Raw genomic sequence first — 144,179 nt, forward strand, 5'->3', positions numbered from 1 at the left:
CTATCATCAGAACAAGTGCCAAGCCTCCCAGCCTGACCATTCCAAAGTGACTGCACTGAGGTGGAGGCACAATCTAGCACGTGTAATTATGGAATCTCTTCTCATGACTTCATCGCTACTCCATGAAGAGTCCCAGGGACAGGCATCAACTTATTTCAGAGCTGATCCTTTTCTACCTTCTCTTTTCATCAAGCCCACTTGGGCCTAACGTGATTCTAAGACCAAGACCTAAGGGGAGGGCAAGTCATGGAGTAGCAATGAAAAGAGCCCTCCGACTGAAGTCAGAAAGAACTGGGTCTAAGGCAGTGATGGCGAACCTTTTGAGCTCAGCGTGTCAGCATTTTGAAAAACCCTAACTTAACTCTGGTGCCGTGTCACATATAGAAATTTTTTGATATTTGCAACCATAGTAAAACAAAGACTTATATTTTTGATATTTATTTTATATATTTAAATGCCATTTAACAAAGAAAAATCAACCCAAAAAATGAGTTCGCGTGTCACCTCTGACACGTGTGTTATAGGTTCGCCATCACTGGATTAAGGTCTTTACCTTTTACCAGCTGTGCATTAGACCTCATTTGTAGAGCATTCTACTTCATGGGATTGTTATGAGAAATGGAGAACACATATAACCACCCCCCCCCCCCCCCACACACACACACCACAGGCATACAAAATAGCTAACATGTGTTGAGCACTTACTCTGTGCCAAATACTCTGCTTTATATGCACATGGCACAACCCATCAGGTGGCCGGCCACCCAGAAGCCATTTCTCATCAAAGCTCCCTTGCGGGGTGGGTGACTATGTAGCTCAGTATAAGCCAATGAGATTTAGAATTCTACTCCCTGTAGAATTCTGCTGGGAGTTATTGGAAGAGCTTTTACTTTCCTGATGAAACAGAACTGCTGAGTCTGAACTGTCCTCCCATCTCTACCTCTTCCCACCTTGAACTTGAAGGTGATGACTGGGTATCATAGCCATCTTTTAATCCAGACGGAAAGGCCAGCCCTGGCCAGTTTTGTTCAGTGGTAAGAGCATCAGCCCCCAGACCAAAGGGTCTCGGGTTCAATTCCCAGTTAAGAGCACATACCTGGGTTGCAGGTTCTATCCTGGCCCTGGTCCAGGCTTAAGCAGGAGGCAACCAAGCAATGTATCTCTCTCTTTCTCTCTCTCCTCCTCTCCACTCCCTTCCACTCTCTCTAAATATCAATAGAAAAAATATCCTCACTCCTTGGGTGAGGATCTAAAAAAAAAAAAAGATGGAAAGGCCAAAGGAGCACCTCTGGAATTCTTGGTATGTCAGAAAATAGCTACCTGTTTGCTTGTCACAGTTAGTTATCATTACTTGCAGCTAAAAAATTCCAATACACATGCACACAGTGTCCACACATAATAGATGCTCAACAAAGGGTTTCTATTTACACTCATATTCATATACAATTCCTCCCTCTAAAGAACTAATGATATTAATAATGGTTGTCTCATATTTATGAAGCACTTGGAATTTTTCAAGAGATTTTCACATCTATTTTGATATTTGATCCTCACAACTCTGCAAAGAAGTCAACTTTTTACCCTAAGACTCTTCTTAATTGCAAAAGGATATATAAAAAGAATTTTAGAATGCTTACATGTTACATATAGACTTGCCTTCCATTCTCTTTTTCCACCCTTCCTCCTTCCCTCCCTCCCTCCCTCCCTCCATCTCTCCCTCACTCACTCCCTTCCTCCCTTCCTTCCTTCCTTCTTTTCTTCCATGCCAGTCCTGGGCCTATTTTTCTCAGACCATCCCCTAGCTCTCTCCAGTTCCCTGTAACACAGGGAGGTTGATCCATTCAGCCTTCGAATTCAGGCTCCAAGATATCTGACTTCAGCTGAGTTTGGCCAAGGAGAGGTACTAGCAGACGACTGTGGATAGGTGGATGGGGGAGGAAGAGGCCATGGTGCTTTTTCTCCTCCCCATCTGCCTTGGTGGCATCTCTGGCTACACATTCTCCATGACTCCTACTCCCACTGACAGGCCTGACATGGTTCAAACTTCTGATCACCTAGTTCTTGGGTCCTGGTGACATACCCTCCCCCCTCAGCCTCTCTGCCTTATGGGTGGCAGTGTTTTCCTGTTCTTGCTAAGCTGTGGGATGCCTCTCTGTACTGTATCCTGTCTCTTATGTAACCAGTCTACCACTTACGTAAATACTTAAAGTGTCTTCTTTTCCCTCAGTCAGACCTGAACTGATCCCCATCGATCCACCACACCTTCGCAGGGCACCCACTCAGGGCCAGCCTCTGTGCAAGATGCACTGGGCAAGAGGTGCCCCTAGGCTAAGGAGTGAGTGAAAGCCTCAGAACATGCCAGTTCCTACTGAGACATCTCTAAACCCCACAGAATTTATAGGCAGATCCTGCCATAGCGTGGGCTTCCTCCTGCTTCCAGAGGCCAAAAACAATGTGCAGGACCCTTGCTATGTCTGTTAAGATATCTACATACCTGGCATGGGGTTTTGTAGACAAACAGACTGAGTACAAAACCTTTTTTCCCCATCTGAAGTCTTAAGGCTTTGGCAATTTAGACAACCATTCTGAGCTTAAAAATAGAGACAATAATTGTCTTTCTAGTCTGGCAACTTCCAGAAACATGATCAATTATTCTAGTGTAGATGGGCCTCCCATCCCACCCCCTGCTACAGACACATAGAGATGCTGAATGCACTATACCAGAAGTGTTATATTTGTATCGCCAATTTTGAAAACTATAAAAAGAAGTCACCAGATGTCAGAAAGGAAAAACAGGGTACAGGTGATGTGCCTTAGCAGCACATATGGAATTCCCACTCAGCTACAAATCCTGAGATCTGAAGGCCAGGTTCCACTGGACACTAAGGAGTAGGACCCGGGGCTTAAGTCCCAGTCAGGTGAGGCAGCTTGAGCCCAGCCCCCTCCATAAAGCCCTGACATTGGAAGCTCTGCCCCCTTCCATGAAAAGGAGACTAGAAAAGCTATACTCCAGGGTTGGGAAAGTTGCAAGGAAGCTTGATGTCTGAAGGCCTTAGGTGGGGGAAATGGCACTCATGAGAAATAGAAACCCCAATCTCTGCCAAGTGCATATTGGGGTTTAAATGTTCTCTACCTGTATGTGTAAGCACCTACTGAGATAACTTAACATAAAAATTGGTCCAGACCATGAAAATTCTTAGGTTAGGGCTGAAGTAAGCCTACTAAAATTCTTAGGTTATGGTTGAAACAAATCTGAAGTAGCTCTGTAGGGGTGCCTAGCAATCCAGGCCTTGCAGAATCCACTAAAGAAGCATTCCCTGATAAAGATGCTCACAAAAAGTAACAAACTACATGAGGAAAGAAATGACCAAGATGGAGAGTCAATAAACACAACCAACTAGAGAGAAGAGTAAAAATAGAACTATCCAAGAGATGCAAATTTAAGATGACTAAAATAGAGAGATAAGCCCTAACCGGTTTGGCTCAGACCCAAAAAATCACAGAAAAAGACCCAAAATCACAGAAACAGCAAGCATACTCAGTGTTCATACCTTGGTTTCTAAATATCATTTTCCAGTAAAAGGAACCATGGCTCTTTAGAGAAATGGTTGGTTGCAGATAAGGAGCAGGGAAAGTACAAGATGATCCTGGAGTATGTTGTAGTGCCAGAAAGTAAGCAAATGCTCAAAAACACCCACAAAAGGATGGGAGGAAGTATGTCAAAGAGACACAGAAGTCAACCACAAAGAGCATTCAATGGTCAAAACAACGAAATAAATAACATAGTGTTGGATTATAACCCAAAATGTAAAATAAATAAATAAATAAATAAATAAATAAATATCCAAATTGATATTAAATGATTGAATAAATAAATAAGGGAGAAAAAATAACTCTTCCATACAGAAGAATTCCAAATAACATATGTAAATACTCTCCCCTCTCCAGGTGGTAGAATTTAATCACTTCCCTCCCCCTGATTATGGGCTAAACTTAAAGACTTGCTTCCAATGAAGAGTATGGAAAGGGAAAAATAGTAGCTTCACAGTAGGAAAATCTAGCAAAACTACCTTAGCCAAGTGATTAAAGTTTATATCACCAATGATGTCCTGTGGATATCATGTGCCCTTTGATTTAACAAGGACATTTCACCTCTATGCTATTCCTTTTTAAAACCAATAAATCCAGTCTAATAATCATGACAAGAACATCAAGCAAACTCAAAATTAAGGGGTATTCAATAAAATACATGACCAATACTCATCAAAACGTTAAAGGTAATGAAAAACAAGAAAAAGACTGAGAAACTGTCATGGGTCAAAAAGGACTACAGAGACATAACAACTAAATGAAATTTGATTACCTTGATTGGTCCTAGAATAGGAAAAAAAAAAGACATTAATGGAAAAATTCTTTTTTTTTTAGATTTTGGTGAAGAAAAAATTTTAATACCACCACAATAATACAATGTTAACAAAAATTGGCCAGGTACTGAGGTTATTTTAGTGAGCTACCATCATTTAAACATAAGAAAAGTAATTTCTCAGTTCAAATTAGTGAAACCTTAAATAAGATTGTCTCTAGAGAACATTATTTGAGAATAATGCTTTTTCTGACACATTATGACACTCAAATTTACTTTATAACAACAATTATAAACTTTTGATTCTTTCCCTAACCGGTTTGGCTCAATGGATAGAGCGTCGGCCTGCAGACTCAAGGGTCCCAGGTTTGATTCCAGTCAAGGGCATGTACCTTGGTTGCGGGCACATACACAGTCGGGAGTGTGCAGGAGGCAGCTGATCGATGTTTCTCTCTCATCGATGTTTCTAACTCTCTATCCCTCTCCCTTCCTCTCTGTAAAAAAATCAATAAAATACATTTTTTAAAAAACCCAAAAACTTTTGATTCTTTCTTAAAAAGCTGTCAGATTTTCATTTCTTCGGGAGACATTCTCCCCAGTGTGCTGTTCAATCCCACAGGTTAAACTTTTTTCATTATTATTAAGAACTTCATACATACATATTAATGAGATTGCCATTCATTGCTTTTTCATCTTTTCGAAAAGACACGGGAAGGCTTGCTAGACTAAAGCTGACCTCTTTAAAGCCGTGCAACAAGAATATCCCCACAATTATTGTGCAGAAGCCACTTGAGGTACCAACAATGTCGTCCACAGGCATGTCCTGCCACTCCTTAAAGAGAATAGCTGAGCAGGTCAGCACGGAGGTCGTGAAGAACACGTAGTCAATGGGGGTGATGAGGGAGGTGTTGAATATGTCCAGGGCCCTGTTCAGGTCATTGATCTGCGTGCTCACACAGACGATGAGACTCAGCAGCAGGGCCCAAGCCAGGGGGTGCTGCAGCACAGGCTTGCCAGCAAACAGCTCCTTGATAGCTATGCCCAGGCCCTTTACACAGGAGATAGAAAAACACTCCAATCACAGAGCAGATTGTGATGTACATGAGAATGTTCATCTGTCCACAGCGGGGTCCCAACACAAAGATTAGTATCAAGGACACAATGACCACAAGTGTTGCAAAGACCACAAAACCTGGATCCCCGAGCTTGTGTGATATCTCGTTTAAGGTCTCGATCTCCTCTTCCTTAGGTGCATGAATGGCCATAACTGTGGAGCCCAGAATGCTCATCAAACACCCAATCTTCCCATGAAGATTCATACTTCATTGAGGAAGTATGAAGAAAGAATGACACTATCAACCAACTTTGGGAATAGTAACCAGAGCCCAGACTTCCATGTGGGCTCAGGTTACTGACTGCCTCAATAATGGTGGCCTCTCACGAGGCTGCTGAGTCTTGCGGCACTAACTCTGGAAAAATTATTGAAATCTGAAAAAAGTGTGGGTTTTGGCTAATAGCAATGTACCAATTTTGGTATCTTAGTTCTTATAACTACACCATGGCAGTGTAAGGTAATAAAATTAAGACTGAAACCAAATGAAGTGCAGATGAGAATGCTCTGTACTATCTTTGCAAGTTTTCTGTAAATCTAAAATTATCTATACTAGTAAAAGCCTAGGTGGTCCACACATGCAACGTCATCACAAGCTGGCTGCCACAAGATGGCCGCACTCACAGTGGAGGCTGGTCCTGGCGTCTCCGCAGCCTCATACGGATGAGGCCGATTGCGCCAGCAGGGGAGGGCAGTTGGGGGCGATCGGGCCAGCAGGGAAGCAGTTAGGCATCAATCGGGCTGGCAGGAGAGTGGTTAGGGGGCGATTAGGCAGGCAGGCAGAAGCAGTTAGGGACAATCAGGCAGGCAGGCAGGTAAGCAGTTAGCAGCCAGCAGGATCGGGCCTAAACCAGCAGTCAGACATCCCCCAAGGGGTACCAGATTAGAGAGGGTGCAGGCCGGACTGAGGGACACCCCCCATGCACAAATTTTGTGCACCAGACCTCTAGTCTATATATATAAAAGCCTAAGTGATCAACCGGTCAACCAGTTGCTATGATGCGTACTGACCACCAAGGGGCAAATGCAAAACACAGGAGCTGCCCCCTGGTAGTCAGTGCACTCCCACAGCCAACCTCCCACAGTCCCTCCTCCCGGCCAGCCAACCTCCCGCAGTCCCTCCTCCAGCCAGCCAACCTCCCGCGATCCCTTCGCCTGGCCAGCTGGCCCTCCACTCAATTGGCCCTGTTCACCAGCCAAGCTGAGGGACCCCACCCATGCACAAATTTGTGCATCAGGCCACTAGTTCCAAAATAAAAAACCTATTAAAAACTCCAAATTGAACTTCTAGAGATGGGAATTACAATATTGGAAACAAAAAAATATACAAAATTGGATTAAAAATAGATTAGACATTTCAAAAGTAAGGATTAGAGAATTTAGAGACACAGCAATGGAAATTATACAAAAAGACACAGAGAAAAAAGAGGAAAAAATGGACAGAGCATAATGAGCTGAGGACAACTTCAAGTGGCCCAATATACAAGTAATTGGAGTCCTAAAGGAAGAAGGGGTCAAAAAATACTTGAAGATGAAAACTTTAGGCCCACAAATCCAAGAAGGTCAATTAACTCCAAGCACAAGAAATATGAAGAAAACTATACCAGGGCATTTCTTAATAAAATTGCTAAAGTCAGTGATAAAAAGTCTTAAGAGCACCAAGAGAGGAAACAGCACATACAGAGGAACAAAGATAAGAATTACAGCAGCCCTATAAAGTTTGGCTCAATGGCTAGAGCATCGACCTACAGAATGAAGGGTCCCGGGTTTGATTCTGGCGAAGGGTACATGCCCAGGTTATGGGCTTGAGCCCCAGTAGGGGACCTGCAGGAGGCAGGCAACCAATGATTCTCTCTCATCATTGATGTTTCAATCTCTCTTTCCCTCTCCCTTCTTTTCTCTGAAATCAATAAAAATATTTTTTAAAAAGAATTATAGCAGACTTTTAATCAGAAACAATGTAAGACAGAAGATAGTGGGGCAAAATATTTAAGGTACAGAAATAAAAGAATTGCCATCCTGGTGTGACTTAGTGGTTGGAGCATCATCCTGTTCACCAAAAGGTGATGGGCTCTATTCCCAGTCAGGGCACATGCCCAAGTTGCCGACTAGATCTCCAGTGTGGGCATGCAGGAGATAGTTGATCCATTATTCTCTCTCATCGTTAATGTTTCTATCTCTCTTTCCTTCTCCTTTATTCTCTGTAATCAATAAAAATATATTTAAAAAAATGTGCCCATCATCATTAGTCAATAGGGAAATGCAAATCAAAACCACAATAACATATCACTTAACACTCACAAGGATGGATATACTTTTTAAAAGGGAAAATAAGTGTTGGTGAAAATGTGGAGAAGTTGGAACCCTCACTTCATACATTGCTGGAGAGAATGTAAAATTGTGCAATCACTATGGAAAACAGTTTGGTGGTTCCTCAATAAGTTAAATAGAATTACAATAGGCTCCAGCAATTCCACTCATAGGTATATACATGAGAGAATTAAAAGTATGTGTTCAAATAAAACTTGTACATACATGTTCATAGCAGTACTATTCACAGTAGTCAAAATGAGGAAGCACAAATATTCACCTATGGAGGAATGAGTAAACAAAATTTAGTATATCAATATAAGGGAATATTGTTTGGCCTTAAAAAGAAATGAAGTACTGACACCCACTACACTATAGATGAATCTTTTTTTAAATTTTATTTTACATTCTTATTGATTTCAGAGAGGAAGGGAGAGGGAGAAAAAGAAACATCAATGATGAGAGAGAATCATTGATCGGCTGCCTCTTGCACAACCCCTATTGGGGATTGAGCCCGCAACCCAGGCATGTGCCCTGACTTGGAATTGAACCATGACTTCCTGGTTCATAGTTTGATGCTCAACCATTGAGCCACGCTAGCTGGGCAAAATTCTGTTATTTCATTCATCTATCAAACATGTATTGAGCAGTTCCTGGCAAGTTTATTCGGGATGCAGGGCATACACAGAATTATCAGATATGGTCTTGGCTTTTGAGGAATTCATGGGTTGGGAAGGGAGGAAAAGTTCTGCAAATAAGTTCAATTAAGTGTTAGTTTCCTTGAATGTGCATTGAACTTGGGTGGTTGCTTTACGGAGGGTTGGGGGATGGAGAACAGCAATGGTAAGGCTGAGTCATGAGTGATGAGTAGGCATTTGCCTTCTACATGGCAGCAGGAAGATTTCAGGCAGAAGGTGTGACCTGAACCAGCTCAAAAGGCTGATGTCAAAAAGCTTCTGGCTTTCAGCAAACCCCAAACCAAATAGCATATGTGCAGTGGTGTAGAAGATGGACTTCAGGACAATGAGGTGACAAGTGGATGACCACCCACCCCTGTCTGGTGGTAGTAGGTGACACTAAGAAATGATAGGGGAATGGCATGGACCTGACTGAATGTGAGGCTCAGAGAAAGTGTGACTCCAATATTGGGTCACTTGGTGGGTGGTGTGTATTGCTGGTTCCTAAGGTGGGCCTGCAGGACATGCTATTCTCAGGGAACATCAAACTACAATGAACACCTGCCCTTCTTATGTAGTCTACTATTTTTAATATATACTTTTTTTTTATTTTTGCATTTGAAACCTACTTCCCTTTTCCTTGGGCTTCCTCTGTTTTCCTGTTTAAAGTATATGTTACTATGGAAATGTCATGGCACAGTAAAGTGGCATTTATAAGTGAGGTGTAAAGAATTTTCAGAACATCCAGAAACACAAGTCTAGGGTTTAGAAATATAAGCCCTAACGATGTGATAGTGTTCATGCCTTCAGACACTGTGTTATAAATATAAACACACCCGGAAACTTTAGACAGCATAGAGGAGATAGTTGAGAACTTTATTAGGATTTATGTGGCCAGATTTTTTAAATGTATATGAGAAATATTAAAAACACAAAACATAACACACTACTTGGGAAGAACATCTGGAAAAAATGAAGGAGAGAATGCCAACATTTACTTATGAGTACACACCTCTGGAAGGACCAGGGGGGATAGACACCCCACGGAAACTTGGAAAAACCTTTGTAGCACCTTGTGTGCTATAAATATTTTCCATAAAAATTGCATGTAAATCAACCGTTGGTAAATCATATTTATCAAATGTAAGGGTGACCGCTATTTTACAGATATCTTAAGAACGTAAGAATGTACACTTTAGTAGAGGAAATTATTACCAATGGAGTTAACGGAAAAAACTCACTGGACTGAGTGAAATTCAAGGTCCTTCATTATTATCCTGGCTCTGCCACCAACTAGATGTGTGATTCAAGAAAAGTCACTTAACTTCTGTGGGCCAATTTCCTCATCTAATCTGGGTTGTAATTCTGAATTTTCACTTATTAGTTTCTTAAAGCAAGGTACAGGGATATTGGCTCACAGCTTAATGTCTGGTTTCTTCTGGGAGGTAAAACGCACACCGATCCTTGTAGATAGAGCTCAAGGTCCTTTTACATTAGAGGAGCTCAGGTTGGTACAGCCAACAGGTCAGCTACCATTGTTCCTTTTAAAAAAAATTAAATTTATTGGGGGTGACCAGTTACCATTGTTCTGTGTGTTTTGCATCTTCATTACCCACTTTGTTCTGTGTGTTTTGCATCATCATTACCCACTTTCTCTTTCCCAAAATCACTGTAAGTGCTATCATTCCAATTTTTTGTTCCAAGTTCTTTACAAAAGCTTGCTCTTAAGAGCTTGTCCTCTGGGGAAAATTGACAGTCCAAAGTAGGAGCCTATTCTCGTGGTCTTTCCACCGCTGGTCCTGTTCCTATCCCACAAGACTGGACATTGCCAAGGGCAAGGGCAAGGGCTGTACCCTCTGTGCCTAATACAGGCCCAGGCCCAGGCCCAGGCCCAAAGCAGGAATTCAGTAAGTGAATGCTTCTGAAGGAGGAAGCTAAGGCAGAGAGATGGGTCTGGTGAAATAACTGAACTTGAGGGGTGAACTTTTGGCAGCTGCTTTAAACATTTCTGAACTTTCCAAATTTTCTACAATGGGCAGAAATATAAACATACCACAAGCATTAAACTCTCCTTTTCCTGGCTTTTTGTCAATGCCCTGATCTCTCATAAATAATGCAAACTTTGCCCAGTTCTCCACTGTTTGGAACAGGACGTAGGGCACACATCTTTTCTTTAAGAGAAACAGCAATTACAGTCTTCTATTCTGTTTTTGCTTAAACAGCAATGACCCTATGCATTTGTCTTTGTGGACCTTACACCTGCTATCTAGCCTCAGGCAAGGACCCTGCCAACAGGCTTTGGAAAAGGCCATTTACCAAGTATTTAGGCGCACCTTGATTAATCTGCCATATAGGAAGTACAAAACACAGTGTAAGAATTCTTTTGTCTTCTTAAGCAAAAACAGGTTTAGGCCTTATTAACTGGCAAGAGATAGAAGGCAATGGGTCAGGTTTTTTGCCAATTTACTACCGTCTTGTAGAATAATTCAGCTGTTAGGAAGACTAAAGAAGAAATTACTATCTATTGAGAACTTACTACATGCCAGGTCTTGTGCTGGGCCTCTCCTACACGTTATTTAATGTAAGACTCACATCTAATAATAACTAATATACTATATTTTTACTCATTTATCTTATTTTTTGTCAGTCTCCCCGACTTACATGTATGCTCATGAGGAGGAATTATGTGGCCAGATTTTTTAAATGTATATTTTTTAAATGTATATTTATCTTATTACTACATCCTCAGTGTCAGATACATATAATCACTCAATAAATATTTGCTGAATGAACAAACTGAATAACTCCATGAGACAGGTGTTATTATTCTCCTTTTAGGGATGAGTAGGCAAAAGTGTTCCAAGAGTGCAAATGAACTGCCCACAAAGTCATATGCCTTGTTAAGGAGCAGAACTAAAACCCAAGTCTCACTCTTTTGTTCTTTTTATGACCAAAAGACTTAATTAGACTTAGACTAGATCTTGAACTCTTTCAGCTGGACAAATCTGTAATCTATATGCCTGTAAAACCTTGTGTATTCATTTGAAAGTTTGAAATTTCATCAAGAAGATATATTTGGCATTTTTTTTCAATATATTTTATTGATTTTTTTACAGGGAGGAAGGAAGAGGGATAGAGAGTTAGAAACATCCATGAGAGAGAAACATCAATCAGCTGCCTCCTGCACAGCCCCTACTGGAGATGTGCCCGCAACCAAGGTACATGCCCTTGATCAGAATCGAACCTGAGACTCTTCAGTCCACAGGCCGACGCTCCCCCTGAGCCAAACTGGTCAGGGCGTATTTGGCATTTTAATGATAAATTTTGCTCAAGCAACAATGAAGGACACATTTTCCCAGCATAACAACAATGTCATCTATGGATAGACATTATCTGTATTACTTATCACTTTAAGATCCCATAAAATGATTACTCTTCAGACATAAATAAAAGCACAGTAATTCTGGATACCAACAAAGTAACATTTGCAAACCTTAGTGTTTTGTATGTTACAACATGATATGTGCGTGGTATGGAATAGCTAACATCCCAGTGTACATACATGTTGCTTGAGTGTCCTAGCATGGGAGAGGTAGACTTGGCACATTGAAAGCCATGCCTGTCCTAAAGAAATTATATGGAAGGCTCAAGGATTCTTCAGTGAGTCAGTTGTAGCAAAATCCATCTTGAGAATATTCACTTTTATGAGAGAATGTAAGAACGAAACCCAAACAAGGTTAATTTCACCCAAGAGTATTTCATATCCTTCTACACTTGTCAGAATATGCTTGGTTGCTACATGCACCTTTACCTACCTAGAACTACATAACAGGACCATGCCACTGTGGTGTCTTCATACCACTCTGTTTTCTGTAGGGATTCTGGTCACATCCCCTTCTCCTCTAGGGCAGGCTCTTTCCCGTCTGGACCACTCCTGCTACCAACACAGTATCATACAGCCTGTGTCTCAACTCACCCAGTTAATTGATTGTTCATGGATCAAGCTAGTGGTTTGGCTTCACTCTTTCCATTATCAACTTTTGGTGCCATTGTTTTATTCTGATAATGAAAGTAATAGTACTTTGGAAATATTTTTGAAAAGAAACAGGAAAATTTAGAAAACACTCATCCTCCAACATCCCTAGTAATTTAAAAAACATTTTTGGATTTAAATATACAATTTTGTGTACCATTTTTTCCATTTAACATTATAAGCATTTTGCCATGCAGTGTTAACTCTTCATAAACATTAATTGTAATGACTGCATAATAGTCTATTGTAGAGTCACACCATAATTTATTCAACCAATTTTCTACTCTTGACCTTCTGGATTAAGCATAAATTCCACCCACATTTTAGACTATTTCTTTGGGACAGATTCCCAGAATTGGAATTAGAGGATCAGAAGATATAAACATTTTTAAAACTCCTGAATGATACTGCCAAATTGCTTTTCAGAAAGCTGTTGCCAATTTACACTTCCAACATCGCCAGTGTGTTTTTCTACCAACATAGATCTATCTAAAGGATAATAAAATTTAAGTGGAACATATAGAGGTCTGTGGCAAAGGTCATACCTATTTCCAGGTATGCAATTAACAATGAGTTAGTGTGAACTCATGGGATAAGCTTCATAGAAGTGGAGCAATATAATTAGATTTCAGACAGATCTAAGGACTGTATCCCTTTTGTACATTGCTCCACCCCTGCACACAGGACAGCACCTGGCACATACAGCTGCTCAATAAAAATTTGTTGAGTTAACACAGAATCTTCTTTCAGATGCGGTTTTTCAGCGGCTGTGGGATTTAGTTACTCTTTGATTCAAGGGAAACATGACTAGCTGGATTACCCTTGTAAAGGTCCATTCAATCCTGAGATTCTAGTTCAACTTTGGAAAATCAGTTTAAATCAAGGTGACACAATACAGCTCTTTTTAGGGGAAAAACAAGTAAACGCATCTAAAAGGACACCAGTTATATCTTGGCACCAGTTACAAATATATGTAATTTTTTACAAGCATGCAAAAAATATAATTCCGTGAGTTTGTCACCTCCATAATAGTCACTTTCATAGGTGACAAACTTATTCAAATGCTGCCAGAGGTTAAGGATATTTTCGAACCACCTTCAGTTCATTCTGTTATCACTGGTTGCAATGTGGTATCATTTGTAATACTGACAAAATTGTTTTTGAGATATTGCAAGGGCATATATAGGTAGTAGTTTGTGTAATATCATTTTTTGTTAACTTTTTAAAACATATTTTTTGTTTTTTTTAAGAAAAACAATTTTAAATATAATAATGTTACATGCAATAAACATTATCATTTTCTTTTTTAAAAAATATTTTTTATTGATTTTTTACAGAGAGGAAGGGAGAGGGATAGAGAGTTAGAAACATCCATGAGAGAGAAACATTGATCAGCTGCCTCCTGCACACTCCCTACTGGGGATGTGCCCACAACCAAGGTATATGCCCTTAACCGGAGTCGAACCTAGGACCCTTGAGTCCGCAGGCTGACGCTTTATCCACTGAGCCAAACCGGTTAGGGCAACATTATCATTTTCTTTTTTCAAAAAGAGAACAAACTCATTTTGTGAACCAGAATAAGGTCAAGGTAAAATAGTCAATCATTCAGCTCTAGTTCATGCTCCTGGCATCATGAAGATTCCCTTCAATATTCCACAATTTGTGTACAGTAAATTGTCTGATAACATCAGATGAATTTGGTAGTAGCAAGCATATTGATGGAAAAGAATTGATTATCTGTCATTTTATATATACACTTTATATACACTAGACCAAGAGTCGGCAAACTATGGTCCGTGGGCCAAATCCAGCCCACCATCTGTTTTTCTATAGTATGCAAGCTAAGGAGTGTAAAAATGATTTTTTTTTTTTACCTTTTTAAATGTTTGAAAAAATCAAAATATTTTGTGACATGTGAAAATTATATGAAATTAAAATTCCAGTATCCATAAATAAAGTTTGTTTGTTTTTTAGGACAGAGCCATGCTCATCTGCTTCCTTATTAGCTGTCTGCTTTTGCAATAAAATGTTGAGTAGTTACATCAGAGACTGCATAGCCCACAAATCCTAAGACATTTCCTTTATGACCCCTTCACTAGACCTCAGTGGGTCCTTGGAGGGATTAAAGTTTCCCACTACAGATTTTTTGTTTTGTTTTGTTTCTAAATATCTATACCAGGAGAAAGGTGATGCAGCTGGGAGACAGTATTTGCAAGGTTCTAATAAGCCAGAGAGTAGAGAAGATAAATACTTGAGGATTTGCCCCAGAGGATAGGATGCAAAGCCTGTAAAATCTGAGAGGTCTGACCCAACTAAGAAGCAGTAGAACATAGGGTTTCATATATAGATCCAGCAGCAAAGGAAGCTCTTACTAACTGAGCCACATGGGACTCTGGTGAGATGCAATCCCAAGACTAGTAAGAATTGTTGGCAATGATGTCTGCAAATAGTTGATACAGTGAGATTGTTCCCCAAAAGTACCACACTTCTTTACTAGATGTCCTCAAATCATTTAACATCCAGATTTATCTGGGCACATCAAGTGACAAATGTGAATTCTGACGAAGAAATGGATCTGAAAGGAGGGCTGTGGAAAGCAGGTCCCAGGTACACATTCTTCCCAAACAATCACATTTCAATGAGGATTCAAAGCCGGGGCAGAATTCGGAAGAATGCAGAATTACCCATGTTTTTCAAAATCAAAGATCAGTGAACATTTTATTCTTTCTGTTTTTGATTATTACCAGTGGGACAGATGGAGTAAGGTAGGGTGGGGTAATGGGTGGAAAAGTTGATAAAATCAATGATGGGATGATCTGCCCTGGAAAGTGTTTATTCTACCAACAAAGGATTGTTCCAGAACAGGATCTAAGATAATAAATTAAGTCCTTTTCATTATAGCTACTTGAAACAATTTGAGTTCACAATTTTGTTCTAGTTCCCCTGGACTTCCAGCTGTGGCATATAACATTCCATGTGGATTCTGAATCAGAATGGGGATGGGAAGGGAGATCAGCGTGAAAGCCAAAGAGATTCATTAATTCAGTGGTTCTCAACCTGTGGGTCGCGACCCCTTTGGCGGTCAAACGACCCTTTCACAGGGTTCGCCTAAGACCATCCTGCATATCAGATATTTACATTACGATTCATAACAGTAGCAAAATTACTGTTATGAAGTAGCAATGAAAATAATTTTATGGTTGGGGGTCACAACATGAGAAGCTGTTTTAAAGGGCCAGAAGGTTGAGAACCACTGCATTAATTGATCATTTTAAGCTGGAAAATTATGGTCAAGACTTGCAGATGGCCAGCTCTCCTCCTGACATCCTACAGAGAGCTAGGCTTCACCTCCTATAGTTAGGTGGAGCTCCTCCTGTCAGGGAAAAGACAGTTGCTGAGAGAATGGGACTTGGCTGTTATATCTCTAAAACCTTTCATGACTCTTGAGTACCAGAGGTAATCAAATTGCATTTGTACGCATCTATAGACGCAAGCAGTGGACCTTTTTTTAATTAAATTCAAAATATCGTGGCAGTTAACAGGTTAAGAAACTGGTAACACTGGTTACTGCTGGGGAGTGGAACCCCCAGGGGGCTAAGGGTGAGGAAAGGAGCATTTTTTTCTCTCTGTATGCCCCTTATCAAAAACAAAAACAAAAGAACACATTCCCCCCATGTTGCCCATCCCACTTTCTATGGATAGGAAAGCAACCTGGTGCTAGGGCTGGAACAATTTCCTTACTGAGGACTGAAGTAAGAACTGGAAGAGGGATCCAAAAACCAGAAGAGAGTGGAGTTAGTTGCAAGTTGAATGAAAACCCATGACCAAAAGGGCAATTCAAGATCAGCACACCAAAGTGACCAAAGTAGCTACTGGAGGGAGGTGTGGTCTAGAACCAGAAAACAAAGAACCAGGGAAACAGAGGAGAAAGAGCAAACTGGTGAAGAATAAATTGAGAGATGTTTGAGAAAACCCAAGGACAAGAGCCTGGGGCATGATGATGGGTGGATCCCTGAGACTACAGAATCAGGAGCTCAAGAGCCCTGGGCAACAAGGTGCAGGCCAGGGCAAAATTCAGATGGCATCTGGGGATACTCCTAGATCATGCTCTAGCCTAGGGTTTAGTGATTCCATCCAGTCATGTATGGTGTGCTCTGGATGAGTGTTTGGGCAGTAATTTTGCTTCCGCAAAATCTGAGGTAAACAGGGTTATCATCTCATTGGGTACTTTCTGGGAAACTTTGCAAATGAGTATTGGATTCAAGTAGTCATTTGACTTGACTTCTACTCAGGACAGGATCTGAGATAATAAATTAAGTCCTTTTCATTTTAGCTACTTGAAACAATTGGAGTTAACAGTCCTGATTACCTGCTTCCGGTTGCTGTGTCCAAACCCTGTATGGGCCAACATTGCTCCTGGTACCCTATACTCCAGCATGGTCTTGGTCCAGCACCTTTGGAAAGGTCACTCCAGCCCTGTGCACAGGATGGGAATAAGTCCAGAAATAAGTTCTCTCAGGACCTCTGTATTATAATAGGTTGGAGATAATGTCTGTAGGTACTGTTATGGGATCCTGGCTCTTGCCCAGAAGTACACAATTCTGCAACAATTATCAAGGATTAACATGAGGTTCATTAACCAACATCACCTCAATAAATTCAATGAATTTTTTTTTTTAAATATGAAGTTCAGTCACACAGTTGCACTAGACATCCACAGGGCCTTTGTTCCAGAATGTAGTGTAGAGTGTTTGTGGGGAACCCCGGGTCTCATCTGATGTAGTAAGATGCAATGGTCCAGAAATAGAAGATCTAGAAATCTCTAAGTAGGTAGAAGTCTATAAGCTGTTGCTCGGTTTGAGTTTTCTTGCATGTTATCTTTTATTTGTGGGATAAAGTCTAGGTTTTAGAGTGCCTCAAAACTGAGAGATATTAGTGGCAAACTTGTAATGTTTTGAAGATACAGTGAAAGAATAGAACTAAAAATAACTGTTGAATAACAGTAACCTCTATCAACTAATATTGCTTATTAACTTACTAGTTGAATAATAGGAGGTGTTATATGTAAAAATCCTTGGGTAAAACATAGGCATTGGCCAATCCTGTGAAATGCTATTAATAACCAACCATCCTGCACCTCCACCAGACATTCTGAGAGGTTTCATCTATGTGGCATTACTTGGAACCCACTTGAGGAAAGTTCCATTCCATATATCCTGGCAGAGAGGCAGGAAAATATAAGGGGTTTGAACTTATATAGATTGCTTTGGGGGAGAAGGGGTTGATAATAATCAAATAAGTAGGTTATTATAAACCTATCCACTATTTATAAATTGGCATGGAGTTGGGGGCAGAGGAGAGGAAGCAAATGATTCCAAATTGTTGATCTTCTGCAATACCATTCTCTTCCTCTTTGGACTTTGCTATTTCAGCCAAAAGTACCATCATTTTCTTACTAATGCAGCTTCAAAGCCTCATGCTGTTCCACCTGCCTGGGAAGCTCTCCCTAATTTCCTAGCCCCGTGTCCCATCTTTCCTTATAGATCCAGCTCAAGAACCACCTCATCCATGAAGTGCACCCAGCCCTTGGTGATTTTGTTTCATAACGTCACACTATCAGTGCCCAGCAATGTTCTAAAAACACAGCTGCTCAAAAAGCACTTGAAAATGTTGGTGATAGTTGCTAAAATCAGGCTGCTGTGTGGGTATCAGCACCAGCATGTAGACAGCAGACTCCCTTAATGCAGGATCTAGAGCAGTGATGGCGAACCTATGACACGCGTGTCAGAGGTGACACGCGAACTCATTTTTTTGGTTGACTTTTCTTTGTTAAATGGCATTTAAATATATACAATAAATGTCAAAAATATAAATCTTTGTTTTACTATGGTTGAAAATATCAAAAAATTTCTATATGTGACACGGCACCAGAGTTAAGTTAGGGTTTTTCAAAATGCTGACACACCGAGCTCAAAAGGTTCGCCATCACTGATCTAGAGTGTCGCTTGGTCTCCCTCCCCACACAGCACAGCCTGGGTCTGAGTCCCCTGGTTTATATTTTCAGGGATCAGATCCTCATCTTCCAGCAGAGAAGATACCCAAATGAGTGGGGGTGGGGGTGAGGGGCCAAAAGCACAGCACTAAAAGGAAACAAACCCAGCTCTTTTGTGAGGGGTAGATCTGTGAGCTCAATATAAATATGGGTTGGCCAATCAATTCAGGGGGGTGGGGGGGTGGGGTCACAATGAATCATTTGGGCTGCACTGACTCTTAGTATTGCTCACTATGTCAGCATGACACTCCCTTCTGGACCATACCTCTGGCCCTGACGGTGAAGCAGACTAGAACTGGAGGCCTTCTCTTGGAGTCCTCCCAGAAGAGTATGCCTCCCTGGGCAGATGTAGACTCCAGGAGATCCTGTTCCCACCTCTCACTGGTCTGATCCCCAGAATGTTAAGAACATAGCAACAGGACAGCCACATGATCTAAGGCCTGGGCAGTGAAGAGACCCAAACTTGCTAAGTGAAAGAAATCAAGAACAAGCAAAAACTAGAAGTTAACAGCCAAAGGTTCTTCAAAGTTGTGGAGAAGATCAGCAAGGAAGATGGCCAGCCCAACAGTCCAGCAGAATAACTAGGAGAGCCATGGCATGCAGGGTGGTAGACAGGATTGAATACAGACGAGCAGTAAATGAAGGTGCCTAACAGTGACGCAGCTTTCCAGCTCAGGTTCAGCCGTCTCAGTCCTTTCACCAGGGTGTGAACCAATCTTGAGCTGCCCTGGCGGGAAGGCTTGCTGGAGACCAGGCCTGCAGAAGCTGGCAGGCAGGATAGGGGATTCTGGGATGAGACACAGGCAGGTGCATTTCCCCACCAGCTTCACGAGGGAGATGACTCCATGTTTCAGAACCTGTGACCTCTTTCTTTACACACGAGCTGCTTTTCCTCGTTTCTTTGGAAAGATCCGAAAGAAAGCCAAGTTTCCGAGGTTTAGGATCACCCTTCAAAATACCGCATATAACTTTGGCAGACACTTTCCTCATGTTCAAGTTTTCTTTCAGAATGAGTCTAACAGTCTCTTTATCTAAATTTAACTGTTCAGCCATCATCCTCACTGTTAACTGCCTGTTTGAACAAACCAAGTCCTTGACCTTTTGGATATTGTCATCTGTCCGGTGGGTAACTGGACGGCCACTTCGGGCATCATCGCGAACATCTTCCCGTCCTTCTCTAAACCTTTTGTGCCAGTCATAAACTCTGGCCCTCGACATGACTTCATGCCCATAAGCTTCTTTTAAAAGACAGTGGGTCTCACTTGCAGACTTGTTCAGTTTCACGCAAAATTTTATACTAATCCTTTGCTCTAGATAGCGGTCACTCATTCTGGCAACACAGGAACGTTAACATGTCACGACTGTGAGGGGAAGACAAAGGGCCCGATCTCTATCCAAAGGGACCGATCTCTATCCGGCTGCAAGTGGACTCGGGGTGCTCGCTATTCTTGATCCTCTGGAAGCCTCACCGGAAAGAGTACCTGCTTTTCTGAGCTTTCAGTCGAGGCCGGGGAAGCCCGTTCTGAGAAGCTAATGGAGCCAAAGAGTAGCTGCAAAACTGGGGAAAATGAAACCTGCTACCACCCCACGTCTGCATCTAACTCGTGCACGCAGATCTGCCAGGAATGTCCAGGTCAGTCCCCAAGATCGTCCCGATTCCGCGGCCCTTAAAAGTCTGGCGATTTCTGCAACAGAGGCCTAAGTGGTGGCATCTTGAGCAGGCAGAGAAGCACCAGCGATGTAACGTGCCAGCTCGCCCTAGATGTGCAGAATCCCGCGCACTACAGGCCCGCCGGGGAGGCCTAGTGCTCACCCGCTCTGGAGTCCCGGGAGACGCGCCCGCATGCGCAATTCCCTCCTTCGCAGGGTCGGCCTGCGCAGGCGCGTGGCTCCGGGCCCTGCCTCCGCCTCGCCACACCCGCTTCCTCGCGCGCGCCCGCCTCGGGAGAAGTCAGCGGAGAGGAAGGGGCGGGGGAGGAAGACGAAGGGAAGAGAGGGCACCCCCGGGCGCCAGGGTGCATTGTGGGAAGGAGGCGGCAGCGTCCCGGGCGGGCGGGAGGTGCACCAGCGGCGGTGGCGGCGGTAAATCCTCCCGGCCGCTCACAGCACTGTGGAGCCGCGTCCCCAGCTCGGCCTCGGACCGCGGCGCCCCTCCTGCCCCTCGCGGCTTTCCGCCCGCCCGCCCCTCCCCCCGGCGCGCCGGCCTCGCCGAGCCGGCCGGCCGGCCAGGCTCCCCTCCCCGGCCCCGACGGGCGGGCGGGCTGCCCTGAGGAGGCGGGGAGGGGAGCGCCGGGCCGGCCCGCGGGCGGGCGACGATGCCGAACTTCTGCGCGGCCCCCAATTGCACGCGGAAGAGCACGCAGTCGGATCTGGCCTTCTTCAGGTTCCCGAGGGATCCGGCCAGGTAAGCGGCCGGCGCCGGGCTGGCAGCCGGGCCCCCCTCCGAGGCGCGCGCTGCCGACCGCGGGTCCCGAGCGGCGAGGGGCGTGTGGGAGGCGCGGAGAGAGGCACCGGCGTCGACCCCAGCCTCGGACCCCGGTGGAGAACGGGCCGCGAGCAGCGGGCGGGCGGGCGGGCCACCGGGGACCTCGGAGCACGTGCGCCGGGCGAGGGTTCGGCGCCGAGGGCACCACCCGAAGTGAGAGGCCCCCGGGGCGGCGCGCGGGCCGGTTCAACTGGGTTCCCGGCCCGGTTCGCGTGCTGTGTGATTTCTGACCAGGCGCTTTCTCCTCTGGGCTTCCGTTTCCCCAGCTGTCAAAAGAGGGTGGTCACCCGGCTCTTTCCTCTTCTGGGCACCACCCCCGGGACGGGGGTTCTTGTCGGGGTCCGGCCCCCTTCTTTGATCTTAGGCTGAGGCTCAGTTGCTTCCTCCTGGATCCTGATCGTGGGAATTCTAGCTCCGGCCGTTCGCTCGATCTCTCGTTCGGTTATTGCGGGGATAACGGTGTGGGGGGTGAGGGTGACGGGAGTGACGCGAAGGAGAGGCACTGGTATGGACGCCTTCCTGAGTCCCTTACGCACCCTCCCTTAGAGGGTGACAGCGTAGAGGCTGCTCAAAAGGCGGAGGATTACCCCTTGGCCTGTTGTTGATTTAGTCCAGCGGTTCTCAACCTGTGGGTCGCGACCCCTTTGGCGGTCGAACGACCCTTTCACAGGGGTCGCCTAAGACCATCCTGCATATCAGATGTTGACATTACGATTCACAACAGTAGCAACATTACAGTTATGAAGTTGCAACGAACATAACTTTATGGTTGGGGGTCACCACAACATGAGGAACTGTATTAAAGGGTCGTGGCATTAGGAAGGTTGAGAACCACGGATTTAGTCATTTCAAATGAACACACCCGCTGTGTGTTGGGTGCTGGAAATTCACAAGGGAATGAGGGTTGCCTGCAGAAAGCGCACAGTTCATTAAAGAGGCAAGTATAGCCGAGACCGGTTTGGCTCAGTGGATAGAGCGTCGGCCTGCGGACTGAAGGGTCCCAGGTTCGATTCCGGTCAAGGGCATGTACCTGGGTTGCGGGCACATCCCCAGTGGGAGATGTGCAGGAGGCAGCTGATCGGTGTTTCTCTCTCATCGATGTTTCTGACTATCTCTCTCCCTTCCAATATATTTAAAAAAAGAGAGAGAGAGAGAGAGAGAGAGAGACAAGTATAAGCAGACGATTGTAATATCGATTGTAAATATGACATGCTTTGTATTTGTTAGTTCCACAAATGTTTATGGAAGGCCTACTGTGTGCTTGCCGGGCATTGTTCTGAGCACTGGGAGTGTACAAATGAACAGTTCATGGAGTTTACATTCTGATGGGGGGCAACAGACACATACGTAATGTGTCAGGTGTGATAAATACAGTACGATGGAGAAAGCACACATGTTGTGGGGTGGGGGAGTAAGGAGGAGCAGGGGAGGCACACTTGCTATTGTAAATAAGGCAATCAGAGAAGGCCTCACTAAGAAGTTGAATTGGAGCAAAGACCAGTGGTAGGTAAGGGGGCTAGCCATGAAGAGTTCTACGGGAAGAGCATCCCAGTCTGTGGAAACAGTAAATGCAAAGGGGGGGCATGGCTCCACTGTTAGAGGTACAGCCAGAAGTCCATGGACTGCTAGAGCTGGTTTAAGGAAGGAGAGAGAGGGAAAAGATGAGACCAGAAAAGTGTGTGTGGGGGGGGGGGGGGGGACACGACAAATTGGTTAGGACATTGTAGGCCATGGGAAGCACTTTGGGCATTTATTCTGAATGAGATAGGAAGTCATCAAAGGGTTTAGAGCAGAGACTTACGCTTCAAACAGGATCACTGGCTGCTTGCTGAAGGGAAGCAAAGGTGAGAATAGAAGACCAGTTAATGGCAATTGCAATAAATTAGGTTAGTAGAGGAGGAGGTGGCGGTAAGTTGTTGCATTTGGGTTATGTTTTGAAGATGAAGCCAACAGAATTTGTTAAATGGTTTAGATGGGGAATATTAAAGGCTTGGTTTGAGACGTGAAGCTTAAGATACCTGATAGACATTCAGGAATAGATATCTTTCTTCATAGCCATATCTAGAAATAAACTCAAAGTGACCCATATTTAGATTAATGACCTAAATATTTAAGAGCTAAAACCATAAAAAGATATACACGTCTGGGATTTAGAGACTTCCAGACTGGAGATTATAAATATGGATGTTCTCAGTTTATAGAGGGTATTTAAAGCCAGAGTGTCAGTTAAATAAAGCAGAGTTAAGTCGGAGGGTTGCGCCCTGGAGCGTTCCTAATGTTTAAAAGTTCAGGGAGATGAGGAGGAACTAGCTCAGGAGAATGAGGTACAGGCAGTCCTCAGGTTAAGTTGGAGATCAGCTCCTATGGCGCAACTCGATTTTCACCGTAAGTCGGAACCCACCCACATAAGCACCTACGTCACTCTCATGGAGCACATGCACAGCAGTAATGAAGTGAAACAGTAAAAAGAATTTAAAAGAAAGATAATTCCTGACCTTTACTTGTGGTAAATAAATAATAATGAACATAAAGCACATATGTACATACATCGAAATGATGGAACTTTTTTTATATGTATACTGTAAATGGGAGATGGCGACGTAACCACGAAACGACGTAAATCGAGTCCAAGGTAACCCGAGGACTGCCTGTATAATTTTGGGGTTCTATGGGAGCAGAGAAGAGGAGAATCTTATCTGACTCAACCTTACCCCAAGAAGCATTATCTTCATTTTACATAAATTTTAGCCCAAGGACATTTTTGGGAATATCTTTCTCTTTTCATTATACTTCTTAGCCAGGAGTATGGGCTGTAGGGTTTACAGCCTTAGATTTGGGAGGAATTTTTAGATCTAGTGCAATATCCCTTGAATTGCTGGAATTTCCCCAATTGAAATGGTGTTTTAACCGTTTTTTTTTGGGGGGGGGGCACTGTCCCCTTTTGAGAATCAACATAAGGACTCTTGAGGAAAAAACATGGACACACACTTTTGCATTCTACTCAAGTTATTTGTGAACCTTTCTTAGGGGTCGGCCTGTGCATTCCTGACAGGTGGGCCTTTGTTTAAAAAACCACCAGTGATGGTTCTCTGCTTTGCCTGGGGACATTTGAGGATTCTGGACAGCTTTAGCTATTGTTTCTTCTTTGTTTTGAGTGGAAATCTATACCTTCCTATAATTTACGTTTTGGAAATCCTAGTTTTGTTCCCAGGGTCATACTGAGCAAGTCTGTGCCCTTTTCATGTACCTAGTCCTTTGAGTATTTCAGGACCAAATTAAGAACTTTTATTTCTTTTTTAAAAATATATATTTTATTGATTTTTTTTTTACAGAGAGGTAGGGAGAGGTATAGAGAGTTAGAAACATCGATGAGAGAGAAACATCAATCAGCTACCTGTTGCATACTCCTTACTGGTTATGTGCCTGAAACCAAGGTACATGCCCTTGACCGGAATCAAACCTGGAACCCTTGAGTCCACAGGCTGAGACTCTATCCACTAAGCCAAACTGGTTAGGGCAAGAACTTTTCTTTAAAAAAAAAACAAAAAAACCCCACATTTTTTATTGAGATATGATTCACTTACCAAACAGTTCACCCATTAAAAGTGTACAATTCAGTCTTGGCCCATGTTGCTCAGTGGTTAGAGTGCCACCCCCGCACACCTAAGGGTGGCACGTTCGATTTCAGTAAGGGTATGTACCTGGTTGCAGGTTTGATCCCCCGACCTGGTCCTGGTGTGTGTAGATGTATCCATCACATTGGTGTCTGTCATTCCTTCTCTCTCCCTCTTCCCTTCCACTCCCTCCCTCCCCGGCCCTTTCCCTCCCTCCCTCCCTTCCTCCCTCCCTTTCACTCTCTCTAAAAATCAACGGAAAAATATCCTCGGGTAAAGATTAACACCAACAAAAAAGTACAATTCAGTGATTTTCAGAATATTATTACATTATTTTTAAAATTTTTGATAAAATATACATAACAAAATTTGCCATTTTAATTATTTTAGTGTATAAGTCAGTGGCATTAATTACATTCACTATGTTGTGCAAACCATCACCACTATATATTTCCAAAGATTTTTCATTACCCAAAGCAAAAACTGTAACTATTAAGCAACACCCCCCTCCCCCCAGCATCCCATCCTTTCTGACCTACCTTTAGTCTCCATGAATTTGTTCTATGTATTTCATGTAAGTGGAATGATACAATTATTGTCCTTTTATGTCTGGTTTATTTTACTTAACATAATATATTCAAGGCCTTTTTATACAAACCAGATCTCATAGTGTAGGATTTCAAATTACACTATATTTGACAGTTTCTTTTTTACCATGACCAGAATTAATTATAATAAAGAAGTAGTTTCCAGAGGTGTTTATTGAATTAACTAGAGGCCTGGTGCATGAATTCGTGCATAGGTGTGGTCCCTCTGGATGGCCTGCAGGGATTGGGCCAAAACCTGCAGTCCAACGCTGCCTGCCGCTCCTTCCTGCTGCTCCTTCCTGCCGCTCCCGCTCATCCTGGCCCTACTGTGCCTGCCTCGGGCTTGCACCCAGTCAGTCCTGATCGGAAGAGGCTCGCACCAGTCATGAGCCCTGCAACTGGCGCCCTCCCAAGGGGAGTGGCCTGCGGGATCGGGCTGAAACCAGCTCTCCAACATCCCCTGAGGGGTCCCGGATTGTGAGAGGGCACAGGCCAAGCTGAGGGACCCCACTGGTGCAGGGAGGGACCGTGGGAGGGCTCCAGGGCATGTCCAGCCTATTTTGCTTAGCCCCAATTGGCCAGATGCCAGCAGCAAGCTAACCTACTGATCGGAGCATCTGCCCCCTCGTGGTCAGTGCACATTGTAGTGACTGATCGACCAGTTGACTGTCTGTCCTCTGGTGGTCAGTGCACCTCATAGTGAGCGGTTGAGCAGCCTTAGAATATCATTAGCATATTACACTTTGGTTCAGGGGTCCTCAAACTACGGCCCGCAGGCCACATGCAGCCCGCTGAAAACATTTGTTTTTTACTTCAAAATAAGATATGTGCAGTGTGCATAGGAATTTGTTCATAGTTTTTTTTTAAAACTATAGTCCGGCCCTCTAACGGTCTGAGGGACAGTGAACTGGCCCCCTGTTTAAAAAGTTTGAGGACCCCTGCTTTGGTTGGTTGGTTGGTTGTTCTGCCGCTCAGTCTATTTGCATATTACCCTTTTATTATATAGGATTATTATATAGGATAACAGTATTTTTAGGGTTCTTAGTTATAAGTAGTTTTTTTCTATAAATGAGTTGTAGGGAAGGTTGAGAAAAGGTGACATTGCTAACCTATCTATTCTTCAAAAGTTAACTAACATTTTTAACTAACAATGAAGGTAAGTATATTTATGCTATTAAGTAGCACATTTCCCATTCATCATACTTATAAATTTTATGCACACTTAGAAACAGCTATTTAGAAGTAATTTAAATTCAAGAATATAATTAATAGAGGACATAATGTGGAATTTTATACCATAATAGCTTTTATCAGTTTAGAAAAAGTGGCATTAATGTGCCCTTTCTTTTAATACAAAATAATAGAATCAAATCACTTAGGGTAGTAGCAGGGAAGTCATAGATTACCTAAAATTAAAGTTAAAAAACAAACAAACAACGGGCCAAAATTTGATTGCTCCAGAATGGCTTGACTAATGACAACGCTTAACGGGAACCTGGGAATCATTCACGGTGGCTCATTCCCAGACCAAGTGAGAAGGTACAAGTAGACCTAACTGAATTGCTCCTATTAAGAGTGAGTTGGGCAATTGAAGAAGACCTCTTCTCCTCCTCATCCCTAAAGTGGTGAGGTCTTCCAAGATTTTTTTTTTTATAGCAATTTAAAGGTAATTGAGGGTTGTAAAATGTTAAAGTGGCTTTCCAGACACTCATGAAGAGTCCCCAAAACCCTTTCAAAGAATCTGAAGGTAAAAACTATTTTTATAGTAGCACTGTCATTATTTGCCTTTTCATGCTCATTCTCTCAAAAGCATATAGTGCAGTATTTCAGGGGGTATATACCATATAATAACATCATTGCTCTAATAATTACATAATGTTTTTCTAAAATTTTCTAAGTATGATTATTCAAATGCAGGTGTTTAGTAGACATTTTCTCAGAAATTAATGTAATAAGCCTGTCACTCCAAAGAAAACAACTAACGTATGCACTCAAGCAAAAATAGAAATTTGGAGAAAACATATGCACCACCTTGAACTTGACAGCTCTCTAATACTTACAGGACTATTCTGATGAGATCAATGGTGATATTGATAGTTATGACTTTTAAAATATATTGTATAATGAAATGTGTTACCATTTAGATGGTCTGCATAACTCAATATTTTCCAAATTGACCATTTCATGATTTTACAAAGACTTGCATGGAAAAAGCTATATTCAAAGTACAAGATAAACCAATGGACTTTATTGTAACCACTAGAGTGTGAAAAGGTCATTGGTCTGGTTTCAGATTCTACATTGCAACTAATCTTTAAGAAAGATTTTTGGTGGAGTTTTAGTGTGGTATCTAATAAGAACATTCACAATTTTGTGGAAAAGGAGGAATCCTATTTAATAAAAGGCTAATATGCAAATCAACTGAATGGCGGAACAGTCAGTTGCTATGATGTGCACTGACCACTAGGGAGTAGACACTCAATGCAGGAACTGCCTCCTGGTGGTCAGTGCACTCCCATAGGGGGAGCGTTGCTCAGCCAGAAGTTGGGCTCATAGCTGGTGAGCGCAGCTGTGGTGGCAGGAACCTCTCCTGCTAAGGACCCCTCGGGTGATGTCCGTCTGCTGGCTTAGGTCTGCTTCCCGGTCCCAGATGCGAGAGGGCAAGAGGGTGCAGGCCGGGCTGAGGGATCCCTTTTCCCCCTGCTCCCCCCCCCGCCCCCCCGTGCATGAATGTCATGCACCAGGCCTCTAGTATTTTAATAACCTTTTTACTTATTTATTTTTGTTAATCCTCACCCAAGCATATTTTTTTCTATTGACAGTCGGGGTGGGGGGGAGAGAAAGAGAGAAAGAAACATTGGTGTGAGAGAAACACATTGATTGGTTTCCTCCTGTACACGTCCCTACTGCAGCTGGGGAGTGAACCTGAAATCCTTTGGTTTGCAGGCAGGGCTCTAACCAGTGAGCAACATCGGCCAGGGCTAGTAACCTTTTAAACTGCATGTCAGTGTGATGCCAGATTTTCTCTATATAGTCAACCAGAACAATATATGGCAGCAGATTAAGTATAAAAGCAGATGTGGGAATCTAGCTATCTTCTATTAAGCTCGACATTAGAGTTTTGGAGAGATGGAAATCAATGCAATTATTTTGACTAAACTAACTGAACATTTTCAGTAAATGTTTTTTGTTTGTTTTGGAAAATATGGTTATTTTTCATTAGAATGTTATCTATGTTAACATGTAATGGGATGAATAAATATTAAGTTTTTCTCAGTTTTAATTTCTACAATTACAAATATTGATAGATAAAACCCACATAAATAAAAAAAGCTCTTTAGATCCTCAATAATTTAAGAATGTAAAAGGGTCCTGAAACTGAAGTTTGAGAAATGTTTCTATAAAGTATCTTTTAAAAAAAAAATCTTTATTATAGATTTCAGAGAGGAAGGGAGAGGAAGAGAGAGATAGAAACATCAATAATGAGCAAGATTCTCTCTCATGGATGAGGTTTCTATCTCTCTCCCATCCTCTCTGAAATCAATAAAAATATATTTTACAAAAAAGAAGTATGTGTCGGAAAAACCAAGATGGAGGCATAGGTAAACACCGGAGTTAGCTGCCTCGAACAACCACTTCACAAATACAACTAAAAGACGGAACGGACATCGCCCAGAACCACAGGAAGACTGGCTGAGGGGAAATTCTTCAACTAGAAGGAAAGAGAACAGCATACGAGACTCAGAGGAGGCACAGTGCGGAAAATACAAAGGTGCAGAGGTGCGCGTGGAGTGGGCTGGTGTCTGAGGGCATGGTTGTCGTTTTCAATCGGGAGGGAGTCTCAGATTCTGAGCTCCAGTTCTGGGCGAGTCTCTAGGGACCCAGACTCAAACCGGAGAAGCGGGACTGTCTGGCTTCGGTCGGAACGCGAGGGCAGCTTTCTCTCCGAGGTTTGCAGTGGTTGCTGGGACTCTGAGAGGCAGAGCCTCTGGGGACGGGACTGAGAGCAGCCATAACTGCTCCCTCCACCCGCTCTGTTGATCCCGTGCGACCAGCCCCACCCAAGCCCTGCGCAGAGCCATTTGCCAGATAGCCTCAGGCAAAGGCTAGATTAGCACCTCCCTAGAGGACAGAAGTTTTCCCACTGCAGACACAGCTGATTCTCACAGCCAGTTGGCCTGGAGGTCAAATCCCCCTAGTATTAACTACAACAATCAAGGCTTAACTACAACAAGACTGTGAACAAAGACCACTAGGGGGTGCACCAAGAAAGCATAAAAATGCGGAGACAAAGAAACAGGACAAAACTGTCAATGGAGGATATTGAGTTCAGAACCACACTTTTAAGGTCTCTCAAGAACTGTCTAGAAGCCTCCGATAAAGTTATTGAGATCCTCAAGAAATCTAATGAGACCCTCGATGTTGTGATAAAGAACCAACTAGAAATTAAGCATACACGGACTGAAATAACGAATATTATACAGACTCCCAACAGCAGACCAGAGGAGCGCAAGAATCAAGGCAAAGATTTGAAATGCGAAGAAGCAAAAAACACCCAACCAGAAAAGCAAAATGAAAAAAGAATCCGAAAATACGAAGATAGTGTAAGGAGCCTCTGGGACAGCTTCAAGCGTACCAACATCAGAATTATAGGGGTGCCAGAAGATGAGAGAGACCAAGATATTGAAAACCTATTTGAAGAAATAATGACAGAAAACTTCCCCTACCTGGTGAAAAAAATAGACTTATAAGTCCAGGAAGCGCAGAGAACCCCAAACAAAAGGAATCCAAAGAGGACCACACCAAGACACATCATAATTAAAATGCCAAGAGCAAAAGACAAAGAGAGAATGTTAAAAGCAGCAAGAGAAAGAAACTCAGTTACCTACAAGGGAATACCCATACGACTGTCAGCTGATTTCTCAACAGAAACTTTGCAGGCCAGAAGGGAGTGGCAAGAAATATTCAAAGTGATGAATGCCAAGAACCTACAACCAAGATTACTTTATCCAGCAAAGCTATCATTCAGAATTGAAGGTCAGATAAAGAGCTTCACAGATAAGGAAAAGCTAAAGGAGTTCATCACCACCAAACCTTTATATGAAATGCTGAAAGGTATCCTTTAAGAAGAGGAAGAAGAAGAAAAAGGTAAAGATACTAATTATGAACAACAAATATGCATCTATCAACAAGTGAATCTAGGAATCAAGTGAATAAATAATCTGATGAACAGAATGAACTGGTGATTATAATAGAATCAGGGACATAGAAAGGGAATGGACTCACTATTCTTGGTGGGGAAAGGGGTGTGGGAGATGCGGGAAGAGACTGGACAAAAATTGTGCACCTAGGGATGAGGACAGTGGGGGCGGTAAGGGCAGAGGGTGGGGTGGGAACTGGGTGGAGGGGAGCTATGGGGGGGAAAAAAGAGGAACAAATGTAATAATCTGAACAATAAAAATTTACTAAAAAAAAAAAAAAGAAAGAAAAACATCAATAATGAGAGAGAATCATCGAATGGCTGCCTCCTGCACGCTTCCCCCCACCCCCCCTTTTCCAGGGATCGAGCCCACAACCTGGGCATGTGCCCTTGACCAGAATCAAACCCGGGACCCTTCAGTCCGCAAGCCAGAGCTCTATCCACTAAGCCAAACCAGCTAGGTCTAAAATATGATCTTAAAGTACTTTCATATCATCTCATTTAATCCTTCAAACAATGTTGTAAGTTGCAATAATAACATTTCTTATAGAACAGTTTATATTCTATGTGTTTTATGTACATTGTTTCAAAATTGACTTGCAGTCAATTTTGAGATAGTTCTTGCTTCAGATAACCAAAGCAGGCACAGAGAGGTTAGCTAATTTGTTCACAGTCCCACAGGAATATCTAAAACCCCAAAGGTAGGATAAATATGTACTATTACTCAAAATTATTTGGCCATTAAACCTTTTTTAAAAAAATGGTTTTTGGAATATGTTTTTAGAAATGTGACATATTAGTAGGAGATCATTTAAGGGAAAAAATTAAGATAGAAAGTGACCATTGGATTTGGCAGGATGGAAATCATCAATAATCTTGAGCAGTTTTAGTGGAAAAGGGATGAAGCAGAAGCCTTTGGTCAAGAATGTGAGATAAGAAAGTGGATACAATGAAAATGGACTCTAATTAGTTTTGCTATGTAGAGGATAAGGGTTAAGGAAGTTTTTAAGATGGGAGATATTAGGACATGTTTATACTGATGGTAATAAACTGGTAGGATACATTTAGGATGTTGAGAGACCATATACAGAGAAGTGAGGAGGGGGAGGCTTACTTACCTGTGTGTGTGTATATACTTACTCATCTACACACACACATGGATGTACAGATGCACATCTGAATCAGGAAAAGTTTCCATCAAGAAATGACATTTAAGCTAAGATCTGAGGACTAATCTTTGCATAGGCTTTCCTATGTAAAAGAAGTGAAAAAGTAATAAAGAGGATACTAGGCTGAATAAACAGCATGGGGAACAGCCCTAAAATAGAAATGACCACAGTGCATTCATGAAACTGAAGGCCTGTGAGGCAGGCAGAGAGAGTGGAAGGATGGTATGATATGAGGCTGGGATGGTGGACAAGGTACAAATTGTGCAGGGTCTTGTAAGACATGTGAGGGGTTGGTTTTTATATTAAGAATAATGAGAAGCCACAAAGGATTATAAGCAGGGAAAGACATTCCTGTATAGGCTTTTAAAAACATTTACTCTGCAGCAAGGAGAAGGGGTTAGAGAAGAGCAAAAGATCAATTTGGAAGTAGATGAATTTGGGGAGTCATTCCATTCTGTTAAGGGAAAATATGACAGAGTCTGGAATACAGGGCATGGGACAGAGAGAGCTAGGAAAGGAGCAACATTGAAAAAAAAACACACAAAAAACAGCAATTGAGAGATGATGATGTAAGTATCCTATCTAATAAAAGACAAATAGGGTAATTAACTGTACCTCCAATATGCTTCCCATTGGCTAATCAGTGATATGCAAATTAACTGCCAACTAAGATGGTGGCCAGCAGCCACGCAGCTGAAGCGAACATGAGGCTTGGTTGCCTCGGCGAAGGTTCCCCGCCTGCCGTGGCCCGGCTCTGAGCCTGAAAGCAACAGCTCCGAAAGCAACTATGTTTTAATTATAGAAGCTAAATAAATCCCAGATACCTGCTTTCAGCCAGCCAAGGTCTCAGAGCTGGAGCTGCAACAGTGTTTCAATTATATAAGCCAAACAAACCCCAGATACCTGCTTTCAGCAGGCGAGGCCTCAGAGCTGGAGCCAGCTCTCAGCTCCAGTGACAGCCATAGAAGGTAAATAAATCCCAGAATAAAAAAGAAAAAAAGGAGAGGTTGGGAGCTTCAGTCGCCCACCAGCCTGAAAACGGCCCTCAGCCCCTCACCCAGACTGGCCAGGCCACCCCAGTGGGGACCCCCACCCTGAAGGGGGTGCGACCAGATGCAAACAGCCATCAGCCCCTCATCCAGGCTGGCCAGGCACCCAAGCAGGACCCCCACCCTGATCCGGGACACCCCTCAGGGCAAACCAGCCGGGCCCCACCCGTGCACCAGGCCTCTATCCTATATAGTAAAAGGGTAATATGCAAACTGACCCTAACAGCAGAAAGACTGGGAATGACTGGTCACTATGACACACATTGACCACCAGGAGGCTGATGCTTAATGCAGGAGCTGCCCTCTGGTGGTCAGGGCACTCTCACATGGGGAGCTCTGCTCAGCCACAAGCCAGGCTGATGGCTGCCAGTACAGCGGTGGTGGTGGGAGCCTTTCCTGCCTCCTCAGCAGTGCTAAAGATGTCCAACTGCAGTTTAGGCCTTCTCCCCGCTGGCAAGTGGACATCCCCCGAGGGCTGCCGGGCTGCCAGAGGGATGTCTGATTGCCATCTTAGACCCAATCCCCCGGGGAGCAGGCCCAAGCCAGCAGGTGGTCATCCCCCGAGGGGTCCCAGACTGCGAGAGGGCACAGGTCGGGCTGAGGGACCCCCCACCCCGAGTGCACAAATTTTTGTGCACTGGGCCTTTAGTGTATATATAAGCACATATAAATATACTAGAGGTCTGGTGCACAAATTTGTGCACACTGAAAGGAAATTAATTAGAAGAAATATTTTAATATTACTATTTGCCTTTTCTCTATAATAGAAGTGTCAACCAAATTCACAATCGACAATGACAGATGGAAACACACATGCAATTGGCAACAGTGAGAGCTTTATATATACAGTAAGTCCTTGGGTTATGGCGGAGATCTGTTCCTCCAGCGCGATGTAATGCGATTTTCACCGTAAGTCGGAACCCACCTACATAAGCACCTACGTCACTCACATGGAGCACATACACAGCAGTAATGAAGTGAAACAGTAAAAAAAATTTAAAAGAAAGATAACAATTCCTGACCTTTACTTGTGGTAAATAAATAAAAAACACAAAGCACATATGTATCTATATTGAAATGACGAAACTTTTTTTTTTTTTTAATAAATAAATGGGAGATGGTGTTGTAACCACAAAATGATGTACATCGAGTCCGATGTAACCTGAGGACTGTCTGTATAGATATAGATAAACTTGCTTAATTAGACCTGCTTTCTGATTTAGTTAAACTTTTTCCAGCCCAGTGAAGCACCCCAACTTCTCTTTCAGGTAATTATCAGCAACACAGCAGTAAATATCAACACAAGGCAGATTATTATTGTAGATCATGTAGGGAGAACAAAGGGTGAAATATTTAACTATAGCAGTGTTTGACTATATTCTGTGCAGTGAGAAAACCTGAAGTCATTTTCAAGTTTCATCATTCCTTACTTCTTTTCAGTCAGGTCAAGTTTCTAAATGTTCGAAATCTATTTTCTGGCTAAAGAAAAGAAAATAGGATTCTACCCAGTCTCCTGTCTACCTACTCCGGGAATTCTGTGAGGATCAAATGAGATGAGGCATGTGAAAACACTTCACAGACATTTGGTTAAAGTGTAAAATGTTTGCACCTGGCTATAAAGCAAGTCGTGTTCATGGGCTGAAGAAACTTCAAGGAGGCTAGTTACTAGGGAGAAGAAGCTGGGCGTTGCTACATGATGTCATTACCCGGCACCTACAGCCACAGTTTCTGGGCTGGGCTGGGCTGTGGGCCACATTTTGCACCATGGGGTCTCGGCAACATTGGCTGCGATTTGGTAGGCTGTCACTCCAGGGTGGTGGCAGGGCCTGTGTCCCACTTGGGGGAAGCTGAGTGTTGCTTTGTCAGTGCCAGGTCCGCATTGCCATGTCTCATAAATGGCCAGTGCATGTCACGGCAGCTCCTGCATTGAGCGTCTGCCCGTTGGTGGTCAGTGTGTATAATAGCAACCAGTTGGACGGTCAAGGGACACTTAGCATATTAGCCTTTTATATATATAGATGTACAGGTATGTAAGTATTATATGTATGTATGTAAAAAAGATTTATTGTGATTTTATTACTATTAATATAAAACATATACACAGAAGATCACAAATTATAAATGTATGGCTGTTAGATTTTCAGAGTGACATGTCCATGAAATTTTTCCTGGATTAAAAAATAAATAGAATATTATTAACATCTCAAACAGTTCTCCAGTGGTCTGACTTCACTTCATGCTTCACACACATTAGATTAGTTGGTTACTGAAGAGAAGAGGAAGCTGTTTTATTGATATGACATACTTAGAGAAAAGTGCAAAAATGATAGTCTAGAACTTGATGAATTTTTACTGAACGAACATACCTAATGTTCTAGATATGGAACATTACCAGCACCTCAGAAAGCCTCCTTTTTGTCCATTCCTAATTGTTACCCCTTCCTAAATGTATCCACTATTCTATCATCACTGTGTTGGGTGTTTCCAAAGCCACCCCCATATTCAGAGATTGACTAGAAGGACTTGTGTGACTCAGTATATAGCTGTACTACTCACAGATAAGACTTATTACAGCAGTGTAGTAAGAACATACATCAGATCATAAGGGGAAAAAGACAGTGGAATATGGAGGCTGCTTTATGTTCTCTCCCTCCCTTGGTGGGGGAAGGGGAGTCACACAGAGCCCACTTCTCTCAGCAGTAAAAATGCAGCAACATGTGTACCATGTTTCTGCCCATTAGAGACCCAGTGCCTGAAGATTTTATTGGAGTCTGGTCACATAGACACTCTGCCTAGCATATACTGAAATTCCAGACTCCCAGAAGGCAGGTTTTTTATATAAATCATATTGCTTGTACAAACAGTGTAGGCACAGTGAGCCACCTTATTAGTTAGGGCAATTTTTTAAAAATTGATTTTAGAGAGAGAGAGATGAAGTGGGGGGGGGGAGAGAAACGTTGATTTATTGTTCCACTTATTTATGCATTCATAAATAATGAGAAGTTGGGCCTTTTTAATAGTTTTAGCAACTATTTTTTTAAAAAAAATTCTTTATTAGTTAAGGTATTACAAATATGTCCTTATCCCCCCATTAATCCCCCCCCCCCCCACACACACACACTCATGTTCTCATACCCCTGTTGTCCATGTCCATTGGTTTGGCTTATATGCATGCATACAAGTCCTTTGGTTGATCTCTTCCCCTTACCCCCTCCCTCCCTTACTTTCCCTCTGGGTAGTGATAGTCTGATCGCTGTTTCTCTGTCTTTGGATCTGTCCATGTTGTTCTCTATAATCCACAAATGAGTGAGATCATGTGGTATTTATCTTTCTCTGACTGGCTTATTTCACTTAGCATAATGCTCTCCAGTTCCATCCATGCTGTTGCAGAAGGCAAGAGTTCCTTCTTTTTTACTGCAGCATAGTATTCCATTGTGTAGATGTACCACAGTTTTCTAATCCACTCATCTGCTGATGGGCACTTAGGCTGTTTCCAAATTTTAGCTATGGTGAATTGTGCTGCTATGAACATAGGGGTGCATATATCCTTTCTGATTGGCGTTTCTGGTTTCTTGGGATATATTCCTAGAAGTGGGATCACTGGGTCAAATGGGAGTTCCATTTTTAGTTTTTTGAGGAAACTCTATACTGTTCTCCACAGTGGCTGCACCAGTCTGCATTCCCACCAGCAGTGCAGAAGGGTTCCTTTTTTTCCACATCCTCTCCAACACTTGTTGTTTGTTGATTTGTTGATGATAGCCATTCTGACAGGTGTGAGATGATACCACATTGTTGTTTTGATTTGCATCTCTCGTATTATTAGTGATTTTGAGCATGTTTTTATATGTCTTTCAACCTTCTGTATGTCCTCTTTTGAAAAGTGTCTATCTAGGTCCCTTGCCCATTTTTTGATTGGATTGTTTATCTTCCTGTTGTTAAGTTTCATGAGTTCCCTGTAAATGTTGGAGATTAAACCCTTATCGGTGATATCATTAGCAAATATGTTCTCCCATGTAGTGGGTCTTCTTGTTGTTTTGTTGATGGTTTCCTTTGCTGTGCAAAAGCTTTTTATTTTGATGTAATCCCATTTGTTTATTTTCTCTTTAGTTTCCATTGCCCTAGGAGCATTATCAGAGAAGAAATTCCTTCGGCATATGTTTGCGATTTTGCTGCCTGTGGATCCCTCTAGTATTTTTATGGTTTCCCTTCTTTTTTTTTTTTAAATATATTTTATTGATTTTTTACAGAGAGGAAGGGAGAGAAATAGAGAGTTAGAAACATCGATGAGAGAGAAACATCGATCACCTGCCTCCCGCACATCCCCCACTGGGGAAGTGCCTGCAACCGAGGTACATGCCCCTGACCAGAATCGAACCCGGGACCCTTCAGTCCACAGGCTGACGCTCTATCCGCTGAGCCAAACCGGCTTTGGCTATGGTTTCCCTTCTTACGTTTAAGTCTTTTATCCATTTTGAGTTTATTTTTGTGCATGGTGTGAGTTGGTGGTCTAGTTTCATCTTTTTGCATGTATCTGTCCAATTTTACCAACACCATTTATTGAAGAGACTGTCTTGACTCCATTGTATGCTCTTGCCTCCTTTGTCGAATATTAATTGAGCATAGTGGTTTGGGTCGATTTCTGGGTTCTCTGTTCTATTCTATTGATCTATATGTCTGTTCTTGTGCCAGTACCAAGCTGTTTTAAGAACAGTGGCTTTGTAATACAGTTTGATATCTGGTATTGAGATCCCACCAACTTTAGTTTTAGCAACTATTAAACCTTGCTCTCCTGGGAAACAGCTTAGAGAGGGCGCAGCTCTTGGCAACGCATTCCTTGTATGTGCCCTGACCAGAAATTGAACCCGCAGCTTTGGCATATCAGGATGGCACTCTAACCAACTGAGCAACCTGGCCAGGGCCCAGTTAGGGCAAGTTTTATGTCATTGTAGGAAACTGTTTAGCAGCCAAGTTCCCAGACACTAGTCAAAAGGCCAACCTTATAAGCAAGCCTTTCTAAGGATAGCAATCTCAGGCCTGCTCTATTAACTCTTTCCTGAACAATCACCATTTTTAAGTTTTACCTATTCTTGAATCTATTTATATAAAAACCCTGGGTGTAATGTCACGACCGAGGCTCGACAAACCAGAAGGAAGTCAGTCCTGCAGGGGTCGTCTTGGAAACGGCTGTACCTTCCCTGAGCTGTTTCCCGCGAGGGCCATGAGGTTTGAGGCAGGAACCTGCCCTCAGAGCGTGGCCGCACTGAGTCCTGGGTCCTCTTAGCAACAGTTGTGCCCACCCTGAGCTGTTTCCAGTAAGGCCGAGGTTTGAGGCAGGAACCGGCTTTCGGAGTGTGGATGCAATGAGTCCTGGGTCGCGTTGCCAAGGGCTGCACCTTCCTGGAGCTGTTTCCCAGGAGAGCAAGGTTTGAGACAGGAACCAGCCCTCGGAGCGTGTAGGCATATCTTCATAAAGTTTTAATACGTTATATTAGAGGTCGTGGTAGTACTGTTTTATCCACAGTGTCTATAGGACTTGCTGCAAATTTACTTCTCGGTGGAAGCACCTTTCATTCCCAATATAAATTACCCATTCCACTAAATGAAATTTCAACTTCTTGACTCGATATAAACAGTGAAGTTGCTAAAACTATTAAAAAGGCCCAACTTCTCATTGATGAGTGCACTGTGGCATCCAATCATGCTATAAACGCCATAGACAGATTACTAAGAGAAATTTGAATGTAGTATTTGGTGGGAAAGTTCTCCTCCTTGGAGGCGATTTTCGACAGTGTCTCAGTATTGTAACTCATGCTATGCGATCGGCCATAGTACAAACGAGTTTAAAGTACTGCAATGTTTGGGGATGTTTCAGAAAGTTGTCTCTTTCAACAATGAGATCAGAGGATTCTGCGTATAGTGAATGGTTAGTAAAATTTGGAGATGGCAAACTTGATAGCAGTTTTCATTTAGGAATGGATATTATTGAAATCCCCTGTGAAATGATTTGTAATGGATCTATTGAAGCTACCTTTGGCAATACTATATCTATAGATATATTAAAAATATATCTAAATGTGCAATTCTTTGTCCATGTTCAAAAAGTAAATGAAGAAATTTTGGATATACTCAATGGAGATTTTCACACATATTTGAGTGATGATGCCATTCATTCCACAGATGATGCTGAAAAGGAAAATTTTCCCATCGAATTTCTTAATAGTATTACTCCTTTGGGAATGTCATGTCATAAATTAAAATTGAAAGTGGGTGCAATCATCATGCTATTGAGAAATATTAATAGTAAATGGGGTCTTTGTAATGTTAACAGATTTATTATCAAAAGATTACAACCTCATGTCATTGAAGCTGAAGTATTAACAGGATCTGCAGAGGGAGAGGTTGTTCTGATTCCAAGAATTGATTTGTCCCCATCTGACACTGGCCTCCCATTTAAATTGATTCAATTTCAGTTTCCCGTGATGCCAGCATTTGTGATGACTATTAATAAACCACAAAGACAAACTCTAGACAGAGTAGTCATATTCATACCTGAACCCATTTTTGCACATGGTCAGTTATATGTTGCTTTCTCTCGAGTTTGAAGAGCATGTGATGTTAAAGTTAAAGTTCTAAATACTTCAGCACAAGGGAAGTTAGTCAAGCACTCTGAAAATGTTTTCACTCTTAATGTGATGTACAGGGAGATATTAGAATAAGTTTAATCAGTTTATCAGTCATTGTTTGCATCACTGTTGTTTTTATATCATGTTTTTGTTGTTTTCATATTATGTTTTTGTCATTTTTATATCATGCCTCTGTTGTTATATCCTTTTGTTACTGTTTATTAATAAATTTATATATTATTTTCATATACCTTTTACTAATTTCCTTTCATTTCTCATACTTCTATTATAGAGAAAGGGCAAATAGCAATATTAAAATATTTCCACTAATTAATTCCCTTTTAATGTGCACGAATTTCACGCACCAGGCTACTAGTCTATACTAATAAGAGCCTAGGTGGCATCATGCCCTCACGTCGTCACAAGATGGCCGTCACAAGATGGCTGCGTGCACAGTAGAGGCGGGGCCTGGTGGCCACTTGGTGCAGTGAGGCCTGGGGGTCCCATGGCTCTGCGTGGCACGGAGGAGGCTGTTGTGGCAGGGGAGGGCAGTCGTTGGCGGTCAGGCCAACAGGGGAGGGCAGTTGGGCGCAATCAGGCCAGCAAGGGAGGGCAGTCGGCCATCAGGCTGGCAGGGGAGCAGTTAGGCATCAATCAGGCCAGCAGGGGAGCAGTTAGGGGGCGATCAGGCTGGCAGGCAGAAGCTGTTAGGGGCAATCAGGCAGGCAGGCAGGTGAACGGTTAGGAGCCAGTGGTCACAGATTGTGAGAGGGATGTCCGACTGCCAGTTTAGGCCTGATTCCTGTGCACCAGGCCTCTGGTTTAATATAAAAGGAAGCACGTAGTATGCATGCCTGGTTTGTTTTATTCAACGTTAGGTTTGTGAGATCTAGCTAAGCTCATTCATTCCCATTGCCAAATATTATTCCTTTCTACTGTTGGCAGGCAGAGTTGTCCCACCTCTCATCAACATTTGGTATTATCTCTTTTACATTGTAGTCATTCTTCTGGGTATATAGTAACATTTTGTTGCAATTTTAATTAGTATTTCCCTAAGGACTAATGAGATTGAGCTTTGTTTTTTCTTTAGTTTTTTTTTTTTTCATGAGCATTTCTTTCATGTGTATTGGCCATCTGAATAATTGCAAATTGCCTGTTCAAGTCTCTTGTCCATTTTTACCTTGGGTTTTCTGGTTTATTTGTAGGAGTTCTTCATGTATATTTTGGATATGAGTTTATTGTTGGGTATATGTATTGCAGATACCTTCTTCCATTTTGTGGATTGCCATTTCACTCTTGAATGATTTCTTTTAATGAACAGTTATTAACTTTAAAGTAGCTTAATTCATCTTTTCTTTTTGAGTGTGCTCTATTGCCTTTAAGAGCTCTTTGTCTATTACAAGGTAAAGAAGATAGTCTCCTGTGTTGTCTTTTAGAAGCTTTATTGTTTTACCTTTCATATTTATGTCTATAATTCATTTGGAATATAATTTTGTATATATGGTGTAAAAATAGGGGTCAAGGTTCTTTTTTTTACATGGATATCCAACTGACTCAATACTATTAAGAAGTTGTCTTTATTGCTGTGCATAGATACCTTTGTCTTAAGTATCCATAACTCTCCATTTTCTGTTTTATCCTATGCCGTTAACACACTGTCTTAATAAGCTTTATAATGAATTTTAATATCTGGTAGTGGATTTTTTTTTTAGCTTTCTTTTTTCATGGTTGTTTTGACTATTCGTGGTCCTTTGAATTTCTGTGTAAAAAGCTTTAGCGTCATCTTGTCATTTATCTCTCAAAAACACACACAAATGCACAAAAGAACTTGTTGGGATTGTGATTGTAATTAAATCAGTAAACCAGTTTGGGGAGAATTGATATCTTTAGAATTCAGTGAACTTGTATATCCCATTTATTTATTTAAAAATTTGTTTTCTATTAGTGGTCTTTCACTAGATTTACCTCTAGGTATTTGATATGGAAGACATAAGTGTACTGAATTTAAGTGCTCTTGGTATCAGAAAGATGTCTCAACTTAGTTCAGAAATAATACGTACAGTAGGGTTCTATGTGGAAGGTCTTCAGAGATATAAGAATTTAAAAACAAACTTAACTGTGTGCGTATGGCAACTTATAGTGAAACAGTTTTTATTCCAAATACTGTTGCAACGTGAAATGCTTGTAATCATATTGCACAATTATGTAGATATATGATTAAAATACAGACATCTTAGGCATCATTACTGTAAGTAATGATGCTTCTTGGCTGAATGAAATGCTGTACAATTTAGATATGTATGGTTTTAGTTTAGGTTAGATAACCAACATTTCACCATGGTTTTAATGTTATATATCGAGAAAGAGGGAATTAGTGTTAGAAAGTGTGTGTGGAGGGGTAAATTGTGATGTTGAGACATAAGAAAATATACTGTGATATGATTATAAATATGTTTCCAAATTTGTGGCACTATTCATGGCAGAATTTTATGCCTAGAAATTTGAGGAATGAGAGAAAGATCTAGTTGTTACCTTTAGCCAATTAACATTTCTGTGCCTTCATTTCTTCTTCTGCACAAAAGGGATAATAATAATTTGGAAAGGGCTTAGAACAGTGTCTGGCTCATAATTAGTGTTTATTATTTCTTTTTCTGCAGATATGTAAGCACCAAGAAGGAATGGACCTTGTCTTGTTCACTATATTTAACACCTTCTGTGTACTAGATTGTCTAGACACAATCCCTGCATTCATGGAGCTTAAAATCTAGTCTGCGCATATCATTGTAAATAGTAAATCATGTTAGTAGTAAGACTGTCATGCTTCCATAAGAAACTGTAGTTATTTATAAAACATTTACTTACTAATTTTCTACAATGGCAGTGTTGCTTTTATATGCTTATTTAAATTGAAATTCTGAGGGGACTATTAAGCTGTTCATCTCATGGTGTGCAACTTTTTATTTGTAGTGCTGGTGTGATTGAGTCCTCTGATGCTTGGAGTCCTGGGATTTGAAAGACTCCGGTTTAAGTTCATTTTTGCTGCTGATTTTGTACATGACTCTGAGCAAGTTACTTCTTAATCATGTCTGTAATTAAATGCACTAAATGATATCTAAGGTTTCTTCCAGCTCTCATTTTGTTATTAATCAACTTCACTAAATTATGTTATGTTCTGTGGGTAGAAGGGAGCAGGAATCCATGGTTCATAATATTATTTGCCTTGAAACTAAATGCTGAAATTTAAATGTTGAGCTCATATTCCATAATTGTATTTTGGTTTTATTTATAGATGCCAGAAGTGGGTGGAAAATTGTAGGAGAGCAGACTTAGAAGATAAAACACCTGATCAACTAAATAAACATTATCGATTATGTGCCAAACACTTTGAGACCTCTATGATCTGTAGAACTGTAAGTAATAGAAGGGCTTGGTTTTTGTTTTCTATCTCGCTCACTCAGTATCTGGTTGGAAGTATAAATCTTTCTCTATTAATGTTGGAGGGTATCTTTACACCCCTCCACTATTTCTTTTTTTTAAGATGAAGACAGGTTTGGAGCTGACTAGCCACTTGTAAACTTCCTGTGTAGGCTTCAGAAAAATTTTAAGCTATTATGAAAGTTTATATTTATTTAAGGTAAAGTTGGTGTTTTTATTTGGAGCAGCTTCTCTAGAGCTTTTTTATGAGTAAAATTTTCCAGGAATGGAGCTCTTTGTTTTCATGTATTTGTTTTTGTAAGTACTGTTAGAACCAACAGGAAGCAGATCATACAATTAATGTAAAAACAAACAAAACAAAAACCCATTTCCATCAATAATTTGCAATTTTATATTAAGACCTGGGTCTCTCTTACTACTAACAATCTTACTACTGTTAATTTTTATTTTGACCAAGTCACTCCCTCTTGGGCCCCAATTTCTGATGAGATTAGACATGATAATTCCTGAGGTCTAAGATTTTTAACTCTCCTTATTTTTATTGCTAGGATTCATAAAAGGCACGCATAGGGCAGATTTGATTGAAATGGAGTAGACTTGAAACACTAAAAACTAGTTAGGAAGACAGTTTTATTTAATAATACATATATTCTTATTTAGGTATAGCTAATGTATCATCCCAGATATTGGGATAGACATAAACTTGATATTTAAGGTACACTATATATTGTTATGCAGAATTTATTTTGATATTTTTTTCAGATACATTTTGCAGAGGCACCAGAAAACTAAAGAATGATTGGGTTATTTATTTCTCAAAATTATTTGAAGCAGATACTTGTGAAGTCATTGGGAGGTGAGCCAATTCCGGTTCAACAGTTTAATCACAAATATTTGAGGAATAATTTTGCCTTGCTTTGTTAAGAGGGTAATAATAATTATGACCAACCAAAATAAGAGATTTACTATGTTAAAAGACTAACTACTTTTATGTTTTTGACAATAAGTAAAACAGTCCCAAATTATTATTTTAAATACACCAGCCTTATGCATTTTTATATTTTTATTTCAGTAATAAATATAGTCTCTTAATTAGATAATTCCAACAAGACTAATATGAGAAATTTAACATACAGTTTATTCTCATATTCTTGTTTAGTCAGTGAATAAACTTGCTTTTTAAACTTCCACATGAATATTCAATCTTGAATAAATTCAAATGTGAGAATTTTTTTTAAACTTATTTAGAAGGTATTGCTATTAAAAGCTGGATTGCCTAAGATCTGTATTCAAATGTTAAGAGTATTAACTTCATTAATTTGGCATTTAAAGTCTCATTAGTAAACATTCATGGCTAGTTCAATCAAAGCCAAGTGTTAACTTTAATGCTAGAGTAAGATCATTGCTTTATGCTCAAACCTTAATTCAGCAGTTAAAGATTAAATCTTGATACTGCATTAAAATGATCAGACACATGAATTGAATATAGCCCTTTTAGGCATACATGCTTATAGATAAATATGTATTAAAAGTTGCATGTTTTCCACATATTGTTTTCTGGTCTTTAATATTTTTTATAGCAAATGAATTTGAATTTGAAGCATGTATTAGAATGTTTTATCCCTCCTCTCCTTATGTAATAATTGGGTGATACCAAGAGTTGACTATGTATGCGTGTATGCTTGCTTTTTGAGATGATTGCTAAGTGGGAAAGATGAGACGCTTTGGGTATTGTATAGCTTTTGCTCCCTTCAATGACTGTGTCCCTAATCAATCCCGGATTCAGACTTCATAGTAGAGTCGGGATAATTGGCACAGCATTAGAAGCTGGGTATCATTAAGAAATAGATTTTGAGGTGCTCCCCCTCTCAGGGGCTCGCCTGCCTTTCCCCTCTCCCCCCAGGTGTGCTGTCTTTGCCTTTCTCCCTTCGAAGCTCCAAGGGCCCTTCTTTTGCTTCTGTAACTTGTTTCCTGAGGCTATGCAGCCCAGCCAACTTCTGTAACTTTCTAAATAAACTTTTTAAAAAAGAAAAATAGGTTTGCTTTTGTGTGTGTGTGTGTGTGTGTGTGTGTGTGTGTTTTTATGAGGCATGGGATTGAACTAGAAAATACTGAATCTGAATAGAAATTCTTCCCAGATAAAGTGTTTAACAGCTCTTTGGATGAAACCTAGGTAGTGTATTTTCTTTAGTTATATAGAGTTAACCTTTAAATAACACAGAGGTTTGGGGGGTGCTGACACCCCACACAGTAGAAAGTCTGTGTATAATTTTGATTCTCTGAAAACTTATAGCCTACTTTTGACCGGGAATCCTTTCTGATACCATAAATAAAAAATTATCACATATTTTGTGTGTTATATTTATTATATACTGTATTCTTACAATAAAGTAAGCTTAAGAAAATACATTTGCAATACTTATTGAAAAAAATCCACATGTAAGTGTACCTGTGCAGTTTAATTCTGTGTTTTTTAAGAGTAAAATGTACTTTCCTTTATATCTTTCTAACCTTCCTTCCCTGGGTAAAAATATAGAAGTTGTTATTTTTGTTTGGCATATATTTTGACCAGGCTTTAATAGTTAGCTTTGGCACAATCACTGCTCTGGAGAAAGCTTTTTAAAATGAAGTGTCTTTATCAGTGCAAATTTGTGAAGAAATTAATGATACTGCTTCTCTGGACAAGCTGGGAGGGAATGTAGTAGCAGTTATTAATAAACTTCTTGTCCCTTCTGACTTCCTCTGGGCTGGCTGTGAAAACTGTCACCATCTAAGTATGCATCTAGCTTTTAACCAGGCTGGATTGCAATAACAGGAATTAGGATAGAGCAGTGGTCGGCAAACCGTGGCTCACGAGCCACATGCGGCTCTTTGGCCCCTTGAGTGTGGCTCTTCCACAAAATACCATGTGCGGGCGTGCACGTACAGTGTGATTAAAACTTCGTGGCCCATGCGCAGAAGTCGGTTTTCGGCCTGGGCTAGTCTATTTTGAAGAAGTGGCATTAGAAGAAGTAGGGATACGTTCACTGAGGACCCCTCAGATTGAGGACGTTTTTTAGCAAAGGCCAGCTTAGGAGTACCCTAATTAAGTTAACCCTTTGCGGTCCAGTTTTATTTTTGGAACTCAAACAGTCTGGTCCAAATTAATTGACGGAATTGAATGTTGAAGTTACCTGTCTCACTAGACCTCAGCTCGACATTGGACCTGCTCCTAGCGCCTGGTCTGTCTAGTCAGCCTCCACGTTGGACCGAAAAGGGTTAATAACAATGTACCTACCTATATAGTTTAAGTTTAAAAAATTTGGCTCTCAAAAGAAATTTCAATCATTGTACTGTTTATATTTGGCTCTGTTGACTAATGAGTTTGCTGACCACTGGGATAGAGCATAGTCATTCTTCAATAAGAACATCTGAATTATAAGGGGATTTAGAAGTACCTATTTCAGTGTTTGCAAAGTGTGAGATATACACACACACATACACACATATATCACTGGGGTATGAGTGATTTCAGGTAGCACATGCATCACTTTATTTTAGAAGTTTTTTAATGAGTTAAAAATATAACCAGCCCATCAAACCATTATTTTGTAATTTTTATTGCTTATTACAATGTTAACTAAAAAGTGAGTAGATTGTGTAAAAGTACAGATGGCATAACTGAAATGGCAAGCATTTTGTTTATTAGTATTTGAACATTTTCATTTTTTGGAAATATGGATCTAATTCAATACCTGAATTTTATTCAGAAGAGGAACTGAGGTCCACAATGGGAAAGTATTATATGTATTATATACTATATATGGTGAGTCACTGTTAGAGTTTGGACTAGTTTCTAAGTCTCATGTGTCCCAGTCCAATATTATTTCATTGTGCCTTGATGCTTCTCAGAAATAGTAGCAAAAGTGGACTGAACAACAGGTAAAGGAGGGAAAACTTATTATAGAACATACACTAGATTTTCTTAGAAACTTTTGTGCCTACTATAGATTGGGTGGGCTAATGGAAGAACAGAATAGATAAAATAGCTGGGATTCTGAGTTAGGGGGAATATATATATATACATACATATATATATATATATATATGTATGTATATATATATATTCGAGGATTAGAGGCCTGGTGTATGAAATTCGAGCACTCGGGGTGGGGGGGTTTCCCTCAGCCCAGCCTGCGCCCTCTCGCAGTCCAGGAGCCCTCTGAGGATCCTTAGCACTGCCATGGAGGCGGGAGAGGCTCCCACCACCGCTGTGCTCACCAGGCCAGCCATAAGCCCGGCTTCTGGCTGAGCGGCGCTCCCCCTGTGGGAGCACACTGACCACCAGGGGGCAGCTCCTGCATTAAGCGTCTACCCCATGGTGGTCAGTGCACATCATAGTGACCAGTCGTTCTGCCATTGATCAATTTGCATATTAGCCTTTTATTATATAGGATATGCAAAATGCAAATACATCTTATTTTTACGCCTATCATTATTTCAGTTCCCTAATTTATAATAGTATGATTACCAAAAGGGCAAATATGAAAAGGGCTAGAAATAATAAGCTGACTTGGATTGACATCATTAATTCTTCAGGTTTCTCTATACTTTAGAGCTGGAGTTGAAGGAGTACTGGAGAAATCATTAGTGTAGAATTTTATTTATATGTAATACATTCTTAAGGCCTAGCTCTGAATTAACACATTTTTCTTTTTCAGAGTCCTTATAGGACAGTTCTTCGAGATAATGCAATACCAACAATATTTGATCTTACCAGTCATTTGAACAATCCACATAGTAGACACAGAAAACGAATAAAAGAATTGGTATGTCAATATGCTTTCAGCTTTCCCAATCCCCGGTATACTATGAAATCAAATAGATATATTCATGTTAAAATTGAACTAAGTTACTCTCTATTTCAAAGGTACCTGTACAGGAAATGAATGCTATGGTTATTATTGAAGTAGCCAGGATGTAAAACGATAACTTTGTCACAGTATTTAAATGGAAAATGTCTCTCAAATTTAGCCAATTGTTACTCATTGACTTGGGCCAAAGTGTGCTGTTGATTACAGGCTACTATCTCCTTTCCTTATTATGAAGAAAAACAAAACACTACCTTTTCTTTTATAGTAAGAAAAGTGGAACTGAGGTATATTTCCAGAATTTAGCACATATGGATACAGAAAGGGAAAGTTTAAAAGTTAAGACATGGATAGTTTTACCTAGAGATAGGATTCTATTGCTATTAAGTACTGACAAGGTTTAGAAAAAGCTTTTCAGTCTCTGTATATGGCATCATTTATGTGTGTTTTTATATTCCTTTGATATCCTTTAGATCAGGGGTCCTCAAACTTTTTAAACTGGGGGCCAGTTCACTGTCCCTCAGACCGTTGGAGGGCCGGACTATAGTTTAAAAAAAAACTATGAACAAATTCCTATGCACGCTGCACATATCTTATTTTGAAGTAAAAAAACAAAACGGGAACAAATACAATATTTGTATTTGCATGTGGCCTGCGGGCTGTAGTTTGAGGACCCCTGCTTTAGATGATTGAAACCTACCTGCTCTTTGTTAACCTTAGGCCAACAAAATGAAATTACTCAGACTCCTCAGTCCATGGCTTTCTCTTATCATTACCACTAATAAGACACTTATTTTGCTTATTTTTCCTTCTTCCTCTATTACCCCATTCTTACCCTCCCTGTTGGTATCTATGCTAGTGTCTTTAATATATCTCATTTCACTCTACCAATTATGTGCTTTCTTTAAGACAACATTTATATATAATTTCCCTCATGTTTACCTTTCATATTTAGATTTTTAATCCATTTGGAGTTGTATGTATTGTGTGCAGTAAAAATCTAATTTTATTTTTCTTCTTATAGAGAAGACCAGTTTTCCCAGCATACTCTATTAATCCATCCTTTCTTCTATTGGTATAACCTGCCACCTCTGTCATATACAAATTCACATATATGCAGGGCTGTTTCTGGAGCTCCATTCTGTCCTGTTGGAATTTTTTGTTGTTGTTCATCCTCACCCGAGAATATTTTTTTCATTGATTTTTTTAAAGAGAGTGGAAGGGATGGGGGAGATGGAGAAACAGAGAGGGAAACATCAATGTGAGAGAGATACATCGATAGGTTTCATCCAGCATGCACCCCGACCGGGACCAGGAATCAAGCCTGAAACCGAGGTACATGCCCTTGACTGGAATAAAACTCAAGATCTTCAGTCTGCAGGCCCTGCTCTAACCACTAAGCAACCAGCTAAGGCATTGTTGCAGTTTCAGAAAAGAAAACATGTACATTCTTCTTTAGATTACTTTCTAAATACATTATGGTTTTTGGTATTGTTTATGTATTCTGGAAGAGATTGTTTCCAGCAGTTTTGAAGGCTCTTTAATATTAATCCTGTAACACCTATGGGCACTTTCTGCTGGAAAAGAAGCCCCTTGCTGGTCTGGCCTTTGGGAAGGGTTCCCCCCTCAGGCGGGAATCAGAAAGTAAGACATTGCCCAGCTGGCATGGCTCTGATTGAACATCGACCTATGAACCAGGAGGTCATGGTTCGATTCCTGGTCAGGGCCCATGCCTGGGTTGCAGGCTTAATCCCCAGTAGTGGGTATATAGGAGGCAGCCAATCCATGATTCTCTCTGATCATTGATGTTTCTGTCTTATCTCTCCCTCTCCCTATCCTCCCTGAAATCAATAAAATATATATATATATATATATATATATATATATATATATATATATATGTGTGTGTGTGTGTATATACACACATATGTATATGTGTATATATATATATTTAAATGTTATCAAGAATCTGTGAGATTTGTAAAAAAAAGAAAAAAAGTTAATCCTATTAGTATGCCGGGTTTTCTATGTAGTTGATTATATTAGCTACAAATAAGGACAATCTACAAATAAGGACAAATTTGCCTTTTCTTCCAATTCTTTTTCACCATCCTACTGTTTGTGTCCATAGGTCATGCATATATGCGTATGTTCTTTGATTAATCTCTCTCCCACCCACACCCCACTTCCCTCTGAGATTTGAGCGTCTGTTCCATGTTTCCATGCCTCTGGTTCTATTTTATTCATCGGTTTATTTTGTTCATTAGATTCCTTGTTTGTTTATTTTTAGAATCAACTGATAATTATGTTTTTATTGCCATTTTATTGTTTATATTTTTAATCTTTTTTTCCTTCTTAAAGAATACCCTTCAACATTTCATATAATACTGGTTTGGTGGTGATAAACTCCTTTAGCTTTTTCTTGTGTATGAAGCTCTTTATCTGACCTTCAGTTCTAAATGATAGCTTTGCTGGGAAGAGTAATCTTGGTTATAGGTCCTTGCTATTCATCACTTTGAATATTGCTTGCCACTCCCTTATGGCCTGCATAGTTTCTATTGAGAAACCAGCTGACAGCCGAAACCGGTTTGGCTCAGTGGATAGAGCGTCGGCCTGCGGACTGAGGGGTCCCGGGTTCGATTCCGGCCAAGGGCATGTACATGGGATGCGGGCACATCCCCAGTGGGGGGTGTGCAGGAGGCAGCTGATCGATGTTTCTCTCTCATCGATGTTTCTGACTCTCTATCTCTCTCCCTTCCTCTTTGTGAAAAATCAATGGAATATATTAAAAAAAAAAAAAAAGAGAAACCAGCTGACAGTTATATGAGAGCTCCCTTGTAGGTAGGTAACTGCTTTTCTATCATTGCTTTTAAGATCCTCTCTTTGTTTTTCATTCCTGGCATTTTAATTATGTGATGTCTTGGTGTGGACCTCTTTGGGTTCATCTTGTTTGGAACTCTTTATGCTTCCTCGACTTGTAAGTTTATTTCTCCACCAGGTAGGGGGAGTTTGCTGTCATTATTTCTTCAAATAGGTTTTCAATATCTTGCTCTCTTTCTTCTCCTTCTGGCACCCCCATGATGTGAATGTTGGTATGCTTAAAGTTGTCCCAGAGGTTCCTTATACTATCTTCATATTTTTGGATTCTTCCCCCCCCCCCCCTTTTAATTGGGTGTTTTTTGCTTCCTCATTTTCCAAATCGTTGATTTGATTCTCGGAATCCTCTACTGTTGAATCCCTGTAAATTATTCTTTATTTCAGTTACTGTATGCTTAATTTCTGACTGGCCCTTTTTATGTCTTTGAAATTCTCACTGAGATCCTTGAAATTCTCATTAAGTCCCATGAAGCTCTCATTAAGATCTTTGGGCACCTTTATAACCATTGTTTTGAACTCTGTACCTAGTAGTTTGCTTGCTTCCATTTTATTTAGTTCTTTTTTTTCTGGAGATTATTTCTTTTCTTTCATTTGTGACATATTTCTTTGTCTCCACATTTTGGCTGCTTCTCTGTGTTTGTTTCTATATATTAGGTAGAGCTGCTATGTCTCCTGGAATTGGTAGAGTGGCCTTGTGTAGTAGGTGTTCTGTAGGGCCCAGTGGCTCAGCCTCCCCAGTCACCAAAGCTGGACACTCTAGGTACACCCCTGTGTGGGCTGTGTACTCTGTCTTGTAGTTGAGCCTTGATTGCTGTTGGTGTCACTGGGAGGAATTGACCCCCAGGCCAATTGGCTATGAGGACCAGCTGTGACTACAGTGGAAGAGCTGCTGTGCAGGAGACATCTCTATGGAGTAGGATTTGCTTTAGTGTGGCTTTGGTGCTCACTGAGTCTGCTCTTTGAGTGTGTTGCTCGTGGATGTGTAGAGTTGTAATCTGGTATGGTCTGAAGCTGTCCACCTGGTGCACTGGCTCTGGGCCCCCCTGGAGGTGCAAAGTTAGCCACTGCCTGAGCCCTGCCTTTGGCTACCTGTCAGGAGCTATAGAGCAATCTGCAGATGGCTGCTACTTATCTTGAGCTTAGACGTGCCCAGGAAAGGCCAAGCTGTGAAACAAGGCAAGCTGCTGCTAGTGCCAGGCCTGGCACCTCTTACTGAGAGGATTGGGGGACTCTAATGCCAGCAGCTGCTTGTTTGAGAGATTTTAGGAAAGTTTGAAGCCTGAGCTAGGACAGGCCATTCATATGGAAAAGCTGAAAAGCCCCTGCAAATAGCTTGAGTGGGGCTGCAAATTGGGTGGGGCAGGATCTCAGGGAATCACCACAGCAAAGAGAACGGTGTGAGCCAGGCTGATGAAAACTCAGATATGGCACTTGCCAGTCAACTCTGTGATGGGGGAGGTCTCAGCATAGGAACAGTGACCTCTGCCAGCACTTTTGTCGAGAATGTTGCCCCCCAAGTTCTTGCTCCAATGCCAGACAATCCAGTATGTACCTGGATTCCCCCCAAGCCACTGCCCCAGTGCTGGAGCTCAGAGAGAGCTAGTCCAGGTAAGTCTGTGCACTGCCCCTTTAAAAGGAACTACTGTGACTCCAGCAGCCTGTGCTAAAAGGTCTGGTGTGGGGCTGGGATCACTGGCTTCTCCCAGGAAGCCTCCGCATCCCAGATGTCCCTTCTGATTAAAAAAGGTCACACATGGTTGTCGGACCAGTCCCTTTCGTACTGCTACCCCTCCTACCAGTCTCAATGTGCTTTTTTCTTTTAATTGTCTAGTTTTAGGACTTCCATTCAGCTAGATTTCAGGCAGTGCTGAATGATGGTTGTTCTGTATTTTCGTTGTAATTTTGATATGGTTGTGGGAGGCAGTGAGTACCGGTGTTTACCTATGCCCCCATGTTGATTCTCCTGTTCCAATTCTTATTTTAATTTTTTCTGTTCTCTGTTGTATTGTTTAATCAAGATCTGTACTACTGTGTTGAACAGTCCCAATGACATCATAGCTGGTATACTTGCCTCATTCCATTAAGTCTGATGTTTGCTGTTGTTTTTGTCAAGCTAGGAAAATTCCCTTCATTACCTTCTAATACTCATAGTCAGAGTTCCTGTTATAATTTGTTGAATTTATTAAAAGCTTTCATTGCATCTGTTGAATAGAAAAGTTCACAATATTTTTTTCCACTCTTTAATGTGGTGAATAACTGATGGGTTTTCTGATGTTGAACCATCTTTACATTCCTGTGATGAACCCTAATTGATTGCAATAGATCCCTGTTTTTATACAGTATTGGAATCAGTTGGTCAATATTTTATTTAGGATTTTGCATTTAACAGTGTTGGCCTATAATTTCTTTTTATGCACTTTTATCCAGTTATGGTATCAGTGTTCTCTTAGCCTCATAAAATGACTTGGATAGCTTTCCTTTTTTCACTCTGTATTTTTCTAGAAAAATTGTATAAAGTAAATATTATATGCTCTTGAAAGTTAGATTGAACGTGGTAGAACCATCAGAGCGCTATGGTGAGTAGGGAAATATTTTGATTGCCATTTCAATTTATTTATTGGTTTTCTCTTCTGTATGTTTTATATGTTTCTAAAAGTTTATGAACTTCATCTAGGATTTGGAATGTTTCCCTTTCTCTGCCCTTAAAACTACTTCAATAGTCTTTTTGAAGAAATAGTGATTACTTTTATCAATGATTGAAGTACTTGTGAGCTATTTTATTGGTTTCTTCTTGATTGAGGGATTTGGGTGTTGGCTCTTTCTAGCTTCTTGAATGTTTAGCTCATATTTATGTATATTTAGTTATAAATGTCTCTGTAAGTATGTTTTTGCTGTATCTCACAGTTTTAGACATGTAGTGCTTTCATTGGTCAGCAATGAGTATTTTTTGATTTCTTTAACATGGGATACTTCTTGTTTCTAGTTTCCAGACATGGGTTAATTTTTTTAAAAATAATTTTTTATTGTTGAAAGTATTACATATGTCCCCTTTTTCCCCCCATTGACCCCTTTCAGCCCACCCCCGCCCTCCCCCACCCCAGGCCTTCAGCACCCTATTGTCTGAGTCCATGGGACATGCATATATGCATACAAGGTCTTTGGTTCATTACCTCCCACCCACCCATCCTCCCCTGCCTTCCCTATGAGATTCTGCACTCTATTCCATGCCTCCATGTTTCTGGATCCACTCCATTGATCAGTTTATTTTGTTACTTAGATTCCACATATGAGTGCGATCACAGACATGGGTTTATTTTTAAAAACCATTTTGTATTTCAAATGTTTAGTGATATAGAGGAAACACATAGTCTATGTGATGTTGATCCTGATTTTTTTTGCATTTATTATTGCATTGAAGTCTGTTGTCAGCCTGATTCTTGATTGTTTTTAGGTGACCTGCCTTTTTAAAAAATATTTGACATTTTCAGTTTTGCGAAACTACATCTAGATGTGAGGTTTTTTCCTTACCCAGACTTAAATATTTTTTTTAAGTTCTGAGAAATCCTGTTTTTATTTTTTCATGCATTTCTTTACCTCTGTTATATTTATTTGTTTTTCTGGAAAATACTGACACTACACAACAGTCCTCTAAATCAGCTTTCTTCTTAGTAATGTGTACCAGGGGTGAGGAGCTCAACACTTCCATCCTGTAGCTATTATTTCCCTATACTCTGTCTTTCCCCACCCCCACCCCCCAACCCCCCATCTCAGGGAACCTCAGACACCTTGCAGCAGGCACACTGTTCCAGATCTGTCATCCATGCAACTCTGGCAGCCCACAGGATGAAGAGGGATAGCTAGCCTGCTGACATTTCTTCATATCAGTATCATGTCCCATGCTGCCTAGCAGATACCCGCTGTCTCCAGCTGTCACTGGTACTGCTGATTTCCTGCCCTGGAATAGTAACCATTGCAGTGGGTTGGAGAGAGAGAAAAGAACACAATTGGGAAGTTCTTCCTTAATCTAACCCTTTATGTGCCACTTGCCTATCTCTGCTATATGCATTCATTTTTTTCCATACTGGCACTGTGTCACCTTCTGCTTCCCAGGGATTTCTCATAGCTTTTATGTTAGGTTCTGGAATCCAGCAATTCCCTCTTACATATCATCCCCCTGGGTTAGAGTAGCAGGAGGTAGGGCACATGATTTTGTGTCCCCTCGGATTTTATCTCATGCTGTGGTATACATTCATGCCTTTTATTAGCCAATTAAACACTTATAATCCAATGATTTAGATATAAAGTAAATTAAATGTTGTGTTCTTTCTCCTCTAGTATTTTATTATAAGCTTGGAGTCATGAGCAAATTAATTGTTCTAGTTTTCCCATCATCTATCTGTTTGAAGAATGTATTTCTTTTAAAGAATGTATGCTCTTGAGAGAATTAAATTTGACTCCAAATATGCTTTTTACTTGTGAGTCTATGTGATATGCTAGAGTTGACTTTTCATAAAGATGGTTTTTTTCTTGTCATTTAGAGTGAAGATGAAATCAGGACACTAAAACAGAAAAAAAGTAAGTGCTAGTGTTAATGACTCAACTTCTGAATGCTTTTTAAAAAGGCCTTGACCTGGTAAGGACAAATAAATATGTTTTATGTTCAAAACCTGTGAGAATGTTTTGGAATTGTCTGTGCAACTAAAACCTTCGTTCAGTTTGTCTTTATTGAGTGCCAATACACCATTCACTTTGCCCACTCGGTGCTCTCAGTGTGGTAGTGGGTGGCAGGCACACAGAGTGTTCCAGTACAGGGAAGGGAAGGTAGCAATAAGGACAGAAGTAGAATCTGTCCATCCAATGTATAGTGCATAATAGATTCTCGGTAATTAAGGAGTAAATGCTGTGGAGATACTTAGTCTTATAGAGGGTAGGAGTCCAAAAGCCTTTCTTCAGATACTGATGCCTATATCAATTAATTTAATTCTTACAATAGCCCCGAAGTAAGAACTGTTATTTTCCCCCTTTACAGATGAGGAGACATGGATTCAGGCAAAGAAAAAGGGAAGGGTATTCTTTGCAGAGGTAGAGTGGCTTGAAACAGGGTGCCAGATTTGAGGAACTACATTCATTTTGTTGTTGGAGCTTCTAAAACCCATGATGATTAGAAATGAACTCAGGGGGACCACAGGGGTCAGGACTTGCAGGGTGTGTATATGACTGTAGGCAGGACACTTCACTGCAGGGCCATCCAAGTATGAAGAAATTAAGCTAATTTGGAAAAACTATCCCAGTTGTACTGTGTTGGGTTGGCATTGTACAGAAATTAACAGCCGTATTGGTCTAGAAACGTTCAACATAATTGTTTCCATTTGTACAGGGGTAATGCACTGTATTAAATATGTAAGGTCTTAATCTACATGGGTTTGATTATAGAAACTAAGAAAGTATTCTCTAAATAATGAGAGAGAAAAAGAAATTAGGCTAAGATTTCTAATAGTCTAGTATTAGCCCTGGAAATTATATGAACATACTTTACATTACATTAGTTTTTATAGGTGTCTCATCTCCCATATAAAAGTATAGCAATAAAAACAGTATCAGCATGAACCTTGGAGCCAGACAAGCTTGGATTTCAATTTCACCTCTTTTTTTAAAAAATCCTTACCTGAGGATGTTTTTACTGATTTTGGGGGAGCAGGAAGGAGGGAGAAGAGAGAAACATCAATGTGAGAGAGAGACATCAATTGGTTGCCTCTTGTGTGTACCCGACGGGGGATCAAACCCACAACCTTTTGGTGTGTGGAACAATGCTCCAACCAACTGAGCCAACCAGCTAGGGCTCATCTCCATCTTTCTAACTGCATCTATGGCCTTGAGTGGTTATTTACTATCATTTGTCAAATGGGGTTGATACCATCTGCCTATAGAGGGAGTAATGGGAAACATAGAATGTCAGCACAGTATGTCATAAATATTCTCTTCCTCTTCCTTTTTCTGAGGGCACATATTGTCTTATTACTCAATATGTGATGTACCTTAAGTTTTTAACATATATCTCTGTTCACAGTGTTTGTCTTCCCCACTAGAGTGTAATCTCTGTCCTAGTCTGTGGTCCAGTAGGTGTTCTGTGAATGTTGAATAAATGAGTTGGTGGATTTTAAGTATTTAAAAAATCAAGAATGCATTTTTTGTTTGTATGGTTCCTCATAAGCCTGTTTTTAAAATTCTTTGTTTTCCAGTTGACGAAACTTCTGAACAGGAACAAAAACATAAAGAGATCAACAACACCAATGCTCAGAACTCCAATACAGAAGGGGGTGAAGAACAGGATGAAGACATTTTACCTTTAACCCTTGAGGAGAAGGAAAACAAAGAATACTTAAAATCTTTATTTGAAATTTTGATTCTTATGGGAAAACAAAACATACCTCTAGATGGACATGAAGCTGATGAAATCCCAGAAGGTCTCTTTACTCCTGATAACTTTCAGGCACTGTTGGAGTGCCGGATAAATTCTGGTGAAGAGGTTCTGAGAAAGCGCTTTGAGACAACAGCAGTCAACACACTGTTCTGTTCAAAAGCACAGCAGAAACAGATGCTGGAGATCTGTGAGAGCTGCATTCGGGAAGAAACGCTCAGGGAAGTGAGAGACTCTCACTTCTTTTCGATTATCACTGATGACGTAGTGGACATAGCAGGGGAAGAGCACCTGCCCGTGTTGGTGAGGTTTGTTGACGAAGCTCATAACCTGCGAGAGGAATTTGTGGGTTTTCTGCCTTATGAAGCTGATGCCGAAATTTTGGCTATGAAATTTCACACTACGATAACTGAGAAGTGGGGATTAAACATGGAATAGCGTCGTGGCCAGGCTTACATTGTGTCCAGTGGATTTCCTTCCAAAACTAAAGCTGTTGCTTCGAGACTTTTGTAGAAACATCCCTCCCCAAGCTGTCTACACACTCTGCTCTTCCCTGTGCCTCAAGTACGCGGTCGGCAAAATCGGTGCCTGTCCCCGGAGCGTCTGTTGCGTTTGGAACAACGGAGGGAGTTTGATCTTTTTTCCACCCGTCACCACAACCGCTTTTAGAGCTTGACAGTGTCATTTCTGTCCTCTTTCAGAACAATGAAGAAAGCGGTCAAGAACTGAAGGAAATTTGCTATTCTCGGTGGACAGGCAGGCGCGCACGATGCTTTTGAAACTGCAGTGGAGCTCCTGCAAGCACTTGTTTTATGTTTAGATGGTATAAATAATGATACAAATATTAGATGGAATAACTGTATAGCGGGCCGAGCATTTGTACTCTGTAGTGCAGTAACAGATTTTGATTTCGTTGTTACCGTTGTCGTTCTTAAAAATGTTCTATCTTTTACAAGAGCCTTTGGGAAAAATCTCCAGGGTCAGACCTCTGATGTCTTTTTTGCAGCCAGTAGCTTGACTGCGGTGCTGCATTCACTAAATGAAGTGATGGAAAATATTGAAGTTTATCATGAATTTTGGTTTGAGGAAGCCACCAATTTGGCAACCAAACTTGATATTCAGATGAAGCTCCCTGGGAAATTCCGCAGAGCTCAGCAAGGGAACCTGGAATCTCAGCTGACCTCTGAGAGTTACTATAAAGAAGCTCTAAGTGTTCCAACAGTGGAACACATTATTCAGGAACTGAAAGATATATTCTCAGAACAGCACCTCAAAGCTCTTAAATGCTTATCTCTGGTCCCCTCTGTCATGGGACAGCTCAAATTCAATACATCGGAGGAGCATCATGCTGACATGTACAGAAGCGACTTACCCAATCCTGATACACTCTCAGCTGAGCTGCATTGTTGGAGAATCAAGTGGAAACACAGAGGAAAAGATATAGAGCTTCCATCCACCATTTATGAAGCCCTCCACCTGCCAGACATCAAATTTTTTCCTAATGTTTATGCATTGTTGAAGGTCCTATGTATTCTTCCTGTGATGAAGGTTGAGAATGAACGCTATGAAAATGGGCGAAAGCGTCTCAAAGCATACCTGAGGAACACTTTGACAGACCAAAGGTCAAGTAACTTAGCTTTGCTTAACATAAATTTTGATATAAAACATGATTTGGATTTAATGGTGGACACATATATCAAACTCTATACAACTAAGTCAGAGCTTCCTACAGATAATTCTGAAACTATCGAAAATACCTGAGAGACTTTTAAAATGGGTTTTCTCTTATATTTGATATTGAAAAAAATCTAAGAAATTTTGAAAATATAGAAAAGCTATAAGATATATGTAGGCCACTTAATCACTGAATATCTTGAGTACATTAGCCATTGATAATCTGACTGTTTAAATGGCCCGTTTGAACTCTCATGCTTTGGAGAACTAACTGTTCTTCCAGAGGGTAGCATTGAAAGTGCCACGCTGCACTTCTGCGTGGTCTCTGCTAATGGCACTTTGGAATTGTTTTAGTTAAGTCAAGTTAGACATAACATTTATTATCACTGTGGATCCTGTTGTTGGGTATTGAGTTACCAGTTCTTTGAAGAAATAAATTTTGAGAAGGTGTGAGAGGAATATGTTTCATAAAATTTTACAATGAAGTTCATGACTAACTTTTCAATAGCAGGAGTTTTAAGTTTACTATTAAAAATCTTTAATGAACAGTTAAATTACCAGATAGTGAAAGAAACGTGAGCTTGCCAAACAAGGATTTCAGTGTAGATTTTGTCTTTATTCGATAATCTTAAACAAGTTGCTGTTAAACATTGAAGGAAGAACCTGCCATTGTTCCACATCTGGGTGTTGCTGTTTACATTCCTTTGTTGAGCCTATATCTTCATAAGCTTTTTAGCAAGTATATGTCAAACACTTCTATTTCATGGTCAAGACAGGATCAGAGGCTATGGATACTGACAACAGATTGGTCTGTTTTATTCTGTCTTTTTCCATGATAATATCTACTGCCTTGTCTTGATTTATAAGCAAAACCTAGACAACCTACAAAAATGTGTTTTGTAGTTTATCTAGGAATAATACAGAAAATATTGCTGTTATTTTTGGTGAAGAAAGTCAATTTTGTACAGTTTATTTCGACGTAAATAAAATGTGAATTTGTTTAAAGTTCAGGTACCTTATTTTGGTGGGGACAAAATAGATTCTTCTGGTAAATTCCCTTTTCAAAAATATTTGTCACCTTCACAATTGAAGAGAAGTTTTTTTTTAATTTATTTTTTGGTTTATGGTTTACTACTTGGGATATATAAAGGCATTTTAATTAAGAAATTATTAAATATAAGGTTTATCTAACTGATTTTTATTTTTAATCCTCTCCTGAGGATTTTTTTTTATTGCTTTTCAGAGAGAGTAGAAGGGAGAGAGGGAGGGGGCAGAGAGAGAGAAAACATGATAAACATGTGAGAGAGATACATGGACTGGTTGCTCCTGTATGCACCCTGAAGCGGGGGGAAGAGAGGGGAGGGCATTGAACCTGTGACCCTTCTGTGCCTAGCCTGACACTCTAGCAACACTGGCCAGGGCAATGCAGCTGATTTTTAAAATATAATATGGCCCCCGATATCAATTGTCAGGGTTTGTGTAATTGTTGCTGGCTAAAATGTAAGTGAATGAATATAATTGCAGAGATATCACTGAATTATTTTATGTTGGGATAAGTTAGTGTTCTTTGAGTATCAGAAAACAGAATGGGGCATATTTAAGGGCTGCTGGGTCTTGATGATAGCAGGCAGTACATTTCCCTGTCATTGACAACCCTGGCAGAGATGTCAAATTGGGACATGTTACCCATGCAAGTTATAAAGAAGATGTCAAGAGTTTATCTCATAGCCAGAGTTCTAGAGGTTCCTCTGTCATTGGCAGAAAGAACTGTTCAGGTTAATGATGGCAGGATGACATTGAAGGAGTCAGCTGGCCTTTTAATACCTGCATCCAGGTCTTAGGACACTTAAAAGCAATGTGACTGGCAGATTATTTAACCTGGATACGTTTCTTAAACTATAAAACCACACTTAATGGTTGTGCTATGAGGGTTAGATAATTTATCATCAGTTACCTATTACTGCTTAACAGCATCCCAAAACTTAGTGGCTTTATAAAAAACAACAACAGCTTATCATTTCCCACAGTCTCATTGCTTGTTTTAGTGGTTCTTTTGCAAATCTCATCTGGGCTCTTTGCATTCAGCCAGCAGATTGGCTGTGGGCTGGGTGGGACAGCTGGGCTTCTCCCTATGGTTTTTTATCTTGGGCTTATGGCAGGGGTGGGCAAACTTTTTGACTCGGCCACAATGGGTTCTTAAACTGGACCAGAGGGCCGGAACAAAAGCATGGATGGAGTGTTTGTGTGAAAAATATAAATTCAAAGTAAACATCATTACATAAAAGGGTACAGTCTTTTTTTTTTTTTTTTTTTAGTTTTATTCATTTCAAACGGGCCGGATCCGGCCCGCGGGCCGTAGTTTGCCCACAGCTGGCTTATGGCATGGTGGTCTCAGAGTACCAAGAAGGCAAAGGTAGAAGCCTGGGCTCAAGAACTGACAGAACATTCCTTATCACCATATTATATTGGTCAGAGCAAATCACAAGGCTGGCCTAGATTTGAAGCATGAGGAACTGGGCTCCTAATCTTGATGGGAAGAGCTGTAAAATATGGCCCCATTTTAAGTCTACCATAATAATGTGTTCAGAACATTCATACAACAAGCATTAGTTAACAAGCACCTTCTAAGTTGCCCATCATTTGTTTTTATAATCCTGTATATTCTCTAAATTCATTTGGGAATTTAGTGAAAGCTTAAAAACCTTCATTGGTTCAGAGGCATTTTCACAAACTCTGATCTTTGAGGGTAGATTGTGTCAATGATAGTTTCCCCATAGATGAAACAGAGATTGTCTTGTTTGCAAAATTAGATAGTTAGAACGTGGTAGGTGTAGTGACTTATTTATCCCACAAATAGTAGTTGAATGCTTACTGTGTGCCAGGCTTTTTGGTTAAGTGCTAGCAGTAGCATGCACTTTATTACAGAGCTTACAGCCTGGTGTTGACCCACGGGAGTACAGTTGTTTATAAGTGCACACACACATCTATACTAATAAAAGGGTAGTGTGCTAATTAGACCAGATAGACCGGATGTCCTTCAAGACAAAGCCATGGTGGCAGGAGCCAAGGTAGAGGCAGTTAGGGGCGATCAGGCCGGCAGGGGAGAGCGGTAAGGGACAATCAGGCCGGCGGGGGAGAGCGGTTAGGGGTGATCAGGTGCCGGGGTCCAACCCCAGCAGGTCCAGGGGTTCTCAAAGGTGTAGACGGAGTCGGCGAAGAAGGAATGACACGGAGACAACGTTCAGTTGATCAGCAGCCTAGCCAGGATCTCTAGCCAGGATCTCCAGCCAAGTTCTGGTCTGGATCTCCAGCGAAGTTCTGCTGTTTATTGTCTTGTTACATCCGTATTTATCCCAGTTGATTTTAATCCTGTCAATTTCTATTACAAAGGTTAGGGCGTTTCTTATCTCCATTCCAGGGAGTATAGATTATGTAGCTTAAGCATGATTGTTTGTAGTGATTAACTACCCGCCTGGCACTTAGTTAAGGAGTTTCATCCCCTCCCTGACTTCAGGGAAAAATTCCTACCTGGGGAAACAACCTTTCTTGGAGAGGTGACCTTGGTTAAAACACACAGCGCTAAGGGGAGCAAACATATTAAGAACAGTATGCTATATACGCCAGGTCCCTTGAAACATATGCTGTGCAGATGTTTCTTTCCTGCAGCGACTGTGTCAAGCAGCAAGGATGGACCGGCTTCCAGCAAATTCCCCCTTTTTTATTTTTTAAATGATAGCGCATGCAAATCAGTGGCCATCTCTCAGATTGGGCCATTTAAGTCTCGGAAGAAGAGTGGCAAGCAATGATAGTGAGCATAGCTATAAACATAGTGGATGGAGCGCAGAAGGAGCCCCATTCCTGTAGAAGGTTGCCAGCCTCTTCAGTCAAGGGATTTCAGCTGTCCTCAAGTTGTTGGTTTGATTGTCTTTGTTGGTCTGGCTAGCGGGCGGCGTCACTGGCGACAGGCTTCCCGAAGCGTCAGCAAGTTGAAGGGCTGCATCAAAGGGTCCATCAGGGCCGTGGTTCATGGTGGTGTCGATGTCCGAGGAGGAGTAAGCTGTGCCCTCTGGATCCAGCTGATATGGAAAATGGAGGGTAGTAGAAAAAGAAGAGAAAGCAAAAGAACTACAAGGCATGGAAGTGTTTAGAAAAAAGAGGGAGAAGAAAGGGAAGAATGCAGCATCCTGACACAGCCCTTTCCTTCAGCTGCCCCTTTCCCTGTGGTCCAAGGTAGAAATGGGAAACAAGTCCTGCTGCAGTGAGAGGGCAGCTGCTGTCAGCCAGTCTCTGTCTTTACCTGGGTCCCGATCTGAGCTGGGCATGGGAAGCAGGAAGCAGCCATGGGGACAGGAGACCTTCCTCAGAAGGGCCGAGTGTTCAAGCCCCTGCACCATTGGGGAGGGGGGTCTGTGCCCCACCTTTGTTGCACCCCAAGTTTTCTCCTACTGGCCCCCGACTGTGCCTGTCTTAGGTTGCCCCACCCTGTGGAGTCTTACCCGTCATTGACTACCAGCCATCTCTGGGCCAAGTAGGGTGATGTGAGGTTCAGTTTTGTCTCCTTGATAGCCTATGTCCCTCTGGCCTCCATGCCCAGCAACTGCCTTGGGATCCCCTTGCCTGCTGGCAGGGCTCTGGCATTGATCATAGGGAACTCAGGTTTCTTCTCTAGAGAGGGCCCAGCTTACGCCATTGGGCCAGAGACAGATCCATGGTACCAGCCACCATGCGGCTTCAACCTTAGCATGAACAGAGAGCTCAGGCAACAGCTATGGGCAATTGGATTGTAAGAAGAGGGTCCCTCTTGACACAAGGGTAAGAGGGGCCAATACAGGACAAAGGAGAGTCCTGGAACAGGGCTTTCTCAGCCCAGGATGTCAGGCTCTTGGCCCAAGACAACTCCATGTATGGGGCATATACCAAACACCCCTAGTCACGGCATAAAAGGGAGATGCCCTTCCTGGAACAGTAGGGTAGGGAGATTCTAGAAAAGGCTGTGTTCAGGAAAGAAGGAGAAAGGCCAAAGAACCAGCAAACAAGTAGTTAGATTTTAAAAAAAGGAAAAAGGAAAGGAGATGTGGGGCAAAGCTGGGACATGTGGAAAGACAAAACGGAGGCACATGTGATCCTCCCAATGGACAGATTGTTCCAGCTCAGGTCTGCACATCTGCTGCAGACGGGCACTGGTCAGGTGTGCTATGATGAGGCAGAGATGGCGGGAGGTGAGACATAAGGTCGGACTAGACGGTCTGGAATCCACACAGGTGAGTCTGCGTCCTGTGGAAATATACAAGCATATCCTCTCCCCTGGGTTAAAAGTACATCAGGTCCCTTCCAGGCTCCTGTAAGCAAGTCTCTCCATTTGACGAGGGCTTTAGGTTTAGTTAAATCAGGGTTCCAATGCCTGTACATCGGGGAATTTCCCTCAGAATCTACATTTAGTATATTAATTACAAATAGAGTATGTTGTAGGACATGATGAAGAGAGGAATATTTAAACTCATTTTCTTGTAATATTTTGTAACAGGAGTAAATCAAACACCGCTGGGGCTATATAATAGAACTCCCATTTGAGATAAGATATCTCTTCCCCATAATGTAAAGGGGATAGTCGTAATTACATAGGGACAGAATGTTCCTGAATGTTGATCTTCATCAGCCCAAGTTAGAATCTGAGAACTCTTTTTTACATTAGATGCCTTGCCTAGTCCTACTAGGGAAGTGGAGGTGGTGTGCGTGGGCCATGAAGAGGGCCAATCCTTCCCTGCTATGCAGGAAACATCTGCTCCTGTATCCAATAGACCTTCAATTGGTTTTCCCTGAATTTGTAAAATTTTTGTAGGTCTAGTAGCATGGATTTCTTGTATCCAAAATGCTGCATCACTAGATCCAAAGCCTCCGGCCCCTCTAGCTTCCTGGGTAACAGCTGTCCCTATTTTATGTATTGGTAACAGGATTAATTGGGCAATTCTCTGGTTGGGCTGAATCTGTATAGTTGTGGTGGGTGGGGAAAGTAAAATCTGTATTTCTCCTGTGTAGTCTGCATCAACAACTCCTGGGATGACTAAGATCCCCTGTAACGAGGTGGAGCTCCGTCCTAATATTAAACCTACAGTTCCCTCAGGCAGTGGCCCAGACACTCCTGTAGGAATGGCTGCTACTGGCGAGTCTGGGGTTAGTACTGCATGGGTGGTTGAGTGGAGGTCCAATCCTGCACTGCCTGGGGTTGCCCTGAAGAGGTCACTGACTGATCGAAATTTGCAAAGGGGTTGAAGGTTGATGCCCCTATTATTGCAGGGGCCTGGGGCTGGCCCCTTCTCAAGTTTCCCGATTGAGGTGATGGGATATAACCTCCTTGGGAGCTATTTGTAGAGTTTAAAGGCCGACCATTTTTATGGTATCTTGATCTACATTCCTTTGCCCAATGGAATCCTTTCTGACATCGGGGACAAACGGTTTTTGGAGGATTAATATTATTCCCTAATGTATTTTCAGGCTGTCGAGGAGCTTGCCATCTGGCCTGAGTATTATTATTATTTTTATTTGGGCATTCTCTGCTAAAGTGCCCAGATAAGCCACAAGAGTAGCAGTTCATATTTCTTTTATTACCTGTATTATTGCTGGCTTGTCCTATAGCCTGTACATATTGAGGGTATGTCTCCCCTTTGAGAGCTGCAGCTATAGCTACACCCTGTATAAATGCTGGACTTACATCAGCACACTGTTTTATAAAATCATTTATAGTTCCTGTTCTGCGAATCGGCCTTAATAAAGCCTGACAGGTATTATTAGCATTTTCAAAAGCCAGTTGTTTGATTAGGATATCGGCTGCCTCTTTGTTATTGATTACTCTCTTGACTGCCTGTATGAGGCGAGAAAGGAAATCCTGATATGGTTCCTCGACCTTCTGTTTAACCTCTGTAAGGGTGGTTGTTTCTCCTGCTGTATAAGGTAGGGATTTCCAGGCACTTACTGCACAACTGGTTACTTTGGTAAGTGCCTCTGTGGGCATATTCATTTGCTCCTCAGCCGTGTTAAAATCACCTTCTCCTAATATCATGTCTAGGGTTATTCCTTTTCTGGTTTTTTCGCTAGTGGCTACAGCTTTCTTAGCAAGATCTTCATATTCAGTTTTCCATAATAAGTAATCGCCTCCTGAGAGACAGGATTTACAAACCTGTGACCAATCATAAGGAGTCATCCATTTACTGGCTAGGGTTTCTACCAAGGTTTGTGTATAAGGAGCTAGAGGTCCATATTCAGAGCAGGCCAATTTTAATTCTTTAAGTACTTTGTAAGGTATAGGCTCCAAGGTGGGGTTTCTATTCCCACCAGACTCATTCTCATATGTAACTGGGAAGCAGAGTGAGAATTCAAGATCTCCATTAGCTTCAGCTTCTCTTATGGCCCTTTGAAATTTAGACATGGAGCTCATAGGAGCCACAGGACCTGGTTTAGGCTTCCTTTCTAATTTGGGGAGCCTGTTTTGAATGGGAGGGCCATTCTCCTCTCTACTGACTGGAAAGGAACAATGGTCATGTTTATGATATTTATTCTCCTCCCGATCACTAGGCATAGCTAAATTGCTTTTAGATTGAGCTGAAGACAATAATGATGTATCTTCTCTGGGTGGAGCCGAGGGACTATTTAAATTTTGAGAAAGTTCAACCGTTTTTGCCTCTGGTGCCAAGGTTTCACAAATTGAATTCCAGAGAGAAAAGGTAACTGCCGGGACCTTCTCAGATCCATGGTAGCTGTAATAGTTCTTTAATTGCTCTCCTACTTTAGTCCAAGTTTCTAAATTAACAGTTCCATCCTCAGGAAGCCATTCACATACGTCTTCTATAAAACTTTCTGTCTGACTGGGAGTAACCTTAACTCCTCTGCTAGCAAGCATATGCGTTAAAAGATTAATACAGAGTCTTTTTTCTTTAGACTCAGTATGACCCATCTTGTCAATCTAAGTTCTGTACTAACTACCCGCTTACCCTACTTATCCTCTATAGGGGGGGTCTGAAGCACCCTACGGTGCAGTCCTATCCGTCCCAAATACGGGGGGACTTACCTAAGGGAACCCTGTTCGGGCGCCAGATGCCGGGGTCCAACCCCAGCAGGTCCAGGGGTTCTCAAAGGTGTAGACGGAGTCGGCGAAGAAGGAATGACACGGAGACAACGTTCAGTTGATCAGCAGCCTAGCCAGGATCTCTAGCCAGGATCTCCAGCCAAGTTCTGGTCTGGATCTCCAGCGAAGTTCTGCTGTTTATTGTCTTGTTACATCCGTATTTATCCCAGTTGATTTTAATCCTGTCAATTTCTATTACAAAGGTTAGGGCGTTTCTTATCTCCATTCCAGGGAGTATAGATTATGTAGCTTAAGCATGATTGTTTGTAGTGATTAACTACCCGCCTGGCACTTAGTTAAGGAGTTTCATCCCCTCCCTGACTTCAGGGAAAAATTCCTACCTGGGGAAACAACCTTTCTAGGAGAGGCATCCCCTCCCTGACTTCAGGGAAAAATTCCTACCTGGGGAAACAACCTTTCTTGGAGAGGTGACCTTGGTTAAAACACACAGCGCTAAGGGGAGCAAACATATTAAGAACAGTATGCTATATACGCCAGGTCCCTTGAAACATATGCTGTGCAGATGTTTCTTTCCTGCAGCGACTGTGTCAAGCAGCAAGGATGGACCGGCTTCCAGCAATCAGGCCGGCAGGGGAGAGAGCGATTAGGGGTGGTCAGGCAGAGGCTGTTAGGGTGATCTGGCAGGCTGGCAGAGGTGGTTAGGGGTGATCAGGTAGGCAGGCAGAGTGGTTGGGGGCGATCAGGCAGGCAGGCAGAATGGTTAGGGGTGATCAGGCAGGAGGCAGAGTGGTTAGGGGTGATCAGGCAGGCAGGCAGGTGAGCAGTTAGGAGCCAGTGGTCCCAGATTGCGAGAGGGATGTCCCAGATTGGAGAGGGTGCAGGCCGGGCTGAGGGACCCCCTCCCTACCCAACCCCCGTGCATGAATTTTGTACACTAGGCCTCTAGTACTTTGTAACGTTGAATCCAATTATTGAACTTAAAGGAAAAGAAAACAGCATATCAGTATTCATAAAAACCTTGTGCAGTTTTTTTTTTTTTTAATTCTGTTATCTAAACAGTTTGCAGAATATACTAGGAAATAATATACAAGATTTAGCATGCCTAATTGGAAGAATTTTTGCTTTTGACATATCCACCTTCATTTTTGGGAAAAGAAAGCTACACAGTTGAAGCCTAACATAGAATTTATTACTTGTAAAATAAGAGAACAAATGGTTTATTAATTCTATGTAATTTTTATTTAATTCTTAACAATTATCCTGTAAGGTGAATAGTAGTGGATTGATTTGAAAGAGACCCCTCTTGAGACAGTTCTCAGTTCCTCTACAGTAACATTTGGATCTGGTTTTTGTGTCAGACTACAGACAGACACTTTTTAAGTGCTACTTAAAGTGAGAAATCCATAAAACAGGAAAAGTGTACTTGCAGTGTTTATTAATAGTTATGCTTGAGAGTTTACAGAGCACTTTGAATATATATTCAAGTTCTCAGAGAAACTCGGACAAGTATTGTCCCCATTTTCCAGTTGAGAAATCAAACTTACAGAGGTTTTCCCCAAATTATATTGCTCATAAGTGCCAGAGCCAGGTACTTCAATCCTTCAGTCTTAAAACTGATGGTGAAAGCCACTTCATTCTTAAGGTTGTTAAAGAAATATTTGCATTAGGAATAGACTCCTTTTATGTGCTAGCTTTAGCCCTTGCCAGCTTTCAGACAGTATCTCTAAATTGTGCTCATTATAGTCCATGTGAGTTCCTTGGGAGGAAAAAAATTGAAGCCTGGAACTTCTGAGACCTTACAAACTGGGTGTAGAAATGCTGCCACCTTTGTTTCGCTGCCAAGACACCACCACAAAGGACCGTACATCCAGGTCCATTTATTTCACGAGAGTGGGTGCAGCTGCCTTATTGCTGTAATCAAATGCTCCTCTGTATCCAGCTTTTTGTGGCCAGAAAAAGCAAAGTAATTTTTAGTACAGATTAGCATAAAAATCTCTACTAGATCAGTTTCAGGAAACAATTACTAACTTAGAAACAACAATAAGTGTGATCTGCAGGTTGGCCAAAATGGCAGTTAATTTCTAGACCTTTATAAGTGCCCCCATTTCTCACCATGAATACTATATAAATAGAATACACTACCTGCCACTGTATTTGGTTTCATAAATTATTTAGACAGGGTGAACAACAGACTTCAAAACTAAGTAGGGGTAGTAAATCTGCCCTGTTTAATGAGTTTGAATTTTCAGTAGTAGTTTAAACATCTGGAAGTTTACAGTCTTAATTCATTCCAAATGTTGAACAAGGATATACTGCAAAGAGGATATTGTAATTGGGGGATCAAGAAAACTACCACTGACTCAACCTGAAGCCTTTCTAATTTTCTCTATTTACATTAATAAGACTTTAAAAGAAGGCATAGTTATAACAAGGATGAGGTTTAAATGCTATTAACACATTTGGATGCTGCCAGATAGTGCTATTGTGTTCTGTGCTTTTTTACTTATGGATACAAAGTAGGTTTTTAAAATTATTATTGAAACTGGACTTAGAGGAGTTAAATCTTGACTTCTAAACTGTAATTTTGATTAATGCATCTGTAATCCAAGAATCTGGTCTGTAGCCAGCATCTGGCATGAGACCAGGCACTCATGTAATGTGCACTTATTGAGTCCCTACTGGATACTTGTTAAGTGTTTGTTTAATTTTCTTTCAGCAAAGTAGGGTTGCGGCAGCAGGAACAGTGGTCACTGCGGAGCAGTTGCCGCTAACAGAGTGCTCAGTATATGCCAGGTACTAATAAAGCACTTTACCTGGATTATCTAATTGCAACTTCTCCACCCTAAGAAAAAGGTACTATTTATCCCAATGTTTTGTTTTTTTCAGGTAAAAAATATCTCAGAATTAGAAGGTCACACAGCTAGTGAAATATGTAGCCATGATTCTAACATGGTGTAACAAGTCTAATTTCTTGTTTCATATTTGCTTTTCATTCTGATATATTGTATTGAACACCTCTAGTGTTCAATCAGAATTTAGCTTCAGGCACAAGGCAAGGTGTCATAGATACAAAGAAGAATGAGATGGAGCCCATGCCATGGGTGCAGAAGTAAGATTGAGCCCCGACCATTAGTGCACTGAGTCATAGGGGGGAGCCAGACAAGGAGCTGGGATCTACTGGGAGCAGGGCTAAAGATCTGGGAATCACATAATTGATTGTCTCAACTGGAGCACTTTTGAGAGTATAAGGAGGCACTGTGAATGCACAGTGAAGGGAGCATGAAGGAGAGGGCCAACTGACTAGAGGAGGTGATGCCCTAGCTACACCTAGAGTGGTAAAGTGAGACATATTCTTGATCCCAGTCATCCCACTTATACCCTTGCTGTTCACCCTTAGACCTCAGCTTAGATGTCACATTCTCTGGGGCTTCCCTGTCCCTGAAATCTGAGTCAAGTAGTCTTACATGTGCTCCAAGTTTGCCTGGCTCTTCCACCCGATGTAAGCCCGGTGACAACTTCTGTGGTTCTGACATGTCTCCCAGTTTGTAGCTGAAACGGTCAGTATTGAATATAGGAAGTCAAAGAGTAGGCAACAGCCTTTACAGAAACCTATAAAACAGCAATATTTGCGTTCACATATATTACCACATTTAACTAATGAATGATAGTGGTATATAAAACTAAGACAAATTCACCACCAACATTGCCAATAAGAAGCCTAATGGGATAGTTTTTTTTCTTTATTGATTAAAGTATTACATACGTGTCCTTATCCCCCCATCGCTCCCCCACCACCCCCACTCATGCCCTCACCCCCCTGGTATTTGTGTCCATTGGTTAGGCTTATATGCATGCATACAAGTCCTTTGGTTGATCTCTCCCCCTCCCCCCACCCTCCCCTACCTTCCCACTGAGGTTTGACAGTCTGATCGATGCTTCTCTGTCTCTGGATCTGTTTTTGTTCATCAGTTTAGGTTGCTCATTATATCGCATATATGAGTGAGATCATGTGATATTTATCTTTCTCTGACTGGCTTATTTTGCTTAGCATAATGTTCCATTCATGCTGTTGCAAATGGTAAAAGTTCCTTTTTTTTTTTTATATAGTGGTGTAGTATTCCATTGTGTAGATGTACCAGTTTTTTAATCCACTCATCTGCTGATGGGCACTTAGGCTGTTTCCAAATCTTAGCTATGGTAAATTGTGCTGCTATGAACATAGGGGTGCATATATCCTTTCTGATTGGTGTTTCTATTTTCTTGGGATATATTCCTAGAAGTGAGATCACTGGGTCAAATGTGAGTTCCATTTTTAGTTTTTTGAGGAAATTCCATACAATTCTCCACAGTGGCTGCACCAATCTGCATTCCCACCAGCAGTGCATGAGGGTTCCTTTTCCTCCGCATTCTCACCAGCACTTGTTGTTTGCTGATTTGTTGATGATGGCCATTCTGACAGGTATGAGATGGTACCACATTGACGTTTTGGTTTGCACCTTTTGAAGCTGCTGAGAAACTGACACCTTTGAAAATGGTTTGTACTGTGGTATTTTGTGATCCCATATGTTTTTACGTTAGTCTCCCACTTCCTTTTCAAGGAAATGTGGCTTATCTTAGTATTAGAACTATATCCATATAATGTGATTCATTTCCCCCCAAAAAAACACCTGTTGATACATTACAACATTCAGTGTATTAAGGTTTTCAAGACACCTTCAGATGTAATACTTCTTTCTCAAACCAGTATTACATATATGAGCCTGTAAAATTTGCATGGTTACAGGTTTAGAGCAATGAAGTTATACCTTAAGCCCTCATTGAAGAGGACTAGACGGGACAGCTTGCTCAGGGTTGCACCACTCAGTGGTGCCAGGGGCCAAGGGAGAACAGAAGTGTCCCACCAGTGCTCTGTCATACTTCACAGATGCAACCGAAGATGGAAAGCCCGAAAGAATTTCTTGGCAAGTGAGCTGTGTTCACCCTTAAAACTTATTAATGTAAGCGGTAATCCCATAAGTATGTCAGCTTTATAGGAGAGAGATTTATTAAACAGGCCAGGGTCTGGGGTTAGTTCTTGGCGCATTTCTGTTTTGAGTTACTATAACATTTTGGTTTTAAAAATACTTGATATTGCTTGCATCTTATTTGGTGAATGCCTACTCTTGGTATGATTATTTTTCTTTGGAAGAGTACATGTGGTTAGATTGTGGATTTGCAAAGCCATTTTCCTAAAAAATGAGATGTTGAAAGCTACCCATATAATTGCAGCTTGTGGGATTTAGACGTCCATTTATTAATAGCAGATACTATATATTGAGCACTTACTATGTACCAAGCATCATATTAGGTACTTTGTATGAACCATTTTATTTAGGCTCACAGTAAGCTGACGCAGTAGGTGTGGCTATCCTCATTTTATAAATCTGAAAGGGGTTTGTCTGAGGCCGTTCAGTGATGGAGTGTGATCAAACCCTGACCAACTGATTCTGGGAGACCAGGCTGCTCCTCAGAGTGGAAATACCCACCTTTTAAACAATGTATATGAAGAGACTGGGAGACACTTTATACTGATGTTTGTCTCTAGGTGGTGGGAGTGTGAGAGGTTACAAATTCTCCTTTAACATTTCTGTTCTCCAAAATTTCTATAATGTATATTCTTATTTTGGAAAGGGTTAAATAACATCCTGAGATAGAAAATACAAGATTAGTTACATGAAAACATTTTTCTTACAGAATTTTTGTTACCTCTTTTCAGTTTCATTTAATACACTATGCCAGGCATTATTCCATGTGTTTTGGCTACACTGACCCTGGTAGCAAGTTCTTAGGCTGCTAATTCTTTAAGCCCAGTTGAAGTGTCTATCATCAGTACTCCCCCATCTCTTGCCCCAGTTACCACCTCTGCTGTTACCGCCCTGGTTCCAACCACTATCCTATCTCACTTTATCTTTCCCTCCAAGTTATTTTCCACCTAACAGGTGGGGTGAGCTCTTCTCAGACCCTTCCAGCAGCCTTAGATCAGAATCCAAGTTCCAACCATGATTCTAATAAGATCCTACATGATCTGGTCCATGCCAGCCTCTGGCCTCATCTGCTAACTGGAGTCTTGCTCACTCTGACCAGTTATTATGGTCTTTTAGTTTCTTCCACTCACCAGGCTCATCCAGAGAACCCTGTTCAAGACCTTTACACCTGCTGTGCCTTGCAAGCTGTTAATCCAGGTAGCCCCTAGCTCATTTTTTGTATCATTGAGATATTTGCTTAATTATTATATCCACAGAGAAGCTAGCCTTTCAAACTAGCCTTTTACTACCTTTACTAGAGGTGACTTGTCTTTCCACACTAGTCTACAAGTTCAGTAAGGACTGGACCTGGTCCTATTCACTGAAATTGTATCCCACTGCCTTGAGCAGTGCCTGGCATGTAACAGGTACTTTGTTGAACGAATGGACAAATGATGTGTTGTTCTAGGGTAATGGGAAATTCAGAGCGACTGGACGATTGAGGATAGGGAGAAGCAACTGGAAATGAGGATAGAAAGGTATGTAGGGGCCAACCCATGAACACCCTCAGAATTCCTGCTCAGGAGTTGGCATTCCCTCTGGCTGGGGGATACTCCGGGAGGTGCTGAGCCTCGACCTCCTGCCTGTGTGAACTGCCAGAGGAGCAGCACTCTTCACAGGGGAGATGTGTGAGGCAAAGTCCAGCTGAAGTTTCTGGGCATATTTACAAAATGAGAACATGGTTGAGCTAAGCAGCAAAACCCACATTGGTCACTGTTAATTATAATTAATAACACCTATGATTTGTGTGGTCTTTCTTCCAATGTGTTCCAAGTCTTGAGGCATGATCTCTTTGGTCCCCCCCGCCCCCCGGTCCTGCTGCAGTAACAACCTTGGCATGTGACTCACCACCCTCCCCTGCCATATAATACCCTTCTTTTTATCACCATCTTACCTCTTCCTCTCCACGTCAAGTAATTTCTGCCTTGCTTTCCTTTCTTCCTTCCTTTCTCAAACCACAACCCATATAATTTTCATTACCCTCTTTAGAACCTGCCTGTGTCTCAGCTCCAACCTTTTTATAGAGAAGGGAGCAGACCTGACATGTGGAGGCAGGGATGTGCAATTCCGTTTTCAGCTTTGCAGTCTCCCTGGAAAAGGGATGACAAAACAGAACACAAAGGTGGCTGCTGGTGCTAGTGATCTCAGTGCTCATTTGAGGTTAAAGTCCCTACCCATAGCATGAGATTTATCAGTGCGCTTACATAATTAAATCAAATAATAATGCTTATACTTGGGAAGGAATTTAATATTTATTGAGTGCCTCCTGTGTGCCAGCCACTGTGTGAGATGCTTATGTGTATAATCTCACTTAAGACTCATGTTTTAATGAGGTTGATGTATTATTTCTGTGAAAGAACTGAGTTTCTGAGAAGGTATTTGCCAGAGCCCATGTCTGTGCACTACACTGCACAGCCCGTCTCACCCTCACCACAGCACCAAAGGTCTCCACAGACGTTACGTCATTTCTTCATAACAAGCTGTGAGCTTGGTGGTGTTTGTCCTCCCGCTGACTTGCCAAAATGTAGCACCACTGGAATGCACCTCATTCCTCCAGGGCGTGGCGCTGTGATTCGGAGTCCAGTGCTCCGAGCGGGGTCCTGTGCGTTTCTCCGCCAGATGAAGGATTTGAGTCCAGCTTTAGAAGAGTTAGAGCATTGGAGGGCTACCCTGGAGGGGCCAGACCACACCTGTGGCATCAGTCAGAGCAGGGACATGGGTGCTCTCCCTCGGAGAGGCCTGGAAGAGGCTGCCATCTCTTTCCTGCTGATGAGAATGGGGGCAGGCCTGGCAGGACCTGGAAGCATCCAAGAGAAGAGGCGGGTTGGGCAGACCGGCAGTAGGAGCAGGGAAAGAGCAGAGGCTAGGTGTGAGGAGGCCCCATCTGAGCGCTGCCGGTGGGAGCCGTGGGGCCTCCGGTGAACCACTTCACCTCTGAGCACCGATGTCAGTGTTCATTGTGCAACCGTGGGCAGCCCACAGCGTAGAATACCACTTTCTCCAAGGTTATGGTTATATCCCAGAACAAGCATGAAGTCCTGACGTGAAGCACCCTGAGACTCACTTCTCTTTCCTGTCCTTGACCAAAAGGTTGGGGAAGTTGTTGCCTCTCTCTGGGCCTCAGGCTTCTCATCTGTACAGCAAGGAGGCTAACATCTCCCACCATTAAGGAGAGAATGTTTAGTTGACTATAAACTCTGTCATGCCAATGAGATGCTCTGGTAGGAAAAAGCTTCCAGATGAAATTAGGAAAGGATGAGCTTCATGCCAAAGGACCTGGAAAGGATTCTTGGAGGAATGGTAGGAGCTGGGTCAGGAAGGCTGGATAGGGGTCAGGAGGCAGAGTGTGGGTGGGCTGCTGGGCATCCTCCCAGAACAGGGAGGGCTTCTGCTCTTCCCTTCCCATTGACTCCATCAGCATCTCCCACATTCAGAGCTCCAGCCCTCACTTCGCAATTCTAAGAGGCTGTTATGAGACACACTTTAATTAAATAGCAGCTTTCAGGGGAATATAAAAAATATTTACACGATCAGCATGCAATGGTTTGGAGTTGCAGCTCAACTTTAAAAACATTCCATTGCAGAGAGAAAATGTATCTTATAGTTTAGAAAATACAGAATATGTCACTTCAGAATGAATACTACCAAAAGAAAGTTCATAATGGGGATCTTGAGACCCATGTTCCTGTTCCTGTTCTGCCACGTAGAGCTTTGTTATTCTGGGCAAGTTACTTGATTTCCCTAAGCATCAATTTACTTTTTAAATGGCCTATAAATTGCCTGAACATAGGAGGTGAGCAGTTAAGGTTGTTTGAATCTGAATATTGATTCATTTTGGAAAGAGGTCTCAGAATATATCTTGTCAAAATTAGGCATTGCCATGTTTTTGTTTTTGTTTTTGTTTTAAACTCTGTGCTGTCATTTTAGGATCATATAACACAGAGCAGTGGTTCTCTACCAGGGGCAACTTTAACCACCACATGACATTTGGCAGTGTTTGGAGGCCTTTTTGGTTGTTACGACTGTTTGGGGGCGGGGAGCTACTGGCATTTAGTGTGCAGGGGCTAGGGATTCTGCTAAACCTCCTGCGATGCACGGGACAGCCACCCAGAGCAAAGGACTTTCTGGCCCCAAAATGTCCATAGCTCGAGGTTAAGAAACCCTGACATAGAAATTAAGAGCATCGATTGTAGAGCCTAGCTGTCTGGATTGGAACCCTAGGCAAGCATCCTTGGATCGATTACTTGACCTCTGTCACCTGGACAGGAATAATAAGGTTTCTGCCACATGGGGTGGTTGTGAGGATTACTAGAACTTAATGTAGGCAGAGCATTTCAGACGGAGACTGGCTTTCGGGAGGCACCCAGGAAGTGTCAGATTTTAAGTAATTGAATAAGCACTAGACTTCGTGAAAATACCTGGTGACCAGTACCAGGAACTCAGATAAATTACTTAACTCCTCGTGCCTCAGTTTCTCCATCTGTTAAAAAAATGTTGAGATCCAATAAAAGCCAGGATATGAGAGCACAATGGAAACAGTGGAAAATCTTACCAACACACTTGTATCATTATTATTGCCTCAAACTCTAGTAAGAGAATGTTCTGGGGTGAAGCAATAAACTCTCCCGGGCCAGGCTGTAACTCAGCAGCAGGGACAGCCAGAGAGAGGTGGTGCTCCGAGCAGCTCGGTGCAGGCCCAGAGTGGATTGCGCCTTAAGTACATCCTCAGCTGTGAGTCCAGGAAGTTGCCTTTATTGCACTGCTATGTGCAAACTGTGCCCCAGCCTCACATACCACTTTCCCCAGAGGAGCGTTTGGCGAGGCAGGCTCTAAACTCAGGGAAGAACCACAACTTAGATGGAAAGAGTGCCCTGCTCTACCCCTGTCCTCTCTGGCCAGAGCTCTCAGATGAAAAAACTGAATTGCTGGCCTAGCCTCCAAGGCCTGCTGGAACCCTAGCTTTAACCACACAGGACTGAGTGATGATGATGATTATCTTTAGCAATTATATTGGGGAAAGTTATCAAGCAATTGACATAAATAAGCCCATGTAATTCTCAGAACCTTGTGAAACGCTGAGTATCGTGTCCATATTGCCAATGAGATCACCGAAGCTCGGAGATGTTAAGTAACTTGCCCAAGAATGCACAGAGCCAGATCCACATCACTTGACCAGCACCCTGCAGTACTGCAAGCCAGAACGTGCCGGGCCTGGCAAACACGAGGCAGTTAATGTTTGTTCATTGGGTTTAATGAGTGAGTGCAAAGTAGCCTGTCCCTCCTCCAGCTCTTTCTACCACTGCCTCTCACCACTTCATCCCTTCTCCCTGCCTAGGCTCCCAGGGCCTGCTCGCTCTTGCCAAAGACTCAGCACTCTCTTAGCAGCAGGTCAAACTGTTCTTGAAGAGATCTTCATCTGGTGAGCCTGTTCGCCAAGCCCTGAGGGGGGTTTGGGGACACAGAGCTGAGTCATCCCCAGCACCTGATCTAGGGCGGTTCCACAACTGTGGGGAGAGGCGGGTGGGAGGGGAAACTGATTAGAAAACCAGCTAGTTACACATAGTAACAAAAAGCAACCTTTGGCCCTGACGGGTTTGGCTCAGTGGATAGAGCGTCGGCCTGCGGACTCAAGGGTCCCAGGTTCGATTCTGGTCAAGGGCATGTACCTTGGTTGCAGGCACATCCCCAGTAGGGGGTGTGCAGGAGGCAGCTGATCGATGTTTCTCTCTCATCGGTGTTTCTAACTCTATCCTTCTCCCTCACTCTCTGTAAAAAAAAAAGAAAACAACCAATAAAATATATTAAAAAAAAAACAACAACAACCTTTGAAGGGCATAGGCTCAGGGAAGCCAGCCCTGGGGGTGAGGCTGCTTTTGAAATTTGCATACTGTGTTTGGGATAGACTGGGCCACAGCTTCTTTTTCCAATCCATCCTAATTTACCCTTCATTCAACAGAAAACTAAGGAATAGTTTCTCTCTAACAGCTCAGAATCAGCCCTGGGGGAAATGGATTGAGAAACTGCAGCTAAGTACCTACTGTGTGCTGGGTACTTTCATCTACTTTATTTCACTTAATACTACTAAGTAGCCATAAGGGTTCATACCCATTGTAAAGTTAGGGAAAATGCCATTTAAAGAGGTTAGGCAATTTGCTGAAGGTTCCAGAGGAAATTGCTTATAAGGATAAACAGGTCAATTGGCCGCTTTCCATTTTGGATCCCTGTGCAGGTCCACCGTCGTACAGCCCCTGAGAGGAAGGGCAGGTTTGCTGAAGAGTCCAGTTGGGGAGTGAGGATAGTCCAGTTTCTGTAGACCCCCACAGGTTTTTTCATTAAAACAATTCAGGGGGTGCCCACTTCCCCTGGAGTGCTCATGGGGGCAGTCTAAAGGGCAAAGATGCATAATGTAGCAAGAAACCCCCAGATCAAACTCAGAAGTGGACATGTTTAGGGGGATGGGGCTTCAAACAGGGATGAGAGCCCAAAGGAGAGGCTTAGACAGAAGGACCTCCCCCCGTGTCCCTGGACTGACCTAGAGTGGGCCAACAAGCTCCTCTGGGGCCTGCAGTCAGACCTACAGAGCTGAAGTTCTGCCGGCATCACCCACGATGACCAGAACAGTGGGCACAGCCATACAAGCTCCTGCATCGCGCACCCTCACTAACCCAATCACAACCACCCCCATTCATCAGGTCCTCTACCCAACCATCCCTCTGTCCCTTCCTGCTCCCGCCCTCAGTCATTTCTCTATTGCACTCTGGAATTTCTCCTTTCTTTCAACAGTGTCTGGGGACACTTAGGCATCTCTAGAATGTTGCCAGGATCTTAGAAGCCTTCATTGTGGTGCAGAAAGCATGGGACCCAAGCCTTGACAGATGCTAGGACCTGGCCAGACAGAACTGGGTTAAAACCAAGACCAGTCCAGATGGAAGGAATGGTGTGAGCAAAGGCAGAGGAGCTGTAAAATCTGGGAGAAGTGTGAGCAATACCAGTAATTTGTCATCCACTTTGGCAGAACAGTGTCTCCCAACAGTATTTGACCACGGAGCATCTCACAAAGTCAGTGACCTGAGGAATGCACCTCAGGAAGTGCCGCAGTGTTGTGTGTATGTGTGTATGTGCGCACGTGTGTGCATGTGTGTGTACGTGTGTGCGTGCATGTGTGTGCATGTGTGTGCATGTGTGTGGGTGTGTGTAAAAACTAGTGAGGGTGAAGGCATTTGCACTTAGAGGTGGCGATTCCAGAAAACGAGCCCCCAGAGGTTCTCTGTTGGCGCAGGGTCCCCCAATGAGCGTGGGAAGCTCCATGTACAGTCTTCCTCGGGATTCACGAGGCACAGCAGCATATTAAAGTCCCCAGATCCTGCAGCAAAGGCACTTTAACTTGGCTTAACCCTGCACGGACCAAACTTATTTTACACAAATCCTTTTGTTTCAGGGAACATCTTTATTTGGGGAGCAGGGGATTAATTTATAAGTTAGCATGCGCTTATGGCATGCATACATTTCAAACAGGGCAATGGGTATGCTTAGAGAAGTTTTCCTCCCGCCCTGGGCTCCCTCCCCCAGGATGCCTGTGTACACTTTCTTTTCAAAATGCAGATGGAAGCAGCTGATAAGCACATCTCCTATGCAGGTGTGTATTCATCCTATGTATTTAGCCATCCCCCTAGTGATGGGCATAGCGGTGGTTTCTTGTCTTTTGTTCATCTACACCAGAGACCGGTACACTGTGGCCTGCTGGCTAAATCCAGCCCACTAGCTGTTTTCATAGCAATGAGGCTGTATGGTCCTCAGGCTTAAAATCATTACTATCTGGACCTTGATAGCCCTAAACAATGCTTGCTACAATGAATATCCTTAACCATTATTGCAAGGAGACCTCTCGTAAATATCCTATTTGATCTAAGCCAATCTGAGGGGCATAGTTCAAAAAGTGTGTTTCACTGTTATTTTAGTTGACCTTTCTTTCGTTTTGAGTTAGGTTAACATTTTTCACAGGTATAAAAATGTTTATTTTCTCCTTTTTGTAAATTTTTTTCAATTGGATAAAGAATATGAACAAAGGCACTTTTATTGCTTTATGAAAGTATTAAGAGAATTAGCATCTTGTCTGCCTTGTGTGTAAGTGTTCCCTCTACCTGCCATTTGTCTGATTTTGTTTGCTGTTTTCTTTTCATGCAGAAATGGTCACTTCTCAGTGAAGTGAAGGTGGGTTCAGGTGTTGACAGAACAGAGGGTCAGGGGACCCAGGGCAGTTCTTGTTTTTGGAGCCCCTACCTTGTTCTGGGCCCTGGGCAGGCACTGGGAATCCAGTGGCGAATGAGATAGGCAGGGACTTTGCCATGGTACCAGTGATGGGCCCGTGGAGCAGTGCTCAGTGAGAATGTCAGGGGGCCACCTCCCCCTAGCTGGACTTGAGGAATGGGAGGGACTACCCAGGGATCCAGGCTGCAGGGGAGAGTCCTGAGCAGGGACTCATACTAGGCTAGACCTCGGGGAGATAGAGGTTTCAGAGTTCAGATTCCTGGAGCCCAAGCTATCCTGAGTGGTGATGAGGCACCTGGCACAGGCACGGCTGCGTGTGGCGGGGCAAGAACACAGAACAAGGAGTCTCTTTAGTCCCTGAGTAGACACAAAGCTGCTCTCCCTGGGCCTTCCCAAGGCAGGGTTCCCATTCATCTGGTTAAATGACTCTCAGGGGTGAAGCCATCAGGTCGGCAGAGACCTGAGGTCTGAGTGATTAGGGCTGGCAGGTGGCAGGGAAGTGCGGCTCCAGCTGCAGGTGAGGATGGAAAGACAACGCTGACCCCTCCTAGAGCAAAGGCCTCTCCCTGCTCTTCACACCTGACCCTCTTCACACCTCCCCAGAGAATCAAAGGGACAGAGAATTAAAGATGGGGTGGCAGCTGGGAGGGAAGGGGGTGCTGGGGCAAGAAGTGACTGGAAAGGGGCTGAGACCAGACCCTTGAAGGGCAGGCTAAGGTGGCCAGAGATTGCTGGAGGTGATGGGGCCAGGGAGCCCAGTAGCTGCTTCCCAGAAGGAGGCCCCACCCCAGAGCTCCTTGCAGGCGATGGCCAGGATGAGAGGGGAGCGGTGCTGGTGCTGAGAGCCAAGAGCCCACAAGGTTTTGCTGTACTTGGCCAAGCCTCCACCGGGTCTGCTTGTTTGCTTGAGGGAAGGATCTGATTTAGAAAGGTGGCTGCCTGGGGCTCAGGGCCAGGCCTGCTGACTGCCAGCCCAGCCCAGCACCCCACTCCAAACTTCCCATCCCAGGGCCTCCTCATTCCTCAGTTCGACCCAAGTAAGATCCCACAGCCCTGAACTGAAGACTTACTAAGCACCAGGGGCCAGTGCTCACCTGAGGACCAGCAGCAACCACAGGACGGGCCCAGTGGACACTTCATGGAGAAAGGAATGTATGGAGGCCGCCCTTCACTGAGCCTCTCCCTCTGCCGTGCACTGAGCATTTATAGGCTTCACATTTGGTCCTCCCAGCACGGTGGGCATTATCAGCTCCATTTTACAGATGAGAAAAGGGAGTCCTAAAAGGCAAAGGGACTTGCCCAGAGTCAGAGAGGGAGTCAGTGGTCGGGCCAGAATTCTAACTGAGGTCAGCCCTGCCTGCGAATCTGATTTCTACTTAACTCCTACACTGCTTTTGTGCAGGAGATGACCTGTGTCTTACATGTGTCTGGCAGAGTGAGGGTTCCCTTAAGTGTTGACCTTATCGTGCACTTTATGTGCTAGAGCTTGTGACCCTCCAAGCAACCCTTGAGGGTCAGTAATGTTCCTCTCACTTTAATAATGCAAGCCCAGAGCAGCAGAACAGCTTGCCCAAGGTCACACAGCTTACAGCAGGGTAGGATAGGTCAGGGGAAATTCAAAAGAAGGGGGTGAGGTGGAGGGAGCTAGCCCAAGGAATGACAGAAATTTTCAAGAAGTGTGGGGTGCCGGACTGAAGATTGGGAATAGCCCTGGAATCTGCAGACTTAAGGGCTGAGTAGGTGGTTACGGAGTATTCAGCCCCGACCTTCCAATGGCCCCTCACCCATCAGAAGAGCAGCTCTCAAAGTCTGAGCTCAGGCCTGCCTGGCCAGGTGTGTTCCTTGTGTGACCTTCAGCAAGAAAAGCCTTTGCTGGGCCTATTTCCTCTATTAGACGAGGGCAGCTGGACTAGGTCTTTGATTTTCTTTTCTAAGCAGGGGCACCTTTGTTTGAAATAATTTCAAGTGGAACTTGCACCCATTCAACAAATACTGATCGAGACCTTCCAGGTGTCTGCAACATATGGTTGACTAGATTTTCTCCCTGCTTCGAGGCACTCTGACATGTGGTAGAGACATTAAAGGTCCCTAAGCCTCTGCTCAGGGAGGAATTGGCCACCTGGGCCACCAAGGGTCTGCTTCCTCATCTGGAGCCCTCACTCTACCCCATTCCCACCACACAGCCCGCCCGAGAGGCTCCGCATCTGCACTGAGCCTTAGAGATACTCACTACCAGCCATCTCACAGATTAGGTGACAAAGTCCTAAAGAGTAGACCAGGCCACGGTTCCCGGAGCAGCCTCTTGTGGAGTCATTAATCAAAGAGGCTTTGTGGGCTCCGTGGAGACTGGCCTATGTCTATGAGGAGAGAGAAGCAGGGAGGAGGGTGGTGTGAGCACAGCCCTCATACAGAGGCCAATCCCCACCCCTTTCCACTCCTGCCTGGCAGAGCCTTCCAAACAACCTCCCTCCTCTCCCCGCCCCAGCATCCTCTGCCCAGAGCCAGGGTGTCAGCCTGGGTTTGGTGACAGCAGCCCTGAAGGAGGTGTTAGGTGGCTGAAGCCCTCCATTGTAGAAGCTCTGGCATCTTCCATGAGCCCAGCCTGGCCAAGTTGTCCTCCTGCCAAGCTGTAGAGTGGCTGGCTCCTGAGGCGGACCCTCTCCAGGCAGGTAACCTGATCCTCTGCAGCCCAACACCAGCCCAGCTCTGGCCACTGGAGCTGGGGCCCTAAAGGGTTTATGATAACATGGCAGGACCTGTGAGCAGCATTCAGGGTCAGAAGGGGCAGCCACCCGGAGCCCAGAGTCAGGGTGGGTGGGGAGACTCCATGGCTGACAGGCCAGACACCCAGGTTGTAGCCCCAACTCTTCACTAACTTGCTTTGTGACTTTGGGTCAGTCTCCGCCTCTCTTTGGTCCTCCGTTTCACATAAAGGAGTCTGGCAGAGGGCTGGTTCCCAAACGCTTGCGGACGGACGGACTGACTGACCAGGGTCTCTGACAAGTCTCCTGGGTCTGAAGCATCCCTTTCAGGTAAAGATCTGACTACTTGGTGCTGGGTGACCAGGGTGCCAGGCTCTGGGTCCCACCGCCTGGCTCCTGCCCTTCAAGAGCAGGGGCTGGTGTCTGCCGTCTTCGTCCTCAGCCTCTCTGAGTCCTCACGGAACATTCCACACTCAGTGAATCTGCCTGGTGTGTGGCTTCCATTTTCCTCGAGATAACCAAGTGAAATGGGTTTTTCCTCAACAGCTGTGATCAGGCCAGATATACAATTCCATTTCACATCTGAATCCCTAAATTGACAAAACCGATGTGTGAGTAATTGTAAAATAAAGTTTTGATTTCTCCCCTGGAATTTTTTAATTTTTTTTTTTTTTACTATCAGATATGTAAAATATGCTGTTGTAAATTCACCACGGCCCTTTTTTAGAAGGACTGGCTGTCCTTCATTGAGATGATGCCTTTCTCATTTGATAGCATTAAAATGTCTTTTATAAAGATGAAATGGTGGTGCACAGCCAGTGTGGCTCAGTAGTTGAGCGTCAACCCATGAGCCAGGAGGTCACGGTTTCATTCCCCGTCAGGGCACATGGCTGGGTTGAGGGCTCGATCTGCAGTAGGGGGCTTGCAAGAGGCAGCTGATCGATGATTCTCTCTCATCATCTCACTCTCACTCTCGTTCCTCTCTGAAATCAATAAAACATATTTGAAAGAAAAAGAAAGATGAAATGGTGGTATACACGGTAGTCCTCAGAGTAAGCGTTGTACGAAGTGTAGCACACACACAGGATAGTCAAGCTGACGCGTGTCCAGCTTGATGCGTTCCGCCGAGTAGACACACTGTATAACCACCACCCAGGTCCAGGAACAGGACCTTGTGACGGTCGTTTTTTAATGTTCTTTCCTGAGCAAAGTAAAAAGTTGGCAACTTTTTGTCCGTCTGCTCCTCTTTATTTAAAATTTATCCTGTAAAACCTAAAGAGTGCGGCCTTCAGACCACATGACCTAACGTCCATGGAAGTGTGAGCACGCTGCGATCCGCGGAGCCCCTGGAACCGGTGTCTTCGGTGATACACCAACCAGAAGGAAGCAGGCCTGTCCACCCGCCTAATCCCACGGGATTGGGAGAATCTGGCCAAATGTCCTTCCAGGTGCTGGACTCAGCCCAGCACCACTGGCCACTGGAAGCCAGGGCCAAGGGAAAGTGAAGAGGAGTGGCTTTGGGAAAGAGGTGGGGGGGGTAATGGATCATTTCTCACACCCAGCCCCCTCTCCAGCTGCTCTTCCTTAGCCATTACTCCTCCCTCCCCCCTCCCACCCTTCGGGTCACCTAAGAATCCTTGGGTGCTCTTTTGTGTACCAACATCCCCCCCACCTCACTCAATTTCCAGGTCGTGTCTCCCAGACCAGGGGATCATTCTCTACGTTTCTTCTCTTTATTGATAGATGAGGGAGTCCTGGAACCTTTCTGAAGGGTTAAGAAATTTGTTCAAAATCACTCAGTAGGCTGGGAGTCCAGGGGCCACATCCACTCCACCAAGGCAATGCACATTTATCAAGGACTTGCTTTCTACCAAAAACATCGGTGAGGGTGATTCTAAGGAGGAAGGGCCTTTCTGTCCATGTGCCCAGCCCTCACTAGGTAGGGACCATGAATGCATTCAGCAAATACGGATTGAGAAGGTTTTCTGTGCCACTTGGTTAAAGTCACCATCCTTGGGGGGCGCACAGCCTGGTGGGAGAGATGAGGGTAGAGATCTGCAGTTGGAGTTAGACAGTGATCACAGTCGTGAAGAGTGGGATGAAGGGGAGGGGGAAGGAGGCATCACACGAGGTTGCAAAAATCACGGGAGCTTCTGGAAGGCTTGGCATTTGAATTTGCCCTCAAAAGATGAATTGCATCCCATTTATTCAACTTAGCTCCCCGGACTCCCCCAGAATGTTCCTCTCCTGCAGGCATTTTAGAGTTGGTCAGAGTTAGGCTAAGCCTTTTGCTAACAATGACTGCCCTCCTGCCACCAGTGGCCTTGGCTCAGAAGCTCATTGTTACTTTATTTTTAAAAAAACATCCCACAACTTTAGTTGAACACGCACAGTTTTAAAAGTCTCTGAGGCTTGTAATGGAAAGCAGCAGACCCCACCCCTCCACACACACACACACACACACACACACACACACACACACACACACACAACTGTTGGCAGTGAAACAGCACCAGGTGTTAGACCAGTGGAGTCAGACCGAACCTTGGCTCAGCAACCTTGGTACTCGAGTTCTGGCTAAGAAAGAATTCAGAGCCTAGACTCAAACTACAAGAGAAAGTTTATTTAGAAACTCGCAGAGGTAGAAGAAGTGAGCCGTAAAAGAAATGGGCTCAGGAGACAAGTTACAGAGGCAAAGGAAGGGCCCTTGGAGCTTGGGAGAAAGAGAGAGGCTAGGAAAAGGCGCCTGGGGGAAGTGGGTGGGGAAAGACAGAAAGCTGGTCTGTCTCCACCACCAGCCCCTCTGACATTATCTCTGACTCCGAGGAGGGCTAAAGCAGGAGCTCACATTCTGGTGAGTACAATTGTACCTGTACTGCTAGGTCAGCCCCCGGCACAGGGGAGGAGCGCCCAACAGGGGGAAAGGAGTTGAGTGGTGCAGGGTCCGGAGGAAGGAGGGCTTCATCCCACGTGACTGGATCAGGGCAGGCCTTCCAGAGGAGGTGGCACCTGAGCTCATCACCTCAGGCCGGCTCCTCTCCTTGCCCAGAGGATTGGCAGCAGGTAATGATGGTGGTTTAGTTTGCAAAAGACCGTTACACAGATCTCTTTGACATTACAGAACCCTGTGGGCTGAATGTTATCTCCATTTTAGGCAAGATAAAATCAAGGCACAGAGAGGTTGGTCGCCAGCTCCTGGTTACCCAGCGGTAAATGTTGGTTTCGGCATTCAGATCCGCCCCTGCACTTCCAGGCTCTCTGCTTCCCCCCCTGCCCGCTTGCTTTATCCTGGCCATCCGGTCAGGAGTCGTCCTATTCCCACACGCCTCTTCTCCAGCGTGTCACGCTGTGTGGTGGGTGGCCTGCCTGTTTGTGCTGTTTCTAATTTTTATTTTAAAATATTTTTTTTTTTATTTTTCAATTAAAGGTGACGTACAATATTTTCGTGTCAGGTGTACAACATAGTGATTAGACATCTGTAAAACATACAAAGTGATCGCCCTAAGTCTAGTGCCCCTCTGACACCATACACAGTCATTACAATATTTCCTATGCTGTACTTTACAATCCCCTGGCTAGTTTGTAATTCCCAATTTGTACTTAATTCCTTCTCCTTTCTGCCTGCTTGTTTATAAAAGCCGATTATTGGGTCACACCCTAGCCTAGACCTAGCTGATCACGGGGAAATGGCACTTTGCAATCTGCATTTTAACTGTTCCCGTGATTCCTGTGCTCACCTAAGAGCCAGCTGCAGAAATCAGGATTTTAAAAAGATTCCGAGGTGATTCTAATGTGCAGCCAAGGTTGAGAACCACTGCTCTACAGTGATGCCAAATGGCGCAGTGGGCAGAGCGGGGACCCTGGAGTCAGCACCGCCCTTCTTGGCGCAGCCTCAGTTTTGTGCCTCAGAAGTGCGCGAGGATCGGAGGGCAGAAATGCCGGGTGCAGCACGGTGAGCTCCACACCTGCCTCCTCCACAGGCTCCGCCCAGCCTCCGCCCTCCCCGCCCGCCCGCCGGGAGGGGAGGGAAACCGCGGAGGCTCTCCGCTTCCAGGTTGCGGTTGCCTCTGAATCAGCCGCGGACGCGCCCTGAGGTTGGAGGATCCGGGCCCCTTTCCGCACGTGCCGGTCCCCCGCAGGGGACCGAAGTGCAAGCTGCGGCCTGGCCCTCGCCTCCCCTGGCGCCCATAAATACCCCCTGGGCCCACAGGGGGCGGCACGGACTCTCCAGCGAGCCCCTGGCCTTGACCCACCTTCCTCTGCGCGGAACCGCGCGCGGGGAAGCCTGGACCCGAGTCCGCGCCCCGGCCCTGTGCAGTCCGAAGGGCGCGTGCGCGGCCCGGTCCAGGCGGCTGACCCGGGAGCCAGGTGCCCCCCGGCCATGCCCCCGGCCACTCGGCAGAGGGGTCAGGAAAGGCTTCTTGGAGTTATTTAAGCTAAGCTCCGAAAGATGAAAGAATACCAAGGACAAAGGGAACAGAATATGCAAAGGCCAAGAAGGCGGCATGTGGGGAATTACCAGCTGTGCCACTTAAGTACTGAGCTCACGGTGAAGTGTCACAAGACGGGGCTGGAGGGAGTAGCAGGGGCAATCCAAGCAGGGCCTTGTACGGGGCAGGCGCTGTAGGGTTCTAAGCAGAAGGCCTGCCTCGGCCAGATTATTTGCTTTTACGAAAGAGCACGCTGGTTTGGTGTCCGACTTGCACTAGAGGGGTTGCAGGGACATAGGTGAGGAGTCTGCAGACAGAGTTCATGGCGCTGGGGCCAAGGTAGCCGCAGTGGGGATGGAGAGAAGAGGACGGACTGGAGAATTTCTGAGTGAAATGGGCAGGGCTCCATGGTAGGCAGGAAGTGGGTCTGGGGTGGATTGCCCCGCCTTTCCCAAGTAGAAGCAAGAGGGATGGTAATCTCTGCCTTGAAGAATTCTTTTTTTTTTAACTCAGTTCTTTTTATTTATTTATTTTATCTTTTTCCATCAGTTTATCTCCCCCCCTTTTTTATTTTTTCTTTCTTTATTTTTAAAATGTATTTTTATTGATTTCAGAGATGAAAGGAGAGGGAGAGATAGAAACATCAATGTTGAATCATTGACTGGCTGCCTCCTGCACACCCCACACTGGAGATTGAGCCCACAACCCAGGCATGTGCCCTGACCAGAAATCGAACCGTGACCTCCTGGTTCATAGGTTGATGATCAGCCACGGAGCTATGCTGGTCCGGGCTTTCTTTATTTTACTTTTGAAGGATTCTATATGCCTGGCATATGATGTAAACTCAGTGAGTGAGCTTTTTCCCACTCGAGTTGTCCAGCCTGGAAATCAAACAAGGGCCCCTAGAATGTCTCCTGAAACTTCTTCTCTGGGGCCTTTGGGTAGAAGTAAGTGGGGGAAACAAGGATTTTAAGGCCAGAGATCGGAAGGCATGGGCCTGCTGTGGACGTCCTATGTGACTTCAGGAAAGTCAGGACCTCTTTGTCCACCTTGGACAACAGGGAGTGGGCAGCATGTCCCTTGAGTCTCCATTGCTGCCCCTTGGTCATCCAGTTTCCAGTGGCATCCCATAGCTCCCAGAAATCCCTGTGGGAGAGCAGTGCCCATACCCAAGCTACCACAACCTCCCTCTAGCCTGTGAGTCTGGCTTCCCCCTAGGGCCACCCTAATGGACAGCAAGGGTATCATCTCCCTAGAGGCCTCCAGAGACCAGACCTGGGGCCTGTTTTCCCAGTGAGGCTTGGAGTCCAGTGGGATTGGGTCTGGCTTTCCTGAGGAGGCAGAGACACCTAGAAGTTAAGCCCAGAGAAGCAGATCTAAGGTGGACTGGCAGGGCCTGGCTTGGGCAGCTGCAGCAGGTATCAGGAAACGGGAGGCAGGCATCTCAGGAGCAGCAGCATGAAACAGGTGTGAGCAGAGCCATGGGATCTGGGCGGGTCCCAGCCGAACGTGGTGTATCACACTCTCCTCCTGGCCCAGATGGAAATCACGTGAGTCGCCATGGTCGTGCAGCAGGCCCCATGCAGCAGAAGGGAATTTGGGCTGACAGGAAGCGCCAGAGCAAAGTGGTCAAGGCTCCTGCGTTCATCACAGGTGAACTGCGTCAGTGTAATGAGGTAAGGCACGAGAAAGCATCTAGTCCAGCCATTCTCAACCTGTGGGTCGCGACCCCTTTGGCGGTCGAACGACCCTTTCACAGGGGTCGCCGAAGACCATCCTGCATATCAGATATTTACATTACGATTCATAACAGTAGCGACATTACAGTTATGAAGTAGCAACGAAAATAATTTTTTGGTTGGGTCACAACATGAGGAACTGTATTTAAAGGGCCAGAAGGTTGAGAACCACTGGTCCAATGGCACATAGTAGATCAGTGGTTCTCAACCTTGGCTGCACATTAGAATCACCTGGGAATCTTTTTAAAATCCTGATTTCTGGGTAGTAGATGCTGAACACATGCTAGTTAATTAACACCAGACCCTTATGCTGGGAAGCGGTGGGCCACACACAGTCTCTTTCTTCAAGGAGCTCAGAACCTGAGAAGAACAAGAGATGGGCACAGAAACATTCCTGGCCTATGCAGGGAGAAAGGACAGCCCAGGAATTCTGGGGACCCCAAGGAAGATGGACTGAAACCCCTTTTGTGGGATAGGCTCAGTGCTTGGTGTGAACTTGTGGAGGAATGTATGTTATCAGAAAGCTTCATAGAGGAGGTGGCATTTGCACGGGTCTTTGATAGCTATACAGGAGTTTTCTAAGCCAAGAAGGCAGGGTTGAAGAAGGGTCTTTCAAGCAGAGGCAAGAGCATCTGCAAAGCATGAGGGTGGGGAAAACATGGAGTGTCTAGGAGGCTGGCGAGGATTTTGCTGTTTGGGAAATGAGGCTGCAGTAATTAGCAGGGGCTAGAATGGGCAGGGCCTTGAATGCCAGGCTAAGGAGTATGCATAGACCCCAGTGCAGTGGGGAAGCATGAAAAATCTCTGAGCAAGAGAAGGATGTGATCAGATTCCATTAGAGAAGGGAACGTTCTGTGTTCAGTGAGCCGCCTGAAGAAGCCCGGGGGAGGGGGAAACCAGGGCAGAGGCCCCAGGAGGAATCCCTTGCTCTGTATGCTTCAGTCCTCTGGGATTTAGTCTGGTCAGAGCCAGACTCCTGGGACTGGTGGCTTCTTCCCAGGTGGACAGTAGGTGGCGCTGCAGCTCTGTGCATGCAGCCTCATGGGCGGGGCTACCTGCCCCTTACCTAGGTGCTTAAGACCCCAAGTCCTGCGGGGCCTTGGTGCTTGAACCCTAATTCTGATGATAAGGCTCCAGGTAGGGCTGGGGTAGGGTAGGGGTAGGGTGGGCTTTGTTCTCCCTCCTCCAGAAGCCTGGACGGCTTGACTGAGCCCCAGGCTGTGTGGGCAGGGAGTGCCTGCAGGGCCCTCTGGCCCTTTGCACTTTCCGGGAAACTAAGGCCTAGAGAGGGACGGGCTTGCCTGAGTCACTCAGTGGGTTAGTAACTCGGGCAGTGCCAGAGGTAGGAGGTTCTCCTGACCCTTCCTCCCCCAAGGGGCTCCCCAGCTCCCTTCCTCCCTGCCAACCCCACTGCGCTGTCCCCACTCGGTCCTCAACCAACTGCCTGGCCTGTACCACTGTCCCAGGCTCCTCACAGGTTCCTGCCCTGTGGGTCTCTCTCATGCCTGCCTGTGCTTCTCCCTACCCCACCCAGCCCAAGAATCTTTCTCACACGCAGATCTGACCACCCTCTCCCCTGCTGACACCCCCCCCACCCCCCACCCCCCTGCTGCTCCTTAGCCTGGCAGTCGGGGCCCTAGGAATAAGGCCACGCTCCCCCTCTCAAGCCTCAGTCATGCAGATCTGCTCTGGGCCCCTCATGCTTTTGCCCTTGCTGACCCTCCCTTCCCAGCCCTCCTGTCAAACTCCTATTCATCCTCTATGACTCAGTGGGGCCTCTGAGAGGTGGGGGTTCAGGGGCCCCTCCTGTGCCCCCATAGCTTGACTGCACGGTGCTGGGCACCCCTGTGCCTGTCTCTTCTGTGGGTGACCTGGAGAGCCTCTGGCTAGGGACCCCAGCACAGTGCTTGGGCAGTGGGAGCTCAGTACCGCCTTTTTGGGTGAATGACTGAGAAGAGATACACTGGGAAGAACACTACCGGATTGTTGCACACAGCCTCTTGATCTTCACCACAACCTGGGCAGGCCAGAGACTGCAGAGGAGACAAGTACAGACGGTCACACGGCCAGTGAGTGAGTGGGGACCTAGCTCACCAGGCCTCAGGCCACAGCTGAGGGGTGCTGCAGGGGGGCGGGAGCCACATGAACCTAGAGTCTAGTAAGGCTAGTGTGGGGCTATCAGGGGGCTCCCTTCCTATCTTGGAACATGGGGAGCCCCCAGCTGTTTTGAGCCAGGCAGGGACCTTAGGCCTGAGTACCAGAGTGCTCGTTTGGTGACTGTGTGGCAGAGACCAGCAGCTGGTGGCCAGGGAAGAGGCTGACCTGGTGATCCAGGGAGAGGCACAGCCCAGCTGGGTGGGTGGCTCCTGGTATGGGCTTAGGCTGGGCCAAAATACCAAAGACTTTCTAAGGAACCCTGTAGTCAGCAGGCTGGATGCCGGGAAGCCAGAGGTAAGGCTGCCCACATAAGACAGGCGGGCAGGAGGGCAGGACGTGGTAATGAGCTGCAAATATTTGCTGTAGAGAAACCCAGGGCTGGGGATGGGCAGGAGGAGGGGCCCAGAGTGTCTCCGGCTCTCGGTCACAGTATCAATGATGGGAGTGTCTTCAACTCTCTGTGCAACCTTGGCCCAGTCTAGGCACCGAAAAGGAAATTCCAGCCCCAAACCTACGCAGAAGTCTGAGATAGAAGGGCCCTCAGTGCCTAAGCCTGGGCCCTTCATTATCTGAAGGAGAAACGGAGGCCCAGAGGGGGGACTGTACCTGCCCAGGTCTCCTGATCCCAATATGATTCTCAAAGCACATTCCCTCCTGGTCCTCCAAGATTTGTGCTCAGATTCTTTGGAGAAACACTTTGGGGGTCGTTTGGTGTAGCTCCTGTGGCTGGGCTACTCCCCCCTTTATCCCCACCCCCTAGGAGGGAGTGTTCCCAATGCCTTCCTGGTCTAAATCCAGTCCACTCAGTGCCGGGGAACTTCCAGCGTCCACCTCGCTCTCTCCAGCTGCAGCCGTCCTGCTCAGGGGTGTGTTTGGGGCAGGGCATTGTGAGGAGCTGCTGGTCAGAAGAGGGGGTGTCTGCCTGGGGGAGATGTTGGCTCAGCCTGATGCCTGCCCACCCACCAGCACCCCTGCAGTTGGTGAGGTCACCCTCTTCCTGGGAGGCTTGCTCCCAGCGGCTCCTATGGGTCCTAGTCAGGTCTCCTCCCAGCAAGGGGTCTGGCCACTCTTGGGAGGCAACCCTTCCTCTGGGTCCACAATCTCAGGGCTCAGAGTGGGCGCCTTTTCCAGCCACCCAGCTCTGCATGGCGGGGTCTCTGGCTGCTGCTCCCCCACTGAGGGCTGGGGATGGGGCGGGGGTAGGAGGGTGGGGGTGGGGGTGGGGGCCCTGCTGGTTTCCTGATGGGAGAAGTCAGATCAGCCCCTGTGATGTTGCTACTAGCTTGCCTCAGGGGACACGCGGGGAAAAGCATCATTCCACCCCAAGTGGGGAAATCAGGCGAGTCTTAACATGCCCCCTGCCCCAGCTTCTGCTCCAGGCCCTGCCTCATCCCTGAAACATCCTCATCCCTCCCAGGAGGGCACACGGAGGGTGCACCCTGCTCATCAGGACAAAGAGTTACTGCGCTTTTCCTGGTGTCTCTTGTGTCAGTCCTCAGAGCCACTCTGTGCAGTGTTGGTGTCACCATCCCTGATGACTAGCTGAGACCCCCAAATTGCCAAGCCATTCAAATGGGGGGGACCAGGAGTTGAATGCAAGTCTTTCTGATTCCAGATTCACTCATTTTCCCAGGCTGTCACCAGTCATGGATAGGGAAAGACCATGCAACGTGTTTTCTTAAAATGATGGTAACTAGTGAGAATAACTATATATTTCTGCCAGCATGTAGTAGGAACTCAATAAATATTTGTTGAGTGAATAAGTGAATGAGTTAGTTCTCAGGGGCGGAGGGGCGGGGGGACAGGGTAAATCAGAGAACCTGCTCTTACTGGCATTCAACCCCAGTGAGAGAGGAGGTGCCCCTCAGGGGTCTAAGGCCAGAGTCGCCCTTGTTCCTTGCAACTAGCTGGGGTGTCATTTCCTCCTCCCCCCCCCCCCCCGCCCCGTTGATGGGTAGGCAATGCAAGTCTGATGTGGGGAAAATAGCCAGGATTTGTGTGGGAGCCTAATTAACAGTGGGTGTCCCTTCCGTGGATTCTGGGTCTTGCCCTTCTTGGTGACTTTCAATCCTCTGTGTTCCCTACTCAGCTGGGAGTACACCCCTGGGAGCCCCTCTTCTATGGGCTCTAGGAAGTCCTTGTACCTGAGCCTGGACCAGGCCTGGCTGTGTGCTCCTCCACGCTTGTGAATTGTCACACAAGTGCCATGTGTCATTGACTAGTTATGCGATGTTTCTGCGTCAGACCAGGAGTTCCCTGAGGGCAGGGCTTGTCTGGTTCCTCTCTGAGTCTGCTGCTCCCATGACACAGCCAAGAAGGAAGGTTGTTGAACAAGTGAATGAATGAATGAATGAACAAATGAATGAAAGAAACAGGCAGCACAAAAATACCCCCAGTTGGCCAGCCTTGAGCCTGTTCTGCCCTCAGCTAGCTGGGTGACTTTGGGCAAAGCCCTGTTCCACCCTGGTTTCAAATATCCATCTGTCCATTGGGTCATGGGACCCTCCAGCTGCCCCTCAGAAACCAGGAGTGAGGGTGGGGCTGATGCACAGGTAGGTGCTCAGTATGGAGCTGCCCCCTGGCCCTGTCCGCTCAGCCCTGAGTCCCACCAAGGGAGGGTGGGGGGAGGCCCATCCAGTTGCTTTAGCCCCACGCAGCTTCACATCACGTCATCGCAGCGATGCTCCATCTCAGCTCTGATCTCTCTGCCCCGAGCAAGGCTGCTTGGCCAGCAGTCCCGCTGACATCAGCCAGGCTTGCTGGGGGCAGGTCTTGCAATCCACCCTCTCGGTCTGCAGGTTGGCAAGCCCATGCCACTCCCTGCCACCTCCCCGCACCTCAGAGGGCTGGGCCCTCCATCTTTATTTGGTCACCGAGGATAGTGGGACCCACAGAGGGCGGGGCCGGCTGGTCCTGAGCACTAGTGACCAGTGGCTCAATGCAAATCTGAAACCAAGCCTTAACCTCTAAACTGGCTCATTGTCATCCCCAGGGCTGCCTGGAGGTAAGCACGTGGGCCAGTGCATGATTTCCTCTGGGCCTCATTTCTTTATCTGTTTCAAGAAGCTAACTATTGCCCAGTGTCTGTGTAGAGGGGCCCTGGCTGTTCTACTTCTCTTCCTTCCCTCACTCTCACTCCATCAGCCGCAGGGTGGTGGCTATAGTAATATCCGGTGTTACTTTTCAGGCCTGGGCAGGGCTATGGGCATCAAGAGGGGGTTCAGTCCCCATCCTCAGGGGGCCTAAGTTTGTCCAGAGGAAAAATACTGGTCAGTCCATCCATTCATCTATCCATCTGTCTACCCATCATTCCATCCATCCATCCATCCATCCATCCATCCATCCATCCATCCATCCATCATTCCATCCATCCATCCATCCATCAATCCATCCATCCATCATTCCATCCATCCATTCATCCATCCATCCATCATTCCATCCACCCATCCATCCATCCATCCATCCATCCATCCATCCATCCATCCATCATTCCATCCATCCATCCATCCATCCATCCATCCATCCATCCATCCATCCATCATTCCATTCATCCATCCATCCATCCATCCATCCATCCATCCATCCATCCATCCATCATCCATCCATCCATTCATCCATCCATCATCATCCATCCATCATCCATCCATCCATCCATCCATCCATCATTCCATCCATCCATCCATCCATCCATCCATCCATCCATCCATCATCCATCCATCCATCATTCCATCCATCCATCCATCCATCCATCCATCCATCCATCCATCCATCCATCATTCCATCCATCCATCCATCCATCCATCATCCATCCATCCATCCATCCATCCATCCATCCATCCATCCATCCATCATCATCCATCCATCCATCCATCCATCCATCCATCCATCCATCCATCCATCCATGCATCTGTCCATCCAGTGAATGTTTACCCAGCAGGTCACTGTCCTAGGCCTACGCTATGCTGAGCAGGCCCCCACACGGGGTCTCCAAGCTGCCCATACATCTCTGTTCTAGCTGGACATTTCTTCCCAGGTCCAGATTCTTATATTTCACAGGTGCCTAACTTCACCCCTTGGGTGTGTCCTCAAACTAGAACACTTGAGCATTACCACCCCACCCCAACCTCTTTCTCTTCCAGCTTCCCCCCAGGTCAGTAAATGACCCCTCGGATCTCAGCATCGTTCTGGACTCCTCTCACCCGCTCCCTCACCACTGACACTCAGACAAGAAAGCAGCAAACTCTGAGGATACAGCCTCCAGATAAGTTCCTGCTGTCCCTGGTTTCCTCTGCCTCCATTGTCACCGCGCTCATCGAACCCTCGTCACCTCTCTCTCTCTCTCTCTCTCTCTCTCTCTCTCTCTCTCTCTCTCTCTCTCCCTCTCCTTAAAACTCTTCCAGGCTCCACTGCCCACAGGCTAAAGCTGTATTCTGTGGGTCAGTTTCTGGCCATGCCCACCTTCCTGGTCTCATCCTGTGCCCCCCTGCCCTTTACACCCCGTCTTCTTCCAGCTCCTCACACTCCTGCCTCAGAGCCTTTGCTTGTGTTGTCTTTGCCTGGAAGGATACATCTCTCTGCCCCCTCTACCCCCACCTCCTGGCAGTCGCTGCTGGCCAGTGGCCTCCCTCCCTGAGCACTGGGTATAAACAGCTTCCCTGGAGCTGTCCTAGCTGACCTTCGGCATCTAGTTACGTTCCCCTGTGTGCTCTCTGGCCATTTCCCTCCCCTCTTCCCTCCCTCATTCCCTCTCTCTCTCCCTCTCTCGAGAACATCCCATCTTCTCCACTTCCTACCTTCCTTCTCTCTGCCCATATTTATTAAGTACCTACTATGTACCAGGCATAGAAATACAGTGAGGAACAAGAATAAACATGGGCCTTGGAGTCTAATGAGGGACCCTCACATTAAACAAAGAAACACCCAGTAAATACCCACAAATTGGGACAAGCATTTGTCACTTCTCACATAGCAACGGTCACACTGTCTTCCCTGAGAAGCAGCCTCTGGGATGGAGACTGGAACACAGGGCTTGTGTTAGGAGTGCCCTGGGCGTCACCTTCTGTAAAGGGAAGCGAGGAAGCAGGACTGGGCAGAGGGAGAAGGCAGTGGTGATATAGTCAAGGCCTCGGCTGACCCATGGGGAGCTCTGGAACTGGGCGGAGCCTCAGGGTTGTCCCCACCTGGGGTGCGGGGTTGGCTAGGCCTCCCCTCCCCACAAGCCAGTCAGTGGGTGGAGGCAGGGGCTGTGACCTCAGGCGAGCGAGGCAGTCCCTTCAGCAGGGCTAGGCCCCAGAGGCCTGACAGCTGGCTGTCAGCGGTCTTCCGGCAGCAGCCAGCACTTCATTCCTGAAGGGGACCTGGCAGCCCAACACAGCACGTGCGAGATACGTCATTACCCACACGTGATGTGGGGAAACTGAGGCTCATAGACATTCTGAGATCTGCCCGTGATTGTGTGGCTTCTTGGCCTCTGCTTATCTACGCCCTCCCTGACTCTCTCTCTCTCTGCCCTGGGCAATTGCCTTTCCCCTGGGGAACAGTGGAGGCTCCTGAAGATTGGTCCCTCTGCCAGGTGGCCTCACCTGGTGCTGAGAGGGGAGCTGCAGAAGCTGCTATGGGGGACACAAGTGGGAGGGGACTCTCAGGCCTCCTGCTGGTGTTTCACAGCCTCCGAACTATCTCCACTGCCCACTGGTGGCATCTCCGGGCCCCCATGCCCTGCAGAAGCACAGCCTGGCTTCTGGGTGAGAGCCAGCAGGTGATGAAAGTAAGATGTTTTAGGGGGAAGACAGGTGACCAGAGCTGGGCCCTGCCATTCCCAGGATCATGGGTGAGATAGGCTACGCAACAAGGCAAAACTCAGCACCCAACTCCTCGGCCGCCTGGAAACAGTTATCAAGCGCCTCACCTGTGCTCCAGGTGTATTGCTCTTCTCACGACTCTGTGAGGAGAGGCGATTGATTAGCGGCTAATAGCCCGTTTTGGACGGCCGGTGACTCGCACAGTGGTATCCAGCTAGTAAAGGGTGGAACCAAGCTGGGAGGAAGAGAACTGGAAATACAGGGTCGGAGTGGGAGCCAGGAGAGAGTCCCCGCCTGGAGCCGGTGCAACTTTTCCAGAGCCCTGGCAGCCCTCCGGGAGCGGGGGAAAAGCCCACCCGGCCCAGGCCCGGCCCAGGCATCTCTGGTCCACACTTGGAGCTGGGCAGGTCAATGCTGCCGCGGCCACGGAGTCCCGGGTGAATCTCGTCTGAACCTCTCAGCCTGGCTTCCGATGAGCCCCGGGGGAGGAGTGTAAGGGTGAATAGAGCCACTGCCCCCAACCTCCCAGCATGGCCACTGGCTGCCGAGCAGGGGAAGCTCTGCCTGGAGAAGGAGGCCGGGGCCTGGTTTCCCACCATCTGCCCCAACGGCAGAGTCTCCTTCTAGGCCAGGGGTGGGCAAACTTTTTGACTCGAGGGCCGCAATGGGTTCTTAAACTGGACGGGAGGGGCCGGAACAAAAGCATGGATGGAGTGTTTGTGTGAACTAATATAAATTCAAAGTAAACATCATTACATAAAAGGGTACGGTATTTTTTTTTTTAGTTTTATTCATTTCAAACGTCCGGCCCGTAGTTTGCCCACGGCTGTTCTAGGGCATATTATCAAGAGGCCTCTTCTTACCCAGGGTTGGCACTTGTCAGGAGCCACTGGAGTGCTGTCCTGGCCTGGTAGCTCCGGGGGTGTGTTAAGATGCTGTTTTATCTTGTGTGACCTAGTGTGTGTCTGGCCCCTGTGGGGGCTTGTAAATCGGTGGTCTCATCCAGTCTGCACAGTGGCCCAGTGTGAGAGAGATGATCACCCCCATTGCTCTGATGGGGTGATTGAGGTCCAGAGAGGCGACGGGACTCACCAGATCTGCTAACTCCCAGCCCAGGATTCGCTGAATTTTTCCTGGTTCCTTCCTCAAAAGATAACATCTATCTCTTACAGCCTCTGAAGTAGGGGGCAAACATCAGTGGGTAGGAGCCTTTGGTTTGGCTTGCATGCTTGTCCGTTGGGGAGAGATGTTGGTTGGGCCTGCTAGCCCTCACTTTCCCCTTCATTAGTGGGTATTAATACTAGGAATAGTGCTAAGAAATACAGTCTGCCTTTCAGGATGCCCTGTGGCTCCTGTGTTGTTAGCACAGGCCCAGAGCCTGGAGCACAGGAGGGGCCCTGCAAAGGCTGGTGGGTATTGCAGGGCGGGTAAGGGAAGGGGCTGGCAGACCACTAATCCTCAGCCTCCCCACCGCCCACCTCCTTTAGGGCCTGCGTCCCTGGCCCCTTCCTGACAAGGTCCTCAGCAGCATGTGGCCCCTGTGGGGTGTGTGTGTGTGTGTGTGTGTGTGTGTGTGTGTGTGCGTGGTGTGCACCCTTGCATTCATGCATGCCTGTGCTGCTTCTGCCCTGAGACCAGGCCCCTAAGGGCCCCCAAGGCCATGTCTCCCTTTCAGATCCGGGCTCAACCCAGCAGGTTCAGTTCATGGTGCCTGATTGCTCAATGAGCTTGGCATCAGGGTATGAATAATTGCACCATAAATTATGTAAATCTAATCATAACAACACTATGCTGGGCAACTTGCATTCTCTCAGCTCTCAGGTGCCCTGATCCCGGGACAAAGCTCTCATGGGAACCGCACCACCCAGCTCCCTCGCACTTTTCTGAAATTATAACTACAATGTGTACCTTGGCCTCGGCAATTATGAATGCACAAGTGGCTCCCTGCCCCCATCCCGTCTGAGTCCCACAGTAATAATGAGGGAACACTATGGAGGGCGTGCTTGCAGTATGCCAGGCATCGTGCTAATCATTTTACATACGTTCACTCATTCAATCCTCCCAGTCACCCTGGGAGATCATCATTACTGGGCTCTTTGTTTCACAGATGAGGAAATTGAGTCTCAGAGAAGTTCAATAACTTGCCTTCAGCAACACAGCTACTACAGTGAGAAGTCAGGAAATTCTGCAGGAAGGGAAACTGAGGCACAGAAAGGTTAAAAAAGATGTGCTCAACATCTCGTAGTAATTTGGGCTTCACTCAGGTCTCCTGGGACTCTTCAGCTACCTTTTGGGTCTGTGAGGGTCTGAGTGTCACCCCAAATGGGTGACTGTGTGGCTGAGTGTGTATATACTGGGATGTGGACTGGGGCCTCATTCTGGGAAAGTCAGGGGAAGCAGCCAAGGCAAAGAGCTATTTTAAGGCCTCCCCTGCCCGCCCTGCTCCCCACACACCCCTCAGCCGAGCCAGGCTGCAGTGGCCCGGGGCCTGGGCCAACCATGGAGGGTTTTGTTCCGAGAGCAGAGGGAAGTCTTGGCTCCAGAACATTCACACCCAATGAATTACTTCAACGCTAGATTAGACTTGCAGGCTCGGAGCAAAGTGATAATAGGGCCCAATTAAATTAATTTATATGGACTCTACGATCCGGCTCCTCCCTTGGTGGTGGGGCAGGCCTGACCCACTGCAGCCTGGCCCCCAGGCCCAGCCCACGCGGGAGTTTTGGATAGCGGTTGGGAGATGGTGTGGGGGCCGCTCTGGGGGAGAGGCCAGGATTGCTGTTTTGTTTTTGTTTTCAGTCTGATGTGTAGATTAGAGAAAATGACCCTAATTAAACAAAGACTTCAGGAAGCTAATTCCTGGTTAGAGAAGGTGAGGCCTGGCAGGTCTGGCTAAGGGCAGACTCCCAAGGTCCTAGGGAGGGACCTTGAAGAGGTCATTCGGGGAGGTCCTCAGCCCGTGTCCAGACCTCTGTCCCCTCGCTATACCAGGCAAGGGGACATGGGGCTCTTTGTGGTCAGTGTGGGGGCCAAAGAGAAGGCTGGGCACCTGGGCTACAGGCTGAGCTCTGCCAGCAACATGCTGGGTGAGGGCTGTACCTGAACCCTTCCGTCTGGGTTTAGGAAGAAACCCACCTCCTTCATAGGCGCAGAAAGCCCCCGCCTGCCTGCTCGGCCGCATCTCCTGGCCCCCTCCCTTCCTGCCCGCTACACTCCGGATGCGCTGAATCCATCTGTAGCTGCCTGGCTTGTGTGCTTTGCCGAATCCCCCACCCACCCCGTTCCCGGCCTTTGCCTTCGCTCTGCCCCTGCACTTAACATTCTGAAGGTGGGGGGCCCTCTCAGGGTCTCTCTTGCCAGGAAGTGGTCTTCTGAGGTCAGAGGCAGGTCTGATCACCCTCGTGGTCCCAGGGCCACGTGAACACCAGGGAGGCTCACTAATCTGAGTGTCGCCTGCAGCGCTCACACTGTGACTCTGTCGTGGTCTCTAGCCCAGGGCCAGGGTGAGGGCTCAGCGGCAGGGGTCGCACTAGATGAAGAGCATGGTGCCTCCTCACTCGTGCGAGTGGCTGGCCACTGACCTGAGACAGTTGCTTCCTCTCTCTCAGCTTCAGCTTTCCATTCTGCAGGAAGTGGGACTTGCTGCCCGCATCTAGTGCTCGGGCTCCAGCGGTTTCTGGTGTAAGTCTTGCCGCACCAAGTGGAGGCCAGGGCTGAGGACCTGAAGCCAGGGGGAGGGACAGAGATGGGCCCTCTGAGCTGAGGGCCAGCCTGCAGGCTGCAGGAGGGTTGCCCAGGAGCTGGGCCTCTCACGCTGTCCTCTGCTGGGTGGGCGGGGCCCATCCCATTGGTATATTGGGTGGGTGGTCAGTGTGCTTGGCCCCATCTCCACTTCTGCCAGGGATACTTCACTTTGGGGTCCTGGCTGCCATCTCTAGGACTGGGGGCATCTGCCAGGCCTGCGTGGCTCTGAGCCCGAGAGCCTGTCAAGGTCTGGGGGCAAGGAGTCAGCCTCCATTCTCCTCTTACCTGACCCCCTGCTTTTTTAACCCAGATCAAGGAAATGGCCTGGTCAGAGGAGGTGTGGGCAATAAGCCTGCTCTGAGATGCCTCCACATGGGGTCCCCAATCAGGCCATCTCTTCCGGCAGCCTGGAGGAACCACTTGTCTCCCTCAGACTTTCCGACAAGTCGACAAGTCCTTGCCTCTGTAGGGCAGTGAGGCCAACCGTGGAAAAACCAGCCCTCCCCACCCCACCCCCACCCCCAGGAGGCAGGGCCTTTTTGGGGCTGTAAATTTATTGCGGAAGCTGAGGGCTGGCGCCTGCTGCAGGTAGTCTTTGAACCTCAGCCTCACACTCAGCACCCACTGGGCCAGCGGGAGGAACAGGCTGGCCTTTGGCGGGAAAATGAGAGGCTATTTTGCAGGGGGAAGGCGGGGGGGGGGGGGGGGGGGGCAAGAGCTTAACTAACTGCTCTGACCACCAGCTCACCCCTCTGGGGCCCCAGAGACAGGCCTTGCTAGCTGAGCTGCAGGGATGCCTGACTTGAGGGGGAGCCGGGCCAGCTCAGGCGCTCCCCTCCTCTTCATCTTTCTTGGGTTAAGACATCTAATGGGACGGGGACTTAGGGCTCGGAGTCCCATCCTCCCAACTCTGCCTTCTTTGGGCCTCAGTTTCCTCTTCCGTAGCAGTAGAGGGTTAATGTCATCTTTGAGCTTCATCGGGAGTCTAATGTTCCACTGCATTCCACATTCTTTTCTGAGCCCTTCCTCTGTGCCCATGCCAGGGTCCAGAGAGATGCCAGAGGCCAGCTGGTGTGGGTGTGGGTGGGGGAGGGGAGGGCTAGGGGCAGGGAGTGAAGTGGAGGGAGCCCAGCACCAGCTCGCTCACCCTGGAGCAGAGAAGAGGGGGTGAGAGTTGGGTTGAGGACTGGAATTACTGACATTCATGTGTTGATTAGACAGACAGGAGGGCCTACTCCATGTCAGCAAACGCACTGGATGTTGGGTGTATGCATGTGTAAGACAAGAAGGAAAAAGGCATAACCCTGAGAATAGAAGTTTCAAATGGATGTGGAGGGAGGGGATTCCAGGCAGAAGGAGCACCAGGTGAAGGCGGTGGCTCCTGGAAGAGCACCGTGGCTTTGGAGAAGGACGCGAAGTTCATGTGGCTGAAGAAGTAAACAGCTTGGGAACCAGAGAGACACAAGACCTACCTCCCCCTCTGCTCTTACTGACGGTGGGACTTTGTGGCAGTTGTTTGACTTGCTGAGCCTCAGAAATTATAGAAAATGGGAAATAATTTTTACTTCTCAGGGTTGTGAGAATTAAATGAAAGAAGGTAGGTGTAGCACCCAGCCCAGTGTCTGGCAGCAGATGTAACCAGTGAGGTCACCAAAAATAAACAGAACTTCCTATCAGCCAAAATCTTTTTACTGTGGAAGCAGTTGCCGGGAGAGGAGTAAGTTCCCTGTCCTAGGAGGTGTGCAAGCTGAACTAGGTTTATCAGTCAGGGAAGCTATGGGAGGAGAGTTTGAACCAGCAATCTCTGAGGTCTTCTAGCTCTCAGGTCTATAATTCCACCAAACATATGTGGCCATCTGTCCCAAGACATCCTTGTAGAGGTTTGAAGCTAGCATCCTTGTCCCCTGATTTGTTCTGTTCCAGGCTGACCTGGCCCAGAAACTTCTACATTCTCCACATGTGCTGGGTTCCAGAACTCTTACTTCCCTGGTCACTTATTCTGGCCACAAAGTTTCACTTTCATACTGGTCACCACTCCCTAGGAATCTAATCAGTATGAAGTAGATTGAGAAAATCACCTCCCTGGATTTGGACACAATGTCTCTATTGATGTGACCAAAGAGACCAGTGATTGTTTGGCAGCCTGCCTTCCATTCAGCCCAGCAGAGAGACCTACCTAGTTTGGCTAGATGCTCTCAGACATCTCAAGATTTGTAACACAGAGCATTCCAGAAAAGCAATAAATCCTTATAGGATAAATGAATGAAGTGTCTGGCTTTTGTTCTCAGGCCAGCCCTGAGAATGGAAATCCGGAGAATTAGGGGGCACAAAGGGGTCGTCATGGCTGGGGGCTGTGTTACAGTTTTTCTTGGGAGCTCAGAATACGTCCTGTCTCCCCATTCATCATCACCCCACCCTGCTGGTTGCTTTCTGTCTTCACAACACACCTGGGGGGGGGGGGGGGGGGGAGTGGCAGGCTAATAGACGCATAGAATCACAGGTCATCAGCACTTGAGGGGCCTCTACAGGGGTCCAGTTCAACCTTATAATAATACAGATGGTGAAGCCCAGGCCGGGGTGGAGAGAGGCCGGCAAGGTTTCCTGGAGTCACCCAGTGAGTCCCTGATGGAAGGCAATGCAGGCAGGTGGGGAGGACCAAGTTGCATGATACAAGTGTGGGTGGCCCCTGACTCCCGGGCGATAGCTTGGTCACCCTATTTGCAAGGTGTTCAGGTTAACCCCATCCACCACCAACCAAGAGCCCTTCAAAAACTCAAAACGTCTGTGAGTTCAGTGACCCTGGCAGAGTCCCAGACCTTGGATCTCACTGGGGGACCCCGGCAGGGAACCGGGGGGAAGCACCCATCCTGGGTATGACCACAAGGCTGGCGCCGGGAGGGGGCCTCCAGCTCAGGTTCCAGTTCCGGCTCTGCCCCTGTTCTCTGTGACCCTAAGCAGGACACACCCCTCTCGGGGCCCCTGTTTCCCTATCTGTGAAATGACAATGACAAACTGGACGCACGGGCCTCCTCGCTCTCACCCGCGGTTTATCTGAAAGCTTTCACAGGAGGAATCCGCAGGCACCTTCAGCATTTCCTGCCTCGGCACACGCCAAGCCCCCTGTCTAATCCCGGGGTCCCAGGCCTGCCCTCCAGGGAGAAATTGCTGTGATTTAAGGGTCCAGATTTCCTGGATCATTCGGGTCATAATACTTTATATCTGGGCCTCGATTGCTTTTTAATTAAAAAGGAATCCCTTCCAATCCCTGGTTTTATGTGCATCCCCGGGAGCCCGTGGCGCTCCGCTCCACTGATGCTTGGTGTAGCCCTGCGCTCTGCTCTTCTGTTTCCTCCCTTGAATCGCAGCCCCCTTGTTTTAAGAAGAGAAGGGCCTAGAATTCTTTATGGACGATGAGTCTAACTATTCTTTGAGTGCTGAGGCCCCAACTTGCACACCACAGATGCTCAGCGCCCCACATTTAAAGCCATCTGAGCAGAACAGAAAAAAGGGGTGGCCCCAAACCAGTTCTGTGACTGGCTCACACCTCCAGCCCAAGGATGAGCTGCAGCAGGGGCTGGAAGGACAGGGTTTGGGATGCAAGGACTGTCCCCCCGCCCCCATGTTCATGGCAGGTCCTGGAGTTTGGGGGCAGAAGGGTGTGTGTCTGATTCTCCCCTAAACACTGTCTGAAGCCTGAGGACGGAGCGAGAGGAGAGGGTTGCAGAGTCAATGCTGCCAGAGTCCGCAGGCAAAGAAGCAAGCTGCCTGCGGGCCAAAGTGGACACTCGGGAATGGGTGGGCAGATCATTCAGCAGGCACGAGTACAGGGGGTCTGCTGCCTGCCGTGGTCGGGTGGCCCCACAGTGTCTGCCTGGGGCTGAGGGAGAGTGGGAGACATCAGCTGAAGAGGTGGCACCCATGTGGACACATCCTTTCTTTTTTTTTTTTTTTAATATATTTTATTGATTTTTTACAGAGAGGAAGGGAGAGAGATAGAGAGTTAGAAACATCGATGAGAGAGAAACATCGATCAGCTGCCTCCTGCACATCTCCTACTGGGGATGTGCCCGCAACCCAGGTACATGCCCTTGACCGGAATCGAACCTGGGACCTTTCAGTCCGCAGGCTGACGCTCTATCCACTGAGCCAAACTGGTTTCGGCGACATCCTTTCTTTTTTAAAAAATATATTGTTATTGATTTCAGAGAGGAAGGGAGAGGGAGGGAGAGATAGAAACATCAATGATGAGAGAGAATTATTGATCGGCTGCCTCCTGCACACACACCCCCACACCCGACTAGGGATTAAGCCCTGCAACCGGGGCATGTGCTCTGGACCAGGAACCAAACCATGACCTCCTGGTTCATAGGTTGATGCTCAACCACTGAGCCACATGGGTCGGGCAATACATTGTTTCTTAGCAAGAAGAGAGGATCATGGAAAAATCCACAGTGCACCCACAGAGAGAGAGCAGGGTTTTAGATGTTGCTATGGTGAGAAGACCCCTGTGCCAGATTCTGGCAGCCCAAGTAAGTCCTACTGTCCATTTTATGTCTACCTTCCCACCCTCCCTCCATTCCAGATGCGACTCTGATTCCGCTTCCCGGTGGCTGAATCCGGAACGGGCCTGAGCTGCTCTGATTGCTCTCACCGTGGAGATGAGAGATGGGGGAGAACTTTGAACCTGGTGTCAGAGTGACCTACTGAGGTCAGATCAGGTAGAGCCAATACCTCCTGAAAATGAGACTGTCCCTTAATACCAACACAGAGAGGGGAGACTGAGGTCCACCCTAGGTCCCTTTCAGGGCTGCAGAGGGAGAGGCAGGTTTGAGAGACAGTGGCGAAAAAATAAAGTGGTATCACATGCACGCCGCAGAATCCAGCCTGTTCCACATGGCCATTATACATACGTTGTTTTGTTGAATCTCACAGTCATTTTCAGGGGGTCAATTTCATCATTCCCAGATTACAGATGAGAAAATGGAGGTTCAGAGAAATCCAGTGACGTGCTCATGGGCCATTGATTCAGGGTTTGAATGGATTCCAGTGTCTGGGCAGGACTTTCTCATCTAGCATTTCTTCTCAGCCTCAAGCTCAACCCCCAGAGGTTCTGATTCAGGAGATCAGGAATGGGCCCAAGGACTCTGCCTTGTCACAGGCACCTGGGAGACTCTGGAACAGATGGGTGGCCCAGAGAACACCTGGGACACAGACACCCATCCCTAGATGCCTTTATGGCGAGAATAACATTGCAGGTGTCTGGGGCAGCTGCAGAATGCCCAGGCCAGAGGATACATTCCCGTGACCTCCGATCCCCATTCATGTCTCATGAATGAATGCATAGCATGTGCCAAGAGTGGTCACTGGGGCTCTGGAGCTGGACTTCACAAGCTGGAAGCCCAGTTGTGCTGACCTTAGTTGTGTGACCTGTGGGCAAGTTTCTTGCCTCCATTCCTCAGTGTCCTCATGGACTACCTAAGGCGGTTGTGAGGATTAGCTGAGTTGGTATATGTAACTCAGTGACAGGTCACATGTAACATATGGGGAGTGGGCACTCCATAACTGCTGGTTATCCTTATTGTTATTATTAATATTCATAGCCGTGGCAGCATTGCCTGTGCGAGTGAAACATATCGGTCCTTCAGGGCCAGGGGAACTGGAGGGCAGTGACAAGTCTACATGGACCAGGTGGGGGAAGGCCTTGAAAATCAGGTTAGAGAGTGTGAAGCGGGTGCTGTGTAGGGTAGGGGATTGGAGCTGAGGTTTCTGTTGGAAGATCCTTGGAATCCAGGAGCAAGAAGACTGTCAGCTGGATAGCAGTAAGCCCCAGAGAGAAGCAGCCTTGGTGATGACAGGCTATGCCCATCCATGGGGCCAGTTGTCCGTGCCGTTTTGCCTGGCGGGCAAGGTGGGGATAAAATAATAGCAGCTGTTGGGCTCCTTTATCCTCACAACAACCACATGAGGCATGAGTGGCTGCTCTGATCATTCTCATTGTAGAGATGAGAACATTGGGAGCTGGCTTCCTGAACTGCCCTGCTGAAGGTCACAGGGGTGATGGCAGAAGCAGGGTGAAGCCTGGGCTCCCCCAACAAGGGAAGCGGAGGGAGGCCTTTCTGGATCCCTCGCTACCACACCACCCTGAGAACCATGCAGAGGTCAGCCTGGCTCTGGGGATAAGGCCACCTTCGGCTCCCCTAGCGGGCAGGTGAGCGGGCTGGGAGCTGGGTTGGGAGCCTTCTCAGAGTCTCCCAGGCCACAGGGGCAGCAAGGCGGCAGGGGATTTAGTCGGTGGCCTGTTTCCATTGGTTTTGGGAACCTGGCGGCTCGACCTTTGGTTTGGGGGCTCAGTCGCTCCTTGGTGAGCTCAGGGTTCCTGGGTCAGGGGCTCCTGGGCGGTCTCGGGGCTCATATGCTGTGTGTACTGACTTTATGGGGCCGCCGTGTTCGCAGGGCCCATAAAACACATCTTGAGTCTGAAGCCCTCAGAGTTTCCATGTCTCCCCGGCCCAGGGCCAAAGTAAGAGGAGCAAAGAGACTCAGGAAGCGGCACTTGGTGGGGCAGCGCCCCACGTTGGCACCTACCCCAGGGCCCCGGAGCAGGCATCCATGGAAGCCAGGCCCAGGGATCTCAGAGTCCTCACAGCCCCCGAAGCAGGGGGGGGTCATCCGTTTTGTAAGAACTTTTTTGGCTTGTTTTGATTTTGTAAAATAGGCTTACATCCTCATTTCAAGTAGGTGAACCCAGGCTCAGAGAGGTGCAGGGACTGAAGAAGGAGGTGGCCCTGGGGAGGATGAGGACGAGAATGAGCTTGTTCTGGGGCCACCCCCACCTCCAACTACAGAGGGAGACTCTTGTACCTAAGAAGCTGTACCCAAAGCCGAGCTGTGTTTCCCCTCCGCTGTGTATAAAAGCAATAATGTGAACGTGGTTGTAGGCTGCAAAGTGGGGCAGATGGGGCAGGTGAGGGCGCTGGCCCTACAAGCAGTCACACTGTGAGCTGGTGGCAGGCTGGCCAGGGCAGTTCAGGCAAGGAGGCACCTGGTCAGAGGCCTCCAGCTCTTTTTCATTCATTGCATGCCATTTCCCAGATGAATTCTTATGCAGAATGCCCAGGAATAGCTCCAGTAAAAGTGCTCTAGCTGAAGAGAGGGGAGGCGGACTCGGAACCCCAATGGCTCAGCCTTCCCTCAACCCTCTTAGCTGCCCATGGGGCCCCCCTGAGGATCCTGAGGGCTCAGTTAACACCATCAAGCCACAGCCCTCTTTGTCCCCCAGATGAAAAGTGAGGGAAGCTGGGGGGACCCAGCTGTGGCTGTCACTGAGCCCGAGACAGATTCTTCCTGTGGGTTTGAAGACCTCCCCCTCCCCCCTCCTGGGGCTGGATCTCTGGCCCGCAAGCACTTTCCTCCTCCTGGTGGGCACCAGCTCTGGGCCCGAGCAGCTTTGTGGAAAGAATCCCGGGACCAGAGACCCCAGGTCTGCAGGAGGGAACCCGGTCTAGCAGTCCTGGCCAAGTGCCCTCCAGAACGTGATTTTTCCACCCCTGCCTTGAGGGGGAGTTCACGCCTCCCAGGCCAGCACCTTTGTGTGGGGCTGTTCTGCCCGGCAAAAGGTTCTTGCAGGCACTGGTCCAAACCTTTATTGCCTGGTGCTGCCTTTCTATTGGCCCTTTGCCATTGAGATCCCATTTATCCGTTCATCCATCCACCTATCCATCCACCCATCCATCCATCCACCCATCCATCCATCCATCCATTCAGCAGGTATGTGTGAGCCCAGTGTGGGTAGAGCCTGTGCCTGCTCTCCCCTCGGCCCGGTGGACTCCTCTGGAATATGAGTGCTCTAGCTAGGTCCCCTTGAGGCTTCCTCTGGGGTCAAAGGTCAGTTCTTTCTCTGTTCCCAACTTCTTGCTACCCGGCTGCCCCTCTGAACGTTTACTGAGGATCCACCGGAAGCTGTGGGCATAGTACAAGCCAGAGCCCCAGGCAGGGCAGGAAGGGCCTGGTTACAGGTGCAGCTCTGCTTCTGCTCCCTGCGTCCCTCTGTGGTACATAGATGTCGCCCTTCTGTGTGATGGGGGATTCAAAGCAGATGGCCTTGAGGAGTCACTCTCTTTCCCTACCCCTCCAAGCTCTGCACAAAGACCACTTCTGGTCCCCCAATGCCCCGCTCAGGTTCTTCCAGCTCCTCTTTGGGAATGGCTGCCTCCTCCTGGCACTGTCCATGTAAGAGTCTTCCCTGCCCTGGCAGAGCGTGCAGGCTTCCCTGCACCCCAGCCCCAGCATCAGCCTGGGCAGAAGAGGGTTTGGTTAACGTGGGGGTGAACGGGGAGGTGGGTGGCATCGGCTAGAGCAACAGCACACCCTTCAGGGGTGTGTGGTGGGGCTTGAACCCTGACCACAGCACATGCCTTCCCTCTGTGACATCAAGCAAGTTTGAATCTCCCTGAACCTTAATTTCTCTACTTGTAAAATAGGAGAGAGCGAGAGAGGAGAGAAAGAGAGAGGGAGGGAGGGAGAGAGAGAGAGAGAGAGAGAGAGAGAGAGAGAGAGAGAGAGAGAGAATATAAACATGTCTTGTTATTATAGGCACTCAAAAATGGTTGGTATTATATTTTATTTTTACCATGCAGGGCCCGAGGTTTCTGCATTTTACAAGGGTCTCTATCGGTGTATGCTATGGGAATGGCCCATCCAATATCATTGTTCAATCACCTGGCATTGGCTAGGTACCCCTCTGTGCCCACCTGTCACACTGGGCTCCTCACCATGCACACCAAGCCTCAAGGTCTCCACAGGGTGGGCGGCCGAGTAGGCTGTGTGGCCAGTGGATGGTAGCAGACAGGCCTTGGAATGCCCTGTTGTTGGAGGCCTGGCACCAACACAGGCAGGTTTAGGGGGGCCAGGCCGACTGCCAAGGTTGGGCAGGCTTGATTGCCTTCACCTACCCTCCGGGCCTGGCCCAATTAAAGGGCTCTGTGCCACTGGACTTGGAGCCTCCGGGGCTGGGGAGCTTGTGGGAGAGGGGAGGTCCCAGCTTGGGACCGGCTCTGCACACAGAGGCCCCTCGCTTTCCATCCCATTTCAGTTCATTTCACAGCCCTTTCCTGAGCACCTACTGTGTGCCCGGCCCTGGCTGGGTGTTGTGCACATGTTATCTCGCTGACTCTTCACTGACCTGCAATATACAGATTATTGTTTGTTCTTATTTTAGAGACAAGGCTCAGAGAAGGCAAGTGACTTGCCCAGGGTCACACAGTTGGCAGGCTGTGGAGTCAGGATTCAAACCTGGGTGTGTGACTCCAGAACCCAAGCTTGCTGCTACCACTGTGCCAGGAATGACAGGTTGTGGCATAGGGCACCTTCCCTCCCTCCATCTGTGATCATGCAGTGAGAACTCCCACTGTCTGGGAGGGTGCTGGGTGGGTACATAAGGCCCCGGCCCTCGAGGAGTTCATCATCTAGTGAGGAAAACAGGAGGGCAGATTGTGAGGAGGGCTGGGCTAGGTTGGTGGACACGTGTTTGGAGGATCTTTCATTCAACACACCGTTGTTAAACCTTTAGATTAATTTCTCTCTAGCTCACCTCATCCCAAAAGGGACTCGGCCTACAGACATATATAGAATCCAATCAGTGTTTAAAGGAAGAAGGGACAATAAGGGCAGAACATGCACACACACACACACACACACACACACACACACACACACACACACAACAAAACAAGGATGCGAAGGATGAGGTCAGTCACAAAAGGCCTTCTCAGAGGTTTTCTCTACTTACCAAATATGTTCCTCGAATCAGCCCTGAGCTTCCTAGAATGCATATGAGACAGGAAACACTCCAGTGGTTCCAGTGGTTTTTCATTCATTGCTTGACATTTTCCAGATGAATTCTTATGCAGAACGCTGATGAAAATCTCTCTAGTAAAACGAAAGTGCTCTAGTTCAGTGGTCGGCAAACTCATTAGTCAACAGAGCCAAACATCAACAGTACAACGATTGAAATTTCTTTTGAGAGCCAAATTTTTTAAACTTAAACTATATAGGTAGGTACATTGTTATTAACTTAATTAGGGTACTCCTCAGCTGGCCTTTGCTAAAAACATCCTCAATCTGATTGAGGTACGTTCGCTGAGGTCGACGCCTTCCAACTCTCCCATCCACACTCGTCTTGTATACTTGTTTCGTCTATCTCCTTTCATTCATCCTCTCTATATGTCCAAACCATCTCAACATACCTTTATCAATCCTCGACACTACATCTTTCACTCCACAAAGTTCCCTAAAATTAACTTAATAAACTATACTTAAAAGTTTTAAGTCAACTTCGCATTGTACGTGAGTGCCCGCACGTGGTATTTTGTGGAAGAGCCACACTCAAGGGGCCAAAGAGCCGCATGTGGCTCACAAGCTGCGGTTTGCCAACCACTGCTCTAGTTGAAGAGAGGTGAGGGGGACTTGGAACACCAACAGCTCAGCCTTCCCTCAACCCTCTTAGCTGCTCATAGGGTCCCATCTGACGATCCTGAGGGCTCAGTTAACACCATCAAGCTACACCCCTCTTTGTCCCCTAGGAGGTGAAAAGTGAAGGAAGCTGGGGGGACCCAGCTGTGGCGGACACTGAGCCCAAGACAGATTCTTCCTGTGGGTTTGAAGACCTCCTCCATGCCATGCCAGGGATCCAGATGAGTCAGACACATCCTTGCCCAGGTGCACCCCCTCTGGTGGGAGAGACTGATGTGTGATAGGGACAGTGGTGGGCTGAGCCTGCATTGACCTTGCCTTTACCCATATCTACCTCCATATACTTGTTTATAATTGCAAAATGGGCAGGGACATTGGGTTCCACGGTGGAGTCCTGGTTAGAGCAAGAGGACCAAGTCAGAAATTTCCAACACTGCTGAGCACTTACTATATGCCAGGAAGGGTTTGATCCAGTTTGGGGTGGGGGGTGGGGGCTGAAACTTACACAATTTGGGAGCTCTCTTTAAGAAGAAAAATACAAAAAATAATCACAAAATTAAGTACAAAGTGAATATTTATTTAGGATAAAAAAAGAAATCACAATTATTTAAAATTTTTGTAAGTTTTTTTTAATTTATTGAGTTTTAAAGAGAGAGGGGAAGGGAAAGAGAGAGAAACATTGATTTGTTGTTCCACTTATTTATGCATTCATTAATTGCTTTCTGACCGGGGACTGAACCCACAACCTTGGTGTATTGGAACAATGCTTTAACCAACTAAGCTACTGACCAGGACTAAAAAAATGTAAAGCAGACAAATACTACAAACATCATAAAATCAGGAAAATAATGTAATATTTTTCTTAATTAAGTGACAGAAATATTTCTATACCACTTTTTCCCCTTATAATTTTGGACTACATATTCTTTTAAAAAATATTTTTATTGATTTTAGAGAGGAGAGAGAGGGAGAGATAGAAACATCAATGATGAGAGAATCATTGGTTGACTGCCTCCTGCACGCCCCCTACTAGGGATCAAGCTGGCAGCCCGGACATGTGCCCTTGACTGGAATCAAACCCAGGATCCTTCAGTCCGAAGGCTGAAGCTCTATCCACTGAGCAAAACCAGCAAGGGCTGGGCTACATATTCTTTACTTGCCTCCTCATATTACAATAACTTTTGTAATATTTTCTGTAGAAGATAATTCATTCTCACCTCGTATGATTGATTAAAAGTAGTTGTTTATTATTACTGATAGTTGGGATACATAAAATATGCAACTTCAGACAGAAATGTACTTTCTGTTTGCAGTCCTGCTATGGATTGTGCCCTACAAATACTGACCTTATGGTAGTTCTATTTCACATGATTCCCATCAAGAAAAAAGAGAGGTGTATTTATAATTTTGAATCATTTAGGCTTCATTATCAGTGACATTACTGACGGGAGAGAGTTCCTGTTTTGATAAGGGCCAAGTTCTTTGCCAACAATTTGGCACATCTGATGCTTGAAAGCATATTCCATAGACTAACTTCCAGCTCCATGCCTTTCAGCCTTGTTTCTCCTCCACTAGCCACATGCTTCTGGGGCTGGTCACAGTTCCCACACTAAGTGAGTAGGGCGTTTATTCACACAGGGGTGTTCATTCTGGAAGCTGTTCCTACAGCAGGACGGCTAGCAATAGCTATGTCCACAAGTGATGGCAAAGCGTCTAAATTTACATCACACATCCCAAATTACTGTCCATGTACCCTCAACTCAACTTCCCTTTAGCTAGAGCCCCACGATGCCTCCGCTGCTCAGCGTCACCAAACAGGAAGGAAGATGCGGGGGATTCAGGGTGCAAAGAAACAGTGCTGTCAACCCTTTGTGGTGAAGATACCTTACTTTTTACAAGGTTTTACAAAAACATAGGCCCATGGGGCCACATTGAGAGTATCTCCCAGAGAAGGTACTGATGCCAGCAGAGGGCCGGAAGCGCAGACTTTATTACGCTGCCCCAGTGCCGACAATGTTTTTCTCAGTTCAATATGCTTGAAAGAATATTCTATAGACTACCAGTAACTTCCAGCTCCATGCATTTCAGCCTTGTTTCTCCTCCACTAGCCACATGCTTCTGGGGCTGGTCACAGTTCCCACACTAAGTGAGTAGGGCGTTTATTCGCACAGGGGTGTTCATTCTGGAAGCTGTTCCTACAGCAGGACGGCTAGCAATAGCTATGCCCACAAGTGACGGCAAAGCGTCTAAGTATACACCACGCATCCCAAATTACTGTCCATGTACCCTCAACTCAACCTCCCTACAGCTAGATCCCCACGATGCCTTCTCTTGTCTCAGGGAATCTCATAACCACCATGTGAGACAGGCTTTCTTAATGATGGGGAAACTGAGGCCCAGAGAGATGGAGAGAGAAGCCAAAAGTTATGCAATGGGGGGCAGTTTTGAACTCAGAACCATGGGACCCCAGAGCCTGTGCTGGTAACTGCTGTCTAGAAGCTGACAGAACTGCTGTCAAGAGATGGATGGATGGTTGAACTGGTGGATGGATGGATGGATGGATGGATGGATGGATGGATGGATGGATGGATTGGTGGATAGATGGTTGGATGGTTAGATGGGTGGATGGATAGATTCCTGCCTTATCCTCAGATACATTGGGTACCCAGCTATTTACTCTGCTAGACTGAGTCTGATGCTTTCCTGGTCTCTAGAGCTCAGCAAAGGGCACAGCCCAGAGGATGAGCTTAGGAAAGGGCCAGGCTGGGGACAGAGGGATGAGTTGACACAAGTCCCTGCCCTCAGGAGCTCAGGAACAGTATGGGGAAGGAAGCCACAATCCAGCAGAGGTGATGCATCTGAGAGCCATGCCCACTGGGTATCAGTGCAGGGTTCTGCTGAGACAGCATGCAGGACAAGGCCAAGTCCTTCTCTCCTCAGGCTGTAATGCAGCCTGCAGGGGATCCTGGCATGGGGCTGGGGACTGGAAACGTTGACCTCTCGGGTCCCCAAGCCCTGCAAACCCATTCTCGTTCACTCCTCTGCTCCGAGGCATTGCCACGCTTGCCTAGGGAATGAGAGGCCCACCCAGGTGGTCCATTCCAAGGTTCAAGAGCCGGAACGGACAATGCCAAATTGCTCCAAGCCAAGCTCAGTTTCGCTTGAGGCGTTTTATGGGCCCAGCCTGGGTAAACACGAACCCCATTAATGCACTGGGGGCTCCACCTCTGCTGCTGTCAGTCTCGCCTCCCACAGCCGCAGGCGCTGGAGCGTGAGGCCCAAGGGCAGCGTGGAAAAGACACAGCGAGGGCTGAAATGGCAAGGACCCTCAGACACGTTCCAGGCTCCATTCACAGGCAGGGGACTGAGGCTCGGGGAAGGGAAAGAACAGGGATGGTGCTTTCTGGAACATCAGTTGAGACACATGGTCCGATAATAGCTGGGCTCTTCCGGGAGCAACAGGAAAGAAACTGAAATCAGAACTGCCTGGAACGCCCCGGGCTCTGCTCCCTGCGCTCATTTATTACCCGGTTGCCCCACTCACTCATGATGCCAGCTCCACTCTAGGCCCCGCGCTGGAGCTGGGGACCCTGGGATGAGTCCGAGCTGGCCCTGGTCCAGAATGAGGTAACAGTCTGGTGGGGAGACAGGTGTGGAGCCAGGCAATGACAGTGACAAACCGGTGTGCTCAGTACTGGGACAGAGGGAAGCTCAGGGCTGCGGAAACCCCAAGGAGGGCTCCTTAACACAGTCCGGGGTCAGGAGGGTCAGGAAGCTCCCCGGGAGGAGGGAGAGATGAGGCCTGACAAGAATTCTGAAGATGAGGTGATCAGGCAGCTGAGCTGTGGGAAGGCGCCTATAGCAGGGGGAATAGAACATGCAAAGGGACAAATATGGCATGTAGTGAGCGCTCAGGGAATATCTTCTGGGTGAATAAGTAATCGAATGTTAGAAGTTTGGTGTCAATATAGTTAACGGTATTGTATTGTATAGTTCAGGGATGGCGAACCTTTTGAGCTCGGCGTGTCAGCATTTTGAAAAACCCTAACTTAACTCTGGTGCCGTGTCACATATAGAAATTTTTTGATATTTGCAACCATAGTAAAACAAAGATTTATATTTTTGATATTTATTTTATATATTTAAATGCCACTTAACAAAGAAAAATCAACCAAAAAAATGAGTTCGCGTGTCACCTCTGACACGCGTGTCATAGGTTCGCCATCACCGGTATAGTTGAAAGTTGCTAGGAGAGTAGATCTTAAATGTTCTCACCACAAGAAATTAAACTGGAACTCCGTGTGGTGATGGATGTTAATTAGACTTACTGTGGTGATCACAATCTACACAAATATAGACTCATTTACCTGAAACCAATATAATGTTATATGCCAATTATATCTCAATATAAAAAATAAGTGAGAAATCTATGGCATTTCTATACACCAATAGTGAATGTGCAGACAGAGAGACTAAAAAAGCAATCCCATTTACCATCGCACCAAAAAAATTAAGCTACCTAGGAATAAACTTAACTAAAGAAGTAAAAGACCTCTTCTCAGAAAACTATAGTATGTTGAAAAGAGATAGAGGAAGACATAAAGAAATGGAAGAACATACCATGTTCCTGGATTGGTAGAATCACCATCATCAAAATGTCCATACTGCCCAAAGTAATCTATAAATTCAATGCATTTCCCATTAAAATACCAATGGCATATTTCACAGACCTAGAACGTACTCTCCAAAAATTCATCTGGAATAAAAAACGTCCCCGAATAGCTGCAGCGATCCTGAGAAAGAACAAAGTAGGTGGGATCTCAATACCAGATATCAAGCTGTATTACAAAGCCACTGTTCTCAAAACTGCCTGGTACTGGCACAAGAACAGACATATAGATCAATGGAATAGAATAGAGAGCCCAGAAATCAGCCCCAACCAATACGCTCAATTAATATTTGACAAAGGAGGCAAGAACTTACAATGGAGTCAAGATAGTCTCTTCAATAAATGGTGCTGGGAAAATTGGACAGATACATGTAAGAAAATGAAACTAGACTACTAAATTACACCATACACAAAAATAAACTCAAAATGGATAAAGGACTTAAATATACGATGGGAAACCATACAAATACTAGAAGAATCCAAAGGCAACAAAATCTCAGACATATGCCGAAGCAATTTCTTCACCGATACAGCTCCTAGGGCATTGGAAACTAAAGAGAAAATAAACAAATGGGACTACATCAAAATAAAAAGCTTCTGCACAGCAAAAGAAACCATCAACAAAACAACAAGAAAACCCACTGCGTGGGAAAACATATTTGCCAATGTCATATCCGATAAGGGCCTAATCTCCAAAATTTATAGGGAACTCATACAACTTAACAAAAGGAAGATAAACAATCCAATCAAAAAATGGCAAAGGACCTAAATAGACACCTTTCAAAAGAGGACATTCAGAAAGCCAAGAGACATATGAAAACATGCTCAAAGTCACTAATAATACGAGAGATGCAAATCAAAACAACCATGAGGTACCATCTCACACCTGTCAGACTGGCTATCATCAACAAATCAACAAACGACAAGTGCTGGAGAGGATGTGGAGAAAAAGGAACACTTGTGCACTGCTGGTGGGAATGCAGACTGGTGCAGCCACTATGGAAGACAGTATGGAGTTTCCTCAAAAAACTACAAATGGAACTCCCATTTGACCCAGTGATCCCACTTCTAGGAATATATCCCAGGAAACCAGAAACACCAATCAGAAAGGATATATGCACCCCTATGTTCATAGCAGCACAATTCACCATAGCTAAGATCTGGAAACAGCCTAAGTGCCCATCAGTAGATGAATGGATTAGAAAACTGTGGTACATCTACACGATGGAATACTATGCTGCTATAAAAAAGAAGGAACTCTTACCATTTGCAACAGCATGGATGGAACTGGAGAGCATTATGCTAAGTGAAATAAGCCAGTCCATGAAGGAAAAATACCACATGATGTCACTCATTTCTGGATAATAAAGACCATTATAAACTTATGAACAAAAATAGATACAGAGGCAGAGCTGCCTCGAACAGACTGTCAAACTACAGCAGGAAGGCTGGGGAGGGTGGGAGGGCAGGAGGGTGGTGGGTAAGAGATCAACCAAAGGACTTGTATGCATGCATATAAGCATAACCAATGGACATAAGACACTGGGGGGTAGGGGAGGCCAGGGGATTGTCAAGGGCTGGGGGGGAAAAAAGGAGACATATGTAATACTCTTTGTAATTCTTTAAGCAATAAAAAAAATAAATAAATAAATAAAAATTAAAAAAAAAATAAGTGAATACCAACTGTGACAATTGATTTGCTATGAGAAAAAAGTTTGGTGTAGCAGGAGCATGGGAGGTGTGGGGACAGCCGCGAGAGTGCGGTGGTTGTTTTTCTTAATGAAAATTTGTCAGTTGAAGTATGACAGGACACAGGAAAGGGCACAAATCATAAAGACACAGCTCAGTGAGTGACCAGAAGTGAGCTCAGCTGAGCAACCACCACATAGGTCAGAAACAGAACAGCGCCCCGCGCCCTGCCCAGTCAGGACCTCCTTCCAAAGAGACCGCTCTCCTGCCCCCTCCCTGCAGATTAATTTGCCGGCTGTTTTTGGACTTCTTAGTGCCGTGTGTACCCATTTGTGTCCAGCTTCCTTTGTTCAACACGAAACATGTACGAGTCGTTCATGGTGTTTCACGTAGTAGCCGTGGCTTGCTCCATCCCATTGCTGAATAGAATAGTCCAGCGGTTCTCAACCTGTGGGTCGCGAACAATGAAAATACATCCTGCACATCAGATATTTACATTACGATTCATAACAGTAGCAACCTTACAGTTATGAAGTAGCAACGAAAATAATTTTATGGTTGGGGGTCACCACAACATGAGGAACTGTATTAAAGGGTCGCGGCATTAGGAAGTTTGAGAACCACTGGATAGTCTGTTGTGTGGCTAGACCAGAGTTTAATGACTCTTTTTCCTGTTAGTGGGCATGTGGGTAGCACCCAGTTTGGGGCAATTAGAAATGGTGCTGCTATGACCATTTAGTCCAGGGGTCCTCAAACTACGGTCCACATGCAAATACAAATAGTGTATTTGTTCCCGTTTTGTTTTTTTACTTCAAAATAAGATATGTGCAGTGTGCATAGGAATTTGTTCATAGTTTTTTTTTTAAACTATAGTCCGGCCCTCCAACGGTCTGAGGGACAGTGAACTGGGCCCCTGTTTAAAAAGTTTGAGGACCCCTGATTTAGTCCATCTGTGAGGTCTGACGAGACACAGCTGCACCTGCTGATGAGAAAACATGGTGTGTCTCTCTTCCTGCTCCTCACTCAGTGACGTCACAGGGGCAGTTCAACACCAGGTGGGAGTATTTACACCATAGGAAGTGGCAGTGCTTGGTGTTTAGAGGTGCTCTGTCAACATGTACCAGCCCACCACTGGGTGTACCCCTAAGCGTGGATTGCTGGATCGTAGGATATAGTCAGCTTTAAGTGCACACAGTTTTCCAAAGTGTCATCCCAACTTGCACCCCGCCAGCACTGTGAGGGGTACAGGTGCTCCTCATCTTCACCATGGAGAGGTTTTATGAGGTGGGGTTGCCAGACCTTGTGGGCACGTTCACTGTGGGAGGCAAGGAGGAGTGGGATGCAAGGGGACCACCCAGGCTCTGGCTGGGCTTCTGAAGGGTAGGAGGGACTGCAATGGGAGAGCGGGTGTGGGGTGGGTGCAGAGGCCTGCGGGATGTCCAGTGGTTAGATGCTCATCGATACCCCAGACTCCACTCTGCTGGCCACCCCCTCCCTGTGACCTAATCCTCAGCAGATCTCCTTCCTCATCCTCCTCTTCCCCTTCATCTCACGATGGGGTCACCTCAGTGAACCTGGGTTCAGTGCCCCATCCTGACCCAGCCACTAGGAGCCACGCTGATTCAGTGTGGGCCCTGGGACAAGGCTCTGCTCCTCTCTGGGCCTCAGTGTCCCCTTCTGTACAAGAGGAGATCTGGGTGAGGACCTCGAGGAGGTAGTGAGAGGCAGACCTCCCAGCTCCTGTCTCTGGGGGCTCGGGGCAATGTCACCCCCTTCAGCCCTTCCCAGAGTGAATGTTCACGCAGCACCAAGTGTGTTGTCTTATAGCTTATTCACCGAGGCCTGCATAGGGCTTTACAGTTCCTGACGCAGAGAACACTGTAGCATGCTCGCTCTCTGCCCCTGCTCCTCCCTGCAGCCCTCAGGGGAGTCAGGGACTCAGGGAGGAGGCTCAGAGATTTGCTCAGGGACACACAGCCCTGCAAGTGGCCAAGTCAACGCCAACCCAGATCTGGGGTTACAGGATCTGGCTTTTCTCCATCCAGACTGGCGACATGGTAGGGTAGGGCTGGTCATGCTCACCCATCACCCCAGTGCCCAGCCCAGGCCCTGGCACAGAGAAGATGCTTGGTGAAGTCTGCTGCACAAAGGCCGTTCTGCACCTGCCCCAGTCCTCTGTGTGGGGCTGAGTAGACAGGAGTCCTGGGGTCAAGCCTGTGGATGGGCTGAGGGTGTGTGTGTGTCTGCGGGGAGGTATGTGAGTTGGGGGTAGGGGCTGGGAGGAGAGGGGAGAAGGGGACACATCCCTGACCAGCTGAGCGGTAGAAGGGGGTGCACAGACTACACTGAGGCCCTGGCCCATTTCCCCAGGCAGTTCTCTGCGAAGCCAGGAAGTGGTTTATGTTTTCAGAAGGAAATGAGCAAGTTTTGCTCACGGGGAGCAGACAGCTCTGGGAAATGGCTCCAAGGGAAACAGGCCACAGGAATGGAAGGTGGGGAGTGAGGCTGGAGCCAGCCCCTCTCCTGCAGGCGGGCAGGTGTTGGCCATCGGGCTGGCACAAGAGCTGACCTGTCCCTCCCGGCCGCTGCTGACAGATGCCCCTGCAGAGGGGGTTCCCTGCCGAGGAGACCCCCCTCGACTGGAAGAGGTGCACGTGGGCCAAGCTGGAAGGGAAGGAGGCTCAGATGCCTTTCGGCACCTCTGAGACCCCACAAATCAGGACCAGCAAAGGGAGGGCGAGGCCCACTGCTGTCCTGCCTAGGAGGCCGGAGCAGGGGTGTCACAGGGGCCGGAGGACTGGCGGGAGGCATTCAACCATCTTCCTAGTCAACACCAACCCAACTGAGGGCCACACAGGGAGTGGGGGACTCGGACTGTACTGTACGCAGACCTGGTGGGGCGCGGGGGACTGGCTGGCAGACAGCTAATGTATGACACAGGGCCCCCTGAGGTGGGGGTGAAAGCGGGCATCAGTGTGGGCTGGACTCACCCAGCAGGTCTCTGGGGAGACAAACGCTGCGGAGGAGAAGGGAGAAGCATGCTAAGCAGGGGGCCGGCATGGGGAGCGCAGGGGACAGCACCGCATGGGGGGCAGTGATGGGAGGCAGAGAACACAGGAGGTGACCTGGATGGGGGGTACTTTGGGAAGGCCCCTTAGAAATGGCTACTGCCCTTTGAGCTCACTGTGGCCCGGCACTGAGCTCAGCAGGGCATCCACACAGCTACCCGGGTAGGTGCTGGCACCATCCCCATTTGACGGAAGAGAAAACAGGCATTCAGAGGCCTAACGAGCTTCGCAGGTCAACACCGGGATCATGGCCCACGGGTGTCTGACTCCAGCCCTAACTAAGCTCATGACCACCACGCCCTGCATGTTTGAGGAAGCACTTGGCCTACGCCCGGGTCTAAGTCAACCATCGGGCCGGGCCTCCCTGGCTGTGCCCTCCACCGCTGCACCCTCCCCGGGCCACTGGGGGAACTCAGGGGGGCTGGTGGAGCAGGGGGGACCCCAGTCCCAGTGGCGTCTTTGTAAGAGGCTGGGGGCAGGGTCTTCGGAATCCTTGGAATGTCCATTGTCTCCAAAACTCCAGATTGGGAGGGTGATCCCAGGGGGAGGGGCTCTGAGAACAATGGGGACCTGAGGTGGGGGCTTCTGGAACTGACAGGGCAGGGCTGGGCAAGGTTGGGGCTGGGCAAGGCCCTCCTGGTGCAGGTGATGCTGCTGTAACCACAGATGAGTCAGGGAGCAGCCTCCCTTCTCCCACAGGGAGGTGCTGGCTATGACATCCCCCGTGTGCCGTGTGCCGTGTTCAGGATGCTCAGGGCCCCCATACATGTCCTCGTCCCTGCAGTCTTTGCAGGGAACAGGCAGCCTGGGGGGCAGGGTGGCTTGGGTGATCACACCACTTTACACCTGAGAAACTAAGCTCAGAGGCCTGGACTATCCACAGTCACTCTGCATACTGGGGACACGCGCCCCTGATCGGGTCACACCCAGGAGTCCCAGGCCTCAGGGTGACCCCAGGAGCACAAGGTGAAGGGCACAACTCAGAGGTTGCCAGCACAGCATGGTCAGAGCTGGGAGCCCAGGAACTGTGGAGGCGCAGCGTGGGGAAGGCTCAGGGGGGGCTGCCTGGAAGAGGTGTCATTGATGGAGTCTTGAAGCATGGAGATGAGTGCCAGGAGCTCAGGGGAGGCGGGCTGGTGGGCAGGAGGCTTTGGGGCAGAAGAAACAGTGTTCACTGGATGTCAGAGGGGAGATGGGACAGGGGTGTGTCAGCCTCCAGCTGAGGCAGAACCCCCAGCCCAGGGTGGGGGAGATGAGGGACTGATGGCTGCGAGATTGCACCACCTGGGGTGAGTGGTGACAGTCCCTGCCCCAGGCCCCACCCAGGCGGACTCTCCTAGACTTCGGACCCCACCCCCAAGGCTGCACTGGGCCCTGCACGATGAGGCTACTGAACACCGGCCTTTCCCCACTGCAGCTCTGTGGTGGAAGGCCCTGGGGTCCAGCAAGGCCCCCATGCAGAGGGGTGGGTGAACACTAGTCGCCGGGCCATCCTGACACTCTGTCGGGGCTCTGGGATCTGGCCCCCACCCACCCCCTCAGGGCGGATGCCCCTGGTCTCTGCCTCCTTTCTTGGCCCCTTGCTGTGTCCTCCACACTGTGGACGAAGAGTTCCTTCCTGGAGCAAACGTGTCCTGTCCAGTGGCCTCCTCACCACCAGGCCTCAACCCAGCGTCCAAGGCCACTCAATCTGCCCCAAATGTCCTCTCCAGTCCCACCTCTTGTCCCCAGCCCATCCTTGAGCCACACCAGGGACACCCTGGGGCCCAATGGAGCAGGTTTCTGAGGCTCTGAGTGTCTCCCCTGTTGTTCTCTCTGCCTGGAGTTCATCTTTCAGTGCATATCTCCCGGATGCCTCCTCTATGCCAGGCATCCACCAGAAACCTGCCCTTGAGGGGCCCTGTCTGTTTGGGTGGGGGTGATGATATCTGTACCCTCTGGAAGGAGACAGGAGGCAGGGAGCCTGGGGGACCATGTGGCATGAAGAAATGGGCCACAGGGGGTGGGCCTGGAGTGAGCGTGGAGGCCTGAGTAAGTGACCCCATCTCCTGGGTCTGTTCCAGCCACAGGCCCTGCAAACATTAGCTCCCAGCCCCCTTCAGGGCCACACATCTTGGAGCAGTAGAGTCACAAAGAAACACCCTGTGGTACAGATGTGAATCCTCACATCCAGAGGGGGCAGAGACCTCCAAGGTCACAGAAACATGAGGCTTCCTAGTCCAGCCCCGCCCTCCCAATCCGATGCACTGGCGCCTCTACTCTCACCCCAGAGGCCCGTCCAAGGGAGAGGCTGTGGCCACAAGTAGATGGGACCAGACCTATGCCAGGCTTTCCCGGGGATACCCACCCAGAGTCCTAGAGCAAACAGGCACAAGGGCAACTGACCTTCACGGGCACCCCCGCCCCACGCCCCACCTTGCTCTTCCCGTCCGTGATCTCTGGTAGCAGGAAGGAGCAGGCAGCGTCTTTATTTTCCTGGCTCCCCTGACTATTACGATGTCCCCTAATCACTCTGTGGTGCCCCTGCCATCCTGTTTGGGAGCCAGGGGGCCCCTTATCTGAGCAGACCACTCCTCTGCCCCCACCTGGAGCTCTGCTGGGACAGGCACACTGGTGCCCTAGGTTACATATCAACAACAACAACTGTAAGAACAGCAGGGAAACCCCCCCCCGCCCCTCCCCCCCCTCCCCCACACACAAGGGCGTTCATACCCATCTGGACACTTCTGCCACCAAAGGGTCGGCGAGCAGAAACGGCCCCTCTGGATGTAAGGGCTTTCCCAAGCGCTGCTGGCACCTTCCCTCGCCCTGCTCTGGAGCCATCTTCTCATGCCCGGCTCTCCCCACGAAGACACAGCTGTGGAGCTGTCCTTTCAGCCTTTGATGACAGCCTCACTGTGCCTCGTTGTTTAGGTGTCCCATCTGGCCCCAGTCTTCTCCCTCGGCCTTTGAACTTGACTGGGGTTGGGGCTGGGTCACCTATGTCTGGGCCTCCCCACAGGTGTGAGGCTCTGGGCAATTCCTTCCCCAGCCACTGCCCCCTATTTCACCTCCCGTGTACGGAGACACCTGCTGAGTGGCCTGCAGTGACAATGCATTCCCTCGGTCAGCAAATATTTGCCACCTGCGGTTCAGCCCACCTGCAGGCCACCCAGGATGGGAGCAGAGGGGCGAGTGGCCATGATCCAACAGAGCGAGGCTGCAGAGGCTGCCAGTGTCGTCTCCGGTTGACCACTGAGAGCTCAGGGGCCAGGACCATGGAGGGGAGGTCCTGCTCTGGGGAACTGTCCCCTCAGGGCTCCACAGACAAGCTGGAGCTAGTCCAGAGGAGACAAGCAAAGTCGGATCGGTCCTCAAGTGCCTCCTGTGAAATCTGAATGCCTGGAGAAGGGCTGACTTCAAGGTGAGGGTAGGAAGTTGCAAGGCCTCCATTGCCAGCTCTGGATGGACCGTGAGAAATGACTTTCTCCCAGCTGGAGCCAGCCCCCAGTGGGGACAGGCTGCCCCGTCAGGGTGAGCTTCCTCCATGGAAGGTATGCAAGGCCACGCATGTGAATTCCTGCCTCAGGCTGTTGAATCTCCATGGTTGGTGAGTCCCAGGGGCAGCTGGGTGTAGGAAAAGGGCTCTGGGCAGGGAATGTAGCACGTGGGCTCCAGGTCTGGGGCCATCACTCCCTGGGATCTGAAATAGATCCCTTGCCCTAGGGAGCCTCTGTTTCCTGATCACAACATGGGCATGTTCTTCCTTACTTCCCACACTGTGTGGCAGAGGGTGAGATGGGGCCCAGCACACAGTAGGTGCTCTGGAAATGTCAGTTCTCCTCCACCCCATAAAAAAGTTAGATGCATGAAGATGTTATCATTTCTGTTTTTCAACACTCTTCCAGTAGCGAAAAAGCAGCCACCAGCAATTTGTAAGTGAATGGGTCTGCCTGTTTTTCCAATAAAACTTTATTTACAAAAACAGGCAGCAGGCTGGATTTGGCTCAAGGATGTAGATCGACAGTCCTTGATTGAAGGAGAATAACAGTGAATTGGGGAAGAGAGCTTGTCTAGTTTTTCTTGAAGATTGTTACATGTAGTTGGTGGTACTTGACATAATTTTATGTGGTTCATGAAAAAAATGTAAAACTTTAATAATAGAAGATTTAAGACATTTACAAAATTATCTTATATAATAAAAGCCTAACATGCTAAGTGTCTGGTTGTCCTGTCAGCTGCTCAATCAATCAAAGCATAATATGCTAATGATATGCTAAGTCCACTCAACCGCTCGCTATGACATGTATTGACCACCAGGGGGCAGACAGTCGACCAGTTGACCAGTCGCTATGACATGCACTGACCACCAGGAGGCAGATGCTCCTACCAGTAGGTGAGCTTGCTACTGCCGTCTAGCAGATCGGGACTGAGCAAGATGGGTCAGACATGCCCTGAAGCCCTCCCACGGTTTCTCCCTGGCTGGCCAACCTCCTGTATCCCTCCCTGGCCCCGATCATGCACCAGTGAGGTCCCTCATCCTGGCCTGCACCCTCTCACAATCTGGGACCCCTCAGGGGATGTCAGAGAGCCGGTTTTGGCCCAATGGCGAAATGACCGGTCACTATGATGTGCATTGACCACCAGAGGGCAGACACTCAATGCAAGAGCTGCCCCTGGTGGTAAGTGCTCTCCCACAGGAGGAGTGTCGCTCAGTCAGAAGCTGGGCTCACGGCTTGTGAGTGCAGCAGCTGTGGCAGGAGCCTCTCCCACCGCTGCGGCAATGCTAAGCATGTCCGACTGATGGGGAGCGGGCCTAAGCCATCAGTCAGACATCCCCTGAGGGCTCTTGGACTGCAAGAGGGCATAGGCCTGACTGAGGGACCCCCTCCCCCGAGTGCATGAATTTCGTGCACTGGGCCTCTAGTGTAGTATGGTAGTATAATGAACCCTCAACTTCAACAGTCAATTATAAATAAACCTCCAGTGACCTCCACCTCCAGCATGAAGCCCACACTCATCCCAACATTTTGTCCACATTGTCGACTTCTCTGGGCATCCTTGAACTCATAGATAGCAGGGACTGAGGCTGGTCTATGTGGGTCCCCAGCTCACCCCAGGGCCCACATTTAGTGGAAGGAGTGGGTTGGGAACCTGTGTTTGGCCCCAAACCACACTGCAATCCTTGTTAATCCACACCCAGAGAGGAAGACATTGCCATACGTTTGTTTTTGGAAGGGAGGTAGATTTAGGGAGCAGCTTGGGGTGCCCAGATCCTGATCTTGTTCTCATTGTCTGAAGGGCTTGGCATCTGTCAGCTGGGCAGATGGCATGGCAGAAATGATCCCCCACCCACCCCCAAGAACATCCCTTCCACCTCTGCCATACTCCCAATGTCCTTAAAGAGACCATCCTTCATTCCTCCCCTGGAGGGGGGAATCAGCTGTCCTCGGCCCTGGCCTTGTTGGTCCTTTGCATAATATAGTTGCCAGTGCTCCCCAACAGTGCTCAGGGGGGACCCAGGCATGGCCTGGCTAAACATCAGGGGCTAGGAGACTCACCAGGCTGACCCACCCACTTTGCAGATGAGGCCCAGAGAAGGGAAGGGGTGTTGGAAGCAATTCTAGGATAGCCCTTCTCATGCAAACACTAGGTCCTCATCCCAGTCCTGGCCCTGACTTGCTGGTTAGAGGGTTACTAGTTAATTGTCATAACAACTTTATCAGCTATCAAGATATTGTGTCATCTGAGACGCAGAGAGGTGAAGTGGCTTGCCCAAGGCCACATACAGAGGTGGCTGGGATTTGAACCCAAGAGTGTGGTTCCAGAGCCTCTCAGCTGCTCTGCTCTTGCTAGTTGGAACTGACCTTGGGTTTGCCTGCTGCCTTCCGAAGGTTCTGGGAATGCTACCCTTGGCCTGAAGTCCCCCTGGTCCCCTCCAGCCCACCTCCCTCCACCTCCTGTTCTGCTCACCACCCATCTATCTGTCCCAGAAAAGGAGTCTTTGTTCCCCCCACCCCACTCCAACAGGAGAGAAGCAGGAGGGCCTGGGCAGAGAGCCCCCCAACCTACCTGAGGGAAAGCCCCGCCAGGCCCATCTAGCCCCAGGCGGGCCCCAGTTCATCGTACTCGAAAAGGCAACAGACCATGGCGTCTGCAGACCATGACCTCCTCCGGCAGACAGCAGCTCCGTCATCGTCATTGGGAGCTAAAACGCCTCAGTGCATTTGGCATTTGGCGGGACCCAGCCCCAGGGTTCAGCCCCCTGCCTCCCTGAGCCCACCCGCATGAGCTAGAGAGGGGCTGGCAATGGCGAAGGAGGCCTGGGACGAAAGGGCAGGCTGGCGTTCCTGGTTCAGCAGGGCTGCAGCATGGCTGTGTGACCCTGGGCCAGTTACTTGAGCTCTCTGAGCCTCTTGCCTCACCCAAACTTTAGCAAATTCAGTGAACCAAGGTGTGGAAATAGGCCTTGCACGGGTAAACTGCTGTGCACAGGGGAGGGGCTCCCGTTATGCTGGTGCTCTCTCCCATGACCCATTTCGTTCGCCTTTTCTAAGTGATGCCTGTGGTCACGTCACATTGGAAAGGAATGCTCTTGCGGGCTTCAAGGACCATTGCCCTGGCTCGAGGGCTAGGTCTGCACACACTCCCACGCAGAGAACCCAGCCCACCCCAGGCAGGGGGGCCTTGGGAATCCCTCACCCAGCCCCTACCTGGGCAGAGAGGCCTGGATGGGGAACTGCCAGCTCAGGCAGCGGGGAGGCAAGCACGGGAAAGGTGTGGGCTACGGGGAGAGGCGAAGGTGCCGGCTCCTGCTTCTGGTCGTCTGTCTCTTCCTGCATCTCCTGCACTTGGCAGGGGCTGCTCCAAAGCAGGGACTGGTTCTCTCTGTCCCCAGAGCCCAGTACAGAAAGGACCCTTTCCAAGCATTTGCTGAGTGCCTGAGTGACCCTCCCCCCGGCCCCCCACCCCATGTGTGCCCTGCAGCTGAGGACCCTGTGAGGGCCTGAACCCAAAGAAGAGGCCCCTCAAGCTCCAGACAGACGGAGGGAGATTAGAAATGCCCAGGTCGCATCCCCCGTGCTCCAACCCACAGTGGGGGTGGCACCCCCTCTGCCGCCCGGAGGCGCCCCTGCTTGGGGTGCGTACAGCTGTTCAGGTTGTGCACTGCAGCCAGGACCGAGAGGACCTGGGGCTGCAGCCCATGCCGTGCTCCTGGTGCGAGGCTGCTGCTGAGGCAAAGACAGATTGTTCTCATTTGTCCTGCGGCGCCGTGGCCAGCAGCAGCCCTGTCCCTACCCTTTGTTCTGATTCAGAGCTCTCTCCACAGCCTCCCAGTCACTCCCTTGAGTCTGGCTCAGCAAATTGGAATAGAACTATGGGGTTGAGGTAGGGATAGAGTCGCTGTGTTCCTGACACTCGACACGACAATATGGCAACGGTAGTGACTGTGGGCTCGATGGCCAAACAGATCCAGTTCAGCCCTGGCCTGTGCGGCTCCTTGCTTTGGAGCATTGTCCCATGCACCGAAGGGCTGTGGGTTCGATATCTGGTCAATCCCTGGTAGATCCCCAGTCTGGGCACATGCAGGAGGCAACTGATCGATGTTTCTCACATCGATGTTTTTCTTTCTCTCTCCCCGTCTCTCCCTTCCTCTCTCTCTAAAATAAAACAAAACAAAAAGCAAAACAAAAACCCAAAAATCATTGGGTGAGGATTAAAAACAAAACAAAACAGATCCAGTTCCAGGCCCAGCTTTGCCACTTGCCAGCTTTGTGATCTTGAGGAGATCGGTTAGCCGCCCTGAGCCTCGGTTTATTTATTTTTTTCTATCATATCATTTAAAAAGATTGCAGTGTAATTGATGGAGGAGAGTACCCCAGTCTTAAGTGTATCTCTCAATTACTTTTTCCATAGGTAACCACTACCTGAATTAAGATACAGATTTTGATCCCCCTAGAAGATTTCCTAATTGAGTCTGAGTTTCTGCATCTGCAAAATGGGTGAAACAGCTTTACAAAGTGTGTGAAGATGAAAAGAGATGAAACTTGTCAAGCTTTTAGCACGGTGCCCGGTACAGTGTGTGCTCAGTCCATCACGAGCTGTTATTTCTTTCTCGTGTTCAGACACTTAGCCGTTTCTGCCTTATTTGAGCTTCTCCACAGGCCTGTACTTTACCCCTGGGGAAACTGAGGCTTGATGAGGCAGTAGCCCTGGCATTGCTGTGTGACCTTAGGAAAGTCACCTCCCTTCTCTGGGCCAGTGAAGGAGGCAAAGTAGATGCTCCCCTAAATCTCACCTGACCTTTCAGAGTCTGTGTTTAGATTCTGTGGTCGGAGGTCTGGGGCCCCTGACTGTGCCCATTCAGTTAGAGGGGGAGGTGTGGGGTGTGGGTTGTGTGTGTTGGGGGGTAGGCAACCAGGTTTTGGCTCCCAGCCAACCCCGCCAGCCCCTAGGGATGCACCTGCGGAGCTCTATCTCTGTGTGAACCTACTCTCGGCCCCAAATTGCACACCAGGCACTTTTAGGAATCAATCTATTTACCTCCCCTGCGGCCCCCGACCCATTTCACATTTGTCAGGGAGAAATTGGAGGAGCTGGAGTTGCCCTTTCTCACCTCAGCCACCTCCTGGGACATTCCTGGATTAGATGAGAGTAGAGGTGACAACAGAGAGGAGAATAAATCCTGAAAGACAAAGCTCCACACTTCCTCCCCTGGATACGAAGTGGGGCATTCCAGTCCCTTCCCAGCTCAGCGGAGGCAGCTCTGAGGCTGGAGACCGGAGGGGAGAGCAGAAGTCTAGATTTTTATAAAAAGAACCTGCTCCCCTGACAGTGGAAAAGCTCACTCAGCTCCACTGCCCAGGCAACTTCGTTCTCGATTTATTGCCCCCTGGCTGGCCCAGAGTCTGGCATTCTAGCTGCCATCCATTGGGCTGTCTCATACATCAGGACCATGCAGGGAGTGGTCGGGAAGGAGGGGGAGGCTGGGGCAGGAAGGCAGCTTTGCAGGGGGTGAGCCCCTGTCACTGGAGGGTTCAGGCAGAGATGAGAGGCCCACTGGGCCAGGAAGTTATATGGGGACCCCCGCATGGCTCGAGGTCTGACAGATGAGGGTGTGAATTTTGGCCTTCTCTCCCGCTAGCTGGTTGTCTTTGGATGAATTGGCAGTTACCTGAGTTTCCGTTTCCTTAACTGTGACATAAGGATGAGCACACCCACCTGCCAAGATGGCTAGGGTGCCCAAAGGGCAGTATCTGTTAAATGCCCAGCTACAGGCATAACAATAGGATCAAAAGAAGGCGTTTTTGTGGTTAGTGGGACTTGTTGTGTTGCCATCTGCATTCATTTTTTATGGCTGCTGTAACAAAACACCACAAAGTTTGTAGCTTAAAACAATACAAATTTATTACAATTTTGTAGGCTGAACATCCAACATGGGTCTCACTGGGCTAAGAAGCAAGGTCTCAGCAGGGCTGCGTTCCTTTCCGGACACTCTGGGGAGGATCCATTTCCTGGCCTTTTCCAGCTTTAGAAGCTGCCTGCATTCCTTGGCTCATGGCCCCTTCCCCCTTCAAAGCCAGCAATGGCCCATGGAGTCCTCCTTGCATCCCATCACTCTGACATCGACTCTTCCTCTGCCTCCCTCTCCCACTTTCAGGGACCCCTGTGATTACCATGGGCGCATCCAGCTAATCCAGGAGAGCCACCCTATTTTAAGGCCAGTTGATTAGCAATTTCATCTACGATCTTAATCCCCTTTTGCCATCTAATACATTCACGGGTTCTGAGGATTCAGAGCTGGACCTCTTTGGGGGACCATTCTTCTGCCTATCACTCCATTCAAGCAACTGGTTCCTCCATCAGGACAGGGAGACTTTGCCGTCCCTGTTCATCAGGAGCTGAACAATACTGTGCACAGGCACCCCGTGTTTGAAGTGTTTTCCAAAGCCAACTTTTCCTCCCTCTTTCAAATAGAGGTCATGATTGCAGTTCCTCTCTTCTCTCTCTGCTGTTGTGGAGTAATGGCATGTGGGGACAGCTACCACTCAGGCCACAGATTGCAGGCCCTTCAGAACACACTGAACTCTGAAGGAGAAGAATAGAAGTCACCCAGAGATTCTGAGCTCAGTAATTGTATAAGTCTTTGATTTGTCTTCCCTTTGGAGGAGGGGAGGAGATGGGAGGGTGTTCTTTTGTTCGTGAATAAGGATATGTGTGGGTGTCAGTCCATCCAAGGGGTGGACTGTGTGGGGCACTTATGCTTTTTGCCATCAACATGCTTTCCCCTTTTATTCTGGTAAGAACAATCGGATTTAGCTTTAGGAAAGTCATTCCTCTCACCTGTTCTTTCTTGCCCACCCCTCCCCAACCAACTCCAGAGCTGGCTGTGAGACCAAGCAGAGCACCGCATCTTCCTAACCGCAGGGACTTACCCATGTAACATCAGAATCAATAAGCTTACATATTTGAATACTTGTTGGGACCCCTGAGTAAGGGGCCCTTTTTTGGGGGGCTGGACCTGAACCTAGAAGAAGGTAATGTCACAGTTATCTTCCCTCCACATGGAGACTAAGAATTATGACAATATGGAAACCAGTAGCATCTAGAAATAAGACAGACAGGTCTTAAGGACAGAATTTGAGACCCTGAATAAAAAGCTATGCCTGAAATTCTCATACTCTTGGACTTTTTAGTTATATGAGTCAATACTTTTCTTTTATTCTTTCTTTTCCTTTCCTTTTCTTTCTTTCTTTTTTTTTTCCTCAAGCTATTTTTTTCATTTCGTATGACAATGGGACTGTGATTATAAAGAACTTTGATAAGCATGACTCTACTTAATAATCACACTAAGCTCCCAAAGTAAGGCTCATTAGCCCTATTTTGTAGGTAAGAAAACTGAGCCGGAGAGAGCTAATTTAGTTTGCACATGAGTTACATGCCAGGGCCAGGTTTCCTAAGATGAAAACTTATGTTGTTCTCTCCTCTTTTTTTATTTTTTTTTTAAAAATATATTTTATTGATTTCTTACAGAGAGGAAGGGAGAGAGATAGAGAGTTAGAAACATCGATGAGAGAGAAACATCGATCAGCTGCCTCCTGCACACCTCCTGGGGATGTGCCCGCAACCCAGGTACATGCCCTTGACCGGAATCGAACCTGGGACCTTTCAGTCCGCAGGCCGACGCTCCATCCACTGAGCCAAACCGGTTTTGGCTTGTTCTCTCCTCTTATGTCACCTTCCCAGTGGTGAGCAATCAGAAAAAATTCTGGTACAAAGTGGAGTTTGAGCTGGGCCTTGAAGAATGGGTAGGATTCCAATAGAAGACAGTGGGAAGGAGACTTTCAGAAAAAGAAACAGTCAAAAGCCTGGAGATGGAAATGGGCAGGTGTGACAGGCAATCTAGGGCCCACTGAGGACAGGCCATTGGGGGACACTCAGGCCCCTTATGTTTGAGAAGAGTAGCAGGGTCTGTCTTGAGTCACACAGATCACACACTGCTGAGTAAGGTCTCTTTGCTCAGTGTCCAGAGACGACTCCTCTGCTTCAGATTAGGGGCAGAGGTCTGCTGTCATCTTATCTTGCAGTCAACAACTTTGGACTTGCATTTTGGTCCTTCTGCTTCCAAGATGTGTGACATTAGACAACTTAGTTCACGTTTCTGAACCTCGATGTCCCATCTGTAAGCATCAGGATGTAATGAGGACTCACAATAATGAAAGTAAGGCGTGGAGCTTGCCACCGAGTAGATGCCCTATGAATGGCAGCTGTTATCCTCAACCTCCACCAATGACATTGTTATTACACGTCTGGACCCACACCTCCTTCCATTCTTCCTCCCAATAAGGACCGCAGACTAGACTCCCGACTCCTCTCCCTGGTGCCTTTTGGGCCTGAATTTCTGCTTCCCTGCAGCTTTGAGCTGGGAGTCTGGCTCTTACTACGCCGAAGGAAATATCCAGTCTTCCGACTCAGGGACATTGCAACTCTCACCACAACTGCAATTCCTTACTTATCCCTCTGTGTTTGTCTCTCCTGTCCTGTTGCTCCTCGTGGTGGGCCTGTGTCTGTTTTGGTCAGTGTCTTGCTTAGAGCCTGATGTATAAAAAAGACTCCCTAACTATTTGGGGAGCGATAGGTTGAAAGAGGAACTTGTGATTGAATTCTTGGAGTGAACAGGCAGCAGCCATGGACAAAGACTCCAGCCTCGGGTTCCCGAATGGTCACCGTTGGCCATGCGTAAAGGGACGGTGGCTTCTCCTGGCAGCTCTTTGAGGTCTATAGGAGTTATCCCCATTTGAGAGGAAAAGGAACTAAGGTTTGCAGAGGTTTGCTCAAGACCAGCCTTCCAGTCAGTGATGGGCTGGGCTTGACCCCAGATCTGTGCCTCTCAAAGCCCATCTGATGCTAATTTCAGTGCCCACAAATCTGCATGTTTATTTTCATCTGAATGTTTTATTTATTTCACCGATGATTTCTGTTTGCAACAGAGCTTTTTGTTCTTCAGAATGATATTGGGCAAACATAGGAAAAGGGGCAGTCATTCTTGAAGTGTGTTCCAAAACCAACGATGATGGAGGATGAGAGTGGGGTGCCAGCCCCTACAATTGTTCTTGAAGACCCTAATGAAAGTCATTCCGAGAACAAGCTGCTAACCTGTAAGCAAATGTGTCAACTTATGAACAATCAAGTAATTCCCCGATCCTTGCTGGATATTAGCCAAGCGCTGGATATTAGCCAACTGAGCGAGTTGCTCAACACTCTCCCTGGAGGGGGATTGTTGGATGGGAGGGATTTTCTAGCTCGTGACTTGGATGAACCCAGAGTTATTTCCCTATTGAGTAGCCCCAGCCTGAGAGGCACCAGCAGCCTCTGCTGAGGGTGGCTGGGACAGAGCAGCAGTGTGGGCCAGCCCAGGCTGTCCAGGCCTGGCCTGGTGGTGTGGCCCTCAGAATTCTCAGTAGGATTTGGGCCTACATAGCAGCCCAGGAGAGCCCTCTGGAAACCCAGCAGCTGGCATGGGTAGGGGGCTGGTTTCCAGGGAAACAGAGCACCCTCTGCCCAGCAGGGAGGGAGGGCTGGAGCCTGAGGAGAGGCCAGAGCAGCAAAAGAGGAGACCCGGGCCCTTGGAGCTGAAGAACCCCGGGAGGGGGAGGAGGACGTCGTGTGGGAAGAGGGCAGGAAGGGGGATTTGGCACAGGCCTCTGCTGCCTGGTCTCAATTTACTTGTGAGGAGCCTCCTAATAGCCGGGTGAGAGCGTGCACGCTTTCCTGAGAGCCTGCTAAGTGTTTATGGAATGATTTGTGAGGAGAAGTTTCTTTGGAAGCAGCTTGGGGAAGGTATGTTATTAAGAGCTCTCTCTCCAAGTTTCCTTGGCCCGCTTCCCCCCAGGCCCCTGGGGTCTGGGCAGCCCATGGTCACAGCAGCTGTTTGCTATTTTGTAGGCCATGGGGCCGGGGAGTGTACTGGGGCTGAGGCAAGACAGGGAAGTGGGGGCAATTTCCTCCTCCCCGAGGTGGCGTCATGCAGCAGAGGAGTGCGGGAGCCTCTGAGGGAGGCGGCCTGGGCCCCGGAAAGTGTGGGGTCTGTCCCAGGGGCCGAGGAGGAGGGAGGTCACAGGGCCAGAGGCAGCAAGAGGTTGTGGGTGATGGGGACCGAAGAATGGCCACTAGCCATCTAGTGATATGGAAGTCACTGGGGAGTGATATGGGCAAGCCAAATGCATGGGAGGGTCCATGACCCAGTGACGTGTTTGCCTTCTCCGTCAGACTGGGGGCTCCCTGGCGTTATGGACTGTCTGGCTCAGCTTCATATCCCCATCATCATGGGACATCGGGGCTGGCCCAGGGCAGGGGTGCAGCTTGGTGAGTGATGAGCCCTCACCCAGCCAACCATCCCACCCAGGCAGACGAGGGCCCACTGAGGGACTCGGTCAGACCTAGAGGTTAAGTTCGCTGTGGCTCTTGGTCTGGAAAGCCCAGGACTATGTCCTAATTGTCCCATCAGCAGCAATCCGCCCGACCTGGGCTCCACAGAGCAGCTTCTCTACCTCAAGAGCTGGCAGCCAGCTACACAGATCCACGAGGAAGGACCCGTGACTGGCTGTTTCTGATTCTCTGAGGCCCCTGCCAGGGCATGCGGGCCCACCATGAGCGTTACCTAATTTACCCTCACAACGGCCCCCCCGCCCCCAGTGGGGTTAGGCTTTTTCCTCCCCTGATTTTATAGCTGGGAAAACCTGGAGCCCAGAAACTATGGCCACTCTGCTAAGGTCACACAGTGAGTAGCTGCCCAGGTGGGGCTCACACGCAGGTGTTCAAGACCTAAGCTGGTGCTCTTGCCTATAAACTACACCAGCCAAAGACGCTCACGCCTACTGTTCTGCTTGGCACATTGCATTGGTGTCTTCTGTGATGTCCCTCTGTATGTCTGTCCCCCCACTTACCCGGAGCTCCCTGAACAGAGGGCTCAGGTTGGCTTCATCCTGGGTCCTTAGGTCTCAGTACCGGGCCTGGCATGGAGGAGATGGATGCATGGTGGGTGGATGGATGGCTAGATGGATGGCTAAATTCTAGGTCGGAATCTGGAAGATAGAATTCCAGGTGGAAGGAAGCACAGGAACGAATTAACAAAGCTCCCAGCGTGGTGGGTGAATGGGTGTGTGTGAGGCAGTAGGTCTTAATAGTCGCCCAGTATCAAACCAACGGGCTGTCCTGGAAATCTGTGGGAGCGATTTTTGGGTGTCACAATGATTGGGGAACTCCACTGGCATTTCGTGAGAGGGGACATGTGACAATCTTGTGGGGCATTTGGGTGGATGACGAGCCTGTCTATAATCACCTGGAACTGTTTTATGGATAAGCACAATGGGGTGTGGTTTTTTTGCCCGATTCTAATGCCCTCTACATTTTCCAGGAATACAACTCCCTTGTAAACTGAGGGAAGACTGTGCTGTGTGCAGACATTATTAAAGCTGGTTCACCATTTCAGAAAAATTATGTCACCCGCGGCAACACTTCTAATGTTTGAGTGCCTGGCCCAGTCTGTATGCCCAGCGGTTGCAATCCACAGAGACCTTTCTATTATGTCTTCTTAGGGTAGCCGGCCCTGGGCATGAAAATAGTGCAATATGTCTTTTTATTGTAAGTTACTTTCCATTGCTTTCACTGCCGTTTTGCTCAGTGGTGTGCTGGAGCCAAGCCAGCCGAGAGCGATTGTGTGCGATTCTTCCCTCTGCATTCGGCGCCGTCACGTTGGTAGTTTGAAATCAGCCCTGGTGGAAGTATTTACACCATGAAATTGTCAAAAGGTATAAATCAAGTTTTTCTTCTCCTCCTCCTCCTCCTCCTCCTCCTCCTCCTCCTCCTCCTCCTCCTCCTCCTCCTCCTTCTTCTTCTTCTTCTTCTTCTTCTTCTTCGATTTGGTTGTTAAACATCTACCAGCTCACCACTGGTTACACTGGCCTTTCTGTTGCATATGGGGTAGGTAGGCTGTGTTATCCAGGAAGACCAGGTCAGCATAATGAAGGGGGCATGGGCCCCCTGGGATGGAGAGCCACAGAGGGAGGGAAAGAGCCTGCAGATGGTTGTAAGTAAGGACTCCTGCCCATGGCAGGTGAGAAGCGGGTTCTTGAAGAAGTCGGGGAGTTTTGAATTTTTGTGAGGAGGCCGGTGAGGGGGGAGTCAACCAACCACAGAAGGTTCTCCTCCCTGATCCCCCTCCGGGGAGGCAGGAGCCAGACCAGAGGCAGCCCATGCGTCCTCCCTCGAAAGAATTTAGCGGTTTTGCCTGACAGACACTGGGCTGTGATGCTGTGCTGGACTATTTGTTCCTTGGAGTCTTGGCCGATAAAACTGCTCAGAAAAGGAGAGCCCTGGTGGCCTTGACAGTGACCAGCCCTTTGACTTGCCCTCCTGGGGGTTTGGCCCCCCTGGTGTCAGCCCCGTTCCACTCAGGGGCTCACCATTTACCCTAATATTGGCAATGCCCCGCTTCTGTGCTCCTGCTGCGTGCCAAGCCCCGCGCTCGGTGTGTCTCACGCATTGCTTCCTGGTGTCCCCCCCCCCCCCCCGCCCCTTCCCAAGGGAGGTCATCTTACTTTACCCCTGTTTTCAATGAGAAGATGAGCTCGGAAAGCGGATATGACTGGCCCAAGGTCACCCAGCCAGCAAGTGGGAGAGCCAGGATCCCAAGCCAGGCTGTCTGACTCCCAGCTGCTGGCTCTTCAATCCACACTGGAACTTTTAAAGGGAAGATGGTATCTGTTCAACTCCTCCCTTTGATGAGGTCCAGCGTGTAGCTCAGAGCTGGAAGGGACCAGAGAAATGACCTAATCCTATGGTTCTCAGCAGTTCATAAATCCATCCCACCCCCAGCACACACCAGCTTCACTATCAAAGAACCTGTTTCTACCGAGTGGAACAGCGGCGCGCTCTCCTCTAAGAAGGGATGTTTCTGCTGGTCTATTTATCATGGAGGTAGGGTCGGGCTAATAATGGTGATTTCAGCAGTGTCCCCGTGAGCCAATGTTATTGCTATGGCTTTAAAACACAAACAGAAAAGGAATCCATTAGTCACTGAGGAGTGTAATAAGCCTGTTGAGTAATCAGCCTGCCAGCCGTGGTACCTGCAAACCACAAAGATGATAAATGAAGCACCACCGCCAAGTTCTTGGATCCTTGAGGGTGGGTGTGGGGCCTGTGGGCAGGGAGGCCATGGCCCTTGTTCTGGAAACTCTGCTTCCTACCAGTGGACTGAGGAGCCCTGCTCAGTTTCAACTTCCCATTTCACAGATGGGGAAACCGAGGCCTAGAAAGGAGAAACGGTTTATCCAAGGTCACCCATCCAGTTGAGGACTGAGTCAGGGCTGGAAGCCAGTGCTTGCTGGCTGTCCACAATCTGGGAGGACAGAAAGTGCTTGTGAGCTGTGGTTGGGGTCACATAGGGTGTTTTCCATCTCTTCTGCCCTGCTTTCCTCCTCCCCCTGACATTCCCTGGCTGACTTCAGATCCCCTTCTCCCCCCACTTTGCAGATAAGGCTGCCAAGGTTTCCAGAGGGACGTGGGGACAGGGTGTGGCCTCCAGAATGTCCAGACTTGGGGACGGGCTGGAGAGAGACCAGGATTCGTGTCTCCTTTCCCCTTCCCCAGGCCAGTCCACTTGCAGCTGTGTGGGTGGATCCAGACACTCTGGGATTTGCCAAATGGGCAGAGACACCAAAAGTTTCCCCCAGATCCAATCAGGAAGGGCCTTCTTGGAAGGAATAGAGACTAGGAAGGATATGGCCAGAGCCTTGATTCCAGATACTAGCCACTGGTGTGAGCCAGTCATTTCCCTGGCCCAGGCCTCAGTTTTCTTCTTCTGTATAATGGGCACAGGGTTGTTCAGCCATTCAGCAAAACTTCACTGGGTGCTCAGTCATCCAAGGTAACACTGCCGTGCTTACCAGGTTCTAGGTACATGCATTCTTGCGTTTCCATCTCACAGCAACCTTCAAGCTGGGTTTTATATTTCCTGTTTCAAGGACAAGGTAACTGGGGCTCAGAGAGTTTTAACAACCTCTCCAGGATCCCACAACAGATGCAAGATCCATACTCAGAGGCTGATGGGAGGAGCCTGGGTCCCAATCAAAAGGTACTTGAAGCTGGAGTGTGGTGACAGCTGGAGCAGGAATCGTAGGTCCAACTATGCAGAGATTCAGGGAACCCTGGATGGAGATGCTGTATGGACACAGAACCAAGCTCTGTGGCCTGGCCACTCTGAGTTTGAGAGGAGGGCATCTGGCTGCCTCCATCAGAGGATGTCACCGGTAGCTGTCGGTCACCCAGCTGCTGGGGGCCAGTCTGCAGAGCGGAAGTGTAGGGCTTCCCCAGTGCCCAGCACCTGTGGCCAGCTCCTAAGTAGCAAGTGTGGCTGCTGTGAGGGGAGCTGAGTCCTAAGAATAACAAGTTACAAGGCCAACCACCAGGAAACAAACCAGGTATATTTACAGACATTTGCTAATTTGATCCCCCAACAGTCCTATGAACTTATTAGCCTCACTTTATAGATGAAGAGAATGAGGCCCTGAGAGGTGAAGTGACAAGTTCCAAGTCGCCCAGGACCTGATTTGGGGTCTGTCTTCCCACAGCCTGTGGTTTTCACTGTCCCCAGCACCAGCCTGTATTTGTTGCAGGAAATTGCACGAGTCCCTACACCTCCCGGGGCCTCGGCGTCCATGAAATGAGAAAATGCATTCCTGCCCTTGTTAACAAGTGTTGAAAGACTTCAATGAGATCATGGATGGGGATTTGCTTTGAAGCTCTGACGTGATGTGATTCCAGGGGCATTGGTGAGTCTGTAGCATGGAAGTACCATCTCCTCCAGCCTGCCCCCGGCCAACCCCACACTTAGAGCTGCTTCCCCAGGCTCCGACTTTGTCCCTAGGAAGTCATCAACCATGGAAGTTGGTTGGGGCAGAGTTGTCCACCATCATCAGCTGTAGGACCTTTATCACATTGCTATATGGTTAGGTCAAGTGTAGTTGTGGCCAGGAAGGCAGATGGTCCTTAGACCTCAGTGAGGTCCTGTCTGATCAGCTCTACTCCTCTTCTAGCCGGCAAATGCAACACTCCAGGGCCCCCACTCCTGGAGCTGATGGGAGCCTCAACGTCCACCGTACTGGTTGAAGCAATGGCTTATTTGGAGGGTTTGGGCCTCTGGATTGTAAACCAACAAACACACTCAGATGGGTAGTGACAAGACCACAGTCACTAGAACGGTGTGCAACTGCACTTGACGGGTTTTGGTCTTTGGTGAAGGTTTGTCTTCAAATGGATCTCAAATCCACCTGAGAAGCAGCCGCCTGGCCTGTGGGTCTCAGGGGAGTGCGCACCTCGGTTTGGCCCCCATCCTTTATGGAGTTTGGGAAGATTGACATTTACAAAGGTAGGTAAAAGCCTGGGGCAAGATAGAGGTTCATTTAGTGCTTTATTAGTTGGATAGGAATTTTTAAAAATTAAATTTATTGAGGTGACATTGGCTAATAACATTATATAAGTTTCAAGTGTACAATTTTATAATACATCATCTGTATTATAATACATCATCTGCATTGTGTGCTCAACACCCAAAGTCTAGTCTTCCGTCCCCATATATTTGACCCCCTTCGCCCTCTTCATTTCCCCCCCACTCCCCTTCTCCTCTGGTAACCACCATACTGTTGTCCGTGTCTATGAGTTTGTTTTGTTTGTTATTTTCTGTTTTATATCTCACACATGAATGAAATCATATGGTTCTTGTTCATTTCTGTCTGACTTATTTCCCTTAGCATGACACTCTCAAGATCCATCCAAGTTGTTGCAAATGGCAATATTTCATCTTTTTTATGGCTGAGTAGTATTCTGTAATACAAATGCACCACATCTTCTTTACCCAATCACCTAGCGAGGGACACTTTGGTTGTGTCCATGTCTTGGCCACCATGAGTCATGCTGCAATGAAGTTAGGGGTATATATGTCTTTACAAGGAAATGTGTTCAAAATTTGAAGATACCCAGAAGAGAGATTGCTGGATCATATGGTAGCTCTAGTCTTAATTTTTTGAGAAACCTCCATACTGTTTTCCACTCATAGTCACATCTTAGGTCATTACAGTATCAAACCCAGGACCCTGACACCGATACAATGCATGCATGTAGTCACTTTATCACATGTGGAGATTCGTGAAACAGATACAGAACTGTTTCACCCCCACAGAGATCCCCTCGGGCTGCTCCTCACAGTCACACCCACCCTCCACACACCAGCCCTTGCACTCCCTGCCTCCCTGTTCTCCCTTTTCTCCATCCCCTCACGGTCCCCACAGGACACCTGCCTGCCCCTTCTGGTCCCACCCGTGTTGCCGGATTCCTTCCATCCAGCTGACCATCTTTAACCCCTAGCAACCACTACGCTAGCCTCCATCTCTGCCATTTTATCACCTCAAGAATGTTCTATAAGTGGGATCAAACAGTCTGTGACCTCTTGAGGTTGGCTTTTCCCCCTCATTGTAATGCCCTTGAGGTTCGCCCAGGCTGCTGCAGCATCGCCAGTTCCTCCCTTGGTTGCTGACTGGTGTTTCATGGTCCTCTCTGTGTTTCGCCCTCTTTCCCTCTCCTAGACTTCTTTCCTCACGTCTCAGCCAGTTACTCCCACCTGTTTGCCGTCATCTGAGCCTTAAGTGGGGAGATTAGGGAGTTCATGTCTTGAGGGGAGGGGCACCTGCTGGGGATGAGGATAGCTGTGTCTTTCTCCTTCAGCCTCAGGGGGAGCGTGCAAAGTCACTCACACCATCCTGTGGCTCTCTTGGCAGCTTCTTGGGGCTCAGCTTCTATGTTGTTATATTGAACTTTCACTCTTGTCTCCTTTTTGCAAAGACTGTCCAGTTTGAGCCCACCTGTCATCCTGGCTGGTGTGGCTGAAGCCTTAGTGGCAGGGAGTGTTGCGCCATTGAGGCCTTATATTGGGAAGCCTGCCTGCCCCCCGCCCCCACCCAAATCTGGGTCCATTTCGTATGTGGCAGAGGCACAGACAGGGATCCTGCAACCAAAGGAAAGGCCTGTGCCTTGGGATCTGGGCAAGGGGTGCCAAGCAGTAGTGGGCTTCAGGGGGAGCCTCACTGTTTTGCCAGGACTGCCTGTGCCAGAACCTACTGGTGGGGGTGGGCTGGGGGTCTCCCTCGCTCTGCACCCATGTTCTGTGTGGTTGTGAGCATTCCTCTCTGTGGGCCTTGCCTCCTCATCTTTACGGTATGGTTTGGGCCTCATGCTCTCAGGACCCTCAGCTGTGACATTCTCAGGATGCCAGTGACATCCCCACACCAACAAACCCATGGCGGCGTCCCTACTGTCCTCAGAGCAGAGTCCAAGCTCTTCAGCAAGGCAGTCAAGGCGCCGTGTGAACTCACCCCAGGTGGCTCTGCAACCCCAGCTCTTGCCACTTCCTGCCTTCTCCTTTTAGGCTTCAACCACGTGGACCCAGCTGTCACCCCCAGATGCTCGGGCACCCTTCCCTCACTGACCTGCAGCCCTCCCCTCCTGGTGCAGACATGACCTCCTTGTGGAAGCCCTCCCTGACGGCCTTCACACCCCTGCTCCTGTTCTCATCCAAACAACCCACTGTTCTTATCTGCTGTGCCTGTCCCTGCTCTTGGCTAGCCACTCCCAGCATGGCACATGGGGACCCTGGTGTTCAGCACAGTGCTACACACAACACAGACCCTCACAGAAGGGGATGGAGCCCTGGACACCTCCAGCCCGGGAGGATGATGCTGCCTCTTCCCCTTCCCCTCCTCCCCCTCCCCCCCCCCCCCCCCCCCCGCCCCGCCTTCTCTCCTTCCCCCTCCTCCCTTCCTCCTCTTTCTCCTCTGGCTCCATGGGCTGCCCTGCCTCAGGCGGGTGAACTCACACTCTGATGTGGCTTGGCCTAGCTCAGTGCTTTCCTTTGAATGCAATGAAAACCAAACAACACATTTCTTCTCATTGTTAGGAAAGCCTGTAGGATGGAAAAGCTGCCTTCTACTCCCCCACCCCACCCCGTCCCCCCCCCCCCCCGCCCCGCCACACACACACACACACACACACACACACACACACACACACATTTTGGTACCACCAGAGCTGGGTTTTCCTATTCCTCGGAGCCCAAGCTCTCAGGGGAACATGGAATTCTAAGAGCTTGGAATCACAAGGTAATGGAACCTTAGACTAATGTAATGCTAGAATCTTATAATCACTGAATCATAGAAAGCCACAATAACGATGTCTTAGTATTATATTATGTTAAAGCCAGGGATTCCTTTTACAATATGGAAACTTTGCATATGGAATCCCAGAACCAGCATGTTGGTGCCAAGAACATCAGGTTGGACCCAAGAGTCCACATGCTCATTGGAGTGCACTTGGGGTTCATCCATATGCTACAGACTAAGTGATTATATTCTAAACTCATATATCGAAGCCCTAATCTCCAGGTGACAGTATTAGGTGGGGCCATGATGAGGTCATGAGGGGGAAGGCCTCCCAAATAGGATTAGTGCCCTTATAAGAAGAAACACAGGAGATACAATTTTTTCTCCGCATGTGAAGACACGGCAAGCTGATGCCCATCTGTGGACCAGGAAGAGTGCCCTCACTGGACACCAAGTTAGCCTGCACCTGGATCTTGGATTTCCCAGCCTCCAGAACCGTGAGAAATGAAAGTCTGTCATTGAAGCCACCCAGCCTATGACAGTTTGATATCGCAGCCCGAGCTGACTGAGGCACCATGGAAACCCCAGGGTCACAGAGCAAGTGAGAAGCAGGGCAGGCTCCTGGCCTACACAGAAACAGAGCGAACCTCCTCAGCCTCTGGGACCTGGGCACGGCGCTCCACCTCTGCCCTCGGGTTTCGTCGCAGCGTAACAATTTCAGGTGATCAATAAACCGGTAGCTTGTGTCTTAGCGGTGTCCTAAGCTTTCTTCTGACATGAGGCACTCAGAGTCTCAAACACCATCGGGCTCTCTGAAAAGCTCTGGTGATCCAGAGGCGGAGGGCAACCCGGTGTCTGGGGATAAATCCGGGCCAAGGCCAGGAGCCACGCGGAGGCCCTTGATCTCAGGCCACAGGGAAGCGGACAGAGAGGCTTCTGGTTAAGCCTTTTTTGGGTGCCCACGCCTACCCCGCAAACCCTCCCTGACAATAAATCTGGGCTGTTTACACAACTGCCTAAGCCTTGTGTCCTCATCTGTAAAGTACAGAGAGTAGCACTCTTGGTTCAGGGCCTGGCCCACCTCCAACTCCTAGGTGTGTCTTTGCTCTCCGAGGCTCTCTGCTCATCTAGAACGTGGTTCCCAGGCCCCCAGTTTCTTGCGGCCGGGCTAAAATGTATTCACTGTTTAACCACAGCACAGTGTGGGCCAGAGGTCCTGATACATATTAAAGACAAAGAATATTAATTGACTGTGCTTTGGATGGAACGTAATGGCCATCTGGTCCACCTGTCATGTGTGCCTTCTCAGTGCAGTTGCCTCCCAGAGAGGTGTGTCTTATTCTAGTCACACGGTAAGGATTTGGCCAAGAGGTGTCTCAGACCCCAGCTATTCCGTCTCCTTAAGGCTTTTAAAATTTATTTTATTCATTTTTAAAATATGGATGTGAGAGAGAAACACCGATTAGTTGCCTCCCGCATGCTCCCCGACTGGGGAAGGAGATTGAACCTGCAACCCAGTTACGTTCCCTTGACCAGGAATTGAACCCGAGACCCTTTAGTGAGCAGCCTGGCACTCTAACGACTGAGCACACCTGCCAGGGCTGGATTTGTTTGTTTGTTTGTTTGTTTGTTTTACTCCACCAGGTAGCAATTTGGCTTTACAGTCTCTGACTTATTTTCATATTGGGGGGATTGAGGCTGGGGGCCTCCTTTCAGGACATCAAACTCAATGGAACCTCCCCTGCCTTGGTGGGAGGTCTGGAGGACCCTGCCCCGTCAGCATGTCGGCAAAGCCAAGCGCCCTCCAGAGGGGCAGGGATGCGGGTGAAGGGGAGGTTGGGGGGCAGGGGAATTGGGTGCTGGGTTATGATCAAATTGCCTTGAATGGAAACAAACGCCAACCCCAAACCAAACCCAAATAGAGATTCCAGGAGGAACTGGGTGTTCCAAGCACCCCCCAGCTAGGCTGGGACAGGGAGGGGTCAAGCAATGAACTCAGGGCTCCAGGCTCCCCCAGGGGCGTGTAGTTCCCAGGCCTGTGCTGAAGGGCCCTCCTTGGAGACCCAGGCAGATGGAATTTCTA

General features: G+C 46.8%; 2 protein-coding genes and 1 pseudogene across 2 annotated transcripts; 1 reads left to right on the forward strand and 2 right to left on the reverse strand.

Annotated features, from left to right (window-relative positions):
* Positions 1 to 4,915: 4,915 nt before the first annotated feature.
* LOC118664225 lies at positions 4,916 to 16,932 on the reverse strand (annotated as a pseudogene).
* Positions 16,933 to 18,462: 1,530 nt separating this feature from the next.
* On the reverse strand, positions 18,463 to 20,629 carry GVQW3 (GVQW motif containing 3). Its single transcript, XM_036324916.1, has one exon. The coding sequence runs from the start codon at positions 19,873 to 19,875 to the stop codon at positions 19,243 to 19,245; it is 633 nt and encodes a 210-aa protein (XP_036180809.1). The 5' UTR covers positions 19,876 to 20,629; the 3' UTR covers positions 18,463 to 19,242.
* THAP12 (THAP domain containing 12) lies at positions 20,620 to 59,532 on the forward strand. Its single transcript, XM_036324915.1, is given in 7 exon segments — positions 20,620 to 20,950; positions 42,563 to 42,683; positions 47,409 to 47,516; positions 54,974 to 55,010; positions 56,675 to 57,279; positions 57,282 to 57,335; positions 57,338 to 59,532. Coding segments are annotated over 7 exon segments (1,206 nt in total). The 5' UTR covers positions 20,620 to 20,861; the 3' UTR covers positions 57,530 to 59,532.
* The last annotated feature ends 84,647 nt before the right edge of the window (positions 59,533 to 144,179 follow it).

This window comes from Myotis myotis, unplaced genomic scaffold (genome assembly GCF_014108235.1).
Source record: "Myotis myotis isolate mMyoMyo1 unplaced genomic scaffold, mMyoMyo1.p scaffold_m19_p_10, whole genome shotgun sequence".
Taxonomy (NCBI): domain Eukaryota; kingdom Metazoa; phylum Chordata; class Mammalia; order Chiroptera; family Vespertilionidae; genus Myotis; species Myotis myotis.

What these genes read in the sequence shown, in the direction of transcription:
- GVQW3 (XM_036324916.1), bottom strand. Translation starts at nt 19,875, where the DNA reads ATGAGTGACCGCTATCTAGAGCAAAGGATTAGTATAAAATTTTGCGTG.